The 109862-nt window shown below is 47.3% G+C and overlaps 3 protein-coding genes across 3 annotated transcripts; 2 read left to right on the plus strand and 1 right to left on the minus strand.

Moving 5' to 3' along the window:
- Positions 1-2653: 2653 nt before the first annotated feature.
- Positions 2654-108904, plus strand: DHRS12 (dehydrogenase/reductase 12). The gene is made up of 8 exons (XM_047850467.1): positions 2654-3020; positions 42298-42377; positions 78115-78230; positions 87835-87927; positions 98547-98743; positions 106216-106277; positions 107543-107646; positions 108128-108904. The coding sequence occupies exons 1-8, from the start codon at positions 2654-2656 to the stop codon at positions 108558-108560; spliced, it is 1452 nt and encodes a 483-aa protein (XP_047706423.1). The 3' UTR covers positions 108561-108904.
- Positions 12975-19853, minus strand: CCDC70 (coiled-coil domain containing 70). The gene is made up of 2 exons (XM_047850508.1): positions 19661-19853; positions 12975-13723 (listed from the first exon to the last, which is right to left on the minus strand). Exons 1-2 carry the CDS (start codon positions 19716-19718, stop codon positions 12975-12977), a joined length of 807 nt encoding a protein of 268 aa, XP_047706464.1. The 5' UTR covers positions 19719-19853.
- On the plus strand, positions 56671-61162 carry TMEM272 (transmembrane protein 272). The gene is given in 4 exon segments (XM_053447885.1): positions 56671-56751; positions 60795-60863; positions 60865-61059; positions 61061-61162. Coding segments are annotated over 4 exon segments (447 nt in total).
- Positions 108905-109862: the final 958 nt, after the last annotated feature.

Consider the following 109862-nt stretch of genomic DNA (forward strand, 5'->3'; position numbering starts at 1 on the left):
TTCCTTGTTGATTTTTTGATCAGATGATCTGTCCATTGCTATGAGTGGGGTGTTGAAGTCCCCTACTCTTATGGTATTACTATTGACAAGTTTCTTTATGTTTGTGAGTAATTGATTTATATATTTGGGTGTTGCCACATTGGCTGCATAAATGTTTACAATTATTAGCTCTTCTTGGTGGATAGATGCCTTAATTATGATATAATACCCTTCTTCATCTCTTGATACAGTCCTTATTTTAAAGTCTAGGTTGTCTGATATAAGTATGGCTACTCCGGCTTTCTTTTGTTGACCATTAGCATGAAAGATGGTTCTCCATCCCCTTATTTTCAATCTGAAGGTGCCTTGAGGTCTAAAGTGGGTCTCTTGTAAACAGCAGATAGATGGATCTTGTTTTCTTATCCATTCTGTTACCCTATGTCTTTTGATTGGAGCATTAAGTCCATTGATGTTTATTTTTTTTTAAACGTTTTTATTTATTTTTGAGACAGAGAGAGACAGAGCATGAACGGGGGAGGGTCACAGAGAGAGGGAGACACAGAATCTGAAACAGGCTCCAGGCTCTGAGCTGTCAGCACAGAGCCTGACGCAGGGCTCGAACTCACGGACTGTGAGATCATGACCTGAGCTGAAGTCGGACACTCAACTGACCAAGCCACCCAGGAGCCCCAAGTCCATTGATGTTTAGAATGAGTAGTAAAAGATATGAGGTTTTGCCATTATTTGTTTGTAGAGTTGGAGTTTCTGGTGATGTTCTCTGGTCCTTTCTTGTCTTTGTTGCTTTTGGTATTTATTTATTTATTTATTTGTTTATTTATTTATTTATTTTAATCTTTTCTCCCCTCACAGAGTCCCCCTTAAAATTTCTTGCAGGGCTGGTTTAGTGGTCACAAACTCCTGTAATTTTTGTTTGTCTGGGAAACTTTTTCTCTCTCCTTCTATCTTGAATGACAGCCTTGCTGGATAAAGAATTCTTGGCTGCATATTTTTCTGATTCAGCACATTGAATATATACTGCCACTCTTTTCTGGCTTGCCAAGTTTCTTTGGATAGGTCTGCTGTAAACCTGATCTGTCTTCCCTTGTAGGTTAAGGCCCTTTTTTCCCTTGCTGCTTTCATCATTCTCTCCTTGCCTGAGTATTTTGTGAATTTGACTATGCTATGCCTTGTTGGTGATCGGTTTTTGTCGAATCTAATGGGAGTCCTCTGTGCTTCCTGGATTTTGACATCTGTGTCTTTCCCTAGGTTAGATAAGGTTTCCGCTATGATTTGCTCACATAACCCTTCTACCCCTATCTCTCTCTCTTCCTTTTATGGGACCCCTATGATTCTGATGTTGTTTCTTTTAATGAGTCACTGCTTTCTCTAATTCTTAAATCATGCTCTTTTGCTTTAATCTCCCCACTTTTTTTTCTGCTTCATTATTCTCTGTAAGTTTGTCCTCTATATCGCTGATTTTCTGTTCTGCCTCATCCATCCTTGCCTCCACGGCATCCATTGGAAATTGCAGCTCAGTTAGAGCATTTTTTATTTCATCCTGACTAGCTTTTACTTCTTTTATCTCCGCAGAAAGGGATTCTAATCTATTTTTGACTCCAGCTAGTATTCTTATTATTGTGTTCTAAATTCTGGTTCAGACATCTTGCTTGTATCTGTATTGGTTAAGTTCCTGGCTGTCATTTCTTCCTGCTCTTTCTTTTGGTGTGAAGTCCTTCGTTTTGTCATTTTCAAGGGAGAAAAGGAATTAATGAGGTAGAAAGAAATTAAAATAAAAAAATTAAATTAAAAAAATAAAAATTAAAAAATTAAAAGCAAACACACACAAAATCCAATAAATGATGCTAGATCCTAGGTGTGTTTTGGTCTGGGTGTTGAAAGGGGCTTGATAGGTTAGAGAAAAAGGGGGAAAGAAGAAAAAGAAAAAAAAGAAATTGTTTGAAAATTTGAAAAAGTGAATACATTGAATTAGACTAAAATGAAATGATGGAAGTAAAATAGAATTTGAAAAAAAATACACAAAAGCAAAAAATATAGTAGAAAAAATTAAAGAAAAAATATTTTTAATAAAAACTGAAAATAAAAATGAATTTTTTTCTTTCTGTATTCAACAAAAAGAAAAGAAACAAAAAGAGAAAAAAGAAAGAAAGAAAATTGAATAGATGGACAGGTGAACAGACTGAAATACGTCTGAAATTACTTGTTTTCCCCTAGAAGTCAAACTATGAAGCGCTTCATAGTCCATAAGCTAAGCAGGCCGAGAGACTTGTGTTCCTGAGAGTGAGGTTGGCCCAGTTGGGCGGGGCTCAGTGTAACGGCTCCTTTCTCCACTAGATGGCGCTGCTTAGCTTACTGGGGTGGATTGTTGTAGCGCTCGTAGGTGCGTGTACGGCTGCGCGGGAGCGTGAACCAGGCGTCACCCGGAAATCCAGTCTCTAGTATTGAAACTCTGTTCTCCCCGATCAGCAATCGCGCGCCCGTCCTTTGTCTTTGTCTTCCGTCCACTCCCCGCTTTTACATAGTCCGTGACCAAGCCCCAAGCAGCACCTCCCTCCTGAGTTTTGTCTCAGATGCGGCTGTTTTTCCCGACCCCTTACTTCTGAGGGACTGTGGCTCTGACCCGCTCCGCCCCTCTGCGGGAGGGTCTCAGCGAGCAATGGCCGCGTGCCGGCTGCAACCAGGAACGTTCCTGGGTCCTGTGCTGCTGCCAATGCCCAGAGACTGCAGCCTGGTGCCTGCCCGCTCCAGAAAAAGCTCGCGAGATAGTGTAGCAGCCACGTTTCAGGGATTATGGAAAGTCACAACACACATCTGGCACCAGCCTTCACCCTTAACGACCTTGTTCCAGCACCAGCGAATGTGGTTGTTCTCCCGGGCCCATTGGGGCCTTGCCTTTGGGGGACCCACACAGCCTCTACCAGGTGTCCTCCCATCAGGGGAACCACCTCTCCCTGTGTGGCCTGAAGAACCCCGGAATCCACTCCGCTCTTGGGGATTCGCCCTTCCCACCAGAGCACCGCCAGGTATGGAGCTGCGAGCTGCAGAGTTTCAGACTCTGCGCTCCCCTTGTTTACAGTCTTAATGGGATTTAAATGCTCTCCTTTCTCCTTTCTCATTTCTCCCTTTTTAGTTCAGTCCCTGAGGCCGTTTCCGCTTTTCCACTTTCTCTCCAGCTGCTTTTGCCGGGGGGGGGGGGTGCTTTTCCCGTATTCTCCCCCCAGTCTCCGTCCTCTCCATACACAAAAGCCGCTCTCTGGCCTCCCAGCTTCTCTCTCCCCGCCGTTCACCTCTCCGCGCCGCATACCTGCTGCATTCTGTGGTTCAGGTTGTGCAGATTGTTGTGTTAATCCTCAGATCAGTTTTCTAGGTGTGCAGGATGGTTTAGTGTTGGTCTGGCTGTATTTCATGGACGCGAGACGCACAAAAAACTTCCATGTTGTTCTGCCATCTTGGCTCCTCCTGAAATGAATCTTAAGAACCTATTTCAAAAGCCAAAAACTGAATAAAGATTCTTTCAGTGTACATTTTAATCTTTCCTAAGGAATTGGATAACACTGGTTAAATAGGAAGAAAGTCACATGCCAAAAATAAACTATTATACATCCCAAAATATTATCTCACCAGAGGAACACCATCATCCTAGTAAAAGGGTTACCAGCAAAAGAACATCAGGTAAAAGAAGGTAACTAAAGCAAGTATGTTGAGTGTTCTCACATTGAACTTACCAAACTCCCTCACCAAATCTCATTGCTGAAACCCCACTATGAAATACAGGGCATACTCCGATGTAAAGAAGTAATTTGTATTGATTGATCATGAAAACTCACAACCTCTTAGCTAAGGATATCCTAATTGAGAAACTAGTGGTTCTCAATGGAGCAGAATTGCCTCCCTTGGAACGTTTGCAAATGGTGGGCTAATTTTTGGTTGTCATCAGATAAGATTGGGTAGCATTACAGGCCTTTGTGGGGCCAGAGATGCTAAATGTCATAAACGTTTTAGAAAATACTGAGCAATGAAGAATTGTCCTATTCCAAATGTGAAGTCACTCTCATTAAGAAACACTGCATAGAAAGACACCTTTGCTGGAGCTTGAAATTATAGATACAATAACTAATCCATAAAGTACTAGAGCTTGAATAGTTAAGTAATTAACTTGTTTCTATCGAGATGTAACAAACTATTCAAAGGAAATTTTGGCTCAAGTACCGGGAAGTAATAGATACCAAATTCCAGAAGAGGTGCAAAAACATATACAGAGGTGACCAAGAAAGTTTCCAAAAGCTATTTATGTAACTCTTAAACTCTCACCCACGTTGAAGGTGCTAAAGGGTCAGGACTAGGATGTTTCAGGAGAACTTTGGAAGATTTCTTTATAAAGAGCCTATACTGTGAATCCCTTCCCCTTCCCCCAAAGGGAAAGAGGTAGGAGGGGCTATCTTCCCCCAAGTCAAGAGAGAGGAGGGCTTGAAGTGTGGCACCTCACTTACAGGCTTAAAATATGGCACTTAGAGGTTGGGTGACATGGTGGTCTGGTGACCAAGTTATGCCCGAGAAATCCAAAGGGCGAGAGGCTGGCTAAAGCTGCCAGTGGCATCAGAGTAGAGAGCTAAGGTGTGGGAAGTCACTGCCGTCCAGAGTTTGTCAAAGCCAGAGACGAATGAATGCATACCCATGGACCAGATGTGGGTTTTGTAAAAGAAAGGAGCCAGTATCTTAGATTCTATGCAAGAGGACTTTCTGGAGAGGTTGGGGGATCCCACTGATTGGTAAGGGCCATAGTTAGTATAACAAGAAAAAAGCTGAATAGTTACATCCCATGCCTGTGGATGGGAGGTTAAGAGTGCTCTTTCTTTTGGTGTGTGTGTGTGGGGGGGGGGTAGGTATGTGGGGGATGTGGGGGTGTGTGGGTATGATGGGGGGGGTGACCAAGGAAGTACAAAAGCCACCATAAGATAAATAAGCCACTTTAGACAATTTCAAAATCCAGAGAAGGTCGAAGCTAAACCTCCATCATAGGACCAGTGAAGGAAGAACTTTACTGTCCCTCTTCCCTTTCTTCTGTCCCTTCTTCAACCCTGGAAGGATTCAAACCCAAGGCAAGTAAGGTGGAGAAGGAAGAGTACAATATCTCGGAAAGCAAAGGAAGAAGATGGCTGCTTCCTCTCTTCTTCAACTGCAGGAGAGACACCTTGGGGAGTTCAAAGCTTTGATCACTTTATATGGGAACGGAACATCTTAATTACTAATTGGGATTGTGTTTTTTAACTTAAAGTGACCAGGAGGAGCCATAGAGTCTACTTGAGTTTTTCTTTAGGGACAAGGGTAGAGCTAGCCCTGTTGACAAATATAAAGGGACAATGGAAAGCAAAACCAAAAATGCTTTATGATTACACCTCATGAATCATGCCTGTCTGAGGTAGGGTTACCAGGAATGTGTAATGGTGGGAAGTCTGATTCTGGCACATAGGACCATAGGAAATGACATTCTTCTTGAATCATGACACAGCTCCACCCCTGCAGCCTTGGGCACAGTTCCTTCATCTACACAATGAGGGTTTTCAACCACCCGATTCAGTGGGGTGTCTTCTCTATCTAAACTCTTACGTGACTCTAGGGACGGCCAGGTGAAGAGAGGTTGGGTGAGGAATTTGTTTCCTGGAGATGATTTAAGACCTAATTTTTGGAGGTCTTCATTAGAGACCCCGCAATTGTCAGGCTGTATCTTAAGCATGTCCCATTAATGATCACTGTTCAATAATGAGAAGATGGAACTTCCCAGATATCACCAGCTATTAAAGAAACAGCCAGTCCTTCCCTCCTTGTAGGCCCTCTGGTCCTAGATAAAAGTGAGATATGAAGTGGTCTCCAGAGGTTTAGTGGTGGGGTGCCGCACAGTGACTGACAGTGAGCCTTTAGATGTCTATTATCCTGGATTGGCGGCGGGGGGTTGGGGCAGAGCTCAAAACCTCTTTCTTTTCCTTTTTTTCAAGTTTATTTATTTATTTTGAGAGAGAGAGAGAGAGAGAGAGAGAGAGAGAGAGAGAGAATGCAAGTGGGGAAGGGGCAGAGAGAGAAGGAGAAAGAGAATCCAAGCAGGTAGTGCAGTGCAGAGCTCCTGCTGGGGCTTGCTCCCCTGAACTGTGAGATCATGACCTGTGCCGAAAACAAGAGTCTGATCCTTAACTGACTGAGCCACCCAGGTGCCCCCAAACCCCTTTCTTCAAGCTTTGATCCTATGAGGCCTTTAGCAGGTGCCCACAAAACCCCATTCCTCCACCATGCTCAGGGGCAGCAAGAGAAGGGATCTTAACTGTATTTTGTGTTCTTCACATTCTGCACTGCTTAGTTGTAGGTTTCACCATGATTCTAATAACATATGCCAGTTGGGATAATGAAAAAGTTCTAGTGTTATTTATTCACACCAATCTAAACAAAACCAAAAACTCCTACTTAAAAAAAAAAAAATCTACACTCGGTTTCTCCCTTTGTGAGAGAAGAGTTCAAGGCAGGCCCCTCTTAGACCCCATTCAAGTATCTCAAGTCATTTGTCACAAGTCAGTCACAGGGCTAGCTAGCGTCATTGCAGATGCTTCTGGAACATTCCTTTGATGGAAGAACATTCACCCACACCAGGATGTGTCCTGAGAGGTCATTGTGATTATTTTTTTTTCCGATGTAGTCCAAAGGTCAAATACTGTCTGTTTGATAATGTCTGTTAAAGTATATCCATGTGGCCACACCTGTTGAAACATTTTAAGAGAAATACACATAAGGCTAGGAATTCACTAAGTCTGACAGACTGGACCAAGAAATAAACCATCCAAAGCAGCTAGAAAGCACAAGGAAGTGGAGAAATCTAGAATTTATTGAATGATGTATAATGTGCTAGGGATTTTTACATGTATTTTCTCTTTTGAACCTCACCACATATGCACAGATCAATAGGAAATTTGTCAGAAACTATTGACAACACCCATCTTATTCTGTGGGTGTTACCATTATCATTCCCATCTTACATATGCAGAAACTGAGACTCAGAGGGTTCAAAGATTTTTAAAGCCACTGTAGTGGGTTGAATTGTGTCCCCCTAAAAGTCCTAACCCCAGGTACTTGTAAATGCAAATTTACTTAGAGATAAGATCTTTGTAATCAAGGATCTTGAGATGAGGTCATCCTGGGTTTAGGGAGAGCTTTCAATCCAGTGACTGGTGTCCCCGTAAGAGAAGGGTGGATTTGAGAAATAGAGACGCACAAAGAAGGCAATGTGGGGGCACCTGGGTGACTCATTCAGTTAAGCATCCGACTTCAGCTCAGGTCATGATCTTGCAGTTTGAGAGTTCAAGCCCTGTGTTGGGCTCTGTGCTGACAGCTCAGAGCGTGGAGCCTGCTTCAGATTCTGTGTCTACCTCTCTCTGTCTGTCCCTCCCTCACTCACACTGTCTCTCTCTCAAAATTAAATAAACATTTAAAGGTAAAAAATAAAAAGAAGGCCATATGAAGATGGGGGCAGAGATAGGAGTGATGCATTTATGTGCCAGGGAATGCTAAAGACTGCCAGCAGCCACCAGAAGCCTGTAGGGTCATGGGATGGGTTCTCAGAGCCTCCGAGCCTTCAGGAACCTCCCCTGCCAGCACTTTGATTTCAGACTTCTGATCTCCAGAACTGTGAGATGATAAATTTCAGTTGCTTATGACTCCATGTTTGTGGTTATTTGTTAGAGCAGCTCCAGGAAATTCATACAGCTGCCCTCTGCTAAGTGAAGAAGCTGGCACCAACATGGGCACAGGGGTAGGGGTAGGGACTGCCCGTCTGAGCCCTAAGCTAGGTCAGGTCCCGCTACTTTTGTGACTATCAACAGTAATGAGGTATGCATGTCCCTTCGTTCTTCTGGGTCTGAGTTAAATGAGAAACTACATCACAAGTGCCGAAGATGAGAATTAGACCTGTCACGCCGTATGGTTTTTGAAGAACAGAAAATACTATTCAGCCTTTAGGGCACCCACTAGCTTTTAAGAAACACATAGATATGCTGAGAAGAGTCTAGCAAATTCCAGGTTAACTGGAGCATTTTTTCTCAATGTGCCATTGGCCTGTGCTCCACAGTAAATTTTTACCAGCTGGAAATTTTTTTTTTTACTTACTCAAAATTTGTATCACTTTGGATTTTGTGTAGCTCTGCCCACCTCCCCGGAGGTGGGTCTAGACTATGGGGACAGTATCCAGGCTTATGGAGAGAGGACAGAGAAGTTAGCAAGGACTTCCTTGGGTCACCCCAGGTGCCACCTCTTTGATGTGTGGTCTCTCCTCTTCATACGTGTCCAGCAAACAGAAGCTCGATGCTCTGGTCTGGGCCACGTGCCCCTACGCAGGTGATCTATGCCTGGGCTGCAGAGGAAAGGCACAAGACGCTGAACTGTTCTTTCCCATCCTAACTTCTCAGGAGGAGCCTGGGCCTCAAACCAAGTTTCTAACACTTGCCGACAGGGACTTCTGCAGTTAGAAAGTCCACTACTTCTGGGGCGCCTGGGTGGCTCAGTCGGTTAAGCATCCGACTTCAGCTCAGGTCATGATCTCGTGGTCCGTGAGTTCGAGCCCCGCGTCGGGCTCTGGGCTGACAGCTCGGAGCCTGGAGCCTGCTTCGGATTCTGTGTCTCCCTCTCTCTCTGCCCCTCCCCTGCTCATGCTCTGTCTCTCTCTGTCTCAACAATAAATAAGACATTAAAAAAAGAAAAAAAAAGAAAGTCCACTAATTCTGTAGCTGAAGAAACAGAGGCTCAACCTGGGCCTCAAGCTCTTAGCCATGAGCAGCAGAACTGGAAATAGAATCGGGGCCTTTGATTTCTATCCCAGAACTTTTTTTTTTTTTTTTTAACTACACACAAGTGTTTTTCTAGAATTTAGCTTGCATGAGAATCATCTAGAAAACATGTTTTAAAATACAAGTTTTAAGGCCTGGCCCCCAGAAATTGTGATCCACTCGGGGTGGAGCCCAGGAATTGTCATTTTGGCAAGCAATCCTAGGTGAGTCTGATGTGTGTGGCCCACGGCCTAAAGGTGTAACGACAGCCCCCATGAACAGATCACCTTTCCCTGAGAGACCCACTGCACTTCAAAAACGCTATCGTTCCCCTTCTGGCAGGTTTAGGGAAGAGCTTCTGGGTGGGTTCGGGCTTGGAGGGAAGACGACAATTCCTCAGAGTGAGTTCAGTGGCAAGGTACTAGTTACGGCAATAGAACCTGTCTCCAGCACTCCTGGATCTTCCAGTGTCTGCAACATGATTCTGGAATAAAGACGATTTCGTCTCTCCCAGCTGGACGAGCGGGACCCCGAGATGGCCTAGATGATATGTTCCTTGCCAGAGGGTCAAAGGAGAGGCGAGCTGCTTCGAGATGTCTGCCCGTGCCTTTGGTCATGGAACACCCAGGAGAACCCTCAGGAGCCCAGTGATGCTGTCGTGGTGCCATCTTAAAGAGGAAACCAGCTTTCACCGCTGTTCTGACTGTGAAGAAGTCTATCTGCATGTGGGATAACACTAGTGAAAATAACTCAGAAGTTAGAAGCCGTTTTCACGGACATTATCTGCATCCTTTCTGTGAGTCTATGTGAGGGTCCAGTGATTCCCAGTTATTAGCCTACACAGCTTACTTAACCTTCTGTTTTCTTTTGTCTAAATCTTGGCTTTTATTTCATATCTCTACAGATCTTCCTCTGCGTTTAACACACTCAAGTGGGGTGCACTGTTGGGGTGCTCTCAGAGAGGCAGTCCTGCCTACCCTCCTCCTTCCTGGTATTGGTCCAATTTTACAAATAATTACATTGTGATTATTTGATGATGGTCCTCCCCTCCGGGCTGCGAGCTTCATGTACACTCCCAGACATAGCCCAGAGCTGGCAAGGCACAGTGGTGGGTGAATGAATAAACAGATGACGAAATAACTGACGAATCAACCCTTTATGTAACAAAGGGCTGTTGGCTGCACAACTTTTTGTTGGGTGACAAGCGAGAAGGGTTGAGTTCACCCAAGTGCTGACCAGGCTTGGAGAACTTGCCCCACATGGCAGATAAAGGGGTTCTGCCACGTCTCAGACTACACTCTTCATCTCCCCTCAACCTGAATACACCCTATCCTGCTCTCCCTTGCCCTCCTCCCAGTGATGGGCACAGCCATCCCCTTTTTCACATCATCCTTGACACTGGCCTCTCCCACACTGATGAAATCCAGCCCATCCCCAGCTAGGTGACTCTGATCGACCTCCCCAAGCTCCTTCACAAGCTGCCAGCTCCTCTTCACCCACACCTCACTGACACCAGTGTCACTTCTACAGATGTGTGCCTCCAATGTTAAAGGCCATGCAAATCACCCAGGGACCTTGTTAAAATGCAAAGCCCGATGCAATAGGTTGGGGCCTGAGATTCTGCATTTCCAACAAAGTCCCAGGTGAGGCCAGTGTTCCTGGTGCACAGACCACACTTTGAGTAGTCAGATGTCATTTCTAAAATTTAAATCTCAGTCATTCCTTCCTTAAAATTCTTCAGTGGCTCCCTATTGCCCACAAGACCTTATGCCATCAGTTTTCTGCCTTCTTGTCCAATCCACGGTTCTGCATATCTCCCATCTTTGCAGTTCCTCAAATGGTGACACATTCTCTTGTGCCTATGCTGTTCCTTCTGCTTGGAATGCCTTCCAACCTCTCAGGCTCCCTCCCCTAGCTAATTCCCACTGGACTGTTAGGATTCACCCTGTCATCACCTCTGCCAGAAAACCTTTCTAGATTCCATCCACTCACTCCTCAATGCCAGAGTCAGCTACAAGGCATCAAAGGAGCACTCCTGAGATCTCTCACGGCTCTCATCACCTTGGGATGCACTGGCCTCTTTACCTGCTTGTCTCCCCACCTAGACCTAAGAAACAGAGCCCGGGACAGTGCAAGTTCACAGCTGTTTGCTGGAGGAAGGATAGACTCACAGAGGGATACCCTGTCCTCTCTTGGCTGCCCCTCAAGTCCTCTTCAATTGGCACCTGTCTCTTAAATTGTTTCTAGGGAATGCTGTTAAAAGAGGGGGGGGGGTCTATTTACCACACCCCAGTTCCTGCCTCCACCAGATTTATGTCTCTTTGGCCTTAAGATTAACAATTCTCTTTACTTTTGTTTGCAGCAGAATACTGGGGATCCCTGAATCGGCAGCTCTTGCTGCACTGGGGTTCCCACCATTCTGCACGCCATCCACTGGACAGGTCTTCTTGAGTCAGAAGGCTGGCCCTGACTCCTGAGAATCAGATGCCTTGCCAGACACCCCAAACTTTCCCAGAGTGATACAGAGCCACCGAGGCCTGGCTGTTCACCTAGGGGCCCCCATCCTCTCCTCTCCCTATCTCTTCACTGCTGCCCCAAACCCTGGTGAAATTCCAAAGTGCTGTAAGGCTCACCCAAGCCCAATGCCATTATTGGCTGATCTACTATAAAGCTGCGTTCCATGATCTAGGGCTGTCATTAGAAAAGGAACAGGACCAGGGCGCCTGGGTGGCGCAGTCCGTTAAGCGTCCGACTTCAGCCAGGTCACGATCTCGCAGTCCGGGAGTTCGAACCCCACATCGGGCTCTGGGCTGATGGCTCAGAGCCTGGAGCCTGTTTCCGATTCTGTGTCTCCCTCTCTCTCTGCCCCTCCCCCGTTCATGCTCTGTCTCTCTCTGTCCCAAAAATAAATAAACGTTGAAAAAAAAAATTAAAAAAAAAAAAAAAAAGAAAAGGAACAGGACCAAGAGGCAGATGGTGTGAGTTCTAATCCTGGTCCTTCCATTTGCTACCTGCCTGGCCATATGTAGTCACTTTGCTTCTCTAGGTCTCTGTTTCCACGTCTGTACAATGGGTTTATGTACCTTCCTTGTCAACCCACAGAGTTGTGGTGCTGGCTACATGAGTTGGTGAGTGTGAAAGTGCTTGTCAAGCAGGAAGGGATGTGCCCCAAGGCTAGGTAAGTAGATGCATTAATAAAGATGAGGGCCAGGCCTCAGAAAGGGGGAAGGCAGGTGTTTGCCTTTACATGTCTCAACTTCCACCTTCTGTTCGTTTCCATACCAATGCCCATAGAGACCATCTAATCCCAGAGGAAAAGCTGGGTGTGTAAGTTGCTGACCACATGAGTGTACATTCATTGAGTGTATTACCTCCTTGGGGCATTTTAATTTTGAATGAAGGAGAGAGATTCGAAGGAAGGAATTGATCCTGTCTTGAGGCCTGTGTGAAATGGGAATACATGTGGCAGGGAGACTGTCCTATGTGGAACACTTTGACTTCACCGGCAGGGAAGGGCCTTGCTCTAGAGCCTTCGCCTTATGCCCTGCCCCTTTCTCAGGCTACAGAGAACTGGAATTGAGAAGTTTGCTGGGCATCAGGAACCACAAGTGATGGGACCATTAGGGAATTCAGCCTGTGTGTTCTAAAAAGCCTGCAGGGACGATGAAGCACAATGAAGTCACTGTGGCCTTCTCTGAAAAGCTGTCAGCCTGCTCCAGGCCTCTAAGCCTGCTCAGAGTGGAAAAGAATGATTGTCCCCCAGCACACCAGAGGCATAGGTGACTCAGCTGCTCTCTGTCCCTATGTGTCTCTAGCTGGAGTTGTCTCAGCCTCTCTTCTCTCCCATTCTGACTTTTAAAGAGAGCTGTAGGGTCTCTATTCACAAACACTCACACATGGTGGGCTCATGGTGAAGTGCCCAGAACCAAGTTCTATACAGATAGCAGTACAGCCTGGAAGGTGGAAATATGGCCTTGGATAATCACAAAAGTGGGGGAAAAAATGAAGCAGGCCGTATTGAAGAAGTTGTTTCCCCAAACCTCTTCTCAGGACTTTATTAGGTCTTTTGAAGCAAGGAGACAAACAAGTGCCTATTTTCTCCAGCACGTTGGGTCACCCTGGACTTGAATCCCTATCCAACAGAGTCTGGACCCCATGTCCCTTCATGTCCTGTTCTCACGCTCTGCCTCGGAAGAGGGCCAGTGATTGGGGCCCTCCATTGATATTGTGGTGCCTGTCTTCAGGTATCTGCTCCTCAGCAATATGGCCACCACCTTCTACCCAGAATGCTTTCTCCTCTTCCCAGAGGGCATTCTCTTCCTCCCAGAGGGACTTTTTATCCTCCCACAGGGACTTTTCCTCCTCAAGAAGAGCTCTTTCCTCCACCCACAGGGCTTTCTCTTCCTCCCACAGGGCCTTGTCCTCCTGAAAAAGGTTCCGGTCTCTTTCCCATAAGGCATTGTCCTCTTTCCAAAAGGCCTTATCCTCCTTCCAAAAGGTACGGTACTTTTTCCAAAAGGTTTTTTCTTCTTCCCGGAAAGATTTTTCCATTTCCCAGAAGGCTTTTTCCTCTTTCCAGAAGGTCTTCTCTACTTCCCAGAAAGGTCTCTCCTCTTCCCAAAAGCCCAAGATCTGACCCCGGAAATCATGGATCTTGCCTTGGAAATTCCACATCTTTTCTCTGAAGTCTTCTATTTTCTCAAGAAAAATTTTCATCTCTTCCCGAAAAGCCTTATCTTCCTGCAGCTTGCAGATTAGTTTCTTCTGGCGTATGTTGGGTGAGGATCCCACCATTGACCGAAAGCAAGCAAGCCCCATCCATTTGCTCACTTTGAAGGGAAACATCTTCTTAGTTAGCCAGAGTGGTGGGGTGGCCATGATGGAGGACAGGACTGTTGGCCAAGTCCAGGTCAGCTGGTCAAACCCTGCAGGGACAGTACAGAAAACAAGTTCATGAGTATTACATGCCAGAGAATGAGCCCTTGGGTCTGTATTATTTGATTTAGGAAAATTTAACCATTTCTCTCTTTGACCCATCGCATGTGTTTGTGAGAGATGAGATTTGGTAGAGAAACATGCTGGCTGGTTATAGCTTTGGGCTGAAGAGGGAGTCAATACATTCAAAGTCAAAGCTGCTGAAGTCATAGAATCTCAGCCAACAAGGACAGGGATGCTCAACTAGGATATCAGAACACACAAGTGTGACATGATCACTTCAAGGGGTGTGTCACAGTTTTCTTTTACTTTTAAATAATAAAGTACTGCAGCCCCTCAATGCTTTACTTTTGTTAAACCAATGAGAGTTCATTTGAAGTTTCGTCATTCTCACTTGGGGATCGCTCATAACCTTCTCATGGCCATGCTCGCAGCAGGGTGCCACAGGTGTGAGTGTTCTGTTAAGGCCACCTGAAAAGCAGAGGGTGAGACGCACTGGCCTAGGGGGTACTATTTTAGTAGAAGAGTCTATTTGGGGAACAGAGACTTAAAACAGTAAGGTAAAAGACAATGCCAAATGTTAGCAAGGATACAAATAAGAGGAGCTCTCACAATATCAAGTAATATTGAACAATAGGGAAGATACTTTATGACTCAGTAGCTCCACTTCCAGATATGTACCCTGAGGAATCTTATGAATTGTGACCAGGAGACATGTACAAGAATGTCTGAGGAGACTTGTTCATAAACGCTCAACTGCAACAATCCAATGGCCATCACAATAGAATGGAATTTAAAAATGGTAGTATATTCATGCAATGGACAGCACAGCTATGTGCAACAATGTGGATGAATAGTATAAACATAATTTTTAAAGAAAGAAGCAGGATTGGGGCACCTGGGTGGCTCAGTCGGTTAAGTGTCTGACTTGGTTTCGGCTCAGGTCATGATTTCATGGGTCGTGGGATTGAGCCCCACATCAGGCTCTGCACTGACAGGGGAGGCTGCTTGAGATTTTTTCTCTCCCTCTCTCTCTCTCTATGCCCCTCCCCCGCGCTCTCTCTCTCTCTCTTCAATAAACAAACATATAAAGCAAGAGAGAGAGAGAGAGAGAGAGAGAGAGACACGCAGGATCAAAGAATTTCAAAGAATAAAGTTCCCAAACAGGAAAAACTAAACTCTGTTGTTTACATACTTAGGTGATAACACAAAAAAGCATAGCAAAGAAGTGAGACCCATAAGTCAAGATAGTGGTTGCTTGAGAGGGGAGGATGGGATAGGGAGGTGGTGGTGGTGATTAGGTGAGGACATGAGGAGGGCTCCTGAGGAGCTAGCAGTATTCTATTTCTTTACTGGGGTAGTGGTTGTAGGTGTGTTCATCATAAAAATATGCTAAGCTGTAGGTATATATTTCAAGTACTCCGATAAATGTATTATATTTTACAATAAAATATAAGCTAGGGAGAAAGAAAGGAAAGAAAGAAAGAAGAAAGGGAAGTGAGGAAGGAAGGAAAGAAGAAAGAAAAGAAAAGGGAAAAGAAAAATAAAGGGAGGAGAGACAGAGAGAGAGAACATTGCCATATATCTGAGGTATCAGATATCAGTACTCTCCAGACTACAGTAAGTACAAAGGTGGGTCAAGTGATGAGAAAAAGGGCTGGACACAGGAGAATGGTCAGAGGAAGGGAAGACAAAGGGTGCATGTACCTGGTGAGGGCAGTAATTTCCATTTTGAGCTTTCTGGAAGGAGCTGCCAGGGTCTGGCCTCACTCCGTGGGCCTTGCTAAGTACCACATAATGGAGCAACATGACTTCCCTTTGGGAAGTCCCTCTGGGCTTTCTTCTTGTTTTTCCATTTTCAGACTTGGGATCAGGGAGTAGGGGAGAAGGAAGGACACATAGGTGGAATGTGTGTGTGTATGTGTGTGTGTGTGTGTGTGTGTGTGTGTGTGTGGTGAAGGGATAGACGGTGGCATCACCATGTCCACCCAGCCACACGAGCCAGAAACCTGGAGCTCATCCCTGACTCCTTCCTTTTCCTCACCAGACTTTGAATCAATCATCAACCCTCCCAGTTATGATTGTTAACATTTCTTGGAACCATGCCCTCAGATTCATGTCAGTGACCATGGCTGCTTTGCACCAGGACCCCTGTGACAGTCTCACCAGTCTCTCTGGTATTGACCTTACCCTCCCATCCACCCCTACTGTAGCCTCAGGGGTGTTTCTAAGTTTCTTTATTTATATTTTGAGAGAGAGAGAGAGAGAGAGAGAGAAGGCAAATGCTCAAGAGGAGGAGGGGCAGAAAGAGAGGGAGAGAGAAAGAATCCCAAGCAGGCTCTGCACTGTCAGCACAGAGCCGGACACGGGGCTCAAATCCACAAATCGTGAGATCATGACCTGAGCCAAAATCAGGAGTTGGATGCTTAACTGACTTAGCCACCCAGGGGCCCTGCCCCAGGGATGTTTCTAAAACACGTAATCACACCTGCTCACAAAACTCCGAAGACTCCACAGCCCAAATCCAAATGCCTAGTAAGGTTCTCTGTAACCTAACTCCTGCTTGTCATTCCCTTGACCTTCCTACCATCTCCAAAGCTAAGTTTCAGTAATAATGGGCCACATCCAGTTCTCTGGACAAGACCTGCAGTTTCAAGCTTCCAAGCCAAGGAACACGCTGTGTCCTCTACTGATTACCTTTCCTTCTCAGTGTGGCTTGAATTCCTCTCCACATCGCCCCCTCTGAAAGCTACTTGGACCTTCCAGACCAAGTTCATCACCACCCCCTCACTCACTCCTGTTGTTTGCTTGTCATGCTCGGCTGATAATTAGGTGTGGATGTGCCTTGCTGCCATCCCTGTAACCCAGCATCTAAGATGAAGCTGTGGGCATAGGAGGTAATTGATAGAAATGTTGGTTGACTTGAACTGAATTTCGTTGAATTTTGGAAATTTGATTTTCTAGGTTGTATTATGGTTGTCTTATTTATGTAACTGTTGGTATCTTGAGGTGGGGGAAAGTGCGTCCTTCTTCCTTCCTTTTTGCTATGAGAACGCAAAGCAGGCCCTCAACAAGTGTTTGTTGAACTGGATTTGGAAACTCTATAAGCAAAGCCTCAGGGTCAATTAGAGCCCAGGATAGCTGTCAACAACAATCAACTTTCTAATTACAATGTTAGTAACAACAACTACCTGCACATTTATTTAGCCCTTTTATGCTGGGCACTTTACTGGCATTACCTGTGTAATCCTTTCAACCACGCTGTGAGATAGGCACCTTGATTAACCTCATTATATAACTGAGAAAACTCAGGCTTGAAGTTAAAAACCCATTCAAGCAATTAAGTAGATGAGGCAAGATTCTTCTAGTAAGTGCTAGAAGTGCATTACGTGGTCAAGCAATACTACTTGGAAACACCATCGGGCTGGTATTTTAACTAGGAAGGAGTGTGTGTGTGTGTGTGTGTGTGTGTGTGTGTGTGTGTGTGTAAGAGAGAGAGAGAGTTGGAGAGAGAGAGTGAGAGCATTGTATTAAGCCCCGGATCTATTGATAACTTAATGATAACATTTAGCAATGTGGTCACTAATTTTAAAGGAAACTTCCTTTCTCCTCATACAGTCCTGCTAAAAAAAATACACCAACACTCACACTAAAAAGCAAATCAAAGAACTTCACTGAATGTTATCAGTGAAGAAAATATATTTTTCACCAAACAACAAAAAAAGGCTTACAAAAATCTATTTTTATATGTGAGACTTGTCTGTTTCCAGTTTGCAAAAACAAACAAACAAACAAACAAGCAAAACCATTTCTGTGCAGGCTTCTGACTTTCTTCTGAAATGTTTCCTGGACATATTCCAACGCCAAAAGTAACCACCTTCCAAATTACACTAAAGCTTTATTTCTTATTCCTTGGGCAATGTTTGCACTAACTAGAGAACTCACTGAAACAGTTTAATAAATTCTTTTTTCCTTTGCACCAGAGATCCCAACTGTTCTCTGATTCTGAATTTCCCTTGCCTAGTGTCTCCCAGGCTCTTATTTTCTGGCTCTTTTCATGGCCTCACACTTTCTGCAGGTCTAACACCAGTTGTGGTTCTTGGCAGGCTTTCCCTTCAGCGCTGTGCTCCACAAAGAACCAGTGTCAACATTCATGAGGAGAGAGAACCACAAAGCTGAGTGGAGAAGCCAATTCTGGGGGACTGGCTCAGTTCATGGAGTCACTTGAGAATAGGAAAAACTACAAAGTATAGGTCAGTGAGCACTAAATGTTCACTCTCCCTGATTTTCCCCCAGTCTCACTGCCTACTTGGGCAGCGGCAGGAGAGATCTGCTTATGACACTTGTTGACAGAAATAAATGTATTATAAGTCAAGTATTCAGGGACTGTCCCTTGTCAGAAGATCTGGGCTCCTATTTGTGGAGAAACAGGGCCACAGGCTGAAACTTCTTCAGCCTCCAGCTTAGCGTCTTGGCATCCACATTCATTGTTAATGCCCGCCTATGGGCTCCTGGGCAAAGCCAGGCCCTCCCCCATCTCCTCACAGCCCCATGGTGACTTTATTTCCTCAGCAATCCCTCACTCCTGGGCCTTCCTATCTCCCTCTCTGCTCCTTCTGGCCTCTCAGCACACGAACACACTCAAGTCCCTCTCATCTTAACACGGCCACTCAACCAGCTGACCACAGAATCCTCTAGCTCTCTCTGCTTACCGTGTGCTGGCCCTCTCCTCCTTGAATACGCTTCTCAAAGAGCAGCCAACGATCACTATCCACCATTTCTGTATTGCATCTACAACCCATCCTACAGCAATCTGCCTTTTGCCTCCTTACTCCACTGAAACTCTATTTGTTAAGATCCCTAGAGACGTGCGCATTGTTTAGTCCTTTGTCCTCACTGACCGACCTGTTAGCAGCATTTGACATTAGTCCTTTTTGAAGCTCCCTTCCCCTTGGCTTCTATAACACGGGGCCATCTTGCTCTCTTCCCACTTCCCGGACCACTCTTTCTCCACCTCTTTGTGGACTCCTTTTCCTGACAGAATGTGTTTTATCCACGGAAGGCGGTGCCTACCTCACAGAGCTCTTGTAGGGAGTAAATTGGGCATTTCGAGTGCCTAGCCCAGTACCTGGCACATAGCAAGTGCTCATTAAACAGAAAGTAAGAATAATTACAATTGTTACTATTTTGTGTCATTTTCAATCTTCTTAGGCCAGCATGCCAGGACCATCATGATCTGTCCCTACAAACCATTTTTGCTTTATCTCTCAGCCACCTTCCCTGATGCCTATGCTCTGGCCACGTGCAATCCCTCAAACATGCCAAGTTTTCCTCAGTTTCCTGTCATGTCGGTCTCTCTCCCTGGACAGCCTTGCCTAACCCCACTTCACTTCACCTAGTTAACTCTTTGGAACTCAGTCACCTCCTCTAGCTCTCCTGACACCCCTGTCTCTACCAAATTCAGAGTCAGTATATGCCTCTCCTGTCCCACTAGGAACACCGTTCACAGCTCTGGGCCCGGCATCCAGTGCAACAGCTGGTACATAATATATGTTAAGTAAATGACAGCTGAATGAAGGGCGGTATCCCGGATTATAATGTTAGAGAAAAATTCATCTGCAAATTTTTCTCACGACCACTTAAATTATCCTTGAGAGATAAATCAAGCATAATATCAAATACATACATGCGTATTTAGATATAAAGTGTAATATGATATGTGGATTCAGTGTATCCAACTTATTCCCTACAAGAGCTACCTATGAGGTAGGCACTGCCTTCTGTGGATATAAAAACAAGAATCAAAGAAACACGCCTAGTTTTCAATATTATACTTTAGGACAGGAACTTACTTTTAAGGAAAATGTTGTATATAACTCTATGCTTAGAACAAATAACTATCCAATCTAAAGCCAACAGTTACTTACTGCTTAGCTGTTTCCCAACTGGGCAGTCCTCAGTAGCCCTCAGAGGCCAGGCAGTCATTGTCACATCACAGACCCCCTACCACTGTTGGCAGTGATCCCGCTGCCCCTCTTAGTCCTGACTCACAGGGTAGGGAGACCCACAATGGGTAAGGGACTTTAAGGAGTGGAAAGAGAAAGACTTTTCCGTCTTCCATCTTTGAATTCACCAATAGGGTGTCACTGTTGATGACTCACAAATGATTGTTACCTCACATTCTACCTGGGTTGTATCCAGGGGCAGGCTTCTGGAAAATCACGTTGCAGTCAGGGGTTTTGTATGTGATGAATCATTTCTCTTGCTGCTCTCGAGATGCTGTCTTTGGCTTTTGGCAGCTTGACTATGATGTGCCTATGCATGGATCCCTTTGAGTGTATACTAGAAATTTGTTGAGCTTCTTGGAAATGCAGATTTGGTATAGTGTTTCTTCAAAGTTGAGAAGTTTTTGGCCATTATCTCTTAAAATATTCTTTTTTCCACTTTCTTTATTCTTCTCGGACTCCTTTTTTTTTTTTTTTTTTTTTTTTTTTTTTTTTTTTAAATTTTTTTTTTCAACGTTTATTTATTTTTGGGACAGAGAGAGACAGAGCATGAACGGGGGAGGGGCAGAGAGAGAGGGAGACACAGAATCGGAAACAGGCTCCAGGCTCTGAGCCATCAGCCCAGAGCCCGATGCGGGGCTCGAACTCACGGACCGCGAGATCGTGACCTGGCTGAAGTCGGACGCTTAACCGACTGCGCCACCCAGGCGCCCCTTCTCGGACTCCTTTTACATGTACATTAGCTCAATGGTGTCCTAAAGATGTCTGGGGCTCTGTTCATTTTTCTTCATTTTTCTTTCTATTGCTTAGACTGGATAATCTCAATTGATCTGTTTTCAAGTGTACTGATTCTTCAGCTAGATCAAATTGCTCTCGATCCCCTCTGTTTTTCATTTTTAACTGTAGAATTTCTATTTGGTTCTTATTTTTAAAATAATTTCTATTTATTGATATCCTCTATTTGGTAAGACCTAATTCTCAAGCTTTTCTTTAATTCTTCAGGCATGGTTTCTTTAATTCTTTGACCATATTTATTTTATTTAAAAAAAATTTTTTTTAATGTTCATTTATTTTTGAGACAGAGAGAGACAGAGCATGAATGGGGGAGGGGCAGAGAGGGAGACACAGAATCTGAAGCAGGCTCCAGGCTCTGAGCTGTCAGCATAGAGCCTGACGCATGGCTTGAGCTCACGGACCGCGAGATCATGACCTGAGCCGAAGTCGGATGCTTAACTGACTGAGCCACCCAGGCGCCCCTCTTTGACCATATTTATAATAGCTGATGTAAAATCTTGGTCTAGGAAGACCATCATCTCCAGTTTCTCAGATAGTTTCTAACCAAGAAGAGAATAACTCAAAATAATAGTTTCTATTGATGCTTTTCCCTCCATGTGTAAACCATTCTTTCCTGTTTCTTTGTGTGTGTCCTAAGTTTTTGTTGAAACTGGACATTTAAAATAATATAATTTTAAATAATATCATCTAAACAATATAATATCATACAAATAATACAATATAGCAACCCTAGAAATGTGATGTCCCCCCTCCTCAGGTTCATTGTTTCTTGTTGCCGTCGTCGTTGTTGTTATCGCTATTTGCTTGTTTAGTGACTTTCCTGGACTAATTCTGAAAAGTCTCTTTTTTTTGTCTTGTGTGGCCACTAAAGTCTGCTTCCTTAGCTTAGTGGTCAGCTAATGATTGAACTAAGAGATTTCCTTGAACTGGCAAGTGTCTCTTCCTTTGCTGAGGGACTCTGTGTAGGTGTGTGTGTTGGGGCATGACTTAGGTGATTTGCAATTCTGCCTTAGCCCTCACTTCCTTGCTTGTGCAGGACCTCAAGGTCAGCCTGAGGTGAAAGATTATGACCCTCCTCAGGTCTTTCTTGGGTATGTACTCAGTCAAATACACGTGACCTTCTAGATTTCCAGAAATACGTTAGAACTTTTCAGAATCTTCATGTTGTTCTCTGTTTTTCCTTTTAAGTTTTTGCTCAGCTTCTTATTAGCTCCAACTGGTGACACTGTCACAGGAAACTGAGATATTAAAAACTTGCCACTGTTTTCTTTTTCTTTTCTTTTCTTTTTTTTTTTTTTTTGACAAATGCCCTGAGGATAGGGCCATTTGCACAAAATTAGCATTGAGTTAGGTCAAATAAAGACAAGCCCTGTGGCTGGAGCTTTTCAGTGAACTGCCAGACAAGTCAAGTAGTGATAATTCTTTGGAGATGGGGAATTCTTTGGACTCCAAACTCAACCTGTCCTCTTACTTGTCCATTCCAGGTGTCCCAGTCATTGATTTTAATCATTACTCTAATATATGTACTTAAGAATATGTATATATTCTAATATATGTACTTAAGAATGTCAGTTTCCCTATAAGTACACTTACTTGGATCTCACACGTTTTGACATGTCACATTTAAAAAAAATATTTTTCATGTTTATTTATTTTTGAAAGAGAGAGAGAGAGAGAGAGAGAGAACGAGAACATGATCAGGGGAGGGGCAGAGAAGGAGACACAGAATCCGAAGCAGGCTCCAGCCTCCGAGCTGTCAGCACAGAGCCCGACATGAGGCTCGAACTCACAAACTGAGATCATGACCTGAGCCAAAGTTGGACACCCAACCGACTGAGCCACCCAGGCACCCCAATGTTTATTTATAATTACACATATTTTTTATCTTTTCTGTTGCTCTTCATTTCTTCCTGCATCTCTATGTTTCTCTTTGAGATCATTTTCTTTTACATCTCCCCAAATCATACCCTAAACCTAAAGTTTCCTTTATTATGGGTTTTGTGATGACTTCTCTCAGTGCTTATTTGTTAAAAATACTTTTATTTTGCCTTAATTTTTATACTATCTAACAGATTTTATTATAGAATGGTTTCCTCAACATGCTTCTACTGTGGTATAAACAAATGATTCTTTCCTTTCATTTTTTCATTCTTCACAGTATTGAGTATTTTATGGCAATAGGATTTCAAAACATTGTAAGAAATGAATTTTAATGTCTATAAACATAGTGTGTCCAATGTGCTGTTTAACTTATCCGTTCAATTATTTTTTTTTAAGTAGAGGGAAGCTCTGTGTCTTTTTAAAAATTTTTAAATGTTTATTTATTTATTTTGAAAGAGAGGGAGAGAGCATGAGTGCAGAGGGGCAGAGACAGAGGGAGAGAGAGAATCTCAAGCAGGTTCCATGCGGTCAATGCAGAACCCAGTGCGGGCCTTGATCTCATGAACTGTGAGATCATGACCTGAGCCAAAATCAAGAGTCAGACACAACCAACTGAGCCACCCAGGCACCCCTCAATCTTTACTTTTATTTACTAAATATTATTCAGGTCCAAAACATCCATGTGATTATTTCACACAGTTTTCAGGGGTTTTTTTTGTGTCACGTTTATTCATCTTGATTTTTAATTCCATGAACATGTTAACAATAGTTCAAAGTGTATGTCTTATTGAAGATCCAGATCTTCTGTGGATGTCTTTCCATTGTCTGTTTTTCTTCTCTTGGTTTTCTACCAAAACTTGTTTTCTTACATGGCTGGTTACTTTCACTGATGTTATCTTTTTCCAGAGGTACTTATTTTTGCTTCTAGTAAGCAGAGAGGCTAGAGAAGCTGATTACTTGATTCTAATCAGGAGTTGATATGGTTCTAAAACTAGGCTTTAATCTCGATGAGATATACTTCTTCAATTGACTCTTACTCCAAAAAAAAAAAAAAAATGCTTATGATGTTTTCCAGAACATCTCCTCTCTGATACATCCTTAGCTCTAATTGTAGCCCTCCAAGCCCCTTTATATTGCTGGAACTTCCGTTCACACCCTCCAGCTTTTCATTCACTGCTTTCACTTTTGGAAGCAGCTTCAAATGTCACTCATCTCTACTGACTTTATTCCTTATTCAGATCTTGGCCTCCAAACTCCTCCCTGACTCAGTGTTTCTGAGATGTCCAGCACTGCTACTTGTTCTCAGCAGGATATGTTGTCTGAAACAACCTGGTCAGCCACTGTCCAGTGGAAAACTCATAGGGGGGGCTTATAACCAAAGGAGCGACATGATGTAACTCAAGATTGTTGACCTGGCCAGAAGGCCCAAAGTAGATGAAAATAAATTGATTATATAATTGATATAGCTAGCATTTATTGATCATTAACTATGTGCCCAGTTGCTGTTCTAAGTGCTTTTACATGTATTTTCTCACAACAAACTAACAAATTAGATATTATTGCTACTCCATTTTACAAGAGAAGAAAGAAATGCATAGAGAAGTCAAGAAACTTGCCTAAGGTCATGCAGAAGTAGAGCCCACATTTGAACTTACACAGTTTTGTTCGGAACACATACCTGTCCGATACAGAAGGTTGCTGTGGTAATGGAGGCAACAGATAGTCTGAGTCATGACTGGTATTGTAGCTGGGGAGTCAGAGAGGAATAGAGAGCTACAAGAAATATTTCAAAGAAAGACTCATTAGCTGATCAAAAGAGTTGCATGGGATTAAGATGGAGGAAGTAAGGGCAAGACTAAGGTATGGGGCCTAAGTGCCTGGAGCATGACCATGCGTTTACTAGAAATTTATTGAGATGCAGTTGATTTAGATGAGTTGCAGTATTCTTACATGAATGTATTCTTACATGAATGTATTCTTACATGAATACATTCTTACAGTATTCTCCAGCTTTCATGTAATTCACAATTCATAAAATGTTGGCTGTTCCCAATAAATCTTACAGCCTCTGGGGGGAATGGCAAATGAAATTATTATTGCTGAATGTGAATGGAGTACTGAAAATAACTTGAGCATCAGCATCAATGTGCTCAGAGGATTGAAAAGGATAAACTTTTCCCTAGTGCTGCCTGCTTTGCACCAAATCAATGGCTCCTGTTCACTCAAGACACAAAGTTTAGCTTACATTCTGTTCAATATTATTTTTAAAATTTGTATGACCATTATTGCCAATTTTCAGAAAAATGCGTATTCATTGTGAAAAATATTAGGAAACAGAGCAAGGATAAAAAAGAAAATTAAAATCATCCATAACCCAGTACTCAGAGGTAACCAGTATAAACATTTGGGGTACAGTTTTCCACTCTTTTTCCTATGCTTATGGCTAGATATATTCTATGAGACTGGTTTTGTGCTGTGCCTGGTGCTTCGTGGCTTGCCTTTGTATGCAGTAACATATCATAAGCCCTTCCCCGTTTCTTTAAATATTTCTGAGAACATGATTGTTAATAACTGCAAGAGTGCACATTCCCTTATTTTTGGAAATTGATTTATTCCATGAGGAATATAGATTATTTTCCTGGAAGAGTAGGTCAACCCGGAAAATTGCTCACAGAAGAAGACAATGGCAACGTAATCAATCATTGCTGCCCATGGCCTCAGTCTCTGTATTGAAAGAAGAGAATTCTTTCTAGCACTACCAGTTATAGAAAGGGATCATTCATGGGAAGTTGGCCTTGTGAAGGCGGAGACTTTGTTTTGTTCCTGCTACTCACAGCACCCATTTACAAAGAGCTTCTGAAATAAAGCAGAAAAACATAACCCAATAGATAAATGACCAAAGGATGTGAATACTTTGGTTGTAGACAAATAAAAATGACTCTATGAAAAAATTTCCAGCCACACTTAAAGAGAAATGCAATTGAAAATAAATATTGCATTTCCTACCTATCAAACTGGCAGAAATCCAAAAGTTTAACAATACACTATGTTAACACAACTATATAGAAATAGGGCCCCTTGTACAGTGCTGGTCAGAATGCAAAATGTTTCAACCCCTAAAGAGGGGAATTTGTCAGTGTCTAACAAAATTATAGATGCATTTATCTTTTGATTCAGCAATTCCACTTCTGGAAGTATATCCCACAGGTACACCTATTCAAGTACAAAATGATACTTATAAAGGTTATTCAGTTCATTGGAGTATTGTTTGTAACTTCAAAAGATTGGAAATAATCCACTTGTCCAGCAACACGGGACAACTTAAATAAATTATGGCATGTCACCGAGCAGAGTACTATGCAGCTGTTAAAAAAAATACAGCAAAGGTTCTATAGGTTGATATGGAGAGTTCTCCAGGATATATAAAGTGAAAAAATCACCATCAACAAGGTGCAGAATACTGCTACATATTGTATAAAGGAGAAAATAAGAATATATACCTATGTATTTGCTTATATTTGCACAAAGGGATATTAGAAGAAAAACACCAAGCTAATAAAAATGGTTATTTCTGAGGGAAATGGTGTAGGGGAAGGGGTAGAAGCAAGACTTTTCTGTGAATACCTTCCATGAAGGCTTTGGTCTTTGAATAATGTAAATGGATAATGTATTCTAAAACAAAAAAAATCTTAAAATTGGAAACAAACACATGAACATAACCATACATCAAATATTACCATGCCCACATGTACCTTGAGGGCACAGTGCTTTGACTTTACCTCTTAGTGGCTACAGCTACATGATTTGGTAGAAAGGTACCATGTGAGATCTTACAATGTATACTGCATGCAGGTGGGTGTTAGGGGATGATTTGCACCCCCCAGAATGTCATATGTTGAAGTTCTAACCCCAATACCTCAGAATGTGACCATATTTAGAGATGGGGTCCTTAAAGAGGTAATGAAGTTAAAATGAGGTCACTGGGGTGGGCCTTAATCCAATGACCGGTGTCCTTATAAGAAGAGGAAATAGGACACAAGCACGCACTGACGAAAGACCATGAGCAGACATAGGAGAAGACGGCCATCTACAAACCAAGGAGAGAGGTCTCAGAAGAAACCAAACCTGCCAACACCTTCAACTTGAACTTCTAGCCCCCTGAACTGTGAGAAAAATAAATTTGTTCTTTAAGCCAACTAGTCTGTGGAACTCTGTTACAGTGGCCCTAGAAAACCAATACAGCAAGGGCTTTTTATTTGCTTACTGTTTCATTCCTGCAGTTAGAACAGTGTCTGGCATATAATAAACATAGTCATTGAAGGAAAAAGGGAAGGAAGGAAGGAAGGAAGGAAGGAAGGAAGGAGAGAAGGAAGGAAGGAAGATCTATTCCTAGAGTTTGAAATAAAAGTAGGAGAAAAGATCTGTACTTGGAGATTTCCCCCACCAGTGATTTCTATTCTTTTGTTCCTCCTCATCATATTATTTTTATCTCTGAAGAGGTTACCCTCTTGCCTTCCCCTCCCACCCTCTTCCTCCAGTGGATTACTCACCAGCCTATCTTCTGGAGACTTTCTGTGCACCACCTTTTCTTCTGTGCATTCCTTTGGATCTCTTTGTTCTTGGTGGTTGAGGAAGAGTGGATTTCCCAAAGATGGCCTCAATGAGCTGTCTTATTCCATACACTTTTCTTATACTGTGACCTTTCAAAACACTCTCAAGAGGCAGAGTCTGTACCCTCCCCCTTGAACCTGGGTGGATCTTTGGATTGCTTCAACCAACAGAGCACAGAGGAAGCAATGCTTTGTGACTGGTCAGCAGTAATGTGCTGGGGCCCATGCTACCGGCTCTCCAGTGAGGGTGGATGTCTTTCTCCAGCCCCATGCCCAGTAAAGTCATGCCAATACCCTGGAAACAGCCACAGTGGGATTATCTATGGTGCAGAAGCCAGAAAGGACTAGGATCACACACACACACACACACACACACACACACACACACACACACACCCGTGGTTGTTAAACATTTACCAGCAAACCACTATTTCTGAGGTTAGATCATAAAAAGTGATTCAGCTTCCCCTGGTTCTCCATCTCTCAGTACATGTGCTTTTAAATCCCAGCCGCCACGCTGTGTAGAAGCCCAGGGCACATGCCGAGGCCACATGTAGTGTTCTGGCTGACAGCACCACCTAGCATCACCCCCACTCGGCATGTGAGTGAGAAAGCCCTCCCAGGACTTCAGCCTCAGCCTCCATCTGTCCGGGAGCCCAGTCAGTTCCCAGAACTGAGACATATAATAATAAATGAGCACTGTTTTACACCACTTAGCTCGGAGTGGGGAAACAGCAATAGGTAATCACAACAGTGATGCTCTTCTCTGCTCTTCCTCATGGCATTGTAAGTTAAGAGGAAGGAAAATTTAACATTTTTAAAATGTATCTGTTTTACGTGATAAATCTTCATGCTCAGAGTGAGATTTACTCACTCTCTCATTTATTCAACAGATATGTATTGAGTGCTAACTAAGTATCAAACCCTCTGCTCACTCAGTGGTAAGGGTAGAGGAGCTCCCTGTACACAAATACAGACAAAATGGAAATAACCAAATACAAACACGGTATGAAAGGCTGACCATGCAGAAGTGTGTCCAGGAGCCATTGGGATGGTGAAAAGGAGAAAGGGGCTAACTCTTGCTTGTTGAGAGTTGCACAGGAAGCGCATAGTCAAGGAAGACATCAGAAAGAATGTCTCGGCTAAGTCCCGAAAGCTTGATGGTGTTCCATGTTATTAGTGGGAAGGTTTTCGCAGACACAGAGTAACCCATAAGAAGGAATGAAACATTAAGATCCTGAAGCCCTTGTTTTGCACGACTGGATGTGCCCCATCACTGACAGACAGTTGCTGGAGGCTTATGACCAGGCAGCTTCGTGTTGAGGCATGTTGAGAGATAGAAGCGTGGAAAATAGGTTGAGACCAAGTTATGAAGACCCTTGACTCTATCCTGATAAAAGCTTGTAGCACAATAAGAATTAAAATATTGTTTTAAATCTATTAGAGGTCAACAAATGATGTCATGCTAGATGATAAAACTCTCAGAACTTACTATGTGCCTGTCACCTGGGTCGTTGCATATTGATTTAGCTATGCCGATAGCTTCCGACTGGCATCTGTTCCGATTGGCTGGTGCTGCCGTTCTGATGGGTCAGGGCCCTTGATCAGTATTTAAGTACCGTATTTTGAATGTATCACCCCTGAAAATATTATTAAAATCAAGGACAGGGCAAAGTGGGTAAGCATTCGCCATTTTGTGAGTGATAGCCAATACATCAGACAACGAAATAAAACAGGAGGTGTAAATACTAGAAAGGAAGGGGCAAAGCCATAGTTACTGGCAGATGATTTGACTTTCTCTCTAAACAAAAAAGGAATCAACTTACAATTTTAGAATTGATAACAATCAGAAAAAATAAGCATATGATGCCAGATTTCTCCAAATTTATTTATGACTTTAATGCAGTCTTGAACAGAATTGACAGAGGATTTCTCCCCCTGGGAAACTCAACTAAATCACCTTTAAAAAAGTAATCTGGACAAGTAAATATGTGATAAAGATAAGGAGTCTGACCCAGTGTCTTTGGTCTCAAAATTCTAGGTGACGAGAGAGACCCAGCTGCCGGGGTTGGGGTAGGAGCCAGGGGGAAGGCCGCTGTTTCTGACGGGAGGCCAGGGTCCCACAAAAGGCTAGCTGATGGTAGGGGGAGGAGGGGTAGAGGGAAGAGAAAACCCCTGGTGGGTGGGGTTGAGCATTTTCCCAATCGTGACACATACCCCTGGGGACGTTGAGACCATCCTGGACTCGGCAACCAGGAAGAGGTACATGATGACAAGTTATCACTCCTTCCCCTCAAGGCTCCAACTGGACCTGAGTAAAATGATTGAGGCTGGAAACCTTCCAGGGAGTGAGGAAGCAGTCTGCAGGGACATCTTGTCCTCACACCCTCCCTAGAGCCCCTGGGAGCCCTGAATGTGGAGCTCAAGGACGCCCTAGCATTTTCCTGGAGCACCTTGGACAACTGCCCAGTCCCACAGGGCCCTTTGAACTTTAGGAGTTTGACTGTATTTTTTTTTTCCTTCTTCTTTGTCTCTTAGACCCCAAAGTTTATTTGTTCATTTATTTATTTATAAAATTGTGGCAAAATACACATAACATAAAATTTACCATCTTAACCATTTTAAGTGCAGAGTTCAGTCACGTCAAGTACAACAATGAGACAAACTGTTGTACGGCCATCCCCACCATCCATCTCCAGAACCTTTCTATCCTGCACAACAGAAATGTGCCCACGAAAAATAACTCCCATTTCCCTGTCCCTCCGCACCGCCTTTGGGCTCAGAGCTTGACCACTCTGGGTACCTCATGTAAGTGCAATCCTACGGTGTTTGTCCTCGGTTGACTGTCTTATTTACTGCACTTGGTGAAATGTCCTCAAGGTACATCCCAGTTGTAGTGTGGGTCAGGGGTTGACTGCCTTTTCATTCTCCTTCTGACTCTGAGCCAGTTCAGGACTCAGGCAACCCGCTTCTCTTTTTCTTAAATTATTTTCAGGAACAGGGTGCCTGGGTGGCTCAGTGGATGAAGTGTCCGACTTCGTCTCAGGTCATGATCTCACAATTTGTGAATTCGAGCCCCACATTGGGCTCTGTGCTGACAGCTCAGAGCCTGGAGCCTGCTTCGGATTCTGTGTCTCCCTCTATCTCTCTGCCCCTCTGCTTGCGCTCTGTCTCTCTCTCTCAAAAATAAACAAACATTAAAAAAATTTTTTTAATTATTTTCAGGGAAATTAGAATGCTGAAAAAAGTTAAAGAGAAAATAAAAGTGTATATTGAAAATGCTTTCTGACTTAGGTGGGAGTTGAAGTGAGGGACCTAAAAGTTGCTTCCCCAGATAGGAAGCCATTGGGATTCACAGATGGAAAATTTAGAAACAGTGACTCAGGGGTGCCTGAGTGGCTCAGTTGGTTAAGCGTCTGACTCCTTATTTTTGCTCTGGTTGTGATCTCATGGTCGTGGGATCGAGCCCTGCATCAGGGGCTCAAAATAAAATTAAAAAAAAAAAAGAAAAGAAAAGAAAAAGTGACTCAAATAGAAGACTGACATCAGAATAGAAAGCTCTCCAAGGAAAGCATGAAGAGAACGAGAATGATTACACAGAGCTGATTTGTTTGAGAATGACACACAATGAAAGACAACCTTCTGCACAATCTGGGGAGGAAAATGGGGGTGAACGTTCACAAACAGGGGGGATCAGTGTCGACTGTTTCTCTGATTGCTCCTCATGTGGTACGCAACTTGGTCTTTGGCCAACTTTAATACCTCCCTTCATTTCTATGGCTTCTGTCGAGAATCAGGCATACCCTCATTAAGTCACAGACTCCTTTGTAATTAAACTCAGCGATACACTCATTAACTCATTACTCTTTTGAATTAAAATTTCTTATGGGATACATTGGATTTTATGAAATAACCCTTTTACTCATAGTGTCTGGCTTGGATGGAGTAAGAGCTATTGGTTCAATGAATGACTGAATTCACTTCTACCAGCAGGGCCTCATTATGTAGGCCACCCGAAGGCTTACTGGTGACAATACGCATAATAAAGTTTCCACTCCAAATTTAATTTTTAACTCAACTCTACTAATGTTTCCGCCATGGGGCCTTTATTCATATGGCAATAAGTGTAGTGGGCAAGAGGATTGACTCGGGATCACATCGTCTGAGTTTAAATTCATTACACACACTCAGGAGCTACGTGACCTTGGGTAGTTACTTAATCTCTCTATGCCTCACTCTACTCATCTGTGAAATGGGGATATTAATAACACCTGCCTTGCTTTGGGCAGCATTTCTAACAGTGGTTTTGTACTCATTTCCCACAGTAGCTGCTTCCACTGTCTGTTGCTAATCTCTGAGTTGCCTACCACCGCCCCCCATCCCAAAACTTGTTTGACTTTTCAGCCCTTCCACTTTTGTAACTAATTCCTTGTTTTAAATTCCCTGTTTTCCTAAGTGATAAGACTATTCTTTTTATTCCTATCATTTAGCCTTAAAATCTCATAATCACTTTCCAAAGACTCATGCTTTTTTAAAAACAAGTCTGTTTCTGCGTATAAATATATATTGTCTCTGGGGGCATCTGGGTGGCTCAGTTGGTTAAGTGTCAGACTTGGGCTCAGGTCATGATCTCACGGTCTGTGAGTTTGAGCCCCACGTCGGGCTCTGTGCTGACAGCTCAGAGCCTGGAGCCTGTTTCAGATTCTGTGTCTCCCTCTCTCTGCCCCTCCCCGACTTGTGCTCTATCTCTGTCTCTCAAAAATAAATAAATGTTAAGAAAAAAAAATTTTAAATATATATTGTCTGGTTTGGGAACAAATATTCTGTGACCTTTTGCTGTGTCTACAGCTGCGCCTGGAAAAACTGAGAGGCCACCTGGTCACTGACCCCCAGGAGGACAGCCCCATAACCTGAAATTTAGTCTGTTTTGACTCCTGAGCTGAAACATGTTCAAAAAGGCCTACTGTCCTTCTTCAGCCAGCTCCAGTCTCTGCTGGAGGGTCCTGGGGGTTGTAAGGCTCTGCTCCCCCTGCTCATAACCACCCCACTTCAACTTGCTCAGGGGGAGGGGTGGCCCAGCGTTGCAGAGAAGAATCAGGGCACCCATACACCACCCTTTCCTCTGGCAGGTCCCCGTGTGCTGTGAAGTGGTCAGCTTGGGTTCAGGGCTAGAATCTGGCAGGGCCGGGACTAGACTGAAACTAGGGAGGCACTGGACACAAGGTTTGAAGAGATGTCATTTTCAGGGCCATGCAAGTGCAGACTTGGCCTTAAAAGGGAATGCCTCCTTGTATTTTGTGCAGTCAGAACTCCCACCTTGGTCGCACCCTGTAGATGGGCCTTTTCCACGAAAACAACAACACAAAACGTAGCAAGCCAGGGCTGGAGGGTGCATTTAATGCCATCTGATATGAAATGGCATTTTCATAGAGTCTCAGACTCGTATAAAGTAACAGTTGAGGACTTCTGCTACCTGACGCTTGTAACAGGCGACGCAGCCTCCAGGAGTAGCGGCTTCAGACCGCGGACAATTAGGCGTTTATTATCCTGGACACACTGCCTGCCCCAGATTTCACTCTCCGATCTAGCCTCTGGAATGACACTGAATGTTTCCTCTCTTTTCTTCACGGCAATCCTCAAGCACCGACCGTGCCTCTCGTGTGCTCAGCCCCTCTTCCGGGACCTCCATCCCCTTCACTAAAACATCCCTGTTCGGTGGACCCTTCCTCACATGCCACGAGGCATGTAGGGACAGCGAGAAGTGACAAGAGCCTCTCCAGACAGGTGTGCACCACCAACTAAAGCTACGGCACTGGAATGGAATATTTCCAGCACTAATTATCACCAGCACTGAATTATAACCTCAGTCTGCATTGTAACGATCCCCCGGCCTTGCAAAACCTTCCTGGGATTGGTCTGCTGCCCCCTTCCGGCCGTGCGGAGCACTCCAGGTTGTTAAGGCTGCTGGTGGGGGTGTGCTTTTTACCCACCCGTGAGAGTGGAAAAGGCAGATAAGCCACCCCTCGCCAAGGCAAAGGCCAGAAGTTGCTGTTATGCAGCAGGCAAGAAATCTGAAATGGGAAGCAGAGACAGAAGCGTACGACAGAGAAGGGGACCTGAAAGTGCAGAGAGGCCCCACAGATGCAGACCTGGACCCCTGGGACCCCAGCGTGGCTGAATTCTGCTCAGGTTCTGCATGAGGCTCTTTCCTCAGCTCTAAAGGTGAGTCAGGACAGCCCGTGCAGCCTTTCAAGTTGGAGGAATGCTCCTAGCAGATGGTTTCTCAGAATCACTCAGAGGAAGATGGCAATGTGCTGATTTATGCTTCCTGGAAGGGAATGCCTGCCTTGTGGAGGTGCTTTTCTTAATTGTGTGAAGGGAACGAAAACCTTAATCTTCACTGAATCTAAGGAAAATGGTTTTTCTTGCTGAGAGAATTATCACAAAGGAAAAATGAACTACAGGGCGACAGCAAGTTGTGCTGGACTCTTAGAAATAACTTGCTAACTACAGGGCAATGAGTGCACAGAATCTACTGGGTCTCTGAGCTGGTGGCTTTGACTTGATCATTACAAAAGTGTCGTAGAGCTGAAAGGAAGTACGTTTTCCATTTCATAGGAGCCGAACAATGAAAGGCACATAGGGGGGTGGTGGGATCACTGGGGCACACAGTAGGTATGCAATGACCTCCACTGAATTTATGCATGATGCAATAGTTAGGAGAGGAGGGGCGCCTGGGTGGCTCAGTCGGTTAAGCGTCCGACTTCAGCCGGGTCACGATCTCGCGGTCCTGGAGTTCGAGCCCCGCGTCGGGCTCTGGGCTGATGGCTCGGAGCCTGGAGCCTGCTTCCGATTCTGTGTCTCCCTCTCTCTCTCTGCCCCTCCCCCGTTCATGCTCTGTCTCTCTCTGTCTCAAAAATAAATAAAACGTTAAAAAAAATTTTTAAAAAAATAGTTAGGAGAGGAAACGTAGCATAGACTACAGAGGGAGCTACAGGCAATGAAAGATTTGTGTTCCGAGCAGCTGAAACGTCTGCTGGAAATATTCAACTCTCTGGTTAACGTCTGCTTTGGAGGAACAGGGATGGAGATGGTTAATGTTTAACCGTTAAGGTTACTCAAAACCAAGCAATGAGTTGGGGTGTCTGTCACATCCGATTTAGGAGCAACCAGTCTCGTTTACCAAGTAAACCATTAAAATTACACTCACCAAGTCAAAGACGTGCTCATGCTTCATGCTGGAGCTTTGGGGTGAAAATCAGTAATGCTCAGTACTGACCCAGTGCTCAATGTCAAAAAAACCTAGACACCTATCCATTCAGGCTCACTGTTAAATTAGGACACAAACCAGAGGCTTAAAGTAGCATTTGATACATCTGAACACTAAAACTTTAGGGGATGTTTGATCTAAAAGGGTTTCTCCAACTCAGAGCTACTGACATTTTAGACCAGATCATTCTTTGCTGTGGGGGCCGCCTCGTTCCTTGCAGGATGTTTAGCAGTACCCCTGGTCTCCGTCCACCGGCCGCTAGCCACCACCCCCACCCTTAGTCATGACAATCAAAAACGTCTGCAGATACTGCCAAGGGTCCCTTGGGGAGCAAAGCTGCCTCTGGGTGAGGACCACTGAGATATACCAACTGGACTGAAAACTGAAGAATGTCATTTGGCAATTATTATCAATTAATTTCCTTCTGCCCTTTGTTATCAGTCAACTTCCAGGAGAGAAAGCAACAGGAGCTATTATCACTATTCTCTTTTAAAAAATTTTCTTAATGTTTTATTTCTGAGAGAGAGTCAGACAGAGCACGAGTGGTGGAGGGGCAGAGAGAGAGGGAGACACAGAATTGAAGCAGGCTCCCGGCTCTGAGCTGTCAGCACCAAGCCTGACGCGGGGCTTGAACCCATGAACCATGGGATCATGACCTGAGCCAAAGTCAGATGCTCAACCGACTGAGCTACCTAGGCGCTATTCTTATTGATGCAGAAGCACACGTGAGACAAGCAATCCTCTCACCGTCTTACATAAGGATGAACTTCTAGGTCATTGTTAATTCACACTGGAGAGATAGTACTGCCCAGCTCCCTACCCCAATCTCTTCCTGTTTCAGATTTCTACCAAAAAAGAAAACCTACCAAGCAAGAAGCATTTTCATTTTCTTATTACTTAGAAACTTTTGAAATTAACTAAAATTGTCATTATCACGAAGATTAACATGGTTCTACTCTATTGGGCATCTCCTGTATTTGAGGGATTGTGCTCTTAGAAGAGCTTCTGTTTAGAAGGGCTAGGGAGCATATCACTGAGTTTTGTGAGTTTTGCCATGTTCCCACCTTTAAAAAAATTTTTTAATGTTTATTTATTTATTTTTGAGAGAGAAAGAGAGAGAGAGAGAGAGAGAGAGAGAGAGAGAGAGTATGAGCTGAGGAGGAACAGAGAGGGAGGGAGAGAGGAAATCCCAAGCTCCACGCTGTCAGCACAGAGCCCCATGTGGGGCTTGATCTCACCAACCATAAGATCATGACCCAAAATCAAGAGTCGGATGCTTAACTGACTGAGTCACCCAGGTGCCCCTGACATGTTCCCACCTTAGCAGTAAATAGATCTTTGATTTAAACCTGTAAATTCACACAGCGAGTTCTGTGAATAAAAAAGCAGATTTGCTACTATATTTTCCAATTACAGCTTTTTTGGTGGGCTTGGTACCTCAAAGGTATTTGTTTTTGCTTTGATTTGAAATAAATCCACATCAAATATCATAAAAACTAATTCACAAAAGGAGAAGACGACCAAAAAACAAACAAGTCATGAAACAATGTTTAATATCCCTGGTAAACAAAAATTAAATTAAAATCGTAATTAAATTCCATTTTTGCCTATTAAAATAATAAAAATGCTTTAGTCTTTCTAACTCCGAATGCTGGCTAGGATATGGTGAAACTGGCACTTTGATGTATTGCCAGTGACATCATAAATGGATACAACTCTTTGGGAAATTAATTATATCTTAAAAGCCATAAAATTGTTCACCCTTCTAAATTCGGTAATCCCACATCTAATTATTTATTCTAAGGAAGTATCTAATGTATGGAAAAAGCAATCTTCATGGACATATATGTCTCCTAGGATTAGTCAAAATAATCAGAAATTGTAAGTAAATATCCAATAACCAGGTTATGGTTAGGCATAGGATGATATACATCCTGCTCTGTGGAATGTGGTAGAACTATTAAAATGATGGTTATAAAGACCGCATAATTACAGAAAGAATTCTCATGTCAAAACGTGGAGTGTTAATTTAATGTACCCATGAATGCGGCCATTTAAAATGTGTGTCTTTGTGCATGCATGTGTACACGTACAGGTACATATCTACACACTTGGAAGAAAAGCTCTTAAAATACTAACAGTTGATGGGCTACGTGTTCTGCAGTTGTTTATAGTGACAAATGGTTTTCTTTTCCCTCTAATTGAATTTTCTGTTAGTTTACTTCTGTAATGTTAAAGACAGTATTCCAAAAGAGAAACAGAGTAGACGAGCCTGGGTGCTTCAGTCGGTTGAGCGTCCAGCTTTGGCTCAGGTCGTGATCTCGCTGTTTGTGAGTTCGAGTCCCGCGTCGGCCTCTGTGCTGTTAGCTCAGAGCCTGGAGCCTGCTTCATATTCTGTGTCTCCTCTCCCTGCCCCTCCCCTGCTTGTGCTCTGTCTTTCTCTCTAAAAAATAAATAAACTTAAAAAGAAAAAAGAGAGAGAGAGAAACAGTATCTCCTCACCTCCATCACATCATCACATCCTATCTCCCTTTTTTGTTTCTCTCTGCTCTAGTGACTTGTTTCTGCTTGTCTATGCCCCCTCAGGCTACTTTTTATCTCTGGAATTGGGGGGAAACAATTTAACTGATTTCCTTTCAAAAAAATGCTTCTTCAATGTTTTAAATCATAAACATAAAACAGGCTCAGGGGTAGAAAGGTGAGGCAGGATTAGGGTATAAAGTACAAACGAAAATACTTTGCATTCATGCCTCCAGCCCTTTCTTCGGACCCTACCCCATGGCCCGAGTTCTGGTTCATCTCTCCAGACGCAGTGGTTCTTAATGCGGGGTGTGTCTGTTTCTGAGCTTTTCCTGTGCATTTGTAGAGATGGTTTTCACACCCATGAAATCGTATTATACGCATCACCCTGCCCACTCAGGTTGTGACAGATTGTGCCAAAAACCCCTCCAAAGAAGTGGTACCAACAACGTATCCTTAGCTCTGTTTTTCTGTCTCCTCACTAAAATCTTAAACTGTTCGATCTTTGCCAAGCTGATAAGGGAAAGATGATAGCACACAGTTGTTTTAATTAACATGTCATTCCTTATCAGTGCAGTTGAACACAATTTATGAAGGCTGTTGGCCAGCATTTGGGACTCTGCATGGGAATTCTGTCATCGCTTTCTGGCTGAGCGCCAGAGCTCAGCTGCAAGGTCACAGCCACCTGTCTCTTGGGGGACATTCTTGAAGGCGTGACGGAATTAGTAGCACATCATTCTCTTTTAGTTCTCATCCATCTCACCGGCTTATGAAAATAAAGGGCTTGAGGAAACAAGAATTGCCCCACCTACAAAATGATCTCAAAACCTGTACCTTGTGTCGGTGTGTTCTTTCGGATCCCGCTTTATGGGGTCTGATCTTGTTACCAATAAGGATATCTTTGGTTTTTATTTTTTTTTTTAATTTTTTTTTCCAAGTTTATTTATTTTTGGGACAGAGAGAGACAGAGCATGAACGGGGGAGGGGCAGAGAGAGAGGGAGACACGGAATCGGAAACAGGCTCCAGGCTCTGAGCCATCAGCCCAGAGCCCGACACGGGGCTCGAACTCACGGACCGCGAGATCGTGACCTGGCTGAAGTCGGACGCTTAACCGACTGCGCCACCCAGGCGCCCCATGGATATCTTTGGTTTTTAAATGGACGTTTCTACCACTCTTTGCAGTTAGAGACTACAAAGATCAGCCGCTCTGGGATATTTGAATCTAAAAAGTTCTCTGTGCCCCCCTACCCTGTTTCTTGTAGTGGACACTGTTCAAGTTTCACGGGGAAACTAATGTGCATGTCTCCTACCCCATTTAGTGGTCCCAAGGTACAAACGTTTGTACTGTTCTGATGTGACACAGACAAGCTCAGATGGTTTCCACAAAGCTGTTGTGGATTTAAAAACTGGAATATCTTGGGGGCACCTGGGTGGCTCAGTTGGTTAGGCGTCCAACTTCGGCTCAGGTCATGATCTCACGGTTTGTGAGTTCGAGCCTGTGCGGTCAGCACAGAGCCTGCTTCGGATCCTCTGTCTTCCTCTCTGTCTGTCCCTCCCCCTGCCCTCAAAAATAAGTAAACGTTAAAAGAAATTTTTTTTAAACATGGGATATCTTGGGTTGTAGGTATGATAGGAACAATTCAACTCCACACACAAGTCTGAACACTATGTATGATGGAAGAGGAAAATGTTATGGCCCCTGGCTAGATGTGAAGTCCACACCAACCCCTGAGAAGAAAATTCCACCAGCCTCTAAATGTTACTTACGTACCGATCCACAGTGCCCAGGGCCTGTTAGTGAAGTCCACAAGTTCTAGAACCCCAAAGGCCGAGAGGGCGGGGAGACAGGACATCTGGAGCTGAGACAGGAAGAGAGCCACGTAGGGACCGGGAACACAGTCTCTAATGCTGCCAGAGATAGAGGGACTGGGGTTTCTCTCCCCTCAGACCGGCCAGCACATACAGATGACGGGACTTGCCCAGAGCGAGGGCTTTGTGTCATACATGAGACACAACTGTTCTTTACCTCAGAAGGGGGAGGGAAGGAGCTGTCCCTCCCTATGAGGAGCCCTGCTGAGCCAGAGCCCCCTCCTGCCCTTTTCAACACCTGGGCTTGTCCTCAGGTACAGGATGGTTGTTGTCTAGACGGGGTGTTAAGTGGCCTCGCTTGTGTGGCACCCCCGTGGTCATCGACCTCCATAAGTGTGGACACCAACAATACATCTGTCATTCATTCAGCAACCAGCTGTTTATGACTGAGGGCCTGCTTTCTGTTTAACCAAAGGACATGCACCTGGAAAATCCCATCAGGCCAGAGGAGTGGCCTCATTTCACGCCTCTCCGTGGGAGGCCGAGTAAACGATGTGGAAGGAGGCTGTTGCTTATTCACGGCTGCAGTTTTCCAGATTCTCTGTGTGTGGGGATGCCAAGGGGATGGATTCTGCAAGGATAGTGTGGAAAAAGTGGAGCCTCGTGAAGAGACACTTGAACAGCTGTTTGTGGAGTTGCTCACCAAGCTCTTTCATCACCTCACTGTAATGGGGACTTCCAAAGTCGGCTCTGGTCGAGGGAGACCAGGCATCTTGAGTTTGGCAGATCTTTAGACACCTGAACCTAGCTCTGTGACCTTGGGCTCGGTTCTTCTGACCCCCAGTTTCCTCATCTGTGAAATGGGGATAGTACTCCTTGCCTGGCGAGATAAGATTGTGCATCCACAGGACCGATGGAAAAAGCGCACCGACCTCGCAGCCCTTGACTCACGCTGGGGAGCCTTTCTTTCTAGGTGCCCGCGCCTTTCCTCCTGCTCTGTGGTGAGGAGGGGGAGAGACCGTGAGCTTGGAGGTCACCGAGACCAGACTTCGGACAGTCACGGAGGTCTCATTTCAGATGCCAGCTCTCCCGCTCACTGGCTGAGTGACTTTGAACGTACAAACGGTGTGAATCTCGGTTCTTCCTGTAACATGGGGCATGCCTGCCTCCTGGGGGGCCGGCGGATGAAATGAGGTAGCAAGTGGGGGACCGGGGCAGCGCATCAGTGCTGTGCCTCTGGTTTGAGACCCCCCGTCCCCTGTCACGTTGACTCCTACTTGCCACAAAGGGGATTGTGCGGATACCAGGCCGGGTTTTGAGTGTGACACGTCCCCGAAGCAAAGTGATGGGGAATAAAAGCCCCGTATCTCATCGTAATCCCCGGAGCTGGAAGCGCTGGCTCAATCACCCAGCCCGGAGAGTTAGCAGAGGATCAGCGGGGGAGAGACGCTGCCAGAGAAAACGCTGCCTGCCCGGGTGGCCTCCTGCCAGCAGGCTCCCGCCGAGCGATGGCAGTGGAGTAAATCACAGTGAACAACAGCTTCAGGCGGCCCTGCTTCTTAGCCATCATTTCCACCTCTGTCCCCGCGCTGCAAATACCCACCTGTCACTGCCAGCTTCCCCTGCGTGAAGGTCTTTCCTCCCAGGAGGGCCGCGCGGAATACTGCCAAGATGCCCTGCTCCCCCAGGCCTGCGAACCGCGGCGTGACTAGCACTGATGAGGTTTGATTTTGTTTGATTTACTTGTTTCCTGAACATTAATTTTCTCTTTGTGTGAGTAGAGCTGACACACAATGTTCCATTAGTTGCAGGTGTACTGCATCGTGATTCAACAAGTCGATACGTTGCACCGGGGGCTCTCACTACAGGTGTAGCGACCATCTGTCACCATCTGACACTGTTACAATAACACTGGCTGTGTTCCCTGAGCAGTGCCTTTGATCCCGGTGACTTACTCATTCCGTGACTGGAAGTCTGCGTCTCCCGCTCCCCTGCACCCACCTTGCCCGTCCCAGAGCATGCCTGCAAATGGAGCTGTGCCCGTTCAGTACAGGTTCCTGGAGACACTTTTTGTTAGCACCCTGTCTTTTGTATCCCGCCTGGGTCAGCCAGCCCTCCCATAGACCAAAGTCTGCCGAGCAACAAAAACTTCTCCCAAGTAGAAAATTGTACAACTGCCCATAACCAGGCTTCAGGCGAAAGGAACAGAAATCTGCCCCCACCCCCCAACCGCTCCCCTTAATGTCTTTACAGGGTGACATCATTCTCCTGGGCAGGGGAACTTGCTGTCTTACTTGATTGGTTGGAGTTTTATTGGGTATTATAAAATTAATGGCTATACTGAGGTGCCTGGCTGGCTCAGTCAGTAGAGCATGTGACTCTTGACCTCAGGGCTGTAGGTTCTGGCTCCATGTTGAGTGCAGCGATTACTGAAAAATAAAATCTTTGGGGCGCCTGGGGGGCTCATCTGGTTAAGTATCTGACTTTGGCTCAGGTCACTGCGTCACGGTTCGTGAGTTTGAGCCCTGCGTCAGGCTCGGTCCTGGCAGTGCAGAACCTGCGTGGGATTCTTTCTCTTCCCCTCTCTGCCCCTCCCCTGCTCTCTCTTGTACTCTCTCTCTTTCTCTCGATAAACAAACAAACAAACAAATAAATAAATAAAAATAAAATCTTAAAAAAACACATACATAAACACATTTTTAAAAATTTTTTAATGTTTATTTATTTTTGAGAGAGAGAGACAGAGTGCGAGTGGGGGAGGGGCCAGAGAGAAAGGGAGACAGAATCTGAAGCAGACTCCAGGCTCTGACCAGTCAGCACAGAGCCCCATGTGGGGCTTGAACTCACAAACTGTGAGATCATGACCTGAGCTGAAGTCAGACGCTTAACTGACTGAGCCACCCAGGTGCCCCAACACATTTTTAAAAAATAAGTAAAATTAACACATACTTCTTCCAAGGAAAGGGAGATCTTTCTCATCAGGTCAACCAACTTGCTCAGACCATGGCAAGCCCCCAGTGAGGCTGGGATGGGATACAGGCTTCTTGGGTCTCAGTCCCAAGAACTATGGTCAAGTCTGTGGTTACCCTTTGTCCTTGGGCCCTCAGGGAGTAGTGTTACAATGCAGAGCAGTGATGTGTGTGTGAAGCGGGAAGGACTCCAGCTCTGTCGGTATACCTGGGTCCTGTGTAGATGCTGCCAGTTGTCAGCTCTGGATTTACGGTCAGTCTTAGCTTCTCTGGGTCCCCGAGACACCTTCTGTAAACTAGAGTTAACGCTACTTCCCAGACAGGATCGTTGTGGGGATTAAATATGAGAATTTGTCTCTAAAGAGCTAACACAACACCAGACATATAATGGCTCCTCGGAGAGTGATAGCTATTACCATCTCACCCTCCCGACCCTGTATCTTCCCAGCTGGGCATCAGTGGGCAAGCCTCTTACCCTCTCTGAGCTTGATTCCCTCATTCCTGAAATGAGAGGCGCTTTCCCTACCCGCCAGATAACGGCTAACAAGGCCACACCTGCCATGAGACCAGCACGGAAGCGGGCACCCCAAATCCCAGGCTGACTGAGGCCACCGTGCAGGCACAGACAGTGTGCGTGGTGGTGGCTAATCGGTGCTGAGTAAACCCTGCTGTAGCCTTTCTAAAAAATCACGTTTGATCCCCAGATCTCTGTCAGCAGAGAGAACAATGCCAGGAGGTCTGGAGAAGGAGTGTCATCGATGCATTTAGAAAATCGCCAGCAACGGTGAGTCACAGCCCTGAGAAATGTCCTAGTTTTGAAGGATTTGGGGCTCTGGGATCCCATGACTTGTTGGTCATGTGATAGAGCCTGTGAACAAGTGACCCAGGTGGCTGGTCTGTGCTTGGCTCAGTGTCCTGCCCTTGGCTAGTACCTTCTAGTTCTACTCCTTATATATTAACCTTTAGTTTTCTATAGTACGCAGAATGTGTTTTCAATATAAATATGTGTTCAAAAAAATGTTTGCGTGAATGGGGTCACTGATAACAACCAACGTATAATGGCATTGGAGCTGGGAGACATGGCAGGGAGGTGTGGAACAATTGCCTTTGCATTTGGGGTAGCTTTTCCTTGTACCCACCACACCGTCTCTCCTTACCAAATTAGACTCCCCCCCCCCCCCTGCTGGAGCCCCCTGTGTCCCAAGGGGCTGGACCATGTTACAGAAGGCCCAGGCTGTATCATGACATTTGGAATATCCTGAATGCAAGTCCCAAGCTTTGAGTTTCCTTGGGATGAAAGCATTCACCTCATGGTGAGATATGTTGTTTAAGCCTTTCCACAAGGTTCCCTTTATTCACAGTCTGTAAAATCTTAGAGCAATTCTATCCGGAGGCAGCAGTCAGTAGGCAGAGCAGACTAAGGTGGAGGGGACAACGACGGGTGCTTGGCTACAGTGCTATTGACATGTGGATAGCCAGGTACTATCTCCAGCTCCCCACACCCCTTTCCTCGCGGGCTGTCTGGTTCACTGCTGCATCCCCACACCTCCAGCAGGGCCTGGCACATAGTAGGAACACAGCAGCTGTCCACGGGATGACTAGACGGGTGAATGAATGAACCACCTTCTCCTCTAGCTGATGTATCTGGTCCCACCTCATCCTCCTCAAGCACAACCTGACATTTTACTCCCCGGGATGGCTCTGGGGGCCACGGCCCCTTCCCCCACTGGAGCACACCCACCATGGTGCTGGAGCCTCTGCCCAGAGGCTCTGATGCTCTGGCAGGAATGAAAACACACAGGCAGGTTCGCTGGCCTCCGGAAGAGGCAACGCCTTTGGTCATAGAACAATAGTTCTATGTTCTCCCGAAGTTCACTCCCACCCCACCTCTCCACACACATCCCTACCCATTCTTGCAGTGAGAGCCCTGACAGCGAGGCCAAGTTGTCAAGAGAGGAGGTGTCACTCTCAGGGCTTCCCAGAAAAGGGTGTTTCCACGTTGTACCGCAAGTCCCCTGGTCTGGGCCATCAGCTCTTCAAGTGCCCTTGAAGGGTGCTAGAAAGCCTTTGGTTGGCCCTCCTCCACCTGTGGTCTCCTCGATCCTTGAGCTTTCACTTTTTGTTCTGTGAACAACGCTGTCTTCATCCCAGACTGTGGCAGGACCTCCTGTGTGCTCCCCCATCCCCTGCCTGGTCCCCTCTGCACACGCTCCACACACGGCCAGGGAGGTCTCTCCCTGCTTGGTGACTCCCCATTCCCGCAGGACTTCAGATCACCCAAAAGACGCTTTGTAAGCTGAGCCCTCCTCACCTTTTGTGTCATCTCTTGCTTTCTGACTTGTTACCCTGGAAAATGCAGCCAGACAAAAAACATCTCAGCTTCCCTGGAAACTAGGCTCCCTTTGTTCCCTGGGGCTCCCAAAAGTGCACCTCTCCACCCAGATCTCTCCTATGTCCCACCTGCCCTCTTAGGTAAAGATTGGATCGGACAAGGGGTGCGTGGGTGGCTCAGTCAGTTAAGCAACTGACTTTAGCTCAGGTCATAATCTCATGGTTCGTGAGTTCAAGCCCCACATTGGGCTATAGAGCCTGCTTGGGATTCCCTCTGCCCCTTCCTCATTTGCTCGCTCGCTCTCTCTCTGAAAATAAATAAACATAAAACAAAAAGATTGGATTGGGCAAGAATCTCCATTGGAAGAGGAAATTTTGGTGACCTGTAGGATGCTCGCAATGTTTTAGCATCCTTCCATAGACTCTTTATTGGGTAGAAGGGAGAGAAAAAATAGTAATTATGCAGCGGGAAAATTGGGAAACACTTTGAGGTTCAAGATTAACGTCACCAATGCAGCGATCTGGCCAAGAATGGACAACCTCAATCTAAACACAAAGGGACATCTGACAAAACCAAAGTGAGGAATGTTCTATTTAAAATTTTTTTTTAATGTTTATTTATTTTTGAGAGAGAGAGAGAGAGAGAGAGAGAGCACGAGCAGGGGAGGAGCAGAGAGAGAGGGAGACACAGAATCCAAAGCAGGCTTCAGGCTCTGAGCTGTCAGCACAGAGCCCGATGCAGGACTCAAACCCATGAACCATGAGCTCATGACCTGAACTAAAGTCAGATGCTTAACCAACTGAGCCATGCAGGCGCCCCTACCTCCCATCTTATATATTCTTTTCCATCAAGTTCACTCTGCTCCCGTACATTTGCTTCCCTGTGCCCTGACACTGGCCTGGAGGATGAATTTAATATCTGGGAAGCAATGAAATCTTGATGAATGCATGTGCGGTATGTGTGGCCGGCCTCTAGCCATCACAGGATAACTCAATTAAATGCAATGAGTGTAGTGAACCCAGGTCATTTGCACTTGTCAGGGCATCCTGGGAAGTGCTTTTAGCTCCACACAGAGATAGCAGCTGAAAAGGGGCCAACAAAGCACAGACTCAGGAGGGACACCGGGAGAGATGGCTTCCAGCCTGCAACTGGACCCAAAGAACTGTGACCCTGGGTGTATGCATCCCCTCAGCGAGGTGGAGGGAGGCTCACAATACTCAGTGTGCTGAATGTCGAGTGGCAATTTTATTCGACAGTTCTGGCTATGAGAAATAGCACGTTATGTTGTGTTGTGTTATTTTCAATGTACTTTTTAAAACTTAGAAACTTCTCTCCTTCTGGATGAAATTAATCTGACATCAGTTTCCTACTTGCCACACTAGCAAGAAAATCAATCTTGAGCATTCCAGTCACACAGGAATTCAGTTTGTAGGAGTTGAGGGGGATCCCTCTTTTGGGGGGTTGGAGCAGAGAATGCTTCCCCTCTCTGGACAAGGCCATTATTAGCCTATTCAGCCCCCTTGTGCAACTTTTAAAAGGGGCTCTCCCGGTAGAGGTAGCTTTAAGGACACACAGCTTAGGAGCAGAAAATGCTTGTCTTGGAAGAAAGGGCACTTCCAGACAAGGGGGGTTTCCGCTTTCCTGCACCCAGACCCCTTGTTTCCTGCACAAACCAGGAACCCCTGTTTCCCCCTGTTCCCAGCAGCACGCTGTCTTTGCATGGAGTCAGCACTGGCGTCAGGCTTGGGCCATTGGGATCTTTACAAGGCTGGGGGTCTGGTGCCCCCTTCTAGGTGCTCCCTGTAATTCTCTCTGGAAGCTTCCAGGAAGAGGGCCACCAACCACAGGTTCCATCAAAAACTCCATTTCTCATGGGCTTAGGAGGGCTGCCCTCCCCCTCTCCCCCCAGTGCTCTCCCCATCGGGGCTCCATCCTTTTCCTTTGGGACAGCCCCATGGAACTGCTGTCCCACACATTGGAAACACCAAGTTGCCACCCTTGCTGGAGAAAGAGATTCTGACATCTGTCGGCCCAGTCCTTCTTACTAATTCACCCCGTTACATGAACACCTGGAAGCCTTGAACCTTGGGGAAGTCAAGAATGTGGGCAACGGGGGTGGTTTCAGAAAGTCCTGGGGCTCTGGGCTCACAGATTCTGACACGGTCACCTGGCACGTTAAAGGCAGTGAATTCTGAACCAAACACATGTTCTTTCCCAAAAGCTCCCCGTCTTTCTGTCCTCGCATCTCTGTCAATGCCACCACCATCCTTGTCGCCCAAGCACAGCACTGGAGTCATTTCCTGTTCCTTTCTTTCCTTCATGCCCACACCTCACTGGTACTCAAGGTCCTGTCCCATCTGCACCTTTGGTTGCTCACCAGGCTAGACCACAGCTCAGCCTCTCGCCTGCTCTCTCTGCCCCATTGCCATAGCCCCATCCTTTTTCCAGTGGTTTGACTTTGTGTCACCCCAGCTCCAAATCCTACAAACAACTCCCTTTATCTTCCTAATAAAATCCAAATACCCCCTATTCTCAACATCTCCTTCCAACCTCATCTCTCATTCGTCTTGCTACGAACCACCTGCATTCAGCTAAACTCGCCGAGCTGCCACTCCCCAAAACCACCGTGAGCGTCTTGTACTTGAATCTTTTGTTTTCTCCAGGGTCTTCCCTTTGACTTGAAAAGCCATCTGTCCACAGCTCAGCCTTTCAAAACCCTATCCAGCCATTAACACCAGGGCCATATTGCCTTCTCCTGGAAGCGTTCCTCGATTTCCTGGGGATTCTCTTCCTCTGGGCTGCTTGCTGCTCCGTGCACCACTCTTGGCCTCTGTCACACACACATTTGTTTCACTCCTCGGGTACGCCTCTCATCCCCCTTGTGAGGCTGTGAGATCTGTGCTGGTGTGGCTCATCGTGGCCATTTTGAATATTGGTAATGAAGTCCATCCCCGTTCAAAGCAGGCAGTGGAAGCAAATGCCACCTCCTGCAAGCGGCTAGGGGCCATTACCTCTGGGGGTGAGTGGGTAGCTGCAAAACAGGCCAGGTGAGAGGATGCAGCACGTGCTTACACAGCAGGGGAAGAGGGACAGATGGGAAAGACTAGGCAGAGACAGGATGCTGACTGTACCAGAAGTGGCATAGGGGACGGGGTTTGGTGCCTTTACGGATCTAGGGAAGTTGGGAGGGCAGTTGGGAGAAAAGAGGTCATCCTCCTGCACCCTTTGTCACTTGCCTGCTGGGCATTGGGTAGTCAGTGGGACCCCTGAAAGGTGGCGTTGCAGAGAAAAACTACCTGGTTTTAGTCTCAATTCCTGTGTTGAACTATTCCGCTTGAAGCAAGAGAGCGGGGGATACACTTGCTACTCACGGGAAACAGGCTCTGGAGATCCTTGAGAACAACGAAGCTGAGCGCGCCCACTTTTCCCATCAAGATTACCCCTTTTAAAAATGCTTTGAATGCTTCTGGCTGCCTACTTTGACCCACAGCCGGGCACTCCCTCGTCTCTAACCAGCAATGGTGGGAGCAGCGGGGTTAAACCCACTTCAAGGTGTGAGCAAGAACTCTGAGCTGGCTAACTGGGACACTGCCCTCCTCTTCATAGTCCTCACTAAGTCAGGAGGCAGTTTATTTGTGCTTGGCATAAAGAATGGTTTGGCTCCAACCTTCTGATTCTGACGTCCTCCCACATTGCTGTAACTCTGGATGACTTTCTCCTTTGGGACTCTCAGTTGATTGAGCTCTGTCACTGAGCTCTTTGCAATGGACTTGATAGAGACTCATTTGATCAGAACCCAGGATGCAGCGGGCTGAGCCACACTGCAACCAGTGCTTAGTAAGCTCAAATGCATCGCAGTATTTATCAGTGGCAGTCACTGCTGTCACACTGCCATCCTGGCCCAAGCAAGGTCACCAGGGAGCTCAGCCTCTGTTTCAGCTCAGCCCTGATGACCCACGACTGTGGAACCAGCCCCCCCAGGGGGAGATCAGGGGAGAGGTGCGGGTTTCTGATCCCTGACTGTGGCGTGGCTGGTCCAAGTGGTAAAGAAGCCCCCGTGCTGTTCACTGCTAATTACTCATCCCGGTGAAACCCCGCAGCCCCGCACCTCACACTGCCCTGAGCAACCGGGCTGTAAGGAAGGCCTGGCAGAAATATCGCCAGCCTAGCTCACGTGAAAGATGGCATGTGGACGGCCTACTTCACCATCTCTGGGGGCCGCTGGTTTCAAACACAGATTCCCAGGTCCTGCCGGTGGGGATTGTGATTTTGTAGCCGGAGTTCTCAGAGAACCTGAGAATGATGTCTCTGAGGCTGAGTGGGTTTGAGCCTCAGACCCAGACAGTGGTGGTACAGACGGGGCTGGGGCACGGCCTGACTCCAGGGAGCTCTAGGTTTAAGACTGTCCCTGCTCAGCTCATCAGAGTCCGTGGGAACCATAGGGCCTCCCTCACAGCTGTTTTTCCAGTTCCCCATTTGATCTCTAGGTGGGGTCTGAAATCAAAGGGAAGTCACACATCCTTAATAATGATAATAGTGATGATAATGATAATGGCTAACACCCATGTTTATCATGCAGCAGACCTTGTGTTTCGTGCCTTACATGGGTTATGACACAATCATTTTAGCAGATCTGTTAGCAAAGTCCTATAATTATTATCGTGTTTTAAATGAGATCATTGAACCCTCAGGGTTCAGGGGCCCTGCAGTTCACACAACCTGCTGTGGGCCTGGAGTGAGATGTGGTCCCCAGTGGTCTGGCTCACCATGCTCTCCTCTGAGCTGTCGTTAGGGATGCTCTGGCCCGAGCCTTCTCTCCCTGACTCGCTTGGAGGTAGGAAGCTTGTGCGGCAGGGGCCTCCTCTGGGGCTGCCCCACGTCTCTGTGTCACTGAACACAACACCTGGATTATACACATGGCCGGGTGATGCCATCTGTCACAAGCCTGCAGCACAGTGAAGGGTTTTCTGGGATGTCAATCACTTTATCATCCTGCTAACAAGCTCAAGGCCAGAAATAGAGATGGGATGCTTCAGCTTCTTGCTTTCCTACCACTTCCCAGCAAGTAGTTTATTCCTTGACCTCCACCTTATACCAGGAATTAAAACAGATGTGGCTAGATTTCCTGAAACTCTCTCTTTAACTGGGCACACTGTCAGCAATGCTGTGTCCCCTGTAGTCAACAGAGCCAGCTACGTGATTTGCAAGGCCCGGTTGCAAAATGAAAATGCCGAGCACCTTGTTCAAAAGGCAGGGAAAAAACTCTGTTTAGGGTACTGTACATAAAGCTTTATCCTTTCTTCAGCAACCTCTTTTGATTTGTCATTGTATTTTTTATTTCCTATTTAATGTTGTTTTAAGTAAACAAAAATAAAATACACTTCATTAACAATTTTAAATGATTAGCATAAATGTTACCATTCACCTTAATATTGTTTAATGACAGCTATAAATGCAAAGGGCATCTGACTCACATGTAGAATCACCAAAATCACACATTCGTGTTACCTAGGTCTTAGGTACTTTGTTTTTGCCAGAAAACAGCAGAAACACTACGCGAAACTACCGTGATTATTTTCATTTCGCTTCTTGATCATGGGTGCTTTTTACCAAAACTCTCTGTGATGAGTGAGGTAGAACTGAATGGCAAAGGAACTAGGAATGGCCCTGACTGTCCCTTTCCTTGTGTGTCATCATGTTGGCGGGAAACGGCTGGCCACCGAGGGAGGCCACCTGGGGAAGAAAGGAAGTGACAGGATTCCTTGGCCATTTGTGTTTCTTAGAACACCACGGCCTCTGACTGCCTTTGAGGCAAGTCCTGGTTCAAATGGGAAATGTGGCCCTCAGGGTGGTCAGTGCCCCTGCTTCCTTGTAATATGCTTACCTTGTATTCATTTGGAGTCTTGCTGACACCTCGTGGACCCAGCAAAATTCAAGAACGCGGCAGCAAGAGTGGCAGACGCACGTGGCACGTATCTTCTCACACGCAGGCTCGACTGTCCCATTAGACTACGCTTGCAAAATACAAGTTCAAAGATAAATTCATTAAGAAATTCAAGACAGCAGCAGGAGAGCGTTAAGCCAAATGCAATTTCCCCCCAAGCACAGGGCACCGTGTCACTGCACGGGCTGCACATCCGTGAAAAGCCAGCTCTGGTGGGCAGTGTTACACTCATTCAGGGAGGGGCAGTTTGAAGGCAGGAGTGAACATCCGGGCAGATCACTCCGCATGCCTGTCATCCTCCACATTTCCTGGAGGTGAAGGTCAAGATTGATTGGCAGGAAGGGGACGGGCAGGACCCTGCTCTTCCGGGGCGTGTAGTAATGGAGTTCTGGTTTGGTGGGGTGAGTCTCAGCAATTTTCTCCTCCTGAGACGACTGGGATTCACAAATCAACCTGTGGTCTTTGACAATCCGAAACTGGAATGGGCCTTGTAGATGAAACTAATTACAGAGGGTTCAGTGTAAGTAAGAGAAAATCCAACTCAAACTGGCTTAAATAATACAGAGGATCTATTGGTTCGTATCAAGGGAAAGTCCAGAAATAGGTTAGCTTCATGGGTGTGTGATTCAGTGGGTGACAAATGCCTTTGAAGACCTAGTTTCTTCTTGCCTCTCCTTTTTGCCCTCCACGTGTCGTTCTCCATGGGCTGCCTCCCCTTCATGGTGGCAAGATGGCGGCCAACAGCCCTTAGAGCTCGGCGCTTGCACACCAGTGGTGAGGGAGGGAGAGAAATCGTATTTTTCGAAGTTCTGTCTGAAGAGTGAGAAGGCTTTTTTTTCTTTTTTTTTTTTCTCCCCTTGAGTATGCTGGGCTTAAAATGAATCATGAGCTTATCCACCAGATAATAACATACCCAATGAGAACTACTCTGCTGATTAATTTAGGGCTAAACTTCATGCCCTTCTCCAAAGTCCATGGTGGAGTCAGCTTGTGCCAGAGCACATGAACTGCATAGGAGAATGGGGATGTGGACAGGTGCAGAGACCAAAAGAAAAATTGGGGTGATTGCCTAGAGAGGAAGGAGAGAATGCTAAGAAGGCTACCATGATATCCACTCAGAGATTCTGTCTCTGCTCTCGGGCTGGCCTTGGAATCTAGCGGGATGTGTAATGCTGTCTAAACTTTAAAAGCAGGGACTGGGGTGTAGGCCTACCCAAAAGGCATTCAAATTCATAATTAACAAAAAAGATGTCTAAACAAAACCTGTATGTGCAAGCCATTCAACAGATGGGGAAACCAAGAAGTAACAAGGGGAAAGAATTGCCTGATCATAATAGTGGCCGTAAACTGAGCTGGGGTGTGCATCTGCTAATGCATTTTACAGAAGAGGAATGTGAGACCCCAGAAGGCCATCTAATTTTCCTGAAGCCACATGACGAATGAGTGACGGAGCCAGGACTGGACCCAGGCTGTGTCTCCGTCCCTTCCCAATGCCAGGAGGGCGAAACGGTGGTACAAACAGGAAGCAAAGCCCCAAGCAGTTAAGAGCTCTCTTCCACTGTGTGTCAGTGAGAAGTTTTAGGAGACCATCTCGTATCATATTCTGTGGGACATGGGGCCAAATGAATGGAAAGGGAAAAAGACTTCGTGAAGCAAATTCTGGAAGTGATAAATCAGGCTGTCAGCGAATCTGAGGCAGGGAAGGGAAGAACCATCTGCAGCAGGTCTGGGCTCCCAGGAAGCACAGGGCTGATCCTGCCTGGCTCAGCGCATGCCGGTGGCTTCTGGCTTCCTGGCACTGGCAGAGCAGCAGTTTATAAACTCCTTTCCTAGAAGCTGTCAGACTTTAGAGAGGTGGTGCAAGAAATGTGGGTCTTAGAGTCAGCAGCACGAGCATCAGAGACATTCAGCTCTCTCAGAGAGGCAAGTCCTGGCTTGCACCTCCCCCCTTCTCGTTGAGTGACCTCCTGCCATCTGCCGACTTGCCAGAAGGTTGGGCCTCGCAGATGCATAAGGAAATCGCAGCGCGAAGGCAAGGAAAGGGTCTGTGTGTGTTTCCAACCCAGCGCCCGCTCCTCCTCCTTGCCCCCTGCTTTGCTTTTGTGCTCTTTGCCGTCCTGATGCTGCCGCTCTCCGTGGCCTTCACGGGTAAGCTGGCTGCTGAGCTGCCGGGCGCCACTGATCAGCCACATGCGGCCGTGGGACAATGACCTTCATCTTTAAATGTAAAATGTGGGATAGAAAGAGCCGGCCAGACGGGTGATTCAAATAGCATAGTAGCTGTAGTAGAATTATTTGGTGAACATTTTGTTTTTAAAAAATGTTTATTTATTTTGAGGGAAAGAGCATGTGCACAAATTGGGGAGGGGCAGAGAGAGACGGAGACAGAGACAGAGACTCCCAAGCAGGCTCTGCACTGGTAGCACTCAACCTCACAAAACCGTGGGATCGTGACCAGAGTGGAAACCAAGAGTCGGACGCTTAACAAACCAAGTCACCCAGGCGCCCCTATTCGGTGAACGAACGTTTTTTAAAAAAAGAGTCCTGGGCCCCACCCTGGGAGATATTGATGCAATGTGTCCAGGGTGGGGATCCATACCTGCTTTTAAAAAATCTGTCACCAGGTGATTCTGGTGCCTGTGGACCAGGTTGGGGGCCACTGGGTGAGAGGGTTTCCCAGGGCCGCTCTCCACCTCCTGTGTTCCCATGTGGAAGCCTGTCATGAGCAGTATGAAAATGCTATGGTAACATGTAGGTGCTCTGTACATTTCTCTTGCTGAACATACGGATAAATACTTCCATAAGTCATATGTATTAAATGACCTCAATTATGTCAAAGCGTGAAGTGTTGAGGGAGTGGGGAGCTCCTTACGTAGCTAAAAATGATTGTCATGTGTCAGTGGAATTAAACTCATGCTCCGGAATGTTGCTAATGGAGGCCCTGAGCTGTGTACACAGAACCTAGCCAGTCCTATTTCAATAGAGACCTAGAAAGCCTGGTGTTCTAGTTTCCAAGTTCACAGCATATTGGAGTAGAAATGAAAAGGGCATAGGTGTTGTTGAGTAAAACCCCAGTACCCTAATTGCTTAATGGGAATGAGGTTTCCCTTTGGGGTGATGACAATATTTTGGAACTAGATAGAGGTGGCAGTTATACAACTTTGTGAATACATTCAATGCCACTGAATACTTCACTTGAAAATGGTTAATTTTAGGGGCGCCAAGCATTCGACCTGGTTTTGGCTCAAGTCATGATCTCTCGGTTCGTGAGATCGAGCCCCAAGTAGGGCTCTGTGCTGACAGTGCAGAGCCTGCTTGGAATTCTCTCTCTTCTCTCTGCCCCTCCCTCACTCTCATGCACATTCTCTCTTTCTCAAAATAAAATATAATTTATAAATAAATAAATAAATGCAATGGTTCATTTTATGTGCAGTTCACTCAGCAAAAAAAAGCAGCAATACTAAAAAACAAAAAAAAACTAATACAAAATAGTACTCTTAAAAATTTTTTTAATGTTTATTCATTTTTGAGAGAGAGAGAGAGAGAGAGCAAGCAGGGGAGGGGAAGAGAGAGAGGGAGTCACAGAATCGGAAGCAGGCTCCAGGCTCTGAGCTGTCAGCACAGAGACCGATGCAGGGCTCAAACTCATGAACCTCAAGATCATGACCTAAGCCAAAGTCAGTTGCTTAACTGACTGAGCCACTCAGGCACCCCAAAATAGTACTCTTAAATTTGTGACAAGTGAAAGTTGACAGCTTGTTGGGAAATAAAAGAAATAAAACTCTAAAGTTTGTACAGAACTAAAATAGCCGAGAAGTTAGGTGCCTGGGTGGCTCAGTCTTCGGCTCCAGTCATGATCTCATGATTTGTGAGCTCGAGCCCTGCATCAGGAGAGCTTGAACCCCATTTTGGGTGAGCTCTGCTTCTGTCTCTGTCCTCTTTCTCTCTCTCTGTCCTCCGTGGGGGTTCTCTACCTCTTCTCTGTTTCTCTCCACCCCTCAGGGGATCGTCTCTCTCTCCCTCTCTCTCTGCCTCTCACTCACTTGTGCCCTCTCAAAAATAAAAAATAAAATAGCTGAGAAGTCTGGGGCCGTTTGGTGGAAGAGTAGATGATTCAACCAATTCAGTAGGCCCTAAAGCTGTCATTATTACAGTGTAGTTCAAAATTAACATTTATTATATGGCTCTGCTCTATCAAGAAGACTTTCTAAGATGTTAGGTATCCCCTGCTTAGGAATCCAGGAGTATCCTTAAAAAAAAAACAAGTCCTGTGAAAAATCTATCAACTAAAAGATTTTTATTGAGTTAAAAAAAAAAAAAAAAGCTTTTGGAGCCTGTGGTTTAGTTATCTGGAAAATGAGCTTAACTGGAATAGTTCATTCACTAACAAGGCTGTTTAAATGAAGCAAGAACCTATAAGGCCAGTTCCCAGAGACATTATGCTAAAATCACTACATTCGCTGCCGGAAGAAAGTATTGGGGAATCACTGCTCCGTGGTTATGAGTTTCTGTTTGGGGTGTTGAAAAAGTTTTGGAACTAGGGAGTGGTGATGGATGCACAAGATTGCAAACGTAATTAGTGCCACTGAATTGTAATGTTTAAGAATGGTTACAATGGTAGGGGTGCCTGGGTGGCTCAGTCAGTTAAGCACTGACTTCAGCTCAGGTCATGATCTCATGGTCTGTGAGTTCAAGCCCCGTGTCTGGCTCTGCGCTGACAGCTTGGGAGTCTGGAGCCTGCTTTAGATTCTGTTTCTCCCCCTCTTTCTGTCCCTCCCCAGCTCGCCCTCTGTCTCTCTTTCTCAAAAATAAATAAACATTAAAAGATTTTTTTAAATGGTTACAATGGCAAAATACTTTATATTATCACAATAAAACATATAAAAAATAATCATTAAAACCCCATAATATGGGCCCCTCCAAAAAGCCTAAAGAGAATCATTGTGATACTGCTCGTCAGACAGAAAGAACATCTAGAGGTAAAGTAGGTAGGTACTAAGCAATACGTGAAGAACACAAGGGGAAAGACGCTTTTATTAAATTTATTAGGATCCTTTTAAGCCATCTGTGCACTGTGTGACCCTCCTGTGAGCAGCAGCTGTTTTTATTCATTAGGAATGAACAGATATAGAAGTCATTACTCAATGTTCATCTCGCAGCTGGGTTTGAATTGAAAGGCAGTTCATATCCAACAACTTTGGCCCCAAGCATTTAAAGGTCCTTGTGTGAAAAGGTTGTATCGAGACTTGGAAAGTATTTCATCTAGTAGTGGATTCAGCTGAACATCAGAGCTATCTAGGAAGGCAAGCCTCCACAGGTTGACAATTGCAGCAATGTGCGTATTTGATTTTGCTCTGGGGTCCTGAATTTGTGGGTCTCTGTATACCCAGGAATTTTTGTTAATTTCAGTGGAATATGGTATCATCATGGGGAAATGGCTTATTTCCTCTAAGTACCCATGCCTCTAATGCATTCATGGGAAATAAAAATCAAATCGAAGCTAAAACTTTAAATGTCATTTTAACAGAAGACTTTGATTTTACAGTGAGCATCCCGTTTCTTGGGCTCTATTGACAAACGTATTGGTCAGGGTAACTTTACTATGTTGTGGTAACAAATTAACCCCGGAATCTCAACACTATGAAGCGGCTCAACACTATGAAGGTTTATTTCTTGCTCATGAACGTTCCGTTGTAAGTCAGGAGCCTCTCCAGGGTTCCAGAAGACTCCCCCAGGGTAATGTGATGACTTCACACTCCAAATGACTTCATTCTTGCTCACTGACTATCTCAACCCATGGATTCCAGGTGGTCAAAGCAGGAGAACAAAACAAAGGGCCACGTGCCAGTTTTTAAATGCTTTGGCCCCATACTGTCCCACAGCCCATCGGTTAGAAGTAGTCACACAGCATTGGCTACCCACCAGGGGGCTGGGAAGTGTGAGGGACATTCACTGAGCAATGTCTGTGCACAGCCAAGATGTGTGCTAGGACACATCCAAAGCCTGGTCATTTGAGCCAGATTGGTCACTGAGGGCAATGGGCATTTCTTATATATACATATATCTGTGTGTGTGTGTGTGTGTGTGTGTATGTGTGTATATATATATATATATATATATATATATGTGTGTGTGTGTGTGTGTGTGTGTGTGTGTGTGTGTATATATACATATATATGTATGTATACATATATTAGGGTTTTTTTCAAAAAATTTAAAAATGTTTATTTTTTAGAGAGAGAGAGAGACAGAGTGTGAGCAGGGGAGGGGCAGAGAGAGAGGGAGACACAGAATCTGAAGCAGGCTCCAGGCTCTGAGCTGTCAGCACAGAGCCCGATGTGGGGCTCAAACCCACAAACTGCGAGATCATGACCTGAGACGAAGTCGGACGCTTAACCGATTGAGCCACTCAGGCACCCCCTTTCGTATATTTTAATAATATACCATACCACCACTAGTTAATAATAGGCCTAGAAGACAGAGGCTGGAGAAAAGTAGAGAAGGCATTGCTATGGGAATTAAAATTGCCACTAAGAAAGGGTACAGTCGGTTCATACCCAGACAAAGTGATATCTGGTCCCTGCTCTACCTGACGTCTGGGGGACAGCCACTTAGTCCCCTGAGCATCCTGAAGATCAGGTGGCCAGTGAGACTGGGCATGCTCCACAAGCAGGGGATTGGGTTACAGTTTCCATGAGGAGCATTTGGGCCTCTGCAGAAGTCTACTGCATCTTCCCAGCTGGCTTTATGCTTTTGAATGCACTTCTCTTCATCCTTTTTCATTCTCTCCCCTCTGTAGGGATGAAGTTTTTGGAGGACTGCCCCATACAGACCCTCATCCCTCTCTATTTGCTAGCGGGTGGGATCATTGGAGCCTTAAAGGTGAAGTCTATTTATCCACTGTTTAGTTTTGCAGAAATTTAACTTACAGGCACGTGACACACATCCTTTAATTGTCTGCTACTCACGGAGGAGCCAGAACAACTCCCCTCCCTAAGCACAGGGTTATGGAAGCAGTGGGGCAAGGTGGATCCTGAAGTCTGCTTGCAGAGACATGGGTTTTTCCTGATGAGGAGCATTCGCCCAGAGCTGGGCATCTTTGCGGTAGCCTCCCTCCTGCCGCCCTGAGAGCAATGTGCTAATTTGTGGCTTGGGTCTGACAACAGTTGAAGCAGAGGAGTGGCTGACTGCCAATTAATCCTACCTGTGAATTGAGCCGGCGTTATCTTGGCCTCTCTCTGCTTCTTTTTAGAAAGGTTCCTGTGGAGGGCAGTGGAGTTTGCATCTGGTTGAAATGTATTTGGTTTTAGCAGCTCTTATTTCTGTGTCTCTCCTAGCGCTCAACCGACCGGCACAGAAACCACTAGCTGCAGTCATCAATCAGACGTTAAACTCTGATGTTTCAGGGGAGGAGGGGCTTCTCTGTGACTCTCAAGTTCATGTCAGTGTAGGGAGCCTATCTGCTCCTGGGTTGTACTGACATCTGTTTTAACAGGAAAAGTGACAGAAGAAAAAAACATCAAGGGTCCTGGAGAGTCTACAGGTGTCAAAATCCCTGGCCCACAGAAATGTCCCACCTGTCCAAAGCACCTCAGGTCTAAGGTATCTTAGGTCCACATCCATTCACCAGTGACCCTTCCCAACCGTCCAAGCCGCTCTCAAAGCTTCCTGTATCAAAAGCTAGAAAACACAAGCATCCGTTTTTCCAAAATGGTTGCATAGAGATGAAACACAGAAGAAAACCATCAGGAGTGCCATATATAAAATTTCATTTGGACGCACTGTCTGATTTCTTTGCCAGCGTCTTTGTGGTGCTTGGGGCCTTCTGAAGATGCTGGCCAGTGGCATCAGTCAGGATATTGGTTAGGACATCAAAGGAGTGTCTTGCTGTTCTATGTAATCAGCAGCCACCAGCTCAAGTCATGGGAAGCAGGTCTGAACCTTTTGTGTCTGAGGTTATGTCACCATGAAATGCCCTCAACTCCTAACAGCAGGGCAGGGGCGGTGTTCTGGAATGTGCAATAACACGCATTCCCCCCCCCCCCCCCCCCGTGACAACATCCCCACGGGATCAGCTGGGACTCTGTTTGGCTCCAAGTAAACCCAGAGGCTCTCTGCTCAGTGGGGCTTCTTATCCCCTGTGGCCCCGTGGTATGAGGGGAAAAGCCCTAATGAACCGAGCGCCATAGAGATGTTCAAAACAAGGGCAACGTTTTCAGCAGTAATCACCTCTGCTCAGCCCTCCCTCACTTGGCTACCTCATCATCAGGCCGTGAAGTGAAACTTTCCTGTGGAGATGTTAACCGTCCATGGGGTCTGTTCCTCTTAACAACGGCAAACTTTTCCTTTATGAAATCCGGCCCAGAACCCAAAGGTAATTTATTTTAATGAACAAACTAGGGCCCTGATAAACAGCACTGATTTTTTTTTTTCCTGGCAATCTAGAACTGTTTGCAGCCAAATTAAATTTTTGTGCTCATCGTAGTGAGGTAATACACAGTGAGTCCGTAACTGTTAGAGAGCAACAGCAAACAGATTTATAGAATCCCTAGATGGAGAAGTTTGCCGGTGATACCAATGCTCTGTCTTTAACCCACTCGGAACACTGCGCCACAGTGCCCAGCATCCTTTCTAAAATGCAGCAATAGCACCACGGTATTGCATCTTGTTGACGAGAAAGCAGAGCATCGGTGAGTGGACATTTCCCAGGATCACCAAAAAGAACTGAGTCATGACCCACTGGAAGATCATGAAGTGAATTTAGTAAGGTTGTGACCATTAAACAAAATGGAATAGAGGGACTCCTGGGTGGCTCAGTTGGTTCAGCATCTGACTCTTAACTTCGGCTTAGGTCACGGTCTCACGGTTTGTGGGACTGAGCCCCACGTCGGACTCTGCGCTGACAGCGCAAAGCCTGCTTGGGATTCTCTCGCTCCCTCTCTGTGCCCCTCCCCCACCTGTGCTCGCACGCTCTCCCTCTGTAAATAAACATTAAAAAAAAATAGAATAAAAAATACTAGAGTGCCCAGTAAGCATGGTGTGATAAACACATACACGTGTGTTTGGGCATATGGGCCATATAATTTAATCCAAATCGGGACATTTTTGAGAGTACACAGGGACTTTAATAATCATGCCAGGAAAACCCCGTAAACCAGGACTCTGAGCCAACAAGGACACACGGTCCCCCAATTACTAGGTTGTGATGTAAAAGGTATTTGTTACTGAGGACCGTGTTAAAAAGAAAGTTTCAGAAACACTGATTTAGTGGCCATTAACCTCCCTAATGCCCCACCTCATCCCCAATATCCCACTGCTCAGTGATCATTTCTACCACCCAGTGAGTGCTTACTATGTGCCAGGTGAGGTGCTAAGGGCTTTGCCCCATTTTGAACCTAGTCCTCACGATACCCCTTCGAGGCAGGTACTTGTATCAGAAAGGAGTTTTGGAATACGAGGGACAAAAAATCGGGAGGAAAGGCCCCCACGGCATCCAGAACCTACCAGGCCTGTGATGTGGCCTGGAGGTAGCAGGAAAGTCTGCTGGGGTCCGCCCTTTATGAGGCAGGGGGCCTGTTGTGCAGCCCTCTAATCAGGACCAGGTACTCGTGTTATAAAGTCGTGTGGTGGAAGGGTGCGGGGACAGTCGAAGGAAAGTCTGTACGCCTGGCTTCCAGGCATAACTGCATAGCACAGTGACTTGCCGGGGGTGAGAAGACAGGAGGACCACAGGGCAGGGCAAAGGCACCCCTGAGGCACGAGCCACGTGTTGTGACTGTGCAAAGTCGTGAGCAAGAGGGCAGGTGAACCAAACACAGCTGGACCCTGTCTCTTCTTTCTCGTGGGGAAAGAATCACTAGAGGTACAACCAGCATGGTAGCTATTGATTGGTTACAGCAGATGAGGAGCAGGGAGGCTCCCGGGTTTCTAGCTTGGACAGTGTCACCCAAATGAGAGGCATATGGAAGGTAACAAGTTATGTCTTCAACATACTGAGCCGAGGGCCTGGGGGCACTCGGGGGAGCCTCACACGTGTCCGAGGTCTGGAGGAAAGTTCCAGAAGGGAGCCGCAGGCCAGGGCGCCATCAGCCTATAGGTGGGTGAGGTCAGGGCCTGGGCCATATTTGTGAGGGTCACCAAAGAGGGAAGCTACTGAAAGAGGCCGAGAGACAGAATAGCTTGGTGGAAAGGAAGCCAGCTTTGGCTGAAGACAGACCTGGTGCCTGGATCTTCCACTTTTTGTACACATGACCTTGGCCGAAATTCTTAAACGTCCTGGTCCTCAGCTCCTTTGTTTCTAAAGTGAGGAAAGTAATGTACGCTTCCATAGGGTTGTTTTAAATAAGACAACCTGCCTAAAAATAAAAGCACTTAGTATCTGTCTTAGCTCAGGCTGCCGTTGACAAGATGCGACAGACCAAGTTGCTTCCATAACAGACATTCAGTAGGGGGAGGGAGGAGGACACTTTCAGATGATGACCATATGCAGGTTTGCAGTCATGGGAGGACGGGGAGCAGGTCACTGGAGGCAGGAAGGCCAGGGATGACCTCAAGGATGATGAAACAAACCAGAGCAGCAGCGACACTCTGGGTGCGGACATATATTCCAGTCAACTAATCCCTTGTCCAAAGCAGCTCACACATCAAAATAGAAAATGCCACCAAGGATGCTGACTAAGGATTGATGCCTTCATTCTTGCCAGTTCTGATTCTTCAAAATTAAATTTCACTCCTTGGCGGCATTTCCAACTCTAGTGTGGGCACTTTGCGCATTAAATCTCCCTCTCTCTCTGTTTCTCTCCTGGCTTCTATTCCCTCTCCTCCACCTGCTTTGCTGCCTTGCCCTCTGACCCCCCCATCCCCCCCGACCCCCACCCCCCACCCCCCCACCCCCACCCCCCGCCGCCCTGCCGACCACAACCCAGGTGTCTCTCCTGCTGCATGACTCTACCAGGATGAGGCGGCTTGCGGCCAAGGCCGTGGTGATTGACGACCAACCAGGACGATGATGCATATCCCTGGAGGCAGACTGTGTGCAAGTATTATATCCACCTCAGCCTCAGCCTCTTCCTTTTCCTCTGGTTCCTTTCGGGGAATTACGGGGCCCTCTCCGTTTACCTGCCTGATTTTATTCCCCCTTTCCAGCAGCCTCAAGATTACTGTGACAAAACCCTGTACCCCTGTGCCGTAGGGAGTCCTCGTGCTCAGCCACACCATGCTGGTCCTGCTCATCCTGTGCAGTGGGCGTGTCTATGTGTGGTCCAGGTGGAGATTCGTTGTCGATGGAGACTGAGAATCACCCCCTCCGGCACACACAGGCACATATTCGCGCATGGGCAACTCCACACACTCACATGCACACACGCGCACGTATATGCAAACACGCACCCACGCACACTCTGCACACTCATGCACAATTGCAAGAGGAGGGCACACTGTAGAGCAAGAAGACGTCCCTCCAGGCAGTGAAGAAACCACCAAAATGCACTGCGTGTTTATTCTAGGCAGACTAAAGGAGCGCTTGCCTCCCTGGGCCTGGGGGAAGCCCTGTGGTTCTTTCCAGAGTGGGACTTTTGTACTCATGAGTTTGCAGAGGCATCTTTTTATGTGAGGGGATGAGGCGAGGGAGGCAAAGACTGGGAGGCTCTTTCCAGCTACAGGCAGTTCCAATGACCGTCGTCACAAGAGCAAGTTTTACTGCTGTTACTGTTGCTACTGCTGTGTTGTCATCCAGCCGCGGGCAACCTGAAATTGTAGAAAGGGATATCTTCCCAACAAGACCTATCTTAGCTTCACTTGGGTGGCTTTGTTATGAACAGGAGAAAGGTGCTCTGTTTAATGACTCCGGGTGTCTTTTGGGAAAGAGCTCTCTTTCCCAGCCCCAAATCAGACGGGTTTGATTGGACCGGTAAGGGCATCCCAAGGGCAGCTATAAAGGCTGCCAAAGTCAAGGAAGTCAGTGCCCCTGGGGCTCCGGTCTGGCCCGTGAGCCTGGCGTCACGGAGGGTAGCGTGCCCTCCCTGTGTGCCTTGGGGTAGTCCTACTGCAAATTCTTTGCTTGGCCTGAGTCTGCTTCTTTCCCTGGCCATCTGTGTACATCTCTGTAATGTGCTCCTGGCACAAACCAGTTTCGTGTAGGTTTTGGCCAGGTTGCACGTGGTGTCGTTAATGCGGGTGTTTTGGGGTTTTTTTGTTTTTTTGTTTGTTTGGTTGGTTGGTTTTTTTTTTTTTTTTTTTTTTTTTTTTGGGTCTCTGAGTTTAAATACTCTACAGTAGCAAATCTACTTGATGTCATGTTAGGGCTGGGCAGGCTTTTGCAAATCCATTTATCTGGAAGTTCAGGATGATACCGAAGAGCAAACACTAACATCCCTCCCGCTGCTGTCGTTAGGGATGAAGTTCCTGAGAGCTGGGGTACCAGGCCATGCGGTGCCGTCAGCGGGGGAGCACCGATGCTTTAGAATCTTGGGTGAAGACTCTGTCGTGTGTGTTTCTAGGGGCAGTGCCCGCCCAGGGGGACAGTGGCCCCTTCGTAGTTGTGCTTCTGTCACAGCACGTGCACAGCCTCTGTATGTTACCTGGTGCCTAGCTACTGCTTGGTTTTGAGGCAGGGGGTGGGGAGGGTGCTTTGTAAGAAGACCAACCCCAAAGTGGCCATCCATGTGGCCTCCTCTCCCTGCTTCCAGAGAAAAGGACCTAGGAGTTCACGGTAAGTTTGGGCATCTGTCACCTGCTGTTACATTTGGTCCAGGTTCCTCCCAGGTCGGAAGAAGGTGCTGGAAGCGCCCTCTGCTGGGCCAAGGGCAGAAAGCCCTTAACTTTGCCCCTACCCCTCTGGGACTTTGCTGTTTTCATCTTCGCCCAAGACTTGCAAGATTAGAGGGCGTACGACTCGAAGTTCCTGCCATCATCTGGGATGCCCGAAGTCACTCTCATTGTGCCCCACATCACCTTCTCCATGCCGGGGGCTCCGACACTAGAGCAGGCAAGGTGTTCCATGGGCACCCCGTTCCACCCTGCCTGCCTTAGGTGATGACTCACCAGTCACTCCCAGTCGCTTAGCTACTGTTTGGACACAAATGAACAAAGCCAGCAGAGCCCATTTGTAAGCTCAATCCAGGCCACACGTCAACCATCACTTCACTTAGCATCTCTGACACAAACTCCTGAGCAGGGCTTGAAAAGAGTGTCCAAAAAAGTAAACCAAGCCTACACAGGCGAAGCCAGACTCTGTACTCGTGGAGGAGAATGGCCTGGCAGCCCTCTGCAGAGGCAGGCTCCCCAAGTGCACAGGGACCACACCGCCGGCTCAGGCACGCCAGAGCCTAGGATGGCAAACAGATTTGTTCTCTCCCGCCAGCTCCCATCACGGCTATGCGTTGTGTTGGGAATGACCCTGAGGATCTGAGACTCAACAAGGAGGTGTGAGGGGACCCATACAGTCCCACTGGGGGTGACCCTGGGGTTCTGGGGGCCTGGCAAATGGAGGTTCTCCCACTCACATCTCAGCACGGTCCTCACCTCGTAGTGATGCATTGTGCCCTTGTGAGTGACTCACAGGAGGAGTCTGGCCATGGACAGGCCACGACAAGGGCTCCTTGTCACTGACTCCTCTTCATCTGCGGGCACTGAGGACCTAAGCCCGTGCACCCACAGTCCTGCCACACACATGCTTCTGAGATGTTGTTGCTGGGGCCTGGGCAAAGGTGGAAAGAGCTTGCAAAAAAAAAAATCTTTTTAAAAATCATAAACTTGCTGTTAGACTGCAGATATAGGCTAGTGCATTGGGTACCCCTGTAGCCAGGTCCCAGATGCTGGCGATTCCTAGTTTCTGATAGGCATGACTATCCCCGGAGTGTCACAGAAATAGCTGTGTTGGTATACACGATGACTTACCAAATATGCTTGAGAAAGTGGCAACTTATCCCCGTTCCCAGAAATAGCTTGGTAGAAGAATTTATTTCCTCCTTTCATTCCATTCCCTATATTTATATCTTGTTTCACAATGAATTTGGAGGGTCTTTAAATGCTGTATTTGAGGGGCGCCTGAGTGGCTCAGTCGGTTAAACATCTGACTTCAGCTCAGGTTATGATCTCACAGTTTGTGAGTTCAAGCCCCACATCGGGCTCTGTGCTGACAGCTTAGAGCCTGGAGCCTGTTTCGGATTCTGTGTCTCCCTCTTTCTCTCGCCCCTCCCCCACTTGCACTCTATCTCATCTCTCTCAAAAATAAATAAACATGAAAAAAATTTTTAAATGGTGTTATTTGAGACAATAAAATTAAAGAAAAAATATATAGTCAAAAATCAAACGATAGGAGGGGCTCCTGGATGGCTCAGCCGGTTAAGCTTCCAACTTCAGCTTGGGTCATAATTTCACAGTTCATGAGTTTGAGCCCTGCATCAGGCTCTCTGCTGTCAGCACAGAGCCCGCTTCAGATTCTCTGTCCCCTTCTCTCTCTGCCCCTCCCCCCAGCCCCCGCTTGCTCTCTCTCTCTCTCTCTCAAAAATAAACATTAAAAAAATAGAACTACAGGAAAAACTAAGATGGTTAGAAAGCAGTTTTCAACGTCTTTTTCCCCCTACACCAACACACTAGAGTCTCACCCTAGAGGGAGTGGTGAAGAAATGTGACGGTTTTCATATGTGCCCTACCCCCCTTTGCAAAGGGAGAGTATTGGACGTAGGCCCTTGATAATTACTAAAACCTGGACTACATTTTTGGCTTTGAGTTTCCTTGCCACCAAAGAGGAAAGGAAAATCAGCTACAAACTGCCCATTTTCTGTGGAGTCAAAAAATACGCCCCCTCAGGAGAAACATGGATTAAGTCTGAAAGACCATATTACATGCGTCCATTGGTAGCGGGAACACAGCGTGATTCAGTGGGTGACATCTTCAGCATACTATACAAAGACACTAGCAGCCTTTGAATGATAATTTATTAGGGCCTCCTTCAACAGATGGTGAAGTGGTTATGACGAGGCACCTTTCAGAAAGGTTCTGGGCCAAGGCAAATTGTCCATGACTACAGTTCTCTCAAGGTCTGGCTTAACCCAGAGAGAACTTTCAGAGGGTCTAGGAAGTGATCAGCTGCATGTCCTTTATGTGATTCCCGGTTAGGATCATTTCCCTCATCTGGGCTTTTTGGTGGAAGATGAGCATGCGAAGTTCAGAGTTATTACCCAGAGCCTCGGGGTGCACCCTGCACTGATGCTAAGCGGACTGCAAACAGCGGCACAATGAAAGCACCTCGCCAAGAGTGACCCAGAAGTCAGCCATCCCTTCTTTGCAGGAATGGTTTTCTGGGGAAATTAACATGGTAACATCTGAACTTGAGAGTGCTAAAAAAAAAAAAAAATGGGACCATTTCACGGGAGCCAACCACACCCGTGGCTCACAGACCTCAGTGAACCATCAGAACCACCCAAGGGTTTGTTTAAAATGCAGAAGCATGGCCCCCAGAAATTCTGATTCTGTGGGTCAGGGGACCACACCTGTGCACTCAGGCCACGCAGGAGTCACAGACTGACCCAGAACTGTTCCATCGTAGTTGCGAGCATGAGGGCACTCTGATGCTTCTCTGTCTTAGCACGAGAAGAGGCAAAGCGGTCAAAAACTTGCACTTTTGTATAAATGAATCTTGTGCTTCATTTCCTTGTGGGCGTTTTTCATTGTTGATGACATAAACTTGGAACAATTGTTCCTCAGTGCCTTCCCTGAATACCCTGGGGGAGGTCATCCTCCAGGCCTTGGGACGCTTCTCTTGTTCTTTCCTCCAGTGCGATGACCATGGGTACAGACCATACACAGGAGCCAATGACCATCAGAGGCCTGTTCAAGGCAAATTTTGCTCCATAAAATTCATAATCCTCAGGTGGACAAACGAGTTCATGGTGGATTCTAGAACAATGAACTCCTAAAAATCCTTATTGATTCTGGTGGCAATTTCCCTTTTCATGAGTATGGAACTAAGAAGAAAGCAAATCTCTCGTTTACAGAGGTCGAATTTCAATAGTTCACTTTTTAGGTCAGCCTGGTACTATAGCTGCCAACTTATCTTGGCATCTTAGGAGACAGCCTCTTGGTATCGCCCACAGAAGTGAAATAGCAGGTGGGTGTTTCTCAAATGCATCTTCTGTTGTTTTCTCTAGAACACTCTCTTTGTTAGATCAGTTAGCTTTTAAACTTTCTTACCGCATTGTATGGAGGTAAAGTTTCAAAGGCAAAGAAAAGACAACTCACACTTTATGCTGGTCCCACCCCAGGTGAGGTAGTAAGGGTTTGCAAATATGGCAAGTTCTAATAAGGGCACCGAAATCTCGTGACTGAGAATGTCTCTCTGTTCTGACTGCCTCCTATTCACCCCATTGGTGAGAGAGGGGTCCCTTGCCCTAAATGCTGGGAGATGGCTGAGCACACAACAGTTGCTTGCTGGACAGATGAGAATGATGGTGCTTCACTGGTCACATACATTCACAGCCCGGCAGGGAGGATGCAGCATGCTGTGCAGGGCCGCATGGAGGCTGCACAGAGAAACAGACTGAGCAACCAGGAATCTCAGGGGTCATGCTCTGTAGAAATAAGGTGGGGTGGGGGGTAAGCTCTGGTTCTGGCAGGAGAATGCGATGGGCTTGTTTGAATAACATCTGGAGCTGGCAGGGAGGTGAAACTCGTTACGCTGAGGAGCGGGTGGGGTGCAGCCAGTCGTCCGGGGGAACGAGCAGGTGGGAGCCTTTCCTGCCTCATGGGAGGCATATCTGGTAAGAGCAGGGGAACTCATGGTTAGGCCTCTGGGAGGCTAAATATGTCAAGGAAGCTGATGAAATTTGGGGCCTTCCAATCACCCTCCAAGATCCATCTCTGCCTTTATTTGCCTATCTTCCCCAGATTACTTAGTCCTGGATTCAAATCTAGATTTGAATTTTCTCAACAACCAAAGCAGAAGGCAGATCAATCCATCATGAGATATACATTGTCCGTGAAGAAAAAAAAAGGGGGCGGGGGAGGGTGGCGCCTTGGTGGCTCAGTCCGTTAAACATCTGACTCCAGCTCGGGTCATGATCTTGCAGTTCGTGAGTTCGAGCCCCGCGTCGGGCTCTGTGCTGACAGCTCAGAGCCTAGAACCTGCTTTGGAGTCTATGTCTCCCTCTCTCTCTGCCCCTCCCCTGCTCACACTCTGTCTCTGTCTCTGTCTCTCTCTCAAAAATAAATATTAAAAAAAAAAAAAAGCTGCTCCCCACCATCAACACCCAGGTTAGAACACTCACTTCCTGGACAGCTCTGGCCCTGGTCAGCAGCTCCAAGCCCTTCCAATTGTCTGATGATTTTCCCCACAATTGCAAAAATCTTGCAGTCTCACTGGATTCTTCCAAACCATTTTTTTTTTTACTCTTTATTTCTTCATTTGAATATTTCAGCTTTAAAATGTCCTGTAGCCTGTACTTTTTCATAGCCGCCCCCCCCCCAAAAAAAGGCATTCACAAATTGATTTACAGCTTATAAGTTTGTTTATAAAGAAGCCAGTGTCTGTTCAGTTCCCAGTTCACTGGCGGAAGCAGGTGTGGCCCAGATCCCGCTGGGACTCCCTGTGCCAGCCCCACGGGGGCACCCCAGTTGCAGCAGGTGCTGTGGCTGATGGCTCACATCTGCAGCCTTTCCCGGAAACCCACTCTGGGTTAGTACAGCCAGCTTGCCAGGACGCACCCAGACTTACCCCCGTCCCCACCCCCCAACATATGCAGTTACTCATAGCTAAGGACTGAGTCGGGGAAGAGAGAGTAAAAGCCCAGCTCCCTTGGTTCAGGGCAGGTCAGGCTCTGTGGTGTCATTCACAGTCCAGAGCTTTCCGCGGATTCAGGCCAGGCTTCATCAGAAGCCACATTCTTTCCCATCTTCTTCCTCTTTCCTACCTTGCAATTTCGTTTTCCCAAGACCACTCCCTCAACACGTCCCTTTCCATGAAGCTCCACCCCCAGGCTCTGCCTCCAGAGAACCTGACCTAGGACAGAGCTGTTTGTCCACAGCTGGAGGCAGGAGAAAAATCAATAGTATAAAGCCCTTTTATTTTCCTAAAATGTGATAGATGCTTATGGCTAAAAATTCAAGTAGTGTCAGAGGGTATAAAGTAAAATGTGAAGGATTTCACACCGTACCCCAACACCTCCAAAAGGTGGCCCGAACCTCCAAAAGGTAGCCGGTGCTAATTTTTTAGTATCCTTTCAGAACCTGTCTATGTATATTCAAGCATAAATTATATCAAATTATTCATATTATTCTGCAGCCTGCTTTTTTCCACTTGCTACATCCACTTGATAAGGGAACTTCTTTCCCTTATCAATGCAAAGAGATCTGCCTTCAAAAATGACCAATAATAATGGGCGCCTGGGTGGCGCAGTCGGTTAAGCGTCCGACTTCAGCCAGGTCACGATCTCGCGGTCCGTGAGTTCGAGCCCCGCGTCAGGCTCTGGGCTGATGGCTCCGAGCCTGGAGCCTGTTTCCGATTCTGTGTCTCCCTCTCTCTCTGCCCCTCCCCCGTTCATGCTCTGTCTCTCTCTGTCCCAAAAATAAAAATAAACGTTGGAAAAAAAAATTATAAAAAAAAATGACCAATAATCATAAGACTCACTTAAATAGGCACATTCTCTGTTACTGATATGGTCTGTCATTTCTGTGAATCAAAGTGGAAAAACCAGTAAATGTGATATTTTATTTTGCCAAATGAGCAACTGAGAGCTCAGCTGGGGAAAGCAGTTGTCATTTTCCCCCTTGTGTATCGGGTGAAATGAGCCCAACTGAACCAAAACTCCCAAAGAAATTAGTTGCTGGACCTTTTGGATAAAGGCCAAAGGGAAACTCAATGGTCCCCAACAATGGATTAAAACTGCTGAGGGGAGGGGCACCTGGGTGGTTCAGTTGCTTAACAGCCAACTCCAGCTCAGGTCATGATTTCTGCGCGTGAGTTCGAGCCCTGCATGGGGCTCTGTGCTGACAGCTCAGAGCCTGGAGCCTGCTTCTGGTTCTGTGTCTCCCTCTCCCTCTGCCCCTCCCCTGCTTGTGCTCTCTCTTTCTCAAAAAGAAATAAAAACATTAAAAAAATATATTAAAATGGATGAGGGACGCCTGGGTGGCTCAGTCAGTTAAGCGTCTGACTTAGGCCCAGGTCATGATCTCACAGTTCATGGGTTCAAGCCCCATGTCGGGCTCTGTGCTGGTGCTTCGGATTGTGTCTCCCTCTCTCTCTGTCGCTTTCCTGTTCATGCTCTGTTTCAATCTCACTCTCTCAAATATAAATAAACATTAATTTAAAAAAAAAACTGGTGACAGAAAAGAAGTTGAGCTGGTTCTAAATTATGCACATCCACAGGACCTCATCTGTCAGCAGCAAACCATCCCTTCAATATTGCATGTGTGGAAGCGTGTGTGTGTGTGTGTGTGTGTGTGTGTAATTAACTATCCTAAGCCATCAATGCAAGATGGAGGCAGCACCCAGAAAGCACCGAAACTATAAAAAGGATTTTAAGACACAGAACAAAAAGTAACAATGCAACACAAGGAGATTGTATCTCGCACCCATTCAGACGGCCACCCCAAAACCATAACAACAGAAACCAGAAAATAACAAGCGTGGGTGAGGATGCGGAGAAATCGGAACCCTTGTGCCTCGGTGGTGGGAATGTAAAATGGTGCCGTCGTCACGGAACTCTGTATGAAGTTTCCTCAAAGAAAATAAAAAATGGAATTGCCACGTGATCCAACAATTCCACTTCTGGCTGTACACCCAGAAGAACCGAAAGCCGGGTCTTAAAAAGACCAATGTGCCGTCTACACCGGTGTGCAGCAGCATTCTTCACGATAGTTAAGAGATGCAGGCAAGCCAAGTGTCCCTCAGCAGATGAGTGGATAAGCAAAGTGCGGTGAATTTCTTATGGAATACGATTCAGCCTTAAGAAGGAAGAAAATTCGGGGCACCTGGGGTGGCTCAGTCAGTTAAGCGTCCGACTCTTGATCTTGGCTCAGGTCATGATCTCATGGTTATGAGACTCAGCCCCTCGTCAGGCTCCACACTCAGTATGGAGCCTGCTGGGATTTTCTCTCTCTCTCTCTCTCTCTCTCTCTCTCTCTCTCTCTCTCTGCCCCTCCTGGTCTCTCTCTCTCTCTCTCTCAAAATAAATAAACATTTTTTTAAGTTAAAAAAAATTTAAAAACGGAGGAAGAAAATTCTCATACATGCTACACCATAGATAAGGCTTGAAGACATCATGCTAAGTGCGATAAATCAGTCATAAAAGGACACATACTGTATGATTTCTACTAATAGGAGGAACCTGGAATAGTCAAAGTCACAGAGAACAGAAAGGAGAGTGATGGGTGCCAGGGGCTGGGGGTGGGGAGGAGAGTTCATGTTTAATGGGGACAGAGTTTCAGTTTTAGAAGATGAAAAGTTCTGGCAATGGATGGTGGTAGATGGCAGAATGTGAACGTGCTTAATACCACTGAACTGTGCCCTTAAAAGTGATTAGGATGGTAAATTTTAAGTCCATTTTCCCACAAAAAAAAAAAAAAAAAGTGAACCAGTGTATTCAGTCCTTCCAAGCCTCCCTAGGATGACCGAATGGCCCAGAACTCACTGACGAGGGCAGGGTCATTCCAGGTGTATATAAGGGCCCAAGTGCTCACAGGCTCAAAACCCAACCTCACTTAGCTGATTGCAGGTCTCAGTGCCTCACCCCCAGAATGCCCCACCTTCAGTCACCCAGCCCCCCTGACTTGGTGGGGAGTCTGCGGTGGGGTTGGAGTGTGAAATGGAGAGCGGGGAACTAGAAGCCACCCATTCGAACACAGGAGCCAATCAACCGACCACAAAAAGGTCAGGAGATAGTAGCAGAAGTTTCCAGCCCCCCAGAAGTGACTAAAAGAAGAAACTGAGGAGAAGCCACTAGGAAAGGTGTCCCATCCTTACAGAAAAAGGGTTAAGTGTGTGGAGTCTGGACCCAGACTGTCCGGTTGGAATCCTGGTTGTGCTACGTTCTAGATTCTGGTGTGATCTTGGACACGCTACTGAAATTCTCTATGCTTCAGTCTCATTAATACATTTTTTTTTTTGAGAGACAAACAGTGTGCACAAGCAAGGGAGGGTCAGAGATCGAGGGAGAGAGAGAATCCTAAACAGGCTCCCGAGCTGTCAGCACAGAGCCTCCTTCAGTCTCATATGAAATGAACTTAGAACAGAGCTTGGCACATAGCAAGTAGAGTATGAATATTTGTTAAATAAGAGGAAAGGTTTTTTTTTTTTAAGTTTATTTTGAGAGAGAAAGCAGGGGAGGGGCAAAGAGAAAGAATCCCAAGCAGGCTCCACGCTATCAGCACAGAGCCTGACGCAGGGATCAATCTCACGACTCTGAGATCCTGACCTGAGCCAAAATCAAAAGTCAGACGCTTAACCCACTGAGCCACCCAGGCAGCCACAAGAAGAAATGTTTTTATTTCATCCTCACTACTGTGCCGTAAGGACTGGACACTTACACTGCTGTCTAGAGGGGAAACTGAGGCTCAGGGAGGTCAAGTGTCTCCTCTGAAGGGGTGTCAGGGCTCAATGTGAGTCTTCTGACTTTTGATCCCTGTTCCTGGCACTCTATGTCTGTGGCCTCTCCCTGCCCTACTGGTGGCCCTTCTCCTGGGCCAGTGGGAGGAACCAGGTGGTACAGGCCAGTAGGTGAGGGCCAGCTACAACAACCTCTCTGACATCCTCCAGGCTCTTATTCCACTCCCACCCCTGAGCCCCAAACTGCCTTTGCACTGGGAATGGAACCTGTTTGTCATACAACTAAAGCCCTAGAAACAGACTGCATGAGAGTTTCAGATCAACACAAGTCCACTGGTGGGAAATCATTTCCTTCATCAGCTTCATTACATGGAGACTGCCCTGCCCTTGGCCCTTCTTGCCACCACGTCTAGTCCCTGGTAGGTGGACAAGGGAAACAAGTGGACCTTGGCGTGTCCTTTATTTGACTGGGTGATTCATGCCCGTAATACAAAATTCACACTCTCCAAGGGTATTCAGTGTAAACTGAGTCTCTCTCCTACCCCTGCTCCCCAGTGCTGAAGCTCTTACTAGAGATCCCCACTGTGATCAGTTTCCTGTGAAAGGAAGGAAACCCTTAAATCAAATGGATTTGCTCTTTAGGAAGTTGGTTCAGATGGACAGCAGACAGCCCTGGAGTGGACCAGTCTGTAAAAGCCAGTGGGCATCAAGGGACTGGGGAGGCAACCAGCAAGGTACTTCTAAACGGGGTCCAGCCTCCTGCTGGGTGACTGTGTGAGCTGCTGCAGGGCAGGGTCATCGTCTGCCATGTACATCTTGCCTGGGCTGCTTCTCTCCTCCATTGGTGTGAACCCCAGAAAACAGTTGCTTTGGGTTTCTTGTAATCAGACTTCTGTGATTAGGGCTGGGAGCCCCTAACCCCTTGCTGTCATTGCAGAAGAGACCAGTCCTTTAATCCATGCACAAACAGGTTCAGGACCCGTGCATGACCTACCTACACTGCAGAGTAACGGGGATCAGCATCAGAGATCTTCTTCCCCACCCCCTGCCTCACCCTCCCTTCCTTTCCATTCCCTTACCTTTGCCTTCATTTCTCTTCCCCACCGGCATGTGCACATTAAACACATACAAAGAGCAGTGCCTGGGCTTCCTATGGTTTTATGATTTATGGTTATTCATCTTATTATCTAAGTGAGATTGCCAGGTAAAATATTAAGGCACCACTGCCATTATAACCTTGTCTTCCATGATCTCATTGGCAGCTGGTGTTGCCATGACAACTGGGCTGGAGAAACTGGTACTGAGCTTCGGTGGAAGATGATGTGAGCACCGGTGTGTGTGTGTGTGTGTGTGTGTGTGTGTGTGTGTGCGTGCGCGCGCGCGCGTGTGTGTGCGTGCAGACTTCCCATCACGTATATCTGTTGTGTGGGAAGCCATGGATTTCTTAGGCCACACCTTCTGCTTCTCCTTCCAATTTGGTCAAAATTAGCTTCAGGACTCTAAATCAACTGGAGGAGGATTTCTTTGTTTGGCTTATTGGGTGGCAAATTGAAAGCAAAGACACATAAGAAATATTTTAGGGTCTTTCTACCCACATGAAATAAAGCAGCTATCCCCACTTCATGTCACTCTTAAAACACGTTGGGCCTACCTTATTTAAATTTTTTATGTATTTCTCTTATTAAAGAAAGTGAGAGCTAGAAAGGGTCTCACATGTCATCTGATTGCCCCTTTCATTTGGATGAGAAAACGGAGGCCTAGAGAGGTTAAGTGACTTGCCACCATATAGTATGGATCCAGGATGGATGCTATGACTTCACCTAAGTGACTTACCCCTTTAAGTCTCAGTCTGCTCATCTGCAAAATGGGGATAATATCAAGAGCAACTTTACTGGGTCATTGTAAGGATTAAGTGAGATAATCCACAATGCTTGGCACATATTAAGCCCCCAATAAATTTTATCATTGTTACCCAGGTAACCTTGGGAGTCAGAAATAGGACTAAAATCCAGCTCAGCTAACTCCTACTTAAACGGGAGCCTTTTCCCATTAATCCTTCCCTGTCCTTTGTCTTTTTGTGTACATATTCCCTGTCATCCAGGGGAGAGTGGAAGGCCCTTCTAAAATGGGGCTTATCTTTTCTTAAAAACCTCCTAAGAAGTGAGTGTAATGCACACACTAGATACCCCGTGGATAGGTGTTGATTTAAGGATAAACATTATATGCTTCGTGCACTCATGGACCATCGACTGAACGTACACGGCATGGCTATAATGTAAAGGGAGAAAGGAATGCAAAGAAAAGTTGAGGGAAGTGAACATTTTTTGATCCCTTCGGATGAAACCAGGCATTTCGCTAGTCTCTTTACAAAAGTGTCTGATCATCACCGCCATCTCACGAGGTGAGCACATTCATTCCCATTCTACAAATCAGAGAACCAAGACTGAGCGGTCACGCAGCACGCCCAGGACCACACGCCAGGGTAACAGCTGGGTTTTCACCCATCCTTTTACTTCAAGGTGCTGCTGAGGCCCTCGATAGACTTTGTGGTTCAAAACAACTTCTCACCCCCTCTGTGAGCCAAAAGCCTATTTCCTGAGGTGGTAGAGGGATTCAGGGCAGACAGACACCTTTTCTATCACTGCCACAAAGCAGAGTATACAAAGCACAGTTGCGTAACTCTGGGACTCTAAAATATTCTCCCAGCCAAACCAGACCGGTATTGAAAGTCACACCAGGCTGGGTGGTTTTCCAGAATGCCACTTGCTTAAACTCCCTTTCATCACTCTGTCAGGAATAAGAGCAATGCAGTGGAACTTCACAGTCCTGTTCAGACGAACAAACTGTTCTGGAGAAACTTATTTCCAAAGTTATTCTTAAGTAAAACCACATCCGCTTGCTGGGGGTGGAGGGCAGTGATCCTATACCTTACATCCTAGGTAACGAGGCCATTAAACCAGCTGGTCTGTACATCTTATGTAAGAGTGGCTCAGTCTCTGGGCGAATTGGGTAACCCAGTACAGAATTTAACTGTACTCCTCAATTTAACTCCACCCCTCAATTAGGGATGGAGGTCAGATATAGACTGGGATGTCTGATTCCTACACAGCAGGGCCCAGGAGGAGGCTGGATGACTTCACTGGGATCTAGATTGGCACACAACCATGCTTTAACTTACACTGTATGTTTTCTGGGGTTTTGGGGGGTCTGGGGGAAGGCTGATGGAGATTTGGAGGAGATCAAGGGGACCTCCTTGGCATTGCATGAGGTTGCTGAACTGGTGGCAAAAGTTCAGACTTCGAAGAGACTGACCTCTCCGGTGGGAGACACAGCCCTGCCTCTTGCCAGCTGTCACTGTGTTCATGTTACCAACCTGACTCCTTGCACCTGCTGGGGAAGGGGGTTCTATCTTGGCTAAATTACTCGGGCCATTACATGAAACAAGATACATAGGAACTTGGAAAATGCTGTGATAAAACTCATCGGATGGAGAAATCTTGTTAATATCATTACGCCTTATCTTTTTATTCCACATGATTTTCTGGGTAAGCAAATTCTACCAGCCATCTTTGCATCCCAGGCATACCCAGCAGACAGGTGTTCCCCAGATGACGCCCCAAGTGACGCCCGGTTTCAACCCCGAGTTGACCGTGTGACCCTGAGTGCCGCCCGCAGCAGGGCCCTCCCCCCCCTCCCTGCCCTCTGAGGCTGGGGCTGAGTGGGCGCTCCGCACAAAGCCGTACAGAGAGGCAGGGCGGACCAGAAGACTCGGCCGCGTTCCCCGTGGAGAAGAGCCCGCGGCTATTACATAACTGGAATGACGTAACCGCCGGCGGCTCCGGAGGGCGGGGACACCGGGAGCGCGGGCCCTACCACGTCCGTCCACCGCAGCGCCGCGAGGCTTGCCACAGGGCTGCGCGAATACACCAAGTAAGACGGCCCGGGCGGCCGGGTGGGCGGGGCTGCTGGCAGTCACGTGGCCCGCCTCGGCGCGGGCGAGCGGGGACGCGCCCGCGACTCCGCGATCCCGCTGGGCCGACTGAGTGACAGGGGCCCCCCGCAGGCATGCCGCCCGGCGGGCGGGGTCCAGCCCCGAGGGGCGGGGCTCTGCCGCGCCGGGGCCCGGATCCACTGACGTCAGGCGGCCCGCGCGCCCCGGAGTCCCCTGGGCGTCACCTTGGCGCCCTGCAGGGCGTGCTCGGGTAGCCGCGCGGGGCTGCTTTCGGCCCCGGGCTGGGCGCGCCCTAAATCGCTGGTGAGGACTCCGGCTTAGAACTTTCCCAAGTCGTGTGTTTTTGCTCACCGATAAAACGCAGCTTGTGGACTGTGACCTCTCGCTCCTGCTGGAACTTTCCGAACGCCGGTTTCGGGGCGGGTGTCCGCCGTGCACCCAGTGTGAGTTGTGTGAACGGCGTTCGACGGTTTCACTGGCCTGGTGGTCACCCTCGCTGTACCCTAGCCGGCTCTCCACCTTGTGGTTTTAAGAGGCGGCCCGTTCCGGGGGACAGAGAGGTGGTTTTTATCTTAGAATTAATTAGAGAAACGCGGTGGTTCTCAATCCTGGCCGAATAATAGGGCAAGAATCTAAAATACCAGCGTCAGGCCCTGTCCCTAGAGATTCCAGTTCGGTTGGCCTGCCCTGGGGCCTAGACTGACATTTTATAAATATCCTCCAGGTGATTCTCATGCCGCCCAGTTATCTAAGGGACCTCCTCTTCTCCCTGCACTAGGGTTTCTATGAGTTCCTAAGGCAGGCCGGCAAATTTCCGTGTTCCAAGGGGAGGCAGCATGCTGCTGCTGACTTCTCTCCTCCCCCACACCCCATCCTTTCGGGAAAAGTGCATGTTTTTCTCAGGAGCCAGGGCTGCAGAGAGTGGTGGGAAGCGGAGCTGTCAGCCCAGCTCCACTGGATTTTGGCAAATGGCAACCTCTCTCTTTCAAATAGTGGCAGTGGCCACTATTCGCTGGGTCTTTCCATGTTACACAGCAGCCTGGAGAGCTTGGGTTAGCTTCTCGCCCTGGGAAAGCAGGCTTCTGAAAGTCTCTCCCCGAACTCTTACATGGGGGTGGGGGTGGATGGGGGAGGGAAAGACAATTCCTAATATTTTCATCCCCATATGAGGGTCTGTAGTTTGGGTTTGTAATGCTTTTTCTTGGCACACCATGATTTTTACGAAGTTCCCCTATATTGCTCACCTATGCAACAGCATCAAGTCACTGTTCCCTAAACTTGCCTGAACCTGACAATTACCTGGGACAATTAAAAAGAAAACAAACAAACCCTGACCCCTAAGCCCCTGACAGGTATAGATGAGGGCTACAATTTGCATATGCAAATTCCCTATTGGGTAAATTGGGGGAAACTGATGCCTGGGAGCTTGCCCCCTGGTGATTCCTATCTTCCGGAGGTTCTGGAAACACAAGCACAGTGGTTGCTCAGCTTGAATCAGAATCACGCGGAGGGCATATGACCCTAGATGGCTGGGCCCCATTTTGAACCGTGGACTCAGTAGACAACGCATTTCTAACAGGTTCTCAGGTGATGCTGATGCCACCTGTCTGGGGAGCACCCTTTGAGCCTCACTGGTTCAGTAGAAGGTGCCCCAGGTTGGGGTGTTGACAGAATGGAAACCCTCCTTTGGCTTTATCACCTACCATTTTGTGAGGCATGTCATATATTTCTCTTCACACTGAAAAATAGGGACTGATATCAAGAGTTTGTGAACATAAAATACTTCCCCAAAAGAGGGCAGGGGGATACAAAAAAAAAAAAAAAAACCCAGCCAAATCTCATTGTTCACAACAGATTGGCTGAGGACAGGATCCCGCGATGAAGTCAAAGAGCCAAGGCAAAGGACAGAAGGAGAGTGTGACAGGCCCAGCAGGCCAGCCTGGCCCCGCCCTCTTGGAAGGGCTCACAGCCTGGAGTTTGAGGAAGAGATTTAATCCACAGGAGCTGTCGTCAGCAAGCCTTGGTGTTTAATAGGATCAACATAATCTTCCGGAGGCTAAGGTCTCCTCTAGGTGTCAAGGAGGAAAGCCTCAGCTTCCTGCCCCTGGAGGAGGGGATCTTTGGGGCGGTTCCTGGTTTCCCCGTGTGTTCTCTGTGGCCTGCACTTCTGGCTCTCTTGTGTTTTGGGAAAGTCTCACTTGTTCCCCACCAGTACTTTTTCTCCTGGCTAGGACCCTATAGCCTAGAAGAAGGCCCTTAGCCCCTTCTTGAGGAATCATTTGCTTCTGCAAGAAAATCCTTTCATAGTGACCCTACCCCCCCCCCCCCCCCCCCGCCTGCCTGCCAACATTTATAAGAGAAAACAAATCTTACAGCTTTATCTTTGGTTATAGTTTAAAATGCTCTCAAAGTCCCTAATGATTTGGAGGGCTGGGATGGGGGTGGGGGCAAATGAGGAACTCAGTTTTGAACATGGAGAGTATTGATGTCATTATGAATAATAGTAACATAGCAACTGCTGTGTATTGAACTCTTAATTTATTCCAAGTGTGGTAAGAAAATGCCTTACATACATTATCTCATCCAGGCTGCCCAATAGTTAGCTTTTATTATCCCCTTTCTGCAGAAGAGGAGACAGGAGCCCAGAAAGGTTAAGTCAACACATGAGATCGCACAGCTATTAAGAAGGAGAGCTGTGATTGAAACCCAGGTTGTTTGATCCAAAGCCCTTATTATTGATAATTCTTTTTAGCTTCAAGTCAGCCTCGCAGGAAGCTTTGGAAGAGTCAGAAGTCTTGCTCACCCCACTGTGCCGCTAGCAGCAGAAGCAGTGGGAAGGGTGTTCTCTGAGCTGCCCTGGACATTCAAGTGAGTTACAGATGGTGGGAACGGGAACATTCTTCCTGCTCTTTTGGCTGTGAGACAAGGGGCCATGACTGCCCCTGTGGCAAGGACTTCCAAACCTAACCCAGGCTGATAAACATTCTTTGGCCTCCTCTCCAGTGTCCTGGCTTGTAGTTGGCAATTGTGCTATACCAGGGAGACCAGCTGTTGGCAGTCTGTGTGTAAACACCGTGTGTGGGAGGGCACTGGGCTTTGCGTAGAATCTTCAGGGGAAAGAGACCGGTTCTCTGCTGCAGAGCAGGAGAAATCACTGGGCTCTTTGGGTGAGAGTTGCAAGCTCTGAGACCCCAGCCTGCCTGTGTGGGGGGAGGGCTCTGCCCTCAGGACCTCCTCCTGCTAATCCCCCTCCAGGCCAAACCTAGGAAAGCAAAGGTAGAAGAGGTATCTCAAAAGGCAGAGAGAAACAGTTAAGGAACTCAGGGTTACTTTTATGCGGTGTGATCCTTTCGTGCAAATGAGGAAAAGCACCTCCTTGGCGCGCTTTGCTGCCATCTGCAAAGAAGTTGCTCTAACGCAGATACAAATCTCCCATCACTGTGATCTGGACGGTGCCCCCTAGAGTTACGCAGCACACGCCCTGTAGCCCTGAAGGAGCCTTTGCTTTCTCCGAGGCGGTGCGAGCTCAAATAACGACCTTCCTCTAGCTTCATTCTGTACTTGCAAATCTCCCCCACCTCACCCGTCCTTCTGTAGCTAAGTAGGGACACCTGTCCTGCCACACAACAGGCATGATGCTAATGGTCTCCTACGCTCCTCCTCTTTTCCCCTCAAAATTGGAAAAACGGAAAATAATCCATCTATCAGACGATTGTTTTTTGTTTTTTGGAGGGGGGCACTTCTGGTCTCAGAGGCAGTCAGAGAAAGCTGATTTGGATGCCAGATTGTTAGGGTCTCCAAATATTTTTGAAAGTTCAGGAAGCCAGTGATGAGGAAATGTAAAGTCTGAGAGGGCAGCATTGTTCCTGAGACCAGGGAAGGAAACAGGGAGGCGTGGAAGGAAGGAGCTATGTGATGTGCTAGAGAGAGCGATCATGCCCACCTCACAACTAGGCTTTCTCCCTGCAGGGGTTTCTCTTCCTGGCTCCTTATAGGCCTTCTTTCTCTGGGCTTGCTGCTTCCAGGAGTGGCTGTGAACCAGCGGCTAAGGACTTTGTGCCTGAGGGCTTCGAGGTCCAAATTCCTGGAATAGCCTTCTGGGTCACTTGAGGGAACAGTGGCATTGGAAGCGCGACTGCTATTGAAATAGCCAAGCGAGGTGAGCAGCCTGCTGTGTGTCCACTCGAGGTCAGCCTGTGGCCGCTCCACACTGGGGAGAGAGCCCGATGTCACAGGCAGGTCAGGAAGGGCCCAGCCAGCATGGCCAGGAGTTGACCGTGATCCCGTGGTAATCAGCTGCTGATTCTGAGATGGGCATTGAGCTTCCAGCTAGAGGTGGATAGAGCACGTGACCGGAGGAGCCTGTCCTCAACTCTTAATTAATTCACAGGAGAGCTTGGGTCACGGCCACACATCATTAAAAGCAGTGAGGGGCTCCCAACCCTGGGCATCTGAATCACCAGTAGAACTGGGACCCACCTCATGTGTTGTCATTGAGCCTCTGTGGGGGGATGTAGGGAGGAGAGTGGGAGTCCACTGCAGTTTGGCTGTGGACCCTACTTAAGAATCAGTGCCCCCAGAATAACTGGAGAGTCCTCCTTCCTGGGGTCCAGCCTCCAGGCTTAGAGCAGCTGGAGATGACCTCTTATTTCTCTTCCCTAACCTTGATTTTGTGAAAAGACTCTCTGGGTTCCCTGTCAATTTTTCCATCAGCTGAAGTCTTCCTCTGGGTAAACACCAGAATTTCCTGCACGAATTCAACTGCCCTGGGTCATGCAATGGCACTGTGGTGGCTAGAAAAGGCCACCGTGTCTATCCGGAGACTCTTCTCCAGAAAAACGGATGCTCCAGCAGAAGTTGGAGAATAGGTTGGGGATTTATCACTTTTCAAGATGCTCAAAGATGGTTTTTTTTTTTTTTTTTTTTTTTTTAACCTCTAAAATCAAGTTAGGCATTTTCCAGGGCAATATTATACCATTTGGGCTGTATTTCATTATCTACCCAGTCAGGGTGAGGAATAAGTACATCTCAGCAACTGGGAGATCCCTCGGAAGCGTTTGGGGAGAAGGAGAGAGGCTGGTTACGTGGTTAGCTGATAGCCTCCCGTGAAACAGACTCCATTTAATAAAGCGGGCTATTTTAAGTGAAGAAACCAGGCTCTGTAATGATCGTTTTTTAACTGCCACAGCCGAGGAATTCCCCCTTTACACTTTGATTGATGACGGTATCGTCTTTGCTGGAATAGTCTAAGTGCCATTTATGGATTCACCCACTCAGTAAATATTAATCGAGTCCCTGCTACATGTTAGGCCAGTGCTTCTGAACTCGGGTTGAGCATTAGGCTCATTTGGGAGCTTTTAAAACATACCTAGGCCTAGACCCATCATCTGGAGCTTTAAGAACTCCCCAGGTGAGTCTAAAGTGCAGCCAGGTTGAGACCTGTGTGTCAGGTGCTGTGGGAGATGCTAGGGACGCATCTGTGACCCAAGACCCCACTTCTTATCCTTGATGTGTTCCGACCCCTACAAAAATCAGGACCTTCTCCTGGGTGCCCCATCAGTCAGCCCATATAGGCAGGAGGTAGGGTTCCAGGATCACCTTCACTATTATACCTGCTGCCCTAACTGTGGGGACCATCCATCTAGATTTTCCAGAATAGTCTCAGTTTCAGGTATTCTTCCCTCGAGCCTGTATGTCTTAATTCATTTGGAAAAGCTGGTCTCCACGGCCATAGCTGTCGCTAGAACTCACAGATGGTTTCATTGAATTCCACCAGGTGGCACAGTTCACCCGGTGTGTCGAGATAGAGACCAGGAAGGAGGTGCCAAAGGTGAGATCATCAGGGAGAGCGGTAACCAGGTGAGCTGCTCTTTGCCCCTCCCGCTGGGGGTTTCTTGCAAGCTGACCTCGTCAGCTGCTGCGGGGGCCGAACTGCTGCCCGCGCTCCCTGGCCTTGGCAGTGGCCTGTGTTGGTGCTTTTGCGTTGGAGGCAGCCCCCAACCCCCCTGGGAGCTGGAGCCGCGCTTGCTTTTCCATGGCTGGGTTTGACTCCACGCCCTGGGCTGCCTGTGAGACAGCAGGCGGGGGCCAGTCCCTGCTGCAGAGATGTTATACTGACTGTGACTCTCTTGGGATTTCCACCAGGGAAGGAGCCCGGGTCAGTGAGACACATTGAGGGGGACTCAGGCACCACAAGCCAAGCTGTGAACTGACCCAGTGGCTTTCCAATAAACAGGCAACAGTTAGCTCTTGACGAGAGCCACGTCCTCACGAGAGCTTTCAGAGCTGGCCCACATCTTGTGCTCTCCCCTTCCTAAAACGGAGCCAGGACTGGCTGCGTAATTTGCGGGGCACAGCGCAAAATGAGAATGTGGGCCCCCGTGTAAAAAGTATTGAACACTTCAAGACGGTGAAGGCAGACCCCCCTGAAAGTGTGGGGCCCTTCCAAGGGTGGGGCTTGCTTACCTACACGGGTTGGACCCCGTGAAGCTGGCCCCCAGATGGAAAACCTGGGGAAAACCCACTGTAAAGAGAGCTTGGGCAGTGTTCTTCGTTTCCCTCAACCTCAGTTTTCTCCTCTGAGAAATGGGGGTGATATCATTCTGTGAACATATGTTTGAGAGTGAGTGCTATGTCAGGCTGCATGCTAGGAGCTGGAGACAGAAAGGGGAAGACGGAAGGGGCCCCTCGCGTTCACTGAAGAATGTTCCTCTGTCCTCCCTTCCATTCTGCCGAAGTCTCCTCCTCTTTCCGGGGAACCCTCTGCTCCAGCGGGTGGGCCCGTGGGAAGGGACTGGGCGGGGACGCAGCACCCCCTGCCCCCTCAAGCTTGGACCTTGGCCAGAAGGAAAAAATGCCCCAATCTAGAACGGAGTATTTTGCATCTGCTCCTGAAGGCTGTTATTATTATTTCTTAAATAACGTTTTCAAAGCAAGCCCCGTTCTTTCTCTTCTCACCACGCGTCTGTGGTCTCTGGCCGTCAGATGCCACACAGAGGCTCAGCGCTGGCTGCGAGCGTGAGGGTCTCTAAATCTTCTCTAATGCGTGAGTGCCGCCTCGATCTGGGGCTGCAGTTCTTGAGATTGAAAGCTGGCTGTCTGCCTGCTGATAACTTTCAGTTGTGCTGCTGCGGGACGCAACAAGAATACTAATAGGCCACAGGCGGGCCAGGGAGTGCCTGGATTCCAGCCTGCTGTGGTTTGGGCTACATTTTTGACAAAGTGGATTGATACGGAAAAAGGTGACAGTATGGTTTTGTTTGTAATAGTGAGCCCTCCTTATATCCACCTCCACCACTGTTGGGAGCATAGAGCTGGAAAGAGGGAGCAAACGTGTTTCCGGGGCTGGGGAGAGAGGCAGCCCGTTATTTACTGCTCCCGGCCCTCCCCATGTACGTACCCAAGGTGGGGTCGGAGCTCACACAGTGGAGACTCCTTTTCTTGTGTTTGTAAGTGGCCTCCGGTGCAGAGAGCTCTGAGGGGCCGGGGCTGACAGGGCCTGTCCGCTCATCCCTGTGGCGTGGTGTCCTGTCCCTGACTCAGTGTAGCCCCCCCCCCCAGGCTCTGCCAGGGATCAGCCGCTCCTCTCCCTTTATGAAAGAGAGAGTTCCATAGCTTCATCTGGTCTAGCACATGCAGCCCCCACACAAACGTGGGGCGTGGGAAGGCTCTGGGCTCGGATCGGTGTCTGGTTGTGCGCTCGCTAGCCCTGTGAGCTTGGGCAGTGTTCTTCGCTTCCCTGAACTCCAGTGTCCCCAACTGAAAAGTAGGAGTGATGTTACTCTATATTTGATCATATGCTTGAGTGTGAACCCTATGTCGGGCAGTGTGCTGGGAGCTGGGGAGAGGACAGAGTCTGACGCAGCCCCTCACGGTCTTGGGAGGGATGATGTGGTTGACAAGCAGTTGCAGGAAGCGTGGGAGTCCACCCCGGGGCCTGCCGGCTCAGCTCTGCAGCACAGAGGGGGCAGGCGGGGAGTAGATGCGCGGACCCCCCAAGTACGTGTTTCTCCCGCCTTCACATCAGCCAGCTGCTGGCCGGGTTTGGCCATTGAGGAAGATCGGTGGGTGGGAAGAAGGGAGAAGCAGGACATTCAACTTCCCTGGCAACGGCCGGACCGCTCTGAGGGTCTTCCTTTTGGTGGCGAGCCTGGCTCAGGCCACACCACCTCCTCTGTTCCTCCAGCCTAGGCTGGTAGCTTCCTGCTCTTCGTCATCCCTTGGCTATTGGCTGGTCCCAGCTGAGCCCTCACCTTCCTCCTCTGGGGACCAGTCCCTTCATTCAACTCCCTCTGTTGAAAGAGGTTTCTGGGGACGCCTGGGTGGCTCAGTCGGTTGAGCTTCCGACTTCAGCTCAGCTCATGATCTCATGGTTCGTGAGTTCGAGCCCACATCAGGCTCTCTGCTGTCAGTGCAGAGGCCGCTTTGGATCCTCAGTCCCCCCGCCCCTCTCTCTCTCTTCCTCTCTCATTAGTGCTCTCTCTCTCTCTCAAAAATAAATAAAACATTAAAAAGAAAGTTTCCTGTTAGACGGATGTGACGTTGTGTGTGCCATGACATGGGTAGTGCAGGGTGTCATCGAGCATGTAGCTCTCAGTCAGCAGGAGACTATTGCGTTATCCATAGTTTTCGTACTAATGCTGTTACCACTCCCACCCTTACGTTCTCTGCCCCAAGGTACCCACTTCTCTTTAATCGGGGCGTAGGCCCGTGGAGCAGTGAGAGTATGGAGGGAGTGGTCCCGGCTGCATGTTGGGTGCAGGGGTCCCTTGAGCAGGAAGGCTTGAGCGTGTGCACCGCAGGCCAGCCGGGTCAGGTGACTGTGGGCACCAGGAAGGTGTGAGGTCGTGTTCACATCAGTGGCCTGTACACACTGGCTTGGTCCCGTCAGACGCGTGGACGGCAAAGAAGTCAACATCCTGCCGTGGTGCTCTTGCTGGAGTGAACGAATGCTTACTGACACGAAGTCCCTGCCCGCCAGCCCACTGTTTCTGGCACAATGTCTCCAGTGGGCCTGGGGGAGGAAATCAGAGTGGACCTTCCTTCCTCAGCTTCTTGTTGCACTTCATTACCATCTTGCTGTCTGTCTTTGATCTGGCATGATCTCCTTGGGCAACATTTTTTAAAAATCTTAGAATAGTCTAATATTTTAGAATAGTTGTACATGCACAGAAAAGTTGTACAACTAGTACAGAGTTCCCACTTACCCCGCATCCAGTTTCCCCTTCGTTAACATTTATTACATTTGTTACAACCGGTGGACCAATATGGGTACTTTATTATTAACCGAAGTCCATATGCTATTCACTTTTCCCTCGTTCTTGCCTACTGCCCCGTTTCTGTTCTCAGATCCCATCCAGGACCACATTGCATTTGGTCATCGTGCCTCCTCAGTCTCCTCTTGGCTGTGATGGTTTCTCAGGCTCTCCTAGTTTGTGATGAGCCTGAAGGTTTTGAGAAGTACAGGTCAGGGATTTTGCATACTGTCCCTCAATCAGGATTTGTCTGATGTTTTTCTCATGATTAGACTGGAGTTACAGGTTTTGAGGAGAAAGATTACAGAGGTGCGGTGTCGGGGCAACATTTTAACTCCTGCCGCATTCCTGATGTGGCCAGAAGGTGCCGTAAATGTGGCTTATGTCTTGTGGGGATCGACCCCAACAATATGTGGACACTAAGAGGTAAAACGGGGGTTTCTACTCTCCAGATCTCCCAGGTCAATGTGGAATTTCAACCTTTTGAGAATTATTGGTTTAGCCTCCTGCCTGCCCGACGTGAATATTAACTGGCACCTCATTCCTACGCGGTGATTTCTACTGAGGGCACATTCGTGCACTGTTTCCCATTTGCTCCTCAGACTCACGCTCTCACATGGGTAGAGGGGTTCCTGTGATGTCGTCTCATGACTCCTAGGCCATGGAACATGGTGACTCATCAGCAGAAAGGATCCAGTTGGCTTTTGTTCAACTTCAACAACCACACTTATATCCCGAGCTTTAAAGAGTTAGCACCGCAGTGCCCAGTGGCTCCTAGGGCCAGCCTTGACACATGTAGATCAGCAGATTGGTGGTTTTTGCGCACTTGTGTCTGTTCCTAGCTCCTTCTGCTGGTCACAGCAGACTCCTGGCCTTCCCTTCTGGGTGCTTTCTGGCCTTCTATTTTCTCCCAGAGGGAGACAGATGATTTCCTTCCATCTTTTCATGATGCTTCATTTCAGCGGGCCCCATGGCTGATTTATCTAGGACAGTGATTCTGTCTTCCATGCTGTTACCTCCGTCCGATGCTGGGATGCCCCAGGTGCCTCCAGGAAGCTCAAGGAGGTTGTGGAATGTTCAAAGTGGAATTGATTTTCGTTCACTTGAATTTTGTTGTTTTTTGAACCTGGATTTTGTACGAGTGTTACTTGGCACTATTGGGTAGGAGGGAGTTTTAGGGTGGTTGTGGGGAGGATCTCAAAAGAAAGGACTGGGCGTCTATAGACTTAGTTTGTAGTCATTGGAGTGGGGGTGCTCGCAGCCCATCCAGGAAGGAGTCAGCAGGCAGCCTGTGTCCACTGTGGCTGAGCAAGTGCCTTCACAGCCTTTTTTATTTTTTATGTTTATTTTTTATTAGAGAGAGAGCAGGGGACGGGCAAAGGGGGAGAGAGAGAGAGAGAGAGAGAGAGAGAGAGAGAGAGAGAGAGAGAGAATCCCAAGAAGACTCCATGCTCTGCAGGAGCACGGTGCAGGGCTTGATCCCACGACCCTGGGATCATGACCTGAGCCAAAATCAAGTCGGACACTCATCCAACTGAGCCACCCAGACACCCCCACAGTCTTTTTCAAAGAGCAGAGTCCTGTACAGACCATGCTTTTCCTAGCCTTTGAAAGTAGAGGAATATTCAGCTGTGTCAGACTTGAGCTGAATATGATAGTTAAGCTGACTATAGACCTTCTGAGGCATGAAAATGTAGGATTGTTTCCATCTTCTCATTTTCCAAGACTGTCTCAGAGAGTGAGAAAACGATATGTTTTCAGAACGGTAGAAAGAAATTCTGACTATGGTCTTGGGTTCTATGGCTTAATTAATGGGGAAATTGAGGCAAGGCACCGAACCCTGCTTTATGAAAGGAATTGTGGCTGCTGCTCAGTATCTCACCTGTCAGTTCAGTTGTCAGGTCTCTGAAGCAGCAGGAGTCTCTGCCTTGGGCTGGTGATAAGTCACAGATGCCTTCCGGGGCTCGGACAGCATGTCCTTGCATTCACTGGATACTCAGAATATAAGCTTGATTCCTGTGCTGGGCACAGAGAAGGGGCTGAACAGCCCACATACATGAATCATTTATGTGTGTGGCTGTGTGTACCCCCACGAGGGAAGGGGGTGATTCAACATGTCTCCTCCATCGAGAAGTCCTGAGTCTACTGGGGGAGGGAGCTGTGTCCAGCAATGGCTATAGCACAACGTGGAAATTGATAAACATCATAAGCAAGGACCAAGTAACAAAGGAAGTTGTCGTCTTATAGTTATGATGTACCTTGGATATTGTCGTAAGAGCAAAACATTGACAAAAAACTCCTAAATGACTGGCAGGAGGAAACTATAACACATCCATGTCAAAGTATGTTATGTAGCCATTAAAAGAAATAAGACAGATTTATATGTAACAAAAAAATCTCCAAACCTTAAGTGAGAAAGAAGGAAGCAGAGCAAGGCATAGTCTGATCCTATTTGTATGGAAGGGGGCATATATTTATAATATGTGTATCGTGCTTAATATATATAATATATTTATTTTTATTTAAAAAAATTAATGTTTATTTTTTATTTTTTAACGTTTATCTATTTTTGAGACAGAGAGAGACAGAGCATGAACAGGGGAGGGGCAGAGAGAGAGGGACACACAGAATCTGAAACAGGCTCCAGGCTCCGAGCTGTCAGCACAGAGTCCGACGCGGGGCTCGAACTCACGGACCGTGAGATCATGACCTGAGCCGAAGTCAGACGCTTAACCGACCAAGCCACCCAGGCGCCCCTAATGTTTATTTTTTGAGAGAGAGAGAGACAGAGTGCAAGTGGGGGGAGGGAAGGGCAGAGAAAGAGGGAGACAGAATCTGAAGCAGGCTCCAGGTTCTCATCTGTCAGCACAGAGCCTAATGCAGGGCTTGAACTCACAAGCCACAAGATCATGGCCTGAGCCTAAGCTGGACATTTAACCGACTGAGCCACCCAGGTGCCCCTAATATACATAGTCTATATTATGCTTTAAACATATGTATATAACTATACATGCTTAAAATATTTCTGGATGATTAATAAGAAACGGTGAGCGACGGTTTACTTTCGAGGAGTGAGATTGTTACTTTCCGTTTTGTATTTCCAAACTATTTTATTTTAAAACCATGTACATGTATTTTGAATTAAAAAATGCTAGTTTCTATCTTTTTTTAAAAAAAAAAAGCTTTACAACTTCTTGTTTGTTTGTGTTCTGGTTTAGAACATCTTTCTGCACATCATGGCCTTGTCTAATTCCAAGAAAATATGGGAATTTATTGAAAATTTCAAGCAGGAAAAGAAACTCAACATTCTGGTAAGTTTTATAAACATAAGTAGAGGATAAATTTCGTGTGTGTACATTTTTGGTCTACATGGGTATGGAGTGATGTGTGTGTTTGTGGGTCTTTGTGACGACGTCTTAGTGAGAATCCTTTATGGTGAGGCTTATTCGTGCAATCAGTTTACACACTGGCTTCAAGGGGAGTGGGAGGATGGGGATATTCCATTTTTCATAAAATGACGATGCGTATATCTGCATTCCTGAGCTCTGTAGATTTGGGGATGGGTGTATTAAAATTAGAGGTTCTTGGAAAAATAAAAACAAGAAGTTTAGTCCAAAAGAATGCCTGCTACAGGGACGCCTGACTGGCTCAGTCGGTTAAGTGTCTGACTTTGCCTCAGGTTATGATCTCATGGCTCATGAGTATGAGCCCGGTGTCGGGCTCTGTGCTGACAGCTCAGAGCCTGGAGCCTGCTTCGGATCCTGTGTCTCCCTCTCTCTCTCCTTCCCTGCTCATGCTCGCTCTCTCTCTCTCTGAAGTAAATAAACAATAAAAAAAAAATTTAAGAATGCCTGCTACCAACAAGCAAACCTTTTAGTAGCACGGTGTGGGATTCCACAGAGAGCCAGGAGGACTCAGGTGGGATGGTATGTGTCTGTTCCTCCCAGATGCTCTGCGTTGAGCTGAGCTGCTTTTCTATCCAAACAGTTTCTAACGTGCTCCAAAACGCCCGTTTGGGCCAAGCTCTGGTCTTGTGCTGTCCAATATGGCTATAGAGCATTGGAAATGCAGGTAGTCCAAATTGAAATATGCTGTAAGTGTAAAAATGAGCCCATTTCAAAGACTTGGTCTGAAAAAAAAAAAAGCAAACCATCTCATTAATATTTTTATATTGGTTACATGTTGAAATAATACTACTTTGGAGATATTGAGTAAATAAAATATATTATTAACATTTACCTGTTTCTTCTTACCTTTTTAATGTGGCTGCTTTTGAGAAAACTCCAATTCCATATTTCTGTTGGACAGCTCTGGTCTAGATGCAATCCCAGAGCACCTCACTGAGGATTCGGTTGCCCAGCCAACCCCTTGTAATTGGAGATCTCTGCACAGTTCTGTGGCTGAGCTTTCTGCACTAGTGGCATTTTCCTGGAAGGGGTTTGACATGAAGGGACAGTTGAGCAGGACTGTGGTCGTCACTTGGATGTGGGACTGTTGGTGGCCATGGAGGTGTGGAGTTTGGAAACAGGTCTTCTGGCCCTGCTTGCCTGTATTTTGAGATGGGAATGTAATTTCTAGATCAATAGTGCAGGTTGCATGGTCAATAAGAGAGAGCTCATTGAAGATGGACTTGAAAAAACGCTTTGCTCCCTGTGCTCTGGGAGAGTATGAGCAGTTTTCTTAGCAAAATAAGCAGAGACCTAGATAACACCATAGAAGGATCAGAAAAATATCGGCCAGCTTTTTGTGTTCTTGGTCCTAAGCACGATTGTATTTTCCTCTTTCGCTGCATTAAATTTTCTTCATAAGACACTCTTTAAAAAATGCTTTTCTCGTGTTTTTTTATAATATGTGTTAGTGCCAGAAATACTTAGCATTGTTAAAGCATTTTTTTCTAGGAAGCTCAAGGCTCATTATAGATGTTATTTTGGCAAGGAGCGCTGGTTCATTCCCCCGTGGAATGTGCAAAGGGAACTTCTAGCCAGGGCTGAGGAAGGTGCAACCGTGAGACGAGAGGACAGATCAGAAAGGGCATTCAGTTAGAATGCAGGACATCTGGATCCTGGTCCCTGATCTGTTATAACAGGCTCACTCATTTGATGCCAGCCCAGTGGTTCTCAGAGTAGGGTTCCTGGACTGGCAGGTTTAGCATCACTAGAGGAACTTGGTAGAAATGCATTTTCTTGGGCCTCACCCCCAGATCGACTGAAACCAAAACTCAGGGGTGGACCCAAGCAGTCTGTGTTTTAACAGGCTCTCCAGATGATCCTGATGTACATTATCATTTCAGAACCAATGTACCAGCCTTTTAACTTCTTTGGATTTTCTCCTTCTTGAACCAAGGAGTCTGCAGTAAATTATCTTGGTGTCTTTCAGCTTGGAGATGCCATGAATATAAGCTTCTCTCCTGTATCCACTTCCTCACTATAATTTAAGCTTTTAATGAAGAATTAAAAAAAATTTTTTTTAATATTTATTTATTTTTGAGAGAGAGAGAGCAGCGCACATGAGAGGGGAGAAGCAGAGAGAGAGAGTAAGGCACAGAATCCAAAGCAGGCTCCAGGCTCTGAGCTGTCAGCACAGAGCCTGATGATGTAGGGCTCAAACGCCCAAACTACGAGATCGTGACCTGAGCCGAAGTTGATCGCTTAACTGTCTGCGCCACCCAGGCAACCCAGGTTTTTAATGAGGCATTTTAATTAAATCTTGTCCTAAGTCACAAAGATGGCTGGCAGGGCTTGTCTGGTTGTTGGGGTCGTTGAGGATATCCATTAAATAGCAACCCTCTTCCCACTCAAGAACTGAACAAGTTGAGGAGTGAGACAGTGGAATAGTAACTGAAAGCCAGCATATATATCACTGCTGTTACCAAACAAGGCTAGTTGAAGGGCGTGGTGCGGTGTGAGAGCCAAATGGGTTTCCTACTATCGCGCCCAGGAAGGAGACCCACTTCCCTTGTCACAGCTGGCTGGCCTAGGACAGACTCTACCTTCTCCTGCCCGGGAAGAGGAGAAAGTGGGGAGCAGAGCTGAGCATGCCCAGTTTGTTGCTCCCAAGTGTACTAAATTGATTATTGATAATGGCTCTGCCTATCCTGGGCAGAGGGAAGAGGGGGCTGAGGGAGGGCAGAATCACCACCCTCTCTCCATGAGGAAGGAAATGGTGGGAGTCGGGAAGGACCTTTCTCCCCAGTGGTGAGGCTGCTTTTTTTTTTTTTTAAACCAATACCTAGAAGCTTGTCATAAAATGATGTGGAGTTTAGTACAAAATATTCTCTTTGATTTTGTTCCAAATGTAGTATCTTTGCCCGAAGTACCAAACCCAAATGTGGGGTCATGTGGGTTTTGCCTTATAACTTTATAGGGTGGCAAAGATGCCCAGAGAGCCACAGCTGGCCTCCGGGGGGCTGCTCAGCAGGACCAGCTTTATGATTTGTGGGGCCCAGTGACAAAAAAAATATGGCACCCATACTCAAAAATTAGGAATTGCAGCACACCGTCAACAGAGCATCAACCAAACGGGGAGGCCCTTCAAAGGTCAGGGGCCTGTGAGACCACATGGAAGAAGTCAGCGCTGCTGCTTACCCACCCTCCGTCCAACAGAATTCTGCTGGGCACTGACCGTGCGCCGGACATTGGGGAGTATTGTCCATACATAGTCATTTAACCCTGGTGACCATCCTGTGACAGAGGTATTCTTACCTCTACATCCCAGATGAAGAAACAGGCCAAGAGAGGTTGAATCGCTTTCCGGAGGTCAAGTGGGGGAGCCAGAATTTGAACCCAGGCCTGTCTGCCTCCACAGCCCATGAACAGGATGCAGTTCTGCCCCCAGCAGCCTTTTCCCCCTGTATTATGGTGAAGTAGGTGCTAAGGGAGCACAGGGAGGGAGGTGAGCAGTCCTGCCAGGGGGACGACGGGCGGGCTGGGGCATCGCTTGGCGGGCAGCTGGGAATCTGCATTCACACAGCGTGCAGCCGGGTGTCACAGTCTAAGGGGACTGCCTTTTTGATTGTACAGCTGGTTCTGTTGTACTTTTGTATGGATCTGGTCTGCTTCTGAGGACCTTGATATCTCTTCATTTTCATTTCCTCTTTGTGCTGAAACATCTTATTGATCTTCCCAGCCTCTCTGAGACACATAATAATTCTCGGGCTTTGATATGTATTCATCATCTCCAGAGTGGAAGACAGGGTACAGTATACAAAGCAGCATGTTAAGGACAGAGGGGGCAGCTTCATGTGTCTGTGCTCACAGATGAGGAGATACAGAGAGGTTAAAATACTGTCATTCTGAACAGGTCCGGAGCCAAAGGAACAACCCAGACCTCTGTCTGAGTCCTAGGAAATTGCTGGCTGCCTCACTAATATGAAACATGTTTTCCTGGCCCGATTATGTAACGTGGGATGGGTTGTTTTCTGATTCTGTTGGGCCTCTAGAAACGTTTCCAATGCCCAGCCAAACACCGGTAGGTTCCTGACACTCTGAGGACAGGACAGCACCAGTCTTTGCAGAATTTATCACCAGATCCTGAGGATTTGGAAGCTGGAGGGCTGTCAGAGCCCATGCCTGCAGGTGGCCGTTTGTGGAGACATCACAGTGTATGAATTTGATTAAGGATGGAAAGAACTCTCCTTAACCTTCTGTGGGGGTAGGTGGGGCGTGGGGAGATCTTCATAGTTTGCCCTTTGGTGGGACAAAATGAGCTACTCTGGGTAGGTCTGTGGGCGGATGGACCGAGGAGGCAAAGTGGTCTCGTGAGACAGGTTCTGTTTGGTTGTTCTTCTCGCCCCTGTTTTGGGTGTTCTCACATCCTATGCTCTTTGCCTGTTAGCATGCAGCGGCATTAAGCGTCCATTGGAGTGAAGACAGATGGGAGGGGAGGGGGGGGCCGTGCTAAGTGCTCTGCTGGCAGCCCGCCACAGCCTGAGCGTTAGCGCATTAAATCCACCACATCTTAGCCTCGCTCACGCCACAGGACACAGGACGAGGACACTGACTCTACCTCCTCCAGGACAGCTGCGTCATCAACTAACTGACTGTAATAAACAGGCAGTGGTGCCTTAGTTCTCTGGCAGAAGGTGGGGGAGTTCAGCGTAGGTCATTCTGGAAGGACATACGTTGCTGTACAGTTAAGTGCTCTGTCACTTGACATTCGGTGATCTGGAGCTCTCTGCTCACTGGCATATCCCCACACGCAGTGGATACTGCTGTTTAAGGCAGGGACTCAAAGTCCAGAAACACCTCAATAATAATAATAATAATAATGGCACACATTCTTGGGTCACCTCACTCAATCCTCGTAACACCTGTACAGATTTTCAAGACGAGGAAACGGAGAGTCAGAAGTACTCTGAAACCACAGTCTGTGACTTACCTTACTAAACAAAGGACAACTAAATTATAGTTGGTGCATTTTTAGTATAGGGTTGTATCTGTCAGTTATTGCTACATAACAAACAATTCCAAAATCTCAGAGACCTACAAAACAAGCATGTACTTTTTGCTGACTCTTCTGCAGGTCTACTGGGCTAATCTCATCTGGGTTTAGCAGCGTGTCTCAAAGCAGCAGGTGAGATCTGGAGTATGTCCCAAATGTCTCACATCTTCCTTTCACAGAGCGTGAAAGGAAGAGTATGTCCCAAATGTCTCACATCATCCTAGGCTGACCAGGATTTGTTCCCATGGTGATAGCAGAGGTCCAAGTATGCAAGCACTTTCAAGCCCCTGCTGGATTCACATCTGCTAGTATCCAGTTGGCTGATGCAAGTCACTTCATAGAGCCCCAAACCAGAAGTCAGGGAGCATACTCCTCCATGGAGGTGGGGAAGAGAAGGTGAATTATTGTTGACAATATTCTTCCACAAGGCCTGTTTTATTACATTCTAATTCTTTGGAAATAGGTGATCTGAGTTTGATGTGGTAACTATTTATTAACCAAAATACTTAATGAACAAAATACTTTATTTGTTCAGTAAACATTCAGAGATCACCTGCTATATAGCAGACACTGTGGTCAGTGATGAGGACTCAGAAATTGAAGGGGCTCCTGGTCTAGTGGGGGAATTAGACATGTAAGCAATTTCAGTAGCCATACAGTAAGTTCGCTTTTCATCCATGAAGCGAGCTAGGGGGCAAAGCAAAGAGGAAAGCAAAGAAGAGCACTGCCAGGGGAGAATGTTTCCTTAGACACCGCATGTGTTTGGTACCAGGCATTTTTACTTGTCAATAATCTTTACCCTGAGTTTTACCCATGCACCATTTTGCTTCAAAGACCTCCTTCCAGCTCACAGATCTTCAAGCCTCCCAGAGAGGCACAGAATCTGGGAGATAATAAGTACTCTAGACATGTCAGCTAGCATTGTTTTAATATCCAAACCCTTTAACCTGGAATTAAAGTCCTCTGTTGTCATACCCCACCTACCTGCCCAAAAATATTTCCTATTTTTTTCCCACATGGATCCTCTACCAGTCAGCCCATTAATTTTGGAAAATGCCACTAACAGTTTTATGTCTCCAAGCCTTCATCCCTGCTGTCCCTCTGCCTGGAATGTCCTCCTCCTGGTTAACTTTTGCTTCTCTGTGACTCAACTGGGCACAACCCCAGCACAGAGCTTAGTCAGGTGCTCCACCTCTTGGCTTCCATAGTGCCTTCTGGGAACCTGTTGCATGACAGGAATCGCCTGTTGACAGGTTGGTTCTTGCGCAGAGCAGAAATCCTTGAGGGCAGACACTGCCTGGCCATTAGGAGGCGCTCGGTCTGTGTCGGCTGAACCACAGTCCAGGTCCTCCAGCCCTTTGTGCACAATGTACAAACCTGTCCACGCCTCATGTTCCCATTCTGTAAAATGCGGATAGTGATGCTTTTGCAGGCTAGAGGTGAGGATTAAAGAGAGAATTGTAAATTACTTGCCCAAGAGAAATTACTCACGTGCACACAAAAACAGGCACATGAATGTTTAAGCAGCTTTATTTTTATTCATAATCACCCCAAACTGGAAACAACCCAGATGTCCTTCAGCTGGTGCATAGATAAAGGAGGGAGGGGGGGGACTTCCACACAATGGAATGCTACTCAACAATAAAAAGGAACAAAATACTGATGGATGCAACAATGTGGATGAATCTTGAATGAACTGGCAAAAGTCAAGCCAGACTCAAAAGGATACATACTTGTATGATTTATGTGACATTCTGGAAAAGGTGAGCCATAGGGACAGAGAATGCATCAATGGCTACAGGGTGGTTGGGGTGGGTGGGGGACGACTATGAGAGAATATTTGGCTGAAGGAACTGTTCTGAATCTAACGCAGTTACCCAACCCTATGCATTTACAAAAATTCAGAACTGTGCACGCGTGCGCACGTGCACACACACATACACACACACACACACACAGATGCAGAGTTTTACCGTATGTAAAAAAAATTTAAACATACAGTTGGCCCTTGGGCAACGCAGGTTCAAACTGTACTGGTCCACTTATGTGTGGATGTTTTTCAATAACTCCAGTATAGGACTGTAAATATACTTTTTCTTCCTTATGATTTTCTTAATAATATTTTATTTTTTATAGCTTAATTTATTACAAGAATACAGTGTATAATACAGATACAAAATATGCGTTAATTGACTGTTCCAAATTATCAGTAAGGCTTCCAGTCAACAGCAGGCCAACAGTAGTTCAGTTTGGGGGGAGTCAAATTATACCTGGATTTTTGACTGCATGGTGGGGGTCAGTGCCCCTGATACTGCATTGTTCAAGGGTCAACTGTGTGTGTGTGTGTGTGTGTGTGTGTGTGTGTATTTGTATACATGAAAGAAAAAAGAAAGAAAAGCATTGTAACTCTCAGCACATGTCTGGCAGGTAGTGAGTCCATTTCTTAGAAGCAGATGATTTATTACGGTTGTTTCTTGGTGCCTTTTTTTAGTAATCAATGAGCTCCTAGAAGGGGGACTTTATTTTCTTCAGCTTTGAGCCCAGGTTACCCAGCACACCCAGAACACACAGTAGCAGGTGTTCAGAAGCATCATTGGTGAGGAATAAATGCAGAAACACCTCCCATGCTGTGCTGTGCGGAGACCGGGGAGGTCCCTTCCTGGTCTGCCTGCTCCAAGGACATTGGGGTACACAACAGCTGGTAAAGGAGAAAATGGCCACCTTTCAGTCCAGGAGAACACCTTGACCCCAAATTTTGTGTTTCCCGAGAGCCCATGTGGTTCTGGGAAAAACGGGATGGGGACAGTAGTCACAAACAATGAGCAGCCAGCCCCAGTGCCTCCCTGGGGTTCCTGTTGTTCCTCCATCATCATCACTGTCCTAGAATTGTCTCTGCACTGCCTTTCCCCTAAGAAGCCAATGAAAGGGAAGGGGACAGGAGGATGGAGCAGGAGAGGGCCACCATCCGGCTACAATGGAGTCTGGACCCCAAAGTGCCCAGACTCTTCTGATCTCTCTAAAAAATCAAATTAATGGATGCAAGAGTAACATCCAGGCCCCAGCAAGGCCAGTGTGGGCCTCAGCATCATTCCACATTCTGGACCATCCCTAGTTACCTCCTTTATTCTCCCCATCTCCCCTCCCTCTAAACATCTGTCTCCTTTCTTTCATTTCTTTAGGCCATATTCCTTTAGGGGTCCAGCTCACAGCTAAGCGAACCGAGGGATCTGTGCTCATCTTAGTAGGTGCTGTCTTCAGACTTTGTGTGTAGAGGGAAGGGGAGGGGAGGAGGCATTTATTCAAGATAACCTTTTTTATTTTCCTAATCTTAAAACAGATGAGTATTCATTTAGAAAATAGGGAAATAAAAATATGCAAGAGTAACAGAAAACTCTCCTGTAATTCCATCATTAAGCTATAGCCACTGTTAACATTTTTGGTCTATTTCTCTAAGCCTTTTTCTATGCTTGTCCCCTGCTCTCCCCTTGGAACCACGTGATATGTATCATTCTGAGTCCTAGGTTTTTCCACTTAACCACTGTATTTTAAGTGTTTTCTCATGTCATTTAATATCCTTTAAGATGTCACTTCTATTCAGAATATATTCTATTGTATGAATGTTTCATGATTTATTTAATTAGCCCCCTCGTATGGGATATTTAGCTTGCTTCTAATTTCTCACTATTGAAAATGACTCGGTGATAAATGCTTTTGTACATATGTTTTTGCTTACGTCTTTGGTTACTGCCGTAGAATGGATCCCTGGTGGTGAAATTACAGAGACTTAGTGTGTGAGCATTTTTAAGACTTGGATCTGTAGTAACCACATTACCCTCCAGAAAAAAATGTACCAATTTATATTCCCCCCAGCACTGGAAGTGCTTGTGTTTTTTACTTTCTGTTGTTCTCAAGTGAGTGAGCTTTGTAAAACTGATGGATGAGCTATGGCATCTTATTTTTCTTTGCATTTCTTTGGTTACTAGTGATATTGGAGTTGGTGGTGGTAGTTCATTGGCCATTTGTACTTCTTTTGCTACTTGTCTGTTCATGTCCTTTGCCCATTCTTCTATTGAGATTGTTATCTCTTAAACTTTCTTTATAAGCCTTCTTTGGCATATTTATTGCAAGTGCTCCCCTTCCCCCTTCCCTGTTGGGCAAATTGCTTTTTAATTTTTTTTTTTTTTTTATGTTTTGGTTTGCCACACAGAAGTTCAATTTTTTTATGAGGTCAGGCTGTATATTTACCATTAAGACTGATGTATTCACTTTTAGGATTAAAAAATCCCTTGTTAGTCTAAATAATTTAGTTACATGGTTCTCTCCCCACCCCCATTTTCCTCTAACATTTTCTTAGCTTTTTAATGCACCTGGAAGTCTTTTTGGAATAAGGTAGGTAAGGAGCCTTTTAAAAAATTTATTTCTCTCTTTCATGTTCTCTCCCTTATATTCTTAATTTTTTTTAATGTTTATTTGTTTTTGAGAGAGAGAGGCAGACTGCAAGCAGGGGAGGGGCAGAGAGAGAGGGGAGACACAGAATCCGAAGCAGGCTCCAGGCTCTGAGCTGTCAGTACACAGCCTGACGTGGGGCTCGAACCCACAAACCGTGAGATCATGACCTGAGCCGAAATCGGTCACTTAACCGACTGCGCCACCCAGGCGCCCCACTCTCCTTTGTATTCTTAATAAACAATGTCACACAACACTGCTTATTTACTACATGTGCTTTCCTTCCTTTTGAGTCGTGATCCCATCTTTATCATATACCAAATTCTCGTTAAGTTGCTTCTGTCTGTTCCACGGATCTGACTACTAATTATTATGTTCTATGTTCTGTTATGTTCTAATTATTTGCAGTATATTTTACTATCATCTAGAGCAAGCCCCAGCTCATTAGTTTTATTTCTACAACATTTCAACCCACAAGATTGATCGGTGGGGTTGAGGAGCCCCCCCTCCGCCGCCCACACCCAGAAGGATTCTGGAGCCCTGGCGAGGTTCTTGGTCTTCGGCTGCCCTAGGGAGTCTCAGGAAAGAGAATGCATGAGCCCAAAAGTCAGAGGTCATTTGCCCATTGGCTTTTGGTTTTCTGCCAGGTATCCGAGGCTGCTTTGGATGAGGCCCAAAAACCACTTGGTGCTTGGATCTCCCCACCTGCCATGGGGGTAGGGGCGTCTGGGCTGCTGTGGCACTCAGGGCGGGGCCAAGCCTTCCCTGGGCTTGGCAAGGACTGCTCCCCTGGTCTCTCTGTCCCAGTCTAGGAAGTCAGCGTTGTGCTTGGAACGCCTCCTGGCCTGTGGGTCGGGAGCCTCATCTGATTACCTAGCTGGGATTCAGCCGTTGTTTTTAAAGGAGTTCTACCCGGCCCTCATTTAGGGGAATTTTACAAACAAAATCCCAAAGAAGCACCTTCATACTTTTAATGAGCGGAGGCCCCAGTGCCCACACCCAGGTTCTCCCCCCTGTAAAGCAGGTGTTCTCATTGTGTCCCCAGGGTGGTAGGCAAGAGCCTCCCTCGATGTGACTGCAGGGAGCAAATTCAGTCATCTTGCACCAGAAACACTGGTTTTGCCTGCGCACCTTGGGGCTTGGACCTTGGATGGCCTGGGGAGGATGAAGAAGTGACAGCCTTTTCACTTCTGTGTGAGCAACGTGGAACCTTTGGACAGGTGACCGGGACTCCTCCCTCAGGTGGATCCTTCCCGTTAGCATTCATAAATGTCCATTTCCGTGTCTAAAAATGACAAGCACAATAACTTTGCTAGACTCCACGTTATGGCCACTAGCTGTCTGGATTTCCGCGGGACTAAGTGCGTTCCCAGCATGGAGGACTTTCAGTGCCAAAGCTGGGGGAGTGCTGGGCAAGCTGGGATGAGTCCCTGCTCCACACCCTGCTCCTCCTCTCCTTCCCTGCTGCTGGCCTCTCTCCTCCCTTCCTCCCTTCCCATTCACCCGAAACCACTCCATCCTGGCTTTCTCCCCAACCGTTGGTGACCCTCGCCAAGGTCACCTGTGACCCTTGTGTTGCCAAACCCAGAGGATGTGCCTCCGTTCTCAGCCTGCCTGACTCCCAGCGGCACTTGCCGTGGCTGTCTGGGCTCACGGGGAGCACTGTCCACATGGGCTCTGTGACTCCACTCCTGTGTCTGCGGCCCCTCCCGTCCCTGCTCAGTCCTTCCCAAACTCCTGAGCTGGCTGCAGTTTCTCTGCGTGACCTTGAAATGCTGCAGTCCCTCCCAGCCCAATCCTGGCCTCCTCTTTTCTCCCCCTGCACTCTCAACATTTATTTATTTTTGGGACAGAGAGAGACAGAGCATGAACGGGGGAGGGGCAGAGAGAGAGGGAGACACAGAATCGGAAACAGGCTCCAGGCTCTGAGCCATCAGCCCAGAGCCTGACGCGGGGCTCGAACTCACGGGCCGCGAGATCGTGACCTGGCTGAAGTCGGATGCTTAACCGACTGCGCCACCCAGGCGCCCCTCCCCCTGCACTCTCTGTGAGAATCTCACCCCTGGCCGTGGCCCCACGTGCTGTCACGTGCCCTGGTCCCCCAGTGGTCTGCATGCAGCCCAGGTCTCTCTTTGGAGCTCCCAGCTCGTGTCTCAAATGCCTCATACTCAGCACGTCCAAAATCCAGGTGTTAGTCTTCCTCATTGATCTCTTCCTCCTCTCGTTGAGCCAACCTCAGTGGATGGCATGACCATCCACCCTCTCGCTCATCCTTGACACCTCCCCTTCCTCCCCTCCTGTATGTAGTTGATTTGAATGAGTCTCCATCACATGCCTCCAATCTGTCTGCCTCTCTTTATCTCCACGCTACCTCTGCCCAAGCACCTCGGTCACTGAGACGCAAGCAGTAATACTAGGGCTCTCAGTGCCCTCTCATGCCCTCCCCCACCCTTGGTGGCTTCCTCCACAAAGCTGGCAGAATGACCCTTAAAAATGCAAATATGTTTCATTCTGCCTCAGATCAGCCCTTGGTGTCATTAGAGCTCGGTGTCGTTGGCGTTGGCCTCCAAGGCTCCAGCCTTATCAGGCCTCACTCTCCACCTCGCTCACACAGCTTCAGCCCCCCTTGGTTGAGCTCAGGGCCTCTTTGCCCAGGCCATGCTTCACACCGGAGCACCCTCCTCCCCGCCCTCACCCCTTCCCAATACCCTTACAGCTTGGTCCCACCTCTCCTGTAAATCTTAGATGCCACCTCATTGCTAACGTGGGCCCCCACACCACTCCCACACCGCCTCATGTGCTCGTGACGGCCTGCACACACTCTTCCATCACGGCACCGACCCGAACAGTGAGTGTGAGTTAATTACGAAACAGCCTGCTTACGCTTGGTGAACACGAAGGCCGGGGGCCCTCACAGTACCCCTCGTACGTAGCGCTGGGGCTGCCATTGAGCAGGCCCTTGATAAATACTGAATGAACGGAACTGGATGGGGAGGATGAGTTGAGGTTGGGGGCAAAGGGAAAATCTGACTCCCCCTCACTGTGGTCTGACCCCAAACCAAGAATACCCCCTAAGAGGCTGACAGCATGAATGCCTCCTGGTGCCTCGTTTTCTGCAACAACCTGTGCGGCTGGCTTCCCCGGGTTGTATGACCTTTGAAACAGTCTTCATGCGACGTGTAAGGTCAGTGTGTGAGGCTCCCAGGAGCACGACGGGACATTTTATTACCGCACAAGTGGAGAAGTACCAGATGGGATCCACCAGGGCAGGAGTCCGCTCCTTTAAAATCTGCACCAGTAACCTCCCAGAACCAGAGCAAAGTTCTTTGTCCAGTGGGTAGTCCAGCTGGTGGCAGATATCCCCGGGCTCATAACCAGCATGGCTCTATTCAAGCTGGCTTTGCAGGTTTCCGAATAGAAACACCTGTCCATTTTCCTGGGCTAAAATGTAAAATTTACAATACGGTTTTCTCATCAAGCAATAACTAACTTTAATGCTATTCAAATATATCAAACTCAGGATATTTTATGATTTTAGGAGCAGCATGATTTCTTTGAGGTATAATTGATGTACAAGATCATATTAGTTTCAAGTGTAATGAATTTAATATTTGGATGGGAATGTGGTTTTATAGTAAGGCTTTAAGGGAGCAGTACATCTCTCCTTCAGCATCACCCAGACGTGACACAGCTTTACATCCCTTCCTAATTAGCTTATAGAGAGAGCTTTGCTTCAAGTCATGTACCCATGTAATAAAGGTCCTTGTTGCCATATTTAGAAGACTATGTCCAACATAAATTCCACTCCCAAATCTCTTTCTTATAATGAACCTCCATCAACATAATGAGTTCCTTGGAAGGAAGGCATTGTGTAAATTAAAAATACTAATGAGTCATAATGATAATGAATTATTTTCCTTATTACTGGGAGCAGGACTAACCTTGGGCACATTTTCCAGTATCTGAAGGTGCCTTCCCTACACCTAAGATTGCCTCCCTTAAAATATCTCCTTCCTTCTTCCCCTTTTTTCCTTTCTTTTCTTCCTTCCTTCCTTCCTTCCTTCCTTCCTTCCTTCCTTCCTTCTTCCCTTCCCTTCCCTTCCCTTCCCTTCCCTTCCCTTCCCTTCCCTTCCCTCCTTCCATTTTTTGCATCAAAACTCTGAATCCCCCAAATGTCCCTGATCCTATCTGGTCAGTCTTGGAGGAAAGGAAGTTACCAAACTGGTCTACACTCAAATGAGTGACCAAAAGCACCCATTCGCCATTTTCAACAGTGCCCTAGCAGTACCTGGATACTGCTATTTTGAAAGGTAGCTGATTAGCACAGAGGAACTGGCAGACTTCTGGCTGAGACAAGCTGTGTCTTAAGGATTGTCAGGTTACAAGTAACAGGAACCCACTCAAGCTGAATAGTCCAAAAGAATTTGTTGGTGGGCTACAGGACAGTCCTCACAGAACTCTGTGTCAGAGGCACAGCTGGGCTTTGGGGGCATCAGGGACAGGACAGGACTGCTATGAGGAACTAGGGTAAACTTCTCCCTTCTCTGGGACCGTTGTCCACAGACTCATCACAACTGCTTCACTCTCTCCCCTTCTGCAGACAGGCTCGCTCTGCTTTTCCATGCACACTGGCCAAATATGGCACCACTGAGTCAACCTGCACTCGGTTCCAGGGTTCTGTTTCCACATTCTTGGGTGAGGGAGGCTCGAGGCCAGATGGGACAAACACAGTACCTGGCCCAGGGTAACAACTTCATTATGTGTTTGTTGATTTAGACAGGATGCGGGCCCGCCCCTCAGGGAGGGGGATGGGGTACCTCTCCACAAGAAGTCTACTACATCAGGCCAACGAGTTTTTTGTTTTTGTTTTTTGGGTTTTTTGTTTGTTTGTTTGTTGCTTAATTCAGTTGGAAGCCCAGGATGTTGAAGAGCTTTGGGAGAGGAGAATGACATTGGCTCACACTGGGGGTGGGGATTAGCAACAGGCCTGTGATGGGATCTGGACAAGTGGGGCAAAGAGCTCCCGGGGCCAAGTTCATCCTCAGGGAATAATACTTGCAAACAACGGGATACCTTCCCACTCCCTTGGCACCTGTGTTGCCTGGGACTCAGCCGGGGCTTAATGAGTCAAGAAAAGGGGGATTTGCCAATTTGTTTTCCACTTAGCATGCACTTGCTGGGAACTTGGACAAGTCACCGGACCTCTTTGGGAGTCTCCTGATTCCAATTCTTTTTTTTTTTTTTTTTTTTTCATGAACGGGGGAGGGGCAGAGAGAGAGGGAGACACAGAATCGGAAACAGGCTCCAGGCTCTGAGCCATCAGCCCAGAGCCCGACGCGGGGCTCGAACTCAGGGACCGCGAGATCGTGACCTGGCTGAAGTCGGACGCTTAACCGACTGCGCCACCCAGGCGCCCCCCAATTCTTTTAATAAAAAATTATACGCATGCACACATACAAACACATATACACACATACATTACTTACGTCCTTTTATGTTATTCTTTTAGCAGATTATTATCGTGTTTCCCTTTGCTGTCCTGAAGTTACTCGGGAAGGGCCTCCAAAACCTGGCTGGGAGGCTCAAGGATTATAAATCGCTTGTGGCCAGAAAGAGAGATGGTTCACCTCCTTCTCGGGGAGGAGAAATGCGTGCTGTGTGTGAAGAGCTACATATGTTCTTTGTAGTGATGAAGCTGGTGATCTGGGAGGCAGAAAGCGCACAGAAGCAAATGATGTATCAGATCTGCTCCTTTGGGAGCGGGTGGGCGTGGGAGAAGGTCAAGGAAAGACCCGTTTTGTGCACTTGGGTTGAGGGAGAGCTTCAAAAGATAGAAAAACCCTTGGAGGGCCTGTGGCTAAAAACTGTGGATCTCCAGGAGTTTTTCTTTTTATTTATTTATTTATTTATTTATTTATTTATTTATTTATATTTTTAAAGATTTTTTTTCAAGTTATTTTTTTTAATATTTATTTATTTTTGAAGCAGAGACAGAGCATGAGCAGGGGAAGGGCAGAGAGAGAGAGGGAGACACAGAATCCAAAGCAGGCTCCAGGCTCTGAGCTGTCAGCACAGAGCCTGACGTGGGGCTCGAACTCACAAACTGTGAGATCATGACCTGAGCCGAAGTTGGACGTTCAACCTGCTGAGCCACCCAGGCGCCCCTATTTATTTTGAGAGAGAAAGGGAGTGTGAGCTGAGGAGGGGCAGAGAGAGAGAGAGAGAGAGAGAGAGAGAGAGAGAGAGAGACTCCCAAGCAGGCTCCATGCTGTCAGCATAGAGCCTGATGTGGGTTTGACCTCATGAACTGTAGGATCACGACCTGAGCTGAAATCAAGAGTTTGACACTAATGAAATAAGCCAGTCAGGAAAAGACAGAAATCGTGTTTTCACTCATATGTGGAATTTGAGAAACTTAACAGAAGACCATGGGGGAAGGGAAGGAAAAATAAGTTACAAACAGAGAGGGAGGCAAACCATAAGAGACTCTTAAATACAGAGAACAAACTGAGGGTTGATGGTGGTGTGGGGGGGAGGCAGAGAGGGGAAAATGGGTGATGGGCATTGAGGAGGGCACTTGTTGGGATGAGCACTGGGTGTTGTATGGAAGTGATGAATCACGGGAATCTACTCCCGAAGCCAAGACTACACTGTATACACTGTATGTTAGCTAACGTGACAATAAATTAAAAAAAAAAAAAAAAGAGCTGGACGCTTAGCCAACTGAGTTACCCAGGCGTCCCTCTCCAGGAGATTTTAAAAAGCACCTTCCACTTGGCTGTGCCCTAGAGGAGAGTATCTGGCAGGATGAATGGCCCAGCCAATCTTCCTGCAGCAGACTCTGTTAACGTTTAAATTGGCAGCTCTTTCTGCCCACTGGACCTGTCCTCCCCATGCTTTAATAAAACTAGCTTTCTGCACCAAAAAAAAAAAAAAAAAAAAAAAAGAAAAGAAAAGAAAAAAAGAAAAAAAAGGTTCAGGTGTATTCTCATAGGGGATGAAACAGCCAACAAAACACACAACATCTATCTCCCAGGTAGGGAGAGGAGGTGCAGACAGGCTCACCCTGGCTCTCGTCCGTCCAAGTCCAAGGCGAGGAGAGACGAGGTGTGCCCGGACAGGCAGGGTGAGCAAGCCCGGCCCTCAGCCTGGCTGGGTGCGGGTAGCGGGGCCTCTCAGAGGAGGGGGCTGCAGGCCTGCCGTGTGGAACCTCTTTCTAGCATTCATTTCCTTTGCTCAGGAGTCATTTATGACAATCCATCCGTGGCAGGCTGATGGGGCAGATAGCTTTTGGCAGAAGGCCTTTCTCCTTCTCGCAAATGAAATCACACGGAGAGCCACTGGCAGTGAATACAAAGGAAGTGTCTGAGGCCACTGGATGGAGGGGAACAGCTGTTGGAGCCCGAGTCCTCAGGAGACTTCAAAATCCACAGACTCACAAGGCAGGACCCTCCAAAAATAAACTGGGATGTGGACAATGAAGAATGCTGTCTGGGATGGAAGTCAAAACCCGGAATTACCAATGCTGATGCAGAAACGAAGTAACAAACATGCACCGAGAGCCCTCCGGTCCACACACGCATTTTATTTCTCCACAGAACCCTCTGACCCTAGGAAGTGGGCTGGCCAGCGGTCTCCCCTCTACAAGAAACCAAGGCCCAAATTGCCACGGTGGCTTGCCCACGGTGCCATCGCTGGTGAGGGCCCAAATCCAGGCTCCTGGCACCCACCCCAGTGCCCCGTCCGTGGTGCGAGGCTGCGCCCGTGGGCTTGGGTGCTGAGCAGGGCACTGCCAGGGTGGTTCGTCCAGCACTGGGTGGAACTGGTCAAGCAGAAACCCCCAGGAGTGGCCCAGAAAAGAGCCCAGGGCCCTGGCACTGGGAACCCTTACTTGTTCTCACCTCACGTTGAAAAACAATACAGATGGGCACGAGGACAGGCAAACAATAATTCCACCATTCAGAGATAAGCATTTTGAACATTTTAGTGCACCAAAGTATCATCCTTGCAGCTATTCCCCGTTTTGATACCTTTCCTCACAGAAATGGGACTCCGCTCTCCTGCCCTGTTGTAACTTCGCATTCTGTGTATTGTGAATATTGTTCTGTGTCAGGCACACTTCAACGGCATTTTTCTCCTGTTGTTAAAAATGTGTGTGTATGTATGTTTTATGATTACAGAAATAATCATAGAATTATATGCTTGTTGTAAACTATTCTAATTCAAATAGTGCAGAAATGGGTAGCAAAGGAAGCCAACGTTTTGCTTCATCCCACGCTTGGGACATAAGCAGTATTACTAAATTTTGTATTTCCTATTCGTCCTTTTCGACGCACAGACCAGACGTGACAGACTTACGTGCACATAGAAACTCTCTGCACACGGTGGGCTCGTAGACTGTTGTACACTTTGCGTCTCCCCTTCCTGTAACGTGGGCACCTCCTCCTCCCCGGACGTGGGGCTCTCAGGCATCTTGGCTCTAGTCCGGGGGCAGAGGAAGGTCTCACGGGACCCGAGAAGGAAGCAGTAGCAGCCGGGAGCCAGTTACAGCATTTGGACTGAAAACCCTCTGAGGGGAGGGAGACGGCAGCCCAGGCGGCCACTTGGCATTCGTCGGGCACCCGCTCACCCCTCCTCAGGGCCGCTGGCAGGAGGGGCCCCGTGGCACCAGGTGGCTCCCTGCCACCCTCACCGAGCGCTCTGTGCCTCCCCAGGTGTGTGTATTCTCACGAGTGCCCTGATCCCTGCCTCGGAGGAAGAACACGAGTCCAGAGCGGTGAGTTGAGCTCTTGGGATGTTTTGTGGGTTTGGCGTTGTTCCTGACGGGAAGCCGGTGGGCCTACATTTGGTCCACACCCATGGGGAGAGCCAGCTTGCCGGTGGGCCCACGGGCCTTCTCTTTGGTCACCTAAAATCAAGCAGTGTTGTGCCAGCCTGGACGGCATCGAGGTGTGTCTGGAGAGGCGCTGACTGAAGGCTGGGAGGGACCCAGGTCAAGAGGAGGGTCAGTCCGGTGCTTCTTCCTGAGGACACACGTGCTTAAGGAGCTCCTGGCGTGTGGACTAGGATTCCCGAATGTTCATCCGGGCAGTAGAGGCTTCCTGGGAACCCGCTCCGAAGAGCACCTTCGCGTCCCCTACTCCTGCCTCCTGCCACGGCCGGGTGGCTGCCTGCCGCCCACACACAGCCTACGAATTCCCTGCGAAAAGGGAGGCAGAACTGTGCAACTAGAAACGTTAAAGACTCCAGTCCTCCCCGGAGGCTTTTCCCCATGATCATCTGGGAGTGGGCAGAGCATCAGGAAAGGGAGGCCTCTGAAGAGCAGGGCAGCTGTGGGAGGCATTCAGGTCAAGGGTGAGGGGGTGCATTTCCTGGAGAGCATGCTGCTCCGATGAGAGACGACAGGTTTGTGGAGCCGGTTCTCTCCTAATAGGTTAAAATGACCCGCTCGGAGAAATCAGGGAGAAGGCAGTATATGCAGGCTGCCTTCTCTCTGCGGTAGTGGGCAGAATAATGACCACCTCCCACCCCCCGAGGTCCGTGTCCTAATTCCTGGGACCTGTCACTATGTCACCTTTACATGGGGGAAGGGGACCTTGCACAAGTGACTAAATGAAGGACATTGGGATGGGGGGAGTATCCTGGGTTATCCAGGTGGGCCCAGCATAAGCACGAGGGTCAACAGAAGGAAGGGAGGTGAGTGCGAGTTGGAGAAGGAGACGGTCTCCTTCCGGGAGAAGAAGAGGTCACTGGGGCAGGGCAGCCATGAGCAAGGAATGCAGGCGGCCCCTGGAAGCCGGGGAAGGCGAGGCACTGGTCTCCCCTAACACTTGCAGAGCGAACACGGCTCTGTGACACCTCGATTTCAGACCTCCGGCCTCCAGAACTGTAAGAGAGCGCGTCTCTGTGGCCTTAAGCCACTAAGTTTGTGGCCATTTGTTACCACCGCCACTGAGAAAATTAATACGCTGCTTGGCAGAGAAGAGGAATGGGAAGGTATTGTCCATTTTTGCTTATAAACTTCTCTTGTACGTATTGTAGACGACAGTCTCCTCGGGAGGAATGCTGGTTCAGACACTGAATCCCAATGACCTAAGTGAGAAAGGACGGCACTTAATGGAACTATGGTCTGTGCACAAAACAAAGTAAGTGACGTGGCTTCCTTAAGACTGCATTTTATGGAGTATTGCTTGGTGAGCAAGAAGAATGAAATCTTGCCATTTGCAACAACGTGGATGGAACTAGAGGGTATTATGCTAAGCGAATGAGTCAGAGAAAGACAAATATGACTTTACTCATATGTGGAATTGAAGAAACAAAACAAATGAACATAAGGGAGGGGAAGCAAAATATGAAAACAGGGAGGGGGACAGACCATAAGAGACTCTTAAATACAGAGAACAAACTGAGGGTTGCTGGAGGGGTGGTGGGTGGGGGGATGGGCTAAATGAGTAAGGGGCATTAAGGAGGACACTTGTTGGGATGAGCACTGGGTATCATATGTAGGGGATGAGGCACTGGGTTCTACTCCTGAAATCATTCTTACACTAGATGCTAACTTGGATGAAAATTTTTTAAAAAGACTGCATTTTATTAATGTGCCACACGGGCCCTTTTCCACAACAGGTTTATTGTAGCATGTACATTGATTCGGATCCTAGTAGTTGACGGCAGGCCCTGCAAAGTTCCTGGCACAGCGGGAGTCCTCTTCATGAGGGGCCAGGCGTGGCCGTGCTCAGACCAGGGAGGACCTTCATCGTGCTCCTGGGAGAAGCCACAGAGGCTGCCAGCTCTCTTCTCAGTGTTTCTCAGGCCCACAGAAGAATTGCCGAGGGCTGGCGACCATCCGAACAGGAAGGAGCCTGGCAGAGGCGTCCCTGCCCCGCACGGCTCAGAGAGAGTAAGGATGGTGAGAGGTCACTCCTCCCTCCTGTGGGCAGCCCTTGGCTCACCGGCCACAGATGTCACAGCAGTGACTGGGTTCCCTGTGCTCACTTTGGAGGGCGTGCATGTTCAGTTCTGGAGCACTGAAAGGCAAGGGTCCAGATCTCTTACCTGATCTTAACAGAAACTACAGTCATACACTTCGAAAAGCCCCATCTGTAACTTCCACGTTGACATTCTTGCCCTTAAACTCAACTGGGGGGGCTCCCTCATTGTCTGTGAAGCTGCCGGCACCCATCAGCTCCCGTCATTGGTGCCGTCTGTCTCTGAAGGCCTCCCTGCCCAGTGCTCCCCCACTCCACCTCTGTCCTCCGCGTGCCCCGAGTATGTCCCGCTTTTGCTCGCTGATCTGCGGACCGTTGCTGGTGGATTACTTCTCAGGCCTCGAAATCCTGATGTTTCAAAGAGCCATACTTCTTCCCAGTTTTCCCGGGAATAAACCAGTCTCTCATTACAAAAGAGGCCCGGATGGAGTTCTTTGCGAAGCATAAGCAAGCTGCCCTGGGATTGGGCAACAGCGGAGATACAGCTGAGGCTCCCATGCAGGGTGTGCTCTCCAGGCATGTCCAGCGTGTGGCCCACGCTCTAAGATGGGAGTTAACTCACATCTTAGTGGGCAGCCCGCTCGGTGCCAGCCTGTGCCGGGGGCCTGAGGTCCCACAGCCAGCAGGGCAGATCCTGCCCTCGCCCGGCCTAGGTACAGCGAAGGCTAGAGTGGCATGACCCCCTTGGGAAAGGGGCAGATCTGGGCACTAATGTCACAGGGAGGGGCTCAGGAGGCCCGGGCAGCGTGCAGCATGACTTCCTTCATTGTCATGGTCACTCTCTTATGCTCCTTCCACCTCCTGAGGGGGGGCCAGGGTGCAGCCCTGGGTTCCAGGGAGGCTTCCATAAAGAGCTGATCAGGAGGACCGGGAAGCGACATCTGTGCACACTGCTGTCCCACACGAGGCTTGTGGGACGAGCGCCTGCAGCCAGCTCCCTTGCCTCACACCTGAGGGCGCCTTCTCTCTCCAGTCTCCCTGGTCCAGAGGCGGCGGAGGGTTCTAACTGAGCGGGGCACCCGAGGGCACCTGGCTCCATTGCTCATCGTGCCAGGAAGGTCGCAGCCTTTAACTTCCGTGTAGAGCAGCCACATGATTGACTCTCCCCAGGAACGACCTAAAACCAGAGTAAAGAGGACTAGGGAATTGCTTTAAGAGGGGCACATTGGGACTAGAAAGGGAGAAGCCTTGTCCTCAGAGGCAGTGCTTTGGTCTCCAGTTTGCATTGGGCGTGGCTGAGGGGGGCAGTGCTGGAGTCGGGGGGACCACTGGGGGGCCCCTCCTCCACGAGCTGTCCTGACTCTGGCAGCCTGGTGACAGAGGGGGCTGGTAAACGCTGGCTTTCCCGTGTCAGAGAGGCATGAACCGGGGCC

Source organism: Prionailurus viverrinus, chromosome A1, assembly GCF_022837055.1.
Source record: "Prionailurus viverrinus isolate Anna chromosome A1, UM_Priviv_1.0, whole genome shotgun sequence".
Classification (NCBI taxonomy): Eukaryota; Metazoa; Chordata; class Mammalia; order Carnivora; family Felidae; genus Prionailurus; species Prionailurus viverrinus.

Bases quoted from the DNA above. Each gene is read 5' to 3' on its own strand.
- DHRS12 (XM_047850467.1), top strand. From the start codon at position 2,654: ATGGCCGCGTGCCGGCTGCAACCAGGAACGTTCCTGGGTCCTGTGCTG. The intron at 3,021-42,297 runs GTATGGAGCTGC...TTTGATCCCCAG, and splicing joins TCCCACCAGAGCACCGCCAG to ATCTCTGTCAGCAGAGAGAA. The intron at 107,647-108,127 runs GTAAGTGACGTG...TTTCCACAACAG, and splicing joins TGGTCTGTGCACAAAACAAA to GTTTATTGTAGCATGTACAT.
- CCDC70 (XM_047850508.1), bottom strand. From the start codon at position 19,718: ATGACTGCCTGGCCTCTGAGGGCTACTGAGGACTGCCCAGTTGGGAAA. The intron at 13,724-19,660 runs GTAAGTAACTGT...CTGTCCCTGCAG, and splicing joins AGTTGGGAAACAGCTAAGCA to GGTTTGACCAGCTGACCTGG.